This window comes from Sinohyriopsis cumingii, chromosome 12 (genome assembly GCF_028554795.1).
Source record: "Sinohyriopsis cumingii isolate HCF-2022 chromosome 12, ASM2855479v2, whole genome shotgun sequence".
Classification (NCBI taxonomy): Eukaryota; Metazoa; Mollusca; class Bivalvia; order Unionida; family Unionidae; genus Sinohyriopsis; species Sinohyriopsis cumingii.
The window spans coordinates 6,428,750-6,560,671 of NC_142972.1; the positions used below are offsets into that span (position 1 = coordinate 6,428,750).

At 36.0% G+C, this 131,922-nt stretch overlaps 1 protein-coding gene across 2 annotated transcripts; it reads right to left on the reverse strand.

Moving 5' to 3' along the window:
* Window positions 1-31,948: 31,948 nt before the first annotated feature.
* LOC149785954 (uncharacterized) lies at window positions 31,949-121,041 on the reverse strand. Of its 2 annotated transcripts, none has more exons than XM_089976208.1 (2): window positions 120,169-121,041; window positions 31,949-33,447 (listed from the first exon to the last, which is right to left on the reverse strand). In XM_089976208.1, the coding sequence occupies exons 1-2, from the start codon at window positions 120,540-120,542 to the stop codon at window positions 32,298-32,300; spliced, it is 1,524 nt and encodes a 507-aa protein (XP_089832334.1). In that variant the 5' UTR covers window positions 120,543-121,041; the 3' UTR covers window positions 31,949-32,297. The 2 variants fall into 2 exon arrangements, with proteins under 2 accessions (XP_089832334.1, XP_089832335.1); XM_089976209.1 differs by lacking the exon at window positions 120,169-121,041 and adding an exon at window positions 45,494-46,048.
* Window positions 121,042-131,922: the final 10,881 nt, after the last annotated feature.

Genomic DNA, 131,922 nt, shown 5'->3' on the forward strand with positions numbered 1-131,922 from the left:
CTTTCCTCATGCCGATTTTTTAAAAGAACTTGCTTTCCATACAAAAAATTCAGACTCAAAACTATTCAGACAATATGAGTCATACTTTTAGCATCTTTAATCCTGTTCAATTTCAGGATATGACACATCCTTTTAATATTCTGCCTATTTCTATTTCACAATGGTAGCAAACTGCCTTCACTGCCCAGAACTGAGTTTTATTTGAAGAAAAAAAAAACAAACCCAAACAAACAAATTTCGTTCGTGGCAACCAACTAAATAGGTAATTATTTTCTAGAAATATAATAAATTTATTAATTTCCGATTGTCAGTTTAGTGCAACAAACAAAGGGTCATAATGGGACGCAAACAAGACCACTAGTTTTGTTCTCAAGAAGTAATGTTGAGTTTTACTTGAACTCGCTTTGATTTCTGTCACAAAGAAAGCTTTAACGCTGTGGTTCATTACATGACTTATCAATTTCTGCACAAATGATTGCTGGAGAAAATTATCAAGACAAATTCAGGATCGATCCCTTATTAACTTGTACCTTTTGTGAACTATCGATATCTACGTTCTGTTGAGTCGCGATCAGATATCAACCAGCTTTGTAATTAGGAGAAACGCCATTATGTATCAGAAATTTGTACAGAATGCCATGTTGACATGTTTCTATGGAAACGAGGTAGTTTAAGCTTTAACAAGGCATTGCATATTCGTAATAATATTACTTGATGCTATCAGAGAGCAGAAGGTGATTGATTGAAACGGATTAACTCCCTTGTTCACTGATTCTGTATGATGTCTTACAGACTTGAGTTTCAGTAGATTCATTTATTTAGTTTTAATTTTGTGACATGCTTTACACCTATACCATAGACATGATTCGAAGTGTTTTGTAAACTTGTTTGCTTTAAGTAATGAACATCTTATATATGAATGACATAGATGTGGTATCTATTTCATATATGAATGACATAGATGTGGTAACTATTTCATATATGAATGACATAGATGTGGTAACTATTTCATATATGAATGACATAGATGTGGTAACTGTTTCATATATGAATGACATAGATGTGGTAACTGTTTCAATATATGAATGAAATAGATGTGGTAACTATTTCATATATGAATGACATAGAAGTGGTAACTATTTCATATATGAACGAAATAGATGTGGTAACTATTTCATATATGAACGAAATAGATGTGGTAACTATTTCATATATGAATGACATAGAAGTGGTAACTATTTCATATATGAACGAAATAGATGTGGTAACTATTTCATATATGAATGACATAGACGTGGTAACTATTTCATATATGAATGACATAGATGTGATACATAATTTATATAAGGTGACATAGATGCGAAAACTGTAATATGATAGCTAAGTTCAGATTAATTACTTTTTTTCAAGATAAACCGTAATGCAAAACGTAAAATGAAGATTTATTTTCAAATAACTTTCTGAACGTATACCGTTAAAATAGATTTCTGAACTTATCACATTAAGATAGCTTTAAGAACGATCCCATTAAAATATATTTCTGAATGTATCTCATTAAAATACGTTTCTGAATTATATAGCTTTTTATTCCTCTTGAATAAGCAAAATTACTAAGTATATATTACTAAAAGTTCAAGACTGAAAAAGTATATACTGCACCGCAAAAATTTCAGCTTCTAAGAATTTATCCGCCTTTAAACAAATAATCAATCTTTTTGATAAATCAAACGACACGCAGACAGACTGAATAACTTTCGATGAATCAAACGACACGCAGACAGACTGAATAACTTTCGATGAATCAAAATACACACATGCAGACTGAATAACTTTCGATGAATCAAACGACACGCAGACAGACGGAATAACTTTCGATGAATCAAAAGACACGCAGTCAGACTGAATAACTTTCGATGAATCAAACGACACGCAGACAGACTAAATAACTTTCGAGGAATCAAACGACACGCAGACAGACTGAATAACTTTTGATGAATCCAAAGATACGCAGACAGACTGGATAACTTTCGATGAATCCAAAGACATGCAGACAGACTGAATACCTTTAGATGAATCAAACGACACGCAGACAGACTGAATAACTTCTGGGGTCTTACTATTCGAAGTTGCCGCATATTTTTCCGAAGAAATAATCCAATCATAGCAAGGGCACCGTCAACTTACAACTCTTATGCAAATCAATGTCAACTATTTTATGCAAGCTATTACTCCGAAAAGGGTCAGATTAATTGAATCCTTCCTATTAAAAGTGTAGGGTCAGATTAATTGAATCCTTCCTATTAAAAGTGTAGGGTCAGATTAATTGAATCCTTCCTATTGAAAGTGTAGGGTCAGATTAATTGAATCCTTCCTATTAAAAGTGTAGGGTCAGATTAATTGAATCCTTCCTATTGAAAGTGTAGGGTCAGATTAATTGAATCCTTCCTATTGAAAGTGTAGGGTCAGATTAACTGAATCCTTCATATTAAAAGTGTAGGGTCAGATTAATTTAATCCTTCATATTGAAAGTGTAGGTCAGATTAATTGAATCCTTCATATTAAAAGTGTAGGACAGAAACAGGTCAGACTAAGAGAATCATAATATTGGTGTAGAATAGAAAAAGACCAGACCAATAGAAGCCTTCATATTATTGGTGTAGGATAGAAAAAGGCTAGACAAAAAAAATCCTTTATATTATTGTTGCAGGATAGAAAAAGGCCAGACTAATAGAATCATTCATATTATTGACTAGGAGAGAAAAAGGCCAGACTAATAGAATCATTCATATTATTGAACTAGGAGAGAAAAAGGCCAGACTAATAGAATCATTCATATTATTGAACTAGGAGAGAAAAAGGCCAGACTAATAGAATCATTCATATTATTGGTGTAGATTATTGGTGTAGGATATATAAAAAAAGACCAGACCAATATAATCGTTCGTATTATTTGAGTAAGATATGAAAAGGCCAGACCAATAGAGTCCTTCGTATTATTGGTGTAGGATATGAAAGGGGAAGACCAAAAGAACCCTTCGTAATGTTGGTATAGAATATAATAATTCCACCCGAGGCGTCTGATGCAAACTTCTGATCCCGAGGGTGGATTTCCTCTATTCTACAATGAAGCGTAATGTAGGATTCTTTTTCTCACATTTCTAAAGTTGAGGGTCGAAGTATAAATGGCTTATTGTGAATACGACTGTACCTTTCAAACAGCAAAACCTCCTTACGTTAAGATTGAGTGTAAAAGTTTTAGTTTTACAATGAAATATTGAATGTAAACGTTAAATACTTTTTTTTAATCACAGTTTAGTTTTCATGAACAGCGTTTTAAACGGCCATGGTACTGGCAATACACTACTTGCTTTAGTACGTAAATGGGTTGCAATTAATGTTTATCTGGATTGGTTTGTAATTGTTCAAGTGATGATGAAGATCGGGAAGTGTTGCAATTTTGTATTCACCATGCTCGTAATAGACGTTCAAAAATGAGACAGCTAGTCAGGATAAAGGTCACATGTTAATTATGATAGAGATATCCTACACAGGTATTCCACATAGGTATGTAATATCACCTTTTTAAAGACATACTACCACTAGGATAACAAACAGGAAGAATATAACTTTATTATTCTGATTATTAAAGTCGAGTAATAAATGGAACTTTGATAAGTCGAATAGTTGACTAAAATGTTGTCATGTTATGGAAGATAGATTGCTTTTATTTAGTTTTTGACTAAATTAAGTCTTGCAAGTCAGGTATAAGTTCTTGTCGGAACTAATGCAGACTGTCCATGTTTTTATTAAATTTCTTAAAATAAATTGGCCTAGAAATATTGATTGATGTGTTTGATATCAAATAGCACTGTTAACCTGGTTTAGTCTCTTGGTGATATCTAGATCTTTTTAGTGTGTGTTTGTGTGTGTATGTGTTATTTGAATTTTTAACATAGCTTTAATAATTTGAGTCATATCGCTACAATGCCTGTTGTCTTGCAGTTTTTAATCATGTCAAGCAATGGGGCATCGTGCCGCAGACATGTAGCTTCATGTCCCACCCAGTCATATTATCCTGACACAAGGCCGACTAGTCCTAACACTAACCTCTTAATGCTGAGCGCCAAGCGAAGCAGCTGCTTTGGTATGACTCAGTCTGGGTTCGAACTTGCGACATCCGAGGCAGACGCTCTAACTACCTAGTCCACCAGAGCGGTCGAACTTTTCAGGCAAATGCCGCATTAAAATAAGGAGCCTTCATCAATGTTACTCATCTAGCAATAAGTGGCATTTATAAATGTTAACCATAGAGCAAAAAAGTAGCCCTTATCAATGTTACCCATCCAGCAATAAGTGGCCTTTATAAATGTTACCAATCAAAAATAAAGTAACTTTTATAAATATTACCCATTTAGCAAAATAATAGCCCTTATAAATGTTATCCATCTAGCAATAAGTTGTCTTATAAATTTTACCCATATATAAATAATGTAGGCTTTATAAATGTTACCCAACTAACATTAAAGTAACCCTCATCAATGTTACCCACCCAGCAATAAGTGGCCCTTAAAAATGTTACCCATCAAAAATAAAGTAGCCTTTATAAATATTACCCATTTATTATTAATGTAGCTCTTATAAGTGTTATCCATCTAATAATACATTTTACCCATATAAATATTACCTATCTAGAAATAATGCAGCCCTTATAAATGTTACTCATCTAGTAATAAGTTGCCCTTATAAATGTTACCTATCTAGTAATAAGTTGCCCTTATAAATGTTACCCATATAAATATTACCCATCTAGAAATAATGGAGCCCTTATAAATGTTACCTAAATAGCAGTAAGTTGCCCTTATTAATGCTAACCATCTAGAAATAAAAAGGCTCTTAGAAGCTTTAGCCCTCTAAAAATAAAGTATCCCCTAGAAATGTTAGCCATCTAGTAATAAGTTGCCTTTATAAATGTTACACAGCTAGCAATAAAGTAGCCCTTATAAATATTACCAATCTAGCAATAAGTAGTCCGAGTTTCCTCTGACCCTTGCCACCCCATTTTTGATATTTGGTTTTTTATGTTGGGGTGTAACCAACATAAAAAAGTTTCCTCTGACCCCTTGCCACCCCATTTTTGATATTTGGTTTTTTATGTTCGGGTGTAACCAACATAAAAAAGCAAATATCAAAAAATGGGGTGGCAAGGGTCAGAGGAAACTCGGACTAAGCAATAAGTTGCCCTTACAAATGTCACCCAACTAGCAATAAAGATGCCCTTATGAATGCTAGCCATCTAGCAATACAATGCTTACCTTGATTCACTGGAATCGTAATTGTTTCAGATGTACATCCTGTACAAGACTAGTGATTTCTAAATTCTTTTTGACTTCTGCTCTTTTAGTAGTTAGGAGACCTCGACTCTAACTTATAAAACGAAAAGCCATACAACGACCTGCAGTATGGACTTTTTTCACAGCATAACATCGAATCAATAAAGACAATACATTCCGCTCAATTTGTATGATAGTGAATAGCAGAACAAATATAGATTTTCGCTTAACACCAGCGTCATCTGGTACAACGAAAATACCCAGACAATGTGTAATTTCTGTTTCATCTCTCTAATTTCACCATAAACTTTTGTATATTCTCTGTTAGTGTCTGAGTATTTCACTGTTAGTGTCTGAGTAATTCACTGTTAGTGTCTGAGTATTTCACTGTTAGTGTCTGAGTATTTCACTGTTAGTGTCTGAGTAATTTACTGTTAGTGTCTGAGTAATTCACTGTTAGTTTCTGAGTAATTCAATGTTAGTGTCTGAGTATTTCACTGTTAGTGTCTGAGTAATTCACTGTTAGTGTCTGAGTAATTCACGTTTTGCATGATCGACATTTACATTTTGTATGACAGTACCCAGTTGTATTTTTTATTTTCTACATTTTGAACATGTTATAGAATTTAGACTTTTTATTTAAACAATTATATTTCAAATTAATTTGTACTACTTAGAGTAAACTGGAAGCAGAAAAGAAAATATCTTTTTTTCTGACTCAAATTAATATTCTTTAATTTTCCTAAGTTACATGTTAAATAAATGAAACACGACAAAGACAAATAGGAAGAAAAAACATAGTACCTGATAAAGTTGCTTCACAAAATTCAAAAAATCGACATAGAGTTGAATTTGGGAAGCTTTTACAGGAATTTAAAACAACCCAAAGCTGAAGAACTTCAAGAGTTTACAGAAATTTAAGACAACCCAAAGCTGAACCTTTGTGAAGAACTGCAAGAGTTCACAAAATATAAAGATGCTGCTGACACACTTCTTGTAAGAAATAAAATAAATTCTCATAGAGCACACTTTATGTAAGAAATAAAATAAATTATCATAGAACACACTTCATGTAAGAAATAAAATAAATTCTCATAGCTTAAACAGCACTTTCTGTTATTGGATATCCGGTGGTGTAACTGTAATAATGTAATTTTCATGCTGATTTTTCTTTAAACGATAAATTCCTTTTTTTCTTAAAGAAGATGGGCAAAACTTGCACAAAACATAATGTTAGAAACCACGAAAGTCAACTCTACTTTGTCCGACCCAATTACATAGATGCTTTAACGTTTCAGGTAATAAATACCGTGACCTTTTCTAAGGAAAAAGTTTCATTGAAATAAAAATGATCGTCAACTCTGGTTAACATGCAACACTCAACTCTGGTTAACATTCAACACTCAACTCTGGTTAACATGCAACACTCAACTCTGTTTAACATGCAACACTCAACTCTGGTTAACATGCAACACTCAACTCTGGTTAACATGCAACACTCAACTCTGTTTAACATGCAACACTCAACTCTGGTTAACATTCAACACTCAACTCTGGTTAACATGCAACACTCAACTCTGTTTAACATGCAACATTCAACTCTGGTTAACATGCAACACTCAACTCTGGTTAACATGCAACACTCAACTCTGGTTTCAAATTTATCTGCATCATGTTTTCTGAAGAAGTTGTATAAGAATTCAGTATGCCCTTCAATGTATTTGAGAACAAATTTGTGAACACTTTCTAGGCATGCTAAGGCAATTTGTGATAAAAGCCTAAATTATATTGATAACTTTTTTTTATTTGGTTAATAAATACCATACCTATTACAAGCAGATATATGTAGAATTAACACACACACACACACACACACACACACACACACACATCAAACAAAAACAACAGTATTGAATCCTACTTTGCCATCTTCAACTGATAATCGAGTCAGCTTTACAGCTTGAAAGATGACTTGGTCAGAGATATAAACATTTTAGATGTGCCAAAAAGAAATGTAAAATAGAATACAAAGTTTTGAAAATGGTGGAGGCCATAATAATAACAGTTTCTGGTGCTAAAGCAAAAGCAGCAACATCACTTGGTGTTGCAGTAATCCTACGGGTGTTTATCTGGCCTTCAGATTTCTTGGAAGAACAATGAAATAACTTCCTGCAAAACACTTCAAGTAAAGAGTCTTCAAAGTATGATGAAATGATGACACCTGCCATTAGTAAATTAAACAAAAAGGACATGAGAAATGGTGACATCTGCCATTAGTAAATTAAACAAAAAGGACATGAGAAATGGTGACATCTGCCATTAGTAAATTAAACAAAAAGGACATGAGAAATGGTGACATCTGCCATTAGTAAATTAAACAAAAAGGACATGAGACATGGTGACATCTGCCGATATGAAAATTTACAAACAAATTTAAAATGCAATCAGGAAACGAAAAATACCGAAAGCTAAGACGTCGGAGTCTTGCAGAAGGTGGACAGAAAGATACAAAGGAATTTAGAAAAGCTTCTTTTCAAGAAGAAAAATAAATGAAAGAGAAAGATATGCTTTAAAAATACTTACAAGGAATGATTTGCAAAGTGTGTCTTCGGCACACAGACGCGGAGTCTCCACAAAAACGATAGAAATAAAAAGTACAGTTCGGCTAGCTCATATATAGGTTTGACACAAGCAAACGTTATTTGCTAGAGAAGTGGGTATGGTACACTTCAACATATCCATAACCCTAAACCTTATATGCTAGACAAGTGGGTATGGTACACTTCAACATATCCATTACCCTAAACCTTATATGCTAGACAAGTGGGTATGGTACACTTCAACATATCCTTTACCCTAAACCTTATATGCTAGAGAAGTGGGTATGGTACACTTCAACATATCCATAACCCTAAACCTTATATGCTAGACAAGTGGGTATGGTACACTTCAACATATCCATTACCCTAAACCTTATATGCTAGACAAGTGGGTATGGTACACTTCAACATATCCTTTACCCTAAACCTTATATGCTAGACAAGTGGGTATGGTACACTTCAACATATCCATAACCCTAAACCTTATATGCTAGACAAGTGGGTATGGTACACTTCAACATATCCATAACCCTAAACCTTATATGCTAGACAAGTGGGTATGGTACACTTCAACATATCCATTACCCTAAACCTTATATGCTAGACAAGTGGGTATGGTACACTTCAACATATCCATTACCCTAAACCTTATATGCTAGACAAGTGGGTATGGTACACTTCAACATATCCATAACCCTAAACCTTATATGCTTGACAAGTGGGTATGGTACACTTCAACATATCCATTACCCTAAACCTTATATGCTAGACAAGTGGGTATGGTACACTTCAACATATCCATTACCCTAAACCGTATATGCTTGACAAGTGGGTATGGTACACTTCAACATATCCATTACCTTAAACCTTATATGCTTGACAAGTGGGTATGGTACACTAGTAGTAAAGTGGGGCACATTAGGGACAATGGGACTTAGCATTAAAAAGACCCCTGGGTCAGATTAGGGACAATGGAAATTTAACATGGAGAGAAATCGTGGGTCACTTTAGGGACAATGGGAATTTAACATAGAGTTTGGGTCTGTCTAGGGACAAGGGAAATTAACATGGGGAATAGAGTTTGGGCTTTTGAGATTTTTTTTTTTTTTAAATTTTTTAAAATTTAAATTTAAATTTAAAAAAAGGGGTAGGCAATGGAAAGGCTATCTCTTTTCGAGAAATATGGCTGGCCCTGAAAAGGGCCTTTGGGTTTATGTTAATGTATTCATTAACATAAATGGTACCGCATTGGTCTTCTTCTTGTCCTTAGGCTACGTCTCACTGTTGGTCCGTAAATCAGCACTCTTTTCAGGCATCCTTGTCTTTCTACGTAGATCCTACGTATCCACAGGCTGGTGTTTGTCCTGTGGACAACGGTCCACTTGGATCGGACATACATGGGTATGTCCGTCCGGAACATCATGGGAGACACAAGCGTAGAAGATTGCACATCGGTCCACATCTTGAAGCGACGAGAACAAGTGAATCAATGCACTGAACTGCGCTTATTTATAGGTAGAGGCAGGATTAAAACGGATTCAGTTCATTCACCAATCCAAACACGCGTTACAAAATTCAGTCAGCCCGCATCCAATCCGAAGAGAGTAGTCTGTGACGTCAGTTGGTCTATATAGATTCGCTAGCGCTTGTGTGCAGTCAATCTATGCGACAGTGATTCAACATGACGGAAACTCAGAAAACGATCCATTGGGGTGCACCAGCAGGGGAGACTGCCCAAGGGAACCCGGACTTACTTTCAGAAGAGGTACATTGGGATTTTGTGGATTTTCTTACCTCGCAAGAATTTGTTCCGGAACCTTCGTTACCTTCTTCATTACCGCAAGTGGAGAATTTTAGACAGAGACAGAAAGAAGAATTGGAGAAATTTATGCAACGACAAAAGGAAGCGGAACAAGCTTTTCTCCTACAGCAACAGCAACAGCAACAAGAAGAGGTAAGAAAAAAAACAACAGCAACAACAGCAAGAAGAAGTAGCAGCAAAGAAACAAGAGGGTGAAAATCAAACGGCTACGGTACTGTTGGACATTTTAGCGGAGTTAAGAAGTCTGAAACAAATGTATCAGACTTCTTTATCACGACCGAAGAGAATACGACCTTCCCGAGCTAAACACGCCAACCCTGTGACTAAGCCTGTCGTACCACCCTTAGTGATTTCAACCCAATCATCAGAAGTAGGCCTTGGCCGTGGCAAAGGCTTAAGGCAGTTAAAGTTGATTGGTTAAACTCACCCCTACACCAAAATAAAAAGGCCCTTTTCAGGGCCACCCACATTTCTCGAAAAGAAATACAATTTCAATTTGCCAATAACTCAAAAATAAACCCCACCCATTTTACCCTTATAGTACGTGTCTGTGTATGAGTGCGTGAGTGTAGCTTCTTATTTTAAAATCAAAACTCAAAGACACTTACCTTATATCATTCATGTATTCTTTTATCCATTTTTTACAGTCCAATTCACAATTCACCACAGAACACTTTAATTAAAAGTTCATTGACTTCTTCTTTCTCCTTGTTTAGTCTCTCTGTTTTTTGAATTTCTTCACCGTTTTTTCCTCATTTTCTTCCCTTCTTCTTTTCTTCTCCTGTTTCTTTGCTTCTTTTAAATAGAATTGTCTTCTTTCTTCCTCTTCTTCCTCTGAAGAATCCCTCTCTTCTTTTGAAGAATCCCTCTCTTCTTCCGAAGAATCCCTCTCTTCTTCTGAAGAATCCTTCTTTTCTTCTGACTCCTCTTGTTTCTTTTTTGGGCAATCTGGAGACCAATGTCCTTTTTCTTTACAATAATAACAGGTATCTTGACTTTTGTCTTTTTTAGCCCCTGTTTTTTTTTTCTTTTTTGACGGTCTGGACACTCTGAAGACCAATGCCCTTTCTTCTGACAGATATAGCAAGTATCCTGACTCTTATCTCGAAAGGAAGGAGAGTAGTCCGTCGGCTGGTCTGAAGAGAATTTTCTAATGACCCCTCGCAAAGCTCTGACGAAACGTTCCATCTGGGTAGTCTCTTCCATCGTTCTCCTCGGTTTGAGAGTGAAATGAATAGTGAAAGGACAAGACACACCCTTTTTATATACGCTGGTTTGCCAAGACTATAAATTAGTCTATGGTGTTTAAACTTGAGTCATTTGACGTTTTGCACTCAAGATGAAACGATCATATTCATTCGAGAAGAAAGAAGAAGAAGAATGTAAGAGGCAGAAACGTGATCTATCGCCTCGTACCAGGGCCGAAATCTTGGCACAAATTCATGCCAATGATTTTGAAGAGGACATGAGTGAACCAGAATCCGAACCCTCTAAACCAAGTTCACCACCCTTAGTCAACCCTGAAAAGTACTATTCCATTCGAGAGACGGAAAAGCGCTCCTCTAGAAAATTTAGAACCACGGCTTACACCTACACGGTGAAGTTTAAAGATTTCAAGGCCGACGTACCGTTGGAGAAAGCAGAAGGGTTTATCACCGAGATGTGGGATTCTTTGCTCACCGCACTCAAGCGACAATGTCAACCCAAAGAAGACGATCGCTTGACACTATCCATAGATCACGACGGTTTGAAATCCCCTGTTTGGATCGAGTTTAGCAGACCCGCAGAACTAACCCCTTTCCAAAGTCATGGACAAGATTCAACACGTACATTTAGGGGATGTTTTCCTTCACGTCCGCGCTTTCACTATAAATTGAAACTCGTTCGGCAGTCCAGCTACCCTTGTTGATTGATCAACACCAAAAATGAACACGAGACTGGAGAAACTGTTGGAACTTCATGTGCATCTGGAATATGCCAGGCGCATATTAAATGAACTGGCCGCGGAAGCCATTGTGGAGGAGGGAAGGATAAGAGAGCAGGAGGAAAGAAGAAAAAAGAAGAGGGGGAGAGAAGATATAAAGAAGAAGAGGAAAGAAGATACAAAGAGGAGGAGAGAAGATACAAAGAAGAGGAGGAGGAGGAAAGGGAGAGAAGAAGAAGAAATTTCAGAATCCCAGAGAGCGAAAATTGGGATTCTGAAGCGACATATCCTGCCTCTGCTCTCTCCCCCAAAAAGGTAAAAAGTAACTGGGGGACAAGATGTGTATGCGGCGCCAGGCCTGGAAGGTGCCACCATTAACCAGGTGTCCATGAAGTTCCAAACAAAAAAAAACAGCCCTTTTCAGGGCTACCCAATACTCTAGAAAAGAAATAACGATCGATTTGCCAATGTGTGTAGGTTGAGTAGTGTGATTATAAACACTAACTCTTTTTTAAGATAGTGTGAGGGTATGTGTTTGTGTGTTGGTGCTTGTAAGAGCTAAGGTATGTTTGTGGGAATAGTAGATTATGGGTTTCTTTATTGTTTCTTAGCGTAGGTGAAGAGTATAGTTAGGGTTCTGTAAGCGCTCACGTACGATTGTGTGGATAGTAGATTATGGATTAGTTTATTGTTCTTAGCGTATGTGGAGAGTATAGTTTGGGTTTTGTAACCGCTCACGTACGATTGTGTGGATAGTAGATTATGGATTTGTTTATTGTTTCTTAGCGTATGTGTTTGTGTGTTTGTGTTTGTGTGTTTGTGTTTGTGTTTGTACCCGCTCACGTACGATTGTGTGAATAGTAGATTATGGATTTGTTTATTGTTCTTAGCGTATGTGAAGAGTATAGTTTGGGTTTTGTAAGCGCTCACGTAAGATTGTGTGGATAGTAGATTATGGATTTTGTTTATTGTTTCTTAGCGTATGTGGAGAGTATAGTTTGGGTTTTTATTATATGAAATGAGAAAGTATAGTTTGGGTTTTATTATATGAAATGAAAAAGTAGGGGGGTGTTTTCCTTCACGTCCGCGCTTTTCGTATAAGAACCCACAGTATTCGTCGTTCAAACCATTCTGCAAAGAATAAAAAAAGAAGATGGCTTCTAACCAAATGGACAAAATGGAAAAATTGCAAAACGTCCTCGACAATTTAGGAATGATAGAGCAAATGTTGGTTAACCTAAACGAGGATCACTATTCTTATAGTCCCCATCGAGTGAAGATGGAGATAAACAATTTACGAAAAATGAAGGTAATCATCAGTGATCTGTTGAAAGAAATAAAGGAGGAGAAGGAGGATGAAGAGGAAAGGATAAGGATGAGAGCATGGAATGAAAAAATTGAAAAAGAAGAAGAAAATGAAAAGAGGAAGAAAGAAGAGGAGGAAGAGAAGAAGAAAGAAGAGCAGGAGAAAAAAAAGAAAGAAAAGAAGAGAAAGAGTGTTGGAGATAAAATAAGAACTTGGTGGAGAAAAAGAAGAAACTAGAAGCAGAAGAAGAAGAAGAAAACCCAAAGGCCCTTTTCAGGGCCAGCCATATTTCTCGAAAAGAGATAGCCTTTCCATTGCCTACCCCTTTTTTTGAAATTTAAATTTAAATTTAAATTTAAAAAATTTTTAAAAAAAAAAAAAATCCCAAAAGCCCAAACTCTATTCCCCATGTTAATTTCCCTTGTCCCTAGACAAACCCAAACTCTATGTTAAATTCCCATTGTCCCTAAAGTGACCCACGATTTCTCTCCATGTTAAATTTCCATTGTCCCTAATCTGACCCAGGGGTCTTTTTAATGCTAAGTCCCATTGTCCCTAATGTGCCCCACTTTACTACTTACACTTCAACATATCCATAACACTAAACCTTATATGCTTGACAAGTGGGTATGGTACACTTCAACATATTCATAACCCTAAATCTTATATGCTTGACAAGTGGGTATGGTACACTTCAACATATCCATAACCCTAAACCGTATATGCTTGACAAGTGGGTACGATACACTTCAACCCTAAACCCTATATAACCCTAAACCTTATATGTTAGACAAGTGGGTATGGTACACTTCAACATATTCATAACCCTAAATCTTATATGTTAGACAAGTGGGTATGGTACACTTCAACATATCCATAATCCTAAACCTTATATGCTAGACAAGTATGTATGGTACACTTCAACATATCCAGGGCACATATAATAAGCAAACCTTATATACTAGACAAGTGAGTATGGTACACTTTAACATATTCAAGCTATATTACCTTTGCGGATTTTCCGAAGATAGACATCGCCTTCGACGAAGGTCTCCGTGAGAAATATATTGATAACAGAAGTGGTCAAGGATAGATATTGTACCAGAGAATATATTTTGTTGTTTGGGAATATCAATTTTCATATACTGTGGAAAACAATATTTTATTACATAAAATACAAGAATGAAGACATAAATATTTCAGTTTGATTTGTTCGTATTTGTTTTACATATTTATTAAATTGTGTAAGATGAGAGATACATCTCTAAAAAGTCATAATAATTGTTCTTTGAAGATTCTACGAAACATAGGGTTTTTGTTTCACATCGAAGCAAAAGCAGAGGGGAAAATCTTACAGAAGATCAAAAAAAAAAAAAATTACTAGTGACCAAAACAACAACAATACCCGTATCATAAATATACATCATCCTGTCAGAGGAAGTGATGAGGTTAATTGTCGTTTTGTGCAGAGACATGTTGATACTAAAATGCATAAGACGCTTGGATAAGGGTGTGGAAATATTGCAGTGAATAATTGCAGAATTCAAAGAAAACAGCAATTACTTGAATTACTCGATTAAGAGAGAGAGAGAGAGAGAGAGAGAGAGAGAGAGAGAGAGAGTGTGTGTGTGTGTGTGATTAGGAATTTTTAACGTAGCTTTAAAAAGAATTCAGTCATATTGCTACGATGTCTGCATTGTGACAGTTTATAGTGATGTCTAGCACTGGGGCATCCTGCCGCAGACATATAGCATGATGTCACACCCAGTCACATTATCCTGACACCAGGCCGACCAGTCCTAATACTAACCTCGTAAGATTAAGAGATTGTGAGATAAGGGTTTCCTGACCCTGGCTTGACACAACCTATGTGATGCTTTTGATCTCTGTGCTTCTACACTTCGTATTTTTACCAACCTTCTACACTCTGGCAAGACAACTTAAACTTAATATTTTTGTCTCCTGCAAATATCACGTGACTTTCAGAAACGAATAAATTAGATTCCACAGAATTTCAAATGTAATATTGCATTTACAAGGACATAGGGGATGATCGAAGGTGGCATAAAAACTACGAAAACACTTGACTGCAATATGATACAAGTGATGAAAATGACTCATAACATACTGCATAGTCAGTAAATGACAAGAATAGAAATGAGACCGTTGTACGACTGCATAACTAAAGAGAGACTTACATAATTAGCGAGATAGAAGCCAATACAACTTTAATCTTGATTATCTCATGTTTTCATACATTATATACAAGAAGTGAACGTGATTCAGAAAAGTTTTAACTCAGCAATAAAATAGACTCAGTGGAGATAGGGTCCCTGTCAAGTATGTTTCATCCACATGGCTTTGGATGTATGTGACAATTGACCGGAAACACTAAGCGTTTCTTCAATGGACAACCAAAGCACACACAAATTAATTGCGCAAGTGTTAACACTTCCCCCCCCCCCCCCCCCGATATTCAATGTATCTGTTGTAACTTTGGGATTATACGTGATAGCATATTTTATGGAAGTGGCTATAAATTGACTATCGTTCATCAAGTTATACAAATTAGCAGAAAATAAAATGTAGACGCTTAGATGTATAGAAATTGTCATTATGTCCCTTCATATAGTCGGGTATGTCGAAAGGATAAAGACTGAATAAAAATAAATGATTGAATTTGTTTTATGCCCAACTTTTCTGTTCTAAAATAATTATGATACAAAACGGCTACTAAAAGAAGAATTATGGTAGAAGTGGCTAGTCAAATAAAGAACTACGATACGAAGTGGCCAGTCAAATAAAGAACTACGATACGAAGTGGCCAGTCAAAGAAGTGTTACGATAGAAAGTGAATAGTCAAAGAAGAATTACGACATAAAGTGGCTACTCAAAGAAGAATTACGACATAAAGTGGCTACTCAAAGAAGAATTACGACATAAAGTGGCTACTCAAAAAGGAATTCTATATTCGAAGAAGAAAAAATGTAGTAGTAGTTATACTGAGGATAAATAAATTGGATAAATGATTAGAGTTACGGCTTATTGTCTCTCTAGATGAAAAATCTATTTTTAATTGTTTTTAGAATTAATGGCCTTGGGATAACTATAGTCAATCATTTTTTTATATAAAAAAGAAGCAGCTAACATAACTAAAACTTTGTTTTGTGATATACATTTGAAAACGTTGAAAACGTTGGCCTGTGTGATTGTGCAAAAGTTCAACCCTTGATTCAAATATATAAGAGAAGATACAAGCTTTGGTTGTTTCTAAAGCAAGATGAAATGCAATGGAAAATGTATTGAAGAAAACCAAGTTATCCCGGATGGTATGAAAGTGAAGTTATACATACTTTTATACAAAACAAATGAACAAACATTTAAGGAGACTTCAGTATCAGATTTGCCTTAAAGTGCCTTACACTGCTATCCCATTTTTTACACGTGTGTTCTGCACAATTCGGCACATATGCCTCCGTATGCCTCTGGCAAACTGGTGCAGATATCATGCGTTGAATTCTGCACACTTATGCACTCGTAAGGTAAGGTATTTATGTTGACAACCCCATCACGCTTATCTTATTCAGTTATAAATCAAACAGTAAATACGATGTTACGTGTCTGAAGTGAATAACATGTTTATCTTTGCTTTCAAATGAACATACAAATTTTTTTTATTTATGTACCCTTGTAATCAATCAACTCTTTTTGTAAGAGAGATAAAGCAACTATTTCATCCGAAGCTAACGGTACGTCTTTGAAATCACCATTCAAGTGTAATGGAATCTCAAAAATGTGAAATGCATCCAATATCATAGTTATCTTGTATTTCTAATTTCTCCATTTTCTTCGCATCCTTTTTATTAATCTTCTCGAATTAAAGCTTTTTATTTGTTGTTGCTGAGATGTGTTGGTTCTTTGCCCATCCGTGAAGACTTGCACCGTCAATGACCATGTCTTTCACCTTTCGTACTTACCAACTTTTCATTTATTTTATGCCGTCATTGCTAAGAGAATATTCCTGAATCGTTTCGGCGTATATTTTATTTTTGATATTATGCTAATTCCATCTTGTATTATAGTCTCAATCGCGACCCCCACCCCCCTTACCCCAATTACTTTTATTCCGTAATACTGCTGTTTATGTACACTCCTTTGGTCGTTCCAGATAGACAGGCATGTCTCTGAAACATATAAATGTGCACTATTTTACAGCAGGTAACGACTGTTAAACAAGTACATATTTTACTTAGGTTTTTTCCCTTGGATTCTTTAGAACTTCAAATTCAAAATCTTTTCAACTGTGTTTGTTTCGTCGTCTTTATCATTCGTAGATAACTCTTGGTTGCATAGATATAACTCTTGTGTATATAGAGATAAGTCTTTTTGTGGAGATCACTCCTGTTTGTATAGAGGTAACTCTTGTTCGTATAGAGATTACTATTGTTATATAGAGATAAATCTTTTTGTGGAGATCACTCCTGTTTGTATAGAGCTAACTCTTATTCGTATAGAGATCACTCTTGTTTGTATAGGGATAACTCTTGCTCGTATAGACATGACTCTTATTTGTATAAAGGTAACTCTTGTTCCTATAGAGATAACTCCTGTTTCTATAAATCTATCTTGCTAACTCTTGTTTATATAGTGATAACTCTTGTTCGTATAGACATGACTCTTATTTGTATAAAGGTAACTCTTGTTCCTATAGAGATAACTCTTGTTTCTATAAATATAACTCTAGTTCGTCAAACATTGCCTCTCTCTCTCTCTCTCTCTCTCTCTCTCTCTCTCTCCGTTACGGATCACTGCCATCTCACCTCTGTCTGCGTGGGTTTGAGTCTCGGATTCGGCTAATGTGGGTATGTGAGAAAGGTTGCCAGTAGCTTCTCGTGGGTCGGTGGTTCTTTCCGGGGGTTTCCCCGGTTCTTCCTCCACCATTAACACTGGCCGCCATGTATAGCCTATCGTGTGCAGAAAAATGGCGTTAAACCCTACAACAACAACAACAACTCTCTCTCTCTCTCTCTCTCTCTCTCTCTCTCTCTCTCTGTGAGTACTATAGTTTGTAAAGCACTGGTTCTCTTAAAAATGTTATGCCTACCTAATGAAATATGCTTTTCAGTAGAGTCTAGACGATGACAGCTTTTTCAGAAGTTGTCTTGTAACTCTAAATTCTGTTTCTGTAAGACAATCAAGGCAGTTGGACTTGATTGCTTTGGTTGAAACTTTATTTTGATTTAGAAGTGATTACTACTGGTTAAAATAAATAAAAAGATGATTGCATAAATGATTTTCAATAATTTTCGATAAAGATAATTTCTTTGTTATCTTTTATAGTGGTAAACGTATTAATATTTGCAACTATCTGAAAATATTACAATATGATACTTGAAAATGGAGCCTAACAATCAAACTTGACACACCTTTTAGTTTAAAAAATTATCAGATCTTATTTATAGGACTACGTCGAAAAATTGTGTATGATTACTATTCATTCTGCTAATATATCCTAACACAGTCGTTTCTTATACAATATTTGAGAATAATAAATAATATATTATACATTAGACTGATTGCACATTTTGCTGAGCCCTCTCCCACCTCTCTCTCTCTCTCTCTCTCTCTCTCTCTCTCAGATGAACAGCTCTTGCTTCATTTTAAGACGCAAGGGAGTTACAAAGTGCACTTGCTTCTGTCAAGTATTACGTGGGTTAGCTCCCTCTAGAGGAATAAGAGCGAATCGTACTTGTGTATCTACTGACATTAAATCTTTATTCTATTTTCCTTTACTTTTAGTACAGTTGAAGGCAATACTCAGTTATGAGGGGGATATTCAAGTGATCATGTCATTACTCAATTATGAGGGGATATTCAAATGATCATGTCATTACTCAATTATTGGGGGGATATTCAAATGATCATGTCATTACTCAGTTATGAGGGGGATATTCAAATGATCAGGCCATTATTCAGTTATGAGGGGGGTATTCAAATGATCATGTCATTACTCAGTTATGAGGTGGATATTCAAATGATCATGTCATTACTCAATTATTAGGGGGATATTCAAATGATCATGTCATTATTCAGTTATGAGGGGGTATTCAAATGATCATGTCATTACTCAATTATGAGGGGATATTCAAGTGATCATGTCATTACTCAATTAAGAGGGGGATATTCAAATGATCATGTCATTATTCAATGATGAGGGGATATTCAAATGATCATGTCATTACTCAGTTATGAGGGGGGTATTCAAATGTTCATGTCATTACTCAGTTATGAGGGGGATATTCAAATGATCATGTCATTACTCAATTATTAGGGGATATTCAAATGATCATGTCATTACTCAATTATTAAGGGGGTATTCAAATGATCATGTCATTGCTCATTTATGAGGGGGATATTCAAATGATCATGTCATTACTCAATTATGAGGGGCATATTCAAATGATCATGTCATTACTCAATTATTAGGGGGATATTCAAATGATCATGTCATTATTCAGTTATGAGGGGGGTATTCAAATGTTCATGTCATTACTCAGTTATGGGGTTGGGTATTCAAATGTTCATGTCATTATTCAGTTATGAGGGGGGTATTCAGATGATCATGTCATTACGCGTATATCAGCAGCCTCTTTAATCCTGTGTCTGAAAGGAAGGCAAGTGGAAGCGAGTATCGAGTAAATTATTTAAAGAATAATTTTTGCAAATCGTAACGATTCGGTTATCTCTAGGTTTGTGTACCCTATCTGGAGAATGAAAGGAACAGTACTGGTTCTGGAACAGAATCCATGCCGAGTGGTAAATGGCAACTTGCATCCGAATTGTATAGACATTGGTCGCAGTCATCCATTTATGGGAATCAACCGATTGGAAGTACAGTAAGACTGTCTAAAAGTGTACAGTAAGACTCTGTCTAATAGTTGTGTCTGGACTGCATTTTGTAGCCCGATATATGGCGAAGTGCTTTTTTCGTCTTTGAGACAATCTGGAGAAATTAATTAATAAACTCTTTGAACAAGGCTTGATACTTTGGCCTCAGGTATGTAATAGAGATCAACCTGAATCTGCCTTGTGCGTGAAACACTTAACGAAACTAAATTTTAAACAAGACCTTGTTTACTTGTTCTAAAAAAAAATCAACAAGATATGTACATAATCCACGAGTACCAGGAGGTATTAATGGATCACGTTCCTCGTCGCTCTATCTTACTTTAAGCATGTTTGGTCGAAAAGGACTATACAGAAACTACGAAGTTATCTAAACATGCCTTGCATTTCTGGTTATCTAAAGATGCCTTGCATAACCATGTATCGAAACTGGTCTTGCAATTCTGATATGGGCAAATACTATCTGTTTTATGTGCGATTTTAATTAAATGAGCAGAAAGAAAACACCAGCCTTTTCTGCAATAGAAAGCGACTCTAAATGCAAATTATTTAAGTTACATGTGAAAACAAGCTATTCCACGTGAGTACACAATCGATGCTGAAGTCACTTACTATTTTGCCTTGACACGGCAGAGACAAACGCTACCATACTATACATACGTAATGTTTAATCTTGACAGGGCAGAAACAAACGCTGAGAATCGCTAGTATAGATGCTCATAATGGTGTAGTAATAAACATACTTTGCGAAGATAATTTTGAGCTTCTGTCAACCGCCACACCATGGTTTTTATGGTTTCCGTTTCCTCATTTTTCCTCAATGTTATATGCATGTATTTATATTTAGGTCTCCAATTCACTAGATCTTCATTCTTTTCAAAATAGGAACTGTCTGGAAAAGCCTTTTAATCGACGTAGGAACTGATTGGAAAACTCTTTTAATAAACTTAGAAATCGAGTGGAAAACACCTTTAATAAACATAGGAACTGAGCGGAAAACCCATTAATAAGCATAGGAAATGAGTTGAAAACCTCTTTAATAAATAACGGAATTGAGTGCAAACCCTTTTAATCAACATGGATTGGTTTCTTAAATCTAACCGACCACTTGTTTGTATAATTTTTTCCCAATGCGTACACCTGCCATGCCATCTTCTCCAATATCATCTAGCAAATTTACAAAAAATGTTGCGATATTCATTGCAGGAAGGGGTGACTATTGTGTAACCTAAAATAATTATTATCTCTCTGTCATGAAGCCAAAATTTGCTCCAGTATCCAAACTATGTGTGGAATGAAATTAAACCATTGTAACAGTTCTGCCTTTTGTGCTATTTAAAACAAGAATCTTTCAGCGTTGAAAAATATTCGTTTTTAAAATAAATATAAAACCTATCAACATAAAATGCATTAGAAAATCCTTTCTTCTCTAATATTGAAATCTTATCAATCGTTTTCTTATTTTGAAATATAAATTAACAGTAATTCATAATTTGTTAACATGAATGTTCCGTTACCATATTATTAACTCTTCTGGTAACAGACAAAAATAGTTTTTGTGATGGTCCGTTTTTCATCTTCTGCCTGTTAATGCAAGTTGGTATCACTACTCCCCTAAACTCCTTGGAATATTGCCTAGATACTTTAGACAAACATTAATTCCAAGGTCTAGTTGATCCTAAATGAAATCAATACCACTCGGTCATCGAATATAGTTGTCACAGAGACCATCTTAAAAATATTTGTGTCAATATTCTTTCTGAAAAGATTCGACCTGCTAATCGAGGCTATATGCTCGCTTGTTATGGTCAAAGAGGATCGTGATAGTGCTAACCCTATTACCTGTTCTGCCGTTTCTGCGAGTGTTTGCAGTGCTCCTTCTCAAAGTTTTCCCTTGTTGCTCGCAGATTTGCCAGTGTGGGCTTGACCTTCGGGCAAGTGTTACCCCTGCTCTGTTGCGCCTCTGTAAGAGAGATTATTTTCCATTAATATGTAAAGATCTCACGACCACTAGCTTGCTTTAGAAACGCCCATTTTGGTTTGTTTTCGTCCTAATTATTCGACCTGGACCGTTTATCTGTGTCAGAACGAAATCAGCATTTGCCAGTGTGGTAGCATCTCGTCCATTACAGGACCCTTTTCAACAATGAACTGTAAAAAATTGATGGGGCTCCGTGAATATACTAAACCTGTATTCGGCAGATGTGAAAGGGTGACGCTAACGTTTAAATTCATCTTTTTCAGTGCATGTACGCTTTTCATCCGTCTTTGTTGGACCTGTTTTATGACATTGACCTGCCTTTGAGGGGCGGTGGCCAATACTGACTTTAGGAGGGACAAAAAGCTTGTCTCCAACTCGTAGGTAACATCAGCCTGATGATATCAGATCGCGGACGTTTAACATGTCGCTAAGCTGGTTGTTGCGGGCTGCGTACACTTCCATTATTTGTATCTAATTTTCGTGCTTGTTACTTCTGGAAGACTTTTATTGATTCGCGTTTCATCAAAGTGTAAGATGTTGAAGCTGTGCGGTATTGACGTTGCCTTGTAAATAAATGACGAAGCGCGTGTCAGGTCATGTTGGTGGTACATCATGTGGTGCGTAGTTTTGATAGGTCATGAACGCCAGCCTCGCGAAAGAGGACGACCATGTTAGCGTTGTCGCGAATTATCTTCTATAAATGTGCGTTGAGCTTTGCCAAGTAAAAATCGTCGGCAGTCTTTTACCACTCGAGGATAAAAAGGCGTGTGTTTTATCTCTCGCCGTGGTGTAGGTAATCAGGGCTTAGGGCCTCTTTGAAGTTCGAGGTTCAAAACAAATCTCAATGGATGCGAGTGTTCCGTCGTGCGGTTTGTCTTAGCATTTCTGATCATTCGCTCTAGACGCAAAAACATAGAGCCTGTTCCATTTCACTCAGCGTGTCATGCTGTTTAGCAACAGCAGCGTCTTTCCACAACCAGAGGAATCAATAAGCAGTGCACCAGATGCGATCAAGCGGCAGGCCCAATGCTGTATCGCCATATAAAGATATGTGACTGAGAAGAGACCAATGCTGACCATGATATTAAAGGTCGCCACATTCTTTCAAATGCACGCATATTGTCTGCTTTATAGGAAGAAAACAGACCGCTTTATGAGGGATTAAAAAGTCCACCATCATTGCGCATACCGCTGTTAGTCGAAGTGATAGGGCACACGACACAAAATCACGGCTCTGACATCGCTGCCAGTCTTACAAAGCTGTCGGAACTGCCTGGAGGCAAGTGTCTCATGGAAAGATATCTGCTACGCCACAACTCCTGCTGGTGGAGCACGATTTTGGACATTAGACTGGATGCCGACTGCTTGTCCAAGTACAGGATGCCCCAATAAACCTTGTGGATGTCACGTGCTATCCACACGACCGTGTGTACACCCGAAATTGCTAAAATACCAACGTCAATCTAATACTCAACATGAACAACGTCCAGGGGCACTAGATCGTGGAATGCTATTAGCAAGCGGGAGCAAGTGCCACACTTAATCTAGTTCCGACAGTGCAATTTCGGTTTTTTAAAAATTATTCTCCTTTTACATTATAAACAGTACGCCAAGATTGGGGCAATATACCGCAGCCTGAGAGGTCACGTGAAAGACGTGGCAGTGGTCAAACAGATGACAGAAACCGTCAAGGTCCCATAAGATGTTGCCTCGGCGTAGTTTAGAAAGGAGGCCACGTAGCAGATTTACATTCCGGCACAGCGCAGAATTTCACCTCCTTCCAACCTCTATAATTAGTCGCACCAGGCCAACCTCTTGATTGTGCTACACAGATAAGTGTACAGGTATGCATTTCTGTGGTTGATGCTATCAGTCGTTACAACTAGATGTTACCAACGTCACTGACAATTTCTCGCGTATTTACATACAGAAGCCGCTGAAGTGGCCCCAACAGTCGTGGAGTGATCCCGATCATGTCCAAACATGCCGTGCGCGTGGGGTGTGGGGTCGGGTAGAGAGGACAACCTTAACTATGTGCATAGCATTGTGGAGAGTTATAACCGTAATCTTTCTGAGTTGTTGTGTTAGCACCAGTACGCTTAGGAGATATCACTTTCCGAGAGGTATACTGTACTGCATAGCACTGAACGGGTTATACGTTGCCTGACGTTGTGGCGGACCTAAACTTTGAGATAATGGACGTACAGGTAAGAGACCTATTGGTGTCATTAGTAAAATAGCGGTGAGTGCTACGCGGTGGATCGGTCGACTGATAAGAAGTGTTCACCCTTGCTGATACGTTTGATATGCCAGGTCAGCCAGTTATAAGTCATCTTTTCAGTGGTGTTGCTTCGAGCAGAAGCTTCTATGAACTACAGACTGTGCCCGAAGGTACTAAGCTACCATCGTGGGGCGTTCTTATCCTGCCAGGTTCTCGTTAAGATACTCCTCCGACAAGGGGCGTTGCTCTTTTGAAGTGCAGTAGTGTTGATATGCCTGCGTTGTGATGTCGTCATGGTGAATCATATTTTGGTGTTCAGCAGGCTGAGGATAGTTTTCGTGATTCGGCACGCTCCATTATTCTAGTAGACACTGAGAAAGAGAGCAAGGTGTACCGGAAATCTTTTCGCTCCTGGAGGCACTCGAGATACAATTGGCTTCGAGATTGCCTTATTCTTGCGGATTACTCTGTTATAGGTATTCAATTTGCTGTACATCTGGTGAATTTCTTCACTGTAGGTCTTCTGAATGCTGTACACCGTTGGACGGAGGCTGTTATACTTGGTAATTGGTTAGCCCTGAACTTACACGCCGTGTTGTAGAGTGCATACTCATGGGGGGGGGGTTTCCGTGGTTTCGTAGAGATGCTCGACCGCATCCATGTCGCGATAGACATCGACAGTCTCCATCTGAAGAAAGTTTTGGCTACATGGCAGGACCATCGTTTCGCCGTAGCGCGCCATGGAGTTAATAGGGTGGTTGTTTAGGCTGGCCTTTGTGGAATGAACTGGCAAGTTTTTCTTTAAGGATTTCTGCGTCTGAAACGCAACGTCGGCAATCAGGAGAGATCTTGATCTTCCTCACCCTCAGACCCCACTAAATCTACTCAGATCCACTTTCACAGGTTGTCTGTGTTATCCCCAAAGGCGGAGTTCATCGTGAATTTGAATTATAACTTTTCCAACTATTACAATCCCTTAGTCTGAAGGTATGTTTTCATCTGCATACATGGGTTCTGGTTTAATGACAGGGCCCCAGGGACCTTTGTGACACGCAACACAAGCCTCGTGTACAGATAGAGGTTGAGGTAGCGAAGATCGAGCATGGCGCACTCATTAAACTAACCCACTCCCCAGTTAGCTCACTTGACCAATCTGGTACGCGCTTAGCCAATCCTCTGGAACAATCAAAGTTTCTTGGATCAGCGGTTAGTATCAAGTATGTGCCGATGAGCCCTTCTGGAAACTTGAGATCGACCAGAAGGATGTAGCACTTCGGGCTGTTCGCTGAAATTATTTTGAGTGTAGACGAGTTCTCTATACACTTAGTGCTGACATTAGGCAGACTCTGCATAGTGGCCCACGCATAAAGGCAGTTGGCATAAATAAAGTTGATTTTGCTTGCGAACTTTCCGCTATTGTAGAGTGGGCACATCGAAATGCCTCCACAGGTACCCTTCTCAAGCCTTATGCTGGTGATTTTACCGGAGCGTCCCAACGTAGAATTGGTCCGGGTTGAGGCCACATGAGATTTGTCCAGAAACGCTTCAAACAGGTCCGCTAAGAGACGAACATCACGTTTTAGGTAGTGGTCCTGGTCATCACAGATTTGTATGTAAAATGCTTCTACTGGTAGCATCTCATCAAACAACTATTAGCTGCTCGTGGATGCCATATGCCTTGTTGTGGTGTGACACTCTTACTTTGACAGGCTTTTCATCAGCTCTTTCAGGTTGTTGTTCATAAACTGTAGTTTATAAATCTTCAACTTACTATACCAAGACAGATGAATCCGTCTAGTTGCTTTTGGTATCTTCCTTGTCGATCAACGTGTTCGTCTTCTGGGTATAGAACCGACAGTAATGTCCGCTCAAAACAAAGGTAAGGAATGATTTTCACTGTAATGACTGACAGTGTGGTATGGACTTTATGAAATTTATCTCCGGCCAAAAAACGGGCGGAACTGTCGAGCACCTGCCAGCGGACAAAACCATCGGAAATTCATCGTGCATGTAATTTTCAATGCACCTCATTAATATGCCATTAGCTTTGGCAACCACTGCTCAATCTTGTCAATTCGCAGTACGGCAGGCTGGGCGCTGTTTTTTTTTTCCAAGCTACTCCGTCAGCACAAGTCAAAATTTCAGGATGTCAAGGTTCCTATGGTCCCTGTTTGATAAGATCCTGAGTTTATGGTAATATGGCAAATATAAGTAACAAGGCATCGACTTCCATCTCTGGAATTTTAGGCATGATAGTCTTTCACAACTGTGTTGGATGTGTCCTGGCCATCAACAAAGTCGGGCGGTGCTCGAGCTTCTGTATTAATCCTACACCAGCATATGTCTGTTTTACGTCGATAAAAGGATGTGAACTAATCGTTTCTAGGCAAGTCAGTGTTTACACCATTATCCATACACGTTTGTTTGCGGCAAACATTTTCAACACTTATCACGTAGTGAAAAACACTATAGAAAAGTAATGCTTAGCAAAGAAGGTGGACTCGCTGATGCAAAACAACAATTTTAATAAACATGAGGGCTTGGGTCCTACCATCCTGCCATGGCACGGTTAAAACTCTCTTTTTGCAACTACTTGAGTTATGCCAATAAAAACCAGGCTATTTTTGAAGAGATAATTTTGTTTATAGATTTACTTATTTCTATCATAAGAGTAATGTGCTCATCTAAGCATATTATCATTTCAACGGCTGCAGCAGTCAACATCTTGGAAGAAAGCTATTGTATCTGCATTATACTCTGTGACACGTGGCCTGATCTAAACAGAATTTACTCGAGAAAGACGTTGGGGTACTTTAGAAGACTATTTAAATACAGCAAAGAACCACCAATAGTTGTTAACCTTAAAGAGTAATAAAAACCAGCTAACCTAAGTCTTGTAAGCAAATATTCTTAAAGACAAGGAGAATAAGCATTTGTGACAGGAACAAAGAAGCCAACATAATAAAATTGAGACTTATCGACTTTGCCAACATCTTAAACCTATTATTGGCTGTTCCGTGTCTTTCCCAAGGACACTCTGAGGCAGCTGACCTGGGCTGGGTTAGCCGGGTATCGAACTTGCTACCATTGGAGTTCGACGCTATACTGAGTTTTCGTTGAGAGAGAGAGAGAGAGAGAGAGAGAGAGAGAGAGAGAGAGTATGAATAATAACGTCTATACTGTATTCAGAACGTGTTGAGTACACATTGTACACTGAATCATTTTATCATCAAATGTAAAAGGCTGGCCTAAAGTGATAACTAAGGTCAGAAAGGCTTACACTCTAATTGCCATCACTGTGACAGGAAGATGTATGCATCGATAGATCTGTTCCAAGACAGGAAATGGTATACATCTATAGATCTGTTACGAGAGAGGAAGATGTATGCATCGATAGATCTGTTTCAAGATAGGAAGTGGTATGCATCGATAGATCTGTTACAAAAAGATGAATGCATCGATATATCTGTTGCATGAGAAGAAGATGTATTCATGGATATATCTGTTACAAGACAGGAAGACCTATACATCGATAGATCTATTACAAGACAAGAAGAGGTATGGATCGATAGATATGTTACAAGACAGGAAGATATATGCACCGATAGATCTGTTACAAGATAGGAAGAAGTATGCATCGATAGATCTGTTTCAAGATAAGAAGAGGTATGCGTTGATAGATCTGTTACAAGACAAGAAGTATCAATCGATAAATATGTTACAAGACAGGAAGATGTAGGAATCGATAGATCTGTTAGAGGACAAGAAGATATATGCATCAATAGATCCATTTCAAGATTTAAAAAAAGAGGTATGCATCGATACATCGGTTACAAGAGAAGAAGATATCTGCATCGATAGATCTGTTACAAGACAGGAAGATGTATGCATCGATAGATCTGTTAAAGGACAGGAAGACCTATCCATCGATTGATCTATCACAAGACAAGAAGAGGTATGGATCGATAGATTTGTTACAAGACAGGAAGATGTATGCACCGATAGATCTGTTACACGACAGGAAAATGTATGAATCGACAGATCGGTTACAAGAAGAGGTATGCATCGATAGATCTGTTAAAAGACAAGAAGATGCATACATCGATAGATCTATAATAAGAAAAGAATAATACCAGAAGAGGTAGGCATCGATAGATCTGTTACAAGACACAAAAAAGTATGCATCGATAGATCTGTTACAAGACAGGAAGATGTATGCATCGATAGATCTGTTACAAGACAAGAATATGCATAAATTGATATATCTGTTTCAAGAGAAGAAGAGGTATCCATAGATATATCTGTTACAAGACAAGAAGAGGTATGCATCGATAGATCTGTTACAAGACAAGACGTGTTAATCGATATATATGTTACAAGATGTATGCATCGATAGATCTGTCAGAAGAAAAGAAGACGCATGCATCGATAGACCTGTTACAAGACAAGACGATATATGCATCAATAGATCTGTTACAAGACAAGAAGATGAATGCATCGATAGATCTCTTTCAACATATAAAAAAGACGTTTGCATCGATAGATCTGTTACAAGACAGGAAGATGTATGGATTGATAGATTTGTTACAAGACAGGAAGATGTATGCACCGATAGATCTGTTACAAGACAGGAAAATGTATGCATCGATAGATCCGTTACAAGAAGAGGTATGCATCGATAGACCTGTTAAAAGACAAGAAGATGCATACATCGATAGATCTATAACAAGATAAGAATATGTATGCATCGATATATCCGTTACCAGAACAGGTAGGCATCGATAGATCTGTTACAAGACAAGAAGATGAATGCATCGATAGATCTGTTTCAAGATGTAAAAAGAGGTTTGCATCGATAGATCTGTTACAAGAGAAGAAGATATATGCATCAATAGATCTGTTACAAGACAGGAAGATGTATGCATCGATTGATCTGTTACAAGACAAGAATAGGAATGCATCGGTTCACCTTTTACAAGAAGATGTATGCATCGAAAGATCTGTTACAAGACAAGAAGAAGTATGCATCGATAGATCTGTTACAAGACAAGAAGATGTATGCATCGATAGATCTGTTACAAGAAGAGGTATGCATCGATAGATCTGTTACATGACAAGAAGAGGCATGCATCGATAGATCTGTTACAAGAGGTATGCATCAATAGATCTGTTACAAGGTAAGAAGAGGTATGCATCGATTGATATGTTACAAGATGTATGCATCGATAGATCTGTCAGAAGAAAAGAAGACGCATGCATCGATAGACCTGTTACAAGACAAGAAGATGAATGCATCGATAGATCTCTTTCAAGATATAAAAAAGAGGTTTGCATCGATAGATCTGTTACAAGACAGGAAGATGTATGGCTCGATAGATTTGTTACAAGACAGGAAGATGTATGCACCGATAGATCTGTTACAAGACAGGAAAATGCATGCATCGATAGATCCGTTACAAGAAGAGGTATGCATCGATAGACCTGTTAAAAGACAGGAAGATGCATACATCGATAGATCTATAACAAGATAAGAATAGGTATGCATCGATATATCCGTTACCAGAAGAGGTAGGCATCGATAGATCTGTTACAAGACACAAAAAAGTATGCATCTATGGATCTGTTACAAGACAAGAAGATGAATGCATCGATAGATCTGTTTCAAGATGTAAAAAGAGGTTTGCATCGATAGATCTGTTACAAGAGAAGAAGATATATGCATCAATAGATCTGTTACAAGACAGGAAGATGTATGCATCGATTGATCTGTTACAAGACAAGAATAGAAACGCATCGGTTCACCTTTTACAAGAAGATGTATGCATCGATAGATCTGTCACAAGACAAGAAGAAGTATGAATCGATAGATCTGTTTCAAGGCAAGAAGATGTATGCATCGATCGATCTGTTACAAGAAGAGGTATGCATCGATAGATCTGTTACAAGGTAAGAAGAGGTATGCATCGATTGATATGTTACAAGACAGGAAGATGTATGCATCGATATATATGTTACAAGACAAAAGGAGGTATGCATTGGTAGATCTGTTACAAAAGAAAAAGATATATGTATCGATAGATCTATCACAAGGCAGTAAGATGTATGCATCGATTGATCTGTTAAAAGACAAGAATAGGAATGCATTGGTAGACCTTTTACAAGAAGATGTATGCATCGATAGATCTGTTACAAGACAAGAAGAAGTATGAATCGATAGATCTGTTTCAAGACAAGAAGATGTATGCATCGATCGATCTGTTACAAGAAGAGGTATGCATCGATAGATCTGTTACAAGAGGTATGCATCGATAGATCTGTTACAAGATCAGAAGAGGTATGAATCGATAAATGGGTTACAAGAGAGGAAGATGTATGCATCGATAGAGCTGTTATAAGACAGGAAGAGGTATTCATCGATAGATCAGTTACAAGAAGAGGAATGCATCGACAGATCTGTTACACGAAGAGATATGCATTGATGGATCAGTTACAAGAGGAGGTATGCATGATAGATCTGTGACAGGAATATGTATGCATCGATAGATCTGTTACGAGAAGTTGCATGTATCGATACATCTGTTATATGACAAGAAGATGTATGCATCGATAGATCTGTTACGAGAAGTTGCATGTATCGATACATCTGTTATATGACAAGAAGATGTATGCATCGATAGATCTGTTACGAGAAGTTGCATGTATCGATACATCTGTTATATGACAAGAAGATGTATGCATCGATAGATCTGTTAGAAGAGAATACTGCACGCCTATGTATCTTTCTTTGGTAATTTCTACGAATTTAAGTCATCATATAACAAAATTTTGTAAGTCTAATTATCCATTTTATTCTTTGGTAATTTCTACGAATTTAAGTCATCATATAACCAAATTTTGTAAGTCTAATTATCCATTTTATTCTTTGGTAATTTCTACGAATTTAAGTCATCATATAACCAAATTTTGTAAGTCTAATTATCCATTTTATTCTTTGGTAATTTCTACGAATTTAAGTCATCATATAACCAAATTTTGTAAGTCTAATTATCCATTTTATTCTTTGGTAATTTCTACGAATTTAAGTCATCATATAACCAAATTTTGTAAGTCTAATTATCCATTTTATTCTTTGGTAATTTCTACGAATTTAAGTCATCATATAACCAAATTTTGTAAGTCTAATTATCCATTTTATTCTTTGGTAATTTCTACGAATTTAAGTCATCATATAACCAAATTTTGTAAGTCTAATTATCCATTTTATTCTTTGGTAATTTCTACGAATTTAAGTCATCATATAACCAAATTTTGTAAGTCTAATTATCCATTTTATTCTTTGGTAATTTCTACGAATTTAAGTCATCATATAACCAAATTTTGTAAGTCTAATTATCCATTTTATTCTTTGGTAATTTCTACGAATTTAAGTCATCATATAACCAAATTTTGTAAGTCTAATTATTCATTTTATTCTTTGGTAATTTCTACGAATTTAAGTCATCATATAACCAAATTTTGTAAGTCTAATTATCCATTTTATTCTTTGGTAATTTCTACAAATTTAAGTCATCATATAACAAAATTTTGTAAGTCTAATTATCCATTTTATTCTTTGGTAATTTCTACGAATTTAAGTCATCATATAACCAAATTTTGTAAGTCTAATTATCCATTTTATTCTTTGGTAATTTCTACGAATTTAAGTCATCACATAACAAAATTTTGTAAGTCTAATTATCCATTTTATTCTTTGGTAATTTCTACGAATTTAAGTCATCACATAACCAAATTTTGTAAGTCTAATTATCCATTTTATTCTTTGGTAATTTCTACGAATTTAAGTCATCATATAACAAAATTTTGTAAGTCTAATTATCCATTTTATTCTTCAATATATGCAAGGACATTTTTGTCAATTAAGTCCGTGCTTCAGTATATGCAAGGACTTTTTTCAATAAAAAAAGAACGGATCTGAAAAGTGAATACAACTTGTCATATGGAATGCATATTTAGTGCTATTTTATAAATAATAATGGAATAAAATGAAAATTAAATGTCAATAAAACCATTATAAATATGTATTTAACGACTAATAAACATTACAAATAGCTGAATTAAATCAATCGTATCAAAGGTTGCCTCGATATTGGGACTTTTTCGGACGAGACATTATTGCATACAAATTAGTTCCCATTACAAGGCACAAATTATGGCTGAACAAGTTGCGAGTGGTATGCACAGTTTTCAAATGGACAAATTCCGTTGTGTACATGCGATTTCTCGTTTTCGATCGAAATTAATGTAGACACATCATTCAGTACATCCTTTGTGACTTTGTCAGCTTTTCCAGAATTTACTCTAACCTTGGATTTCACCTTTTTCTTTGGCTCACTTCTGCTACGCTTTAATTTCTTACTTATTAAAGGAGTTATGTTTGTTTCAGCTTTAGTCTGATTGGTATTTTCAATTGCGGGAAAAGCGATCTTTCCTGTTCGATTAACTTTTGTCACTTCTGGAGTATCCACTCTGCTCATCCCTTCAATATGGGGAAGAAACAAGTGTAACTCCGCGTGACTATCCACCTGTTTAAAGTCCACTTTAAATTCTCTGATCTTTGGGGTTTGTTGCAGTGGTGGTGTAGTCTCCTCGTCACTATCAAATGAAGAATTGTTTACAGGTCTTATATTAATTGGTGCAACTTTGGTAATCATTGGTACAGGGCTTTCTGGCCCCAGATTGGGTTCAACCTTTGGAACAACCATTTCGTTGCTACAACTTCGATCAGTGAATATTTTGCGCTGTTCGTTGCTTCCGATACTGTACACTGTCTCTGATTTTGTCAACCTCAGTTGAGGCAGCGTACGAGTTTCGTCAACGGGCTCTTTTTCCAGGCTGAAGCAACTTTGGATTTCGGCTTCATTGTCCTCTATTTTCTCTATTGATCCCATACCTGAGTCATCTTCCACTATAATTTGAAGTTTCTCCGTTGCCTCAACCAAGCGTCTAAATGTTGGGGATTGACTTCGAGGATGGAAACCATGTTTAGATGGTGTTACAATTTTCCCCATCTCTTTTCGTTGTTGTAGACGCCATTTGTACTGAAGAGGCTTCACCAACTCTGAAAAAAACCGCACATCCGGTTGGGAATCAAACTGATCGGAAAGTCTTAGCTTTCCTCGTCTTGCATTCATAGAGTTGACTCCAAGTGCAGGTAGACCAGATCGCAGTCTTGCTTCAGCGTCAAACAGTACTGCATCAACCAAGGGGCCTTCAAAAACAGGAAGTTCAGAAGACTTCAGCGTCCGTCCACCAATGGATAAATCATGTTCAGGTCCGTTAATAGGCAAAACATTGTACCTGAAAAGAAAGAATAGCTTAAAAATGTTCTGCAAATCTTAAATGCCGAAATAAAATATCAAATGTGGTATTATCTGTATTTATGTACTCTACACGGGTGAAAGATGGTGATTATATGAATGTGGTGCTTTGTTCTCATGTTTCTACTTTTTTGTTTGTGTTTGAGTCAAAATAAAACAGAAGATAAAATAAAATTTGGAAATCCGCATTTTGGCCCGCTGTTCAAGTCATGACATTCTGCATATCATCTTCACCTGGGTTTCGTTTGTAAGTCGCAAAGTCACCAGTCAGTCTTAAAATTGTATTGTTCTGTGCATCAGTCAACCTCTTTTCCAAATAGTAATGTACTCATTAGATTTAGAGTGAAGCACAACGCTGTCAATGCATACCATCGGTGAGTATCTTTATTTCATGAGTACGTGTTTGCTTGGGTATCGTCGTCTCCCTCATTTCCGCTCTGCAGCCTGATAAAGCAATCCGTACTCGCTGTGTAGAGTAAAGCTTGACAGACCGTGCCAAAGCTATGTGTAAAGTAACGCTTGATTGACCATGCAAAATATGTGTAAAATAACGCTTGATAGACCGTGCCAAATCTGTGTGTAAAATAAAGCTTGATAGACGATACCAAGCATGTGTATTAAGTCTGATAGACGATGCCAAATCTGTGTGTAACATACAGCTTGATAGACCATCCCAAATCTGTGTGTAAAGTAAAGCTTGATAGACCATGCCAAAGCTGTGTGTAAAATAAAGCTTGATAGACCATGCCAATCATGTGTGTTAAGTTTGATAGACGATGCCAAGCCTGTGTGTAACAAACAGCTAGACAGACCATGCCAAGTCTATACGTATAGTAAAGCTTGATAGACCATGCCAATTCTAAATGCATTCCTTGATGAATATTAATACTTTGCATCACCTTAAAATCTAATGAAGGCATGTGTCTTTACACGCAATTATTGGTTACCTAATGAAATGTTATGGGAACAAATGCCTCACTGAACATGCAAGCTCACCTTGATCCAGTTACAAATTATTTTTATGTTGTACTCATAATTTTACGTCCTAAATCTTTGAAAGTTATTCCTGACAAAACAAAGCAAGGTAAATGTGTATATGCTGTATGAAAGTGGTGAATGAAAGTTAGAACTCCAGGTGTGAAGGCGTTATCGTGTTACGTGAAATGACTCTTATCTGAGGAAATAAGAGATTTACAGTTGATTAACATGAAACCCAAACTATCTTTCAATATTTGGTTTGTAACCAGACGATACAATCTTAACCCGATTACACGCTATCCATTATCAATAAACGGTTCCCATTCAAGTTAAAAGACTACGTGACCTCAACATTGTAACTGCTATCAAACTAAAGATGAAACTTGATAGTCAACTTGATCATGATCAAATACAGAGGTGAATTAGTTCTTCTAATCATTTTGGGGGATACGATTTATTAAAGAAATGCACTCACCCACTGAGAGGTGTATGTACCTATATACTTTTCTTGAATGAACATTGTTACTCTTAACTAGAAAATTTGGATTTTATGCATTCTGGAGAACGAGACTGGTATATAGCCTGGAGGATGAGACTGGTATAAGGTCTCACGGATGACACTATTACACAGTGTGGAGGATGAGACTGGTATGAGGTCTCAAGGATGACTCTATTACACAGTGTGGAGGATGAGACTGATATAAGATTTCAAGGATGACACTATTAAACAGTGTGGAGGATGAGACTGGTATAAGGTCTCAAGGATGACTCTATTACACAGTGTGGAGGATGAGACTGATATAAGATTTCAAGGATGACACTATTAAACAGTGTGGAGGATGAGACTGGTGTAAGGTCTCAAGGATGACACTATTACACAGTGTGGAGGATGAGACTGGTATAAGGTCTCAAGGATGACACTATTAGACAGTGTGGAGGATGAGACTGGTATAAGGTCTGACGGATGACACTATTACACAGTGTGGAGGATGAGACTGGTATAAGGTCTCACGGATGACACTATTACACAGTGTGGAGGATGAGACTGGTAAAAGGTCTCACGGATGACACTATCACACAGTGTGGAGGATGAGACTGGTATAAGGTCTCAAGGATGACACTATTACACAGTGTGGAGGATGAGACTGGTATAAGGTCTCAAGGATGACACTATTACACAGTGTGGAGGATGAGACTGGTATAAGGTCTGACGGATGACACTATTACACAGTGTGGAGGATGAGACTGGTATAAGGTCTCACGGATGACACTATTACACAGTGTGGAGGATGAGACTGGTAAAAGGTCTCACGGATGACACTATCACACAGTGTGGAGGATGAGACTGGTATAAGGTCTCAAGGATGACAGTATTACACAGTGTGGAGGATGAGACTGGTATAAGGTCTCAAGGATGACACTACCACACAGTGTGGAGGATGAGACTGGTATAAGGTCTCAAGGATGACACTATTACACAATGTGGAGGATGAGACTGGTATAAAGTCTCAAGGATGACACTATAACACAATGTGGAGGATGAGACTGGTATGAGGTCTCAAGGATGACACTATGACACAGTGTGGAGGATGAGACTGGTACACGGGAAAGAGAATTTTATTTATTTAGGGATCATCAAAGTCTGTTCATTTTTTATCTATTAGCAGTGCTGTATATAATGCAGATATTAAGGCCTCTCAACATACAAGAAAAGAAAATGAAAAGCCATAGGAAGGACAACTGTGGGTTATAGACACAAAAATAACCAGCAATTTGAGTAAAAGAAAATAAATTCTTCGTTCTTGACAGCTGCAAACACTTTAAAACAAACTTTGCCAAACTACGTCTTTTTAAAGTAGTTGGGCGCCGTAAGATTTTTATACTTAATCCACTTGTATTGCACGTTGCCAGTACTTGTATTGTAGTAACGATCATTAACTCTGCAACGAACCCCGATAATATCTTGTTGTTTTTAAAACATGAATAAAAGGAATGTTAAAATAACCTGAATTATTTTCATACAAAATTGTCTTTCAAGACATAAATGTGCCAACTGGCGGCACTTAATTTGGAAAAGAAATGTAAAATTGTATACATTCTAGTTAAGTCGTAGGGGATTTTTTGTTGTTGCTGTTTTATTGAAATAAGTAGTTCAACACGACAATGATTTCATTTGAATTTTTAAGTGTACATTAAATACTGCATTATCTGCACTGCACCGTCTCCCTACTTGTATAGAAATTCTGTATGTAAACTCTTAACAGTCGGAATTATGAGTATCATATATGACATTCGTATAATTTCTCCATAGCAACATGTCAAGAATTGTTCATCTCTTCAGATTTAGTACAAATAACAAACATTCGGTGTGCGCTCTTTCATTTTTGGCACTATATGCCAGCATTGCTAACGTAGTTGGGTCAAGCAGTTTTTAAGTAAGAGATGCTACTATTTACCAAACTTAAATAGCTTTCTGACAAGGTCGGGTGAGATGGAAGTGAAAGACACATCAGCAATGTATAAAGGCTGTAAATAGTCCATCTGAGTCCTATGAAAAACAGGTTTGTTGAAGTTTTATTCAAATCGACGTCTAAAGCAGGTCATCAAAAGACTCAAAGACTTTGCTTCTGGCATGCTAACAGGCCGAGAAGATTTGAATTTTTTAACAATTGTATTTCGAAAAGTTTCTTTGCGATCTATGTTTATTGTGGCAAAGTGTTCCTTCTGTAATATTTCTGTTATGCTCACTTCAAGTCACGTGCGAAAATACATGGTGAAATGACCAAACGGACATGGAGAGCGCGAAACTAAAGGTACGTTTTGTAGGGTAAGCCTTCTTTTGAATTAGTCGGTTGATATTATTCACTGGGACCGTTTAAATTGACCAAATTGCGGGGGGCTTCACCCGCTGCCACTGATAGGGGTTCCATTTACAAATCTCCGCACAAGAATGAGATTAACGAAGAATAATGCATCTGAGATTTGAGAGGAGGAACTGGATTATCCTTGGATAATTACGGTACGGAGAGCGCCTTTAACTTTACCGTTTATATAGCGCACCAGAGGTATTCAGTATGGATTTATGAATGTCGTTGTATAATGTACTCGCAAATATGTGTCGACCGATTCTGTTTTGCGGCAGCAAATGTGAGTCTGTGCTACACGCATCTGAGTGTCCTTTACACAGATGCAATGCGATAAGATTGGGACATGGGGGGGTGGGGGTGAAGACACAACTATTGCACGTATCACACTAAATTAAGCTATATGCAATGTTGAACTGCCATCAAATCAACCGTTATGCTAATTAAAAAATAGCATGTGCATCACGTCTATATAGTAAGATATATTGCAATTTTAAATGCCTCTAAAATAGATCTACAAACCGATCCTAGTTTCCTCGGTCAGATGTTATATACGTCTGTAATGGCTGGTCTTAACAAGACTGGGAAGAAAAAAAAAAAAACATTAGCATTGTGGCACGTAAACAAATTCTCAAGTATACTTTTGAATGTTTGTTTGAGATGGTTGCAGTGGTATTATGATATCGACTTGGGTTTTTGCGTGTGTACCGTAACAAAGATTTAAAGCACTCTTGAATATACCAGAAAACTTAAACTCAAGTGCATGCTTCGTGCTGTGACTTTATACATGAAGACGAAAGCAGCCATGGTAGTTGTTGACAATTTAATGTTCATCAATTACTTGACTCGACACTGGGTTAAACAACAACGCTTTAAGTACTATAGATTCGTATGTAAGGAAGTGAACGACGTGCCAAGATATTCACAACTAATACTTGCAATTGCAACAGACAAGAAACAAATTTGAACATAACAGGGTATATAACAACATACATAGCAGGGTGCATAACAGCACACATAACAGGGTGTATAACAGAAAACATAACAGGGTGTATAACAACAGCATGTATTGCAGGGTGTATAACAGCAGACATTTAGTTCCCTTATTAAATATAAAGCACGCATTTTGTATTACTGTGAGTTTCATAAGCACGCATTCTATATTTGTGTGAGCTTCGTAAGCACGCATTCTGTATTAGTGTGAGCCTCCTAAGCACGTATTCTGTATTAGTGTAGCTTCGTAAGCACGCATTCTGTATTAGTGTGAGCTTCGTAAGCACGCATTCTGTATTAGTATAGCTTCGTAAGCACGCATTCTGTATTAGTGTAGCTTCGTAAGCACGCATTCTGTATTAGTGTGAGCTTCGTAAGCACGCATTCTGTATTAGTGTGAGCTTCGTAAGCACGCATTCTGTATTAGTGTGAGCTTCGTAAGCACGCATTCTGTGGCACATGCTTTTTTTTTTTTTTTTTTTTTAATTATTTTTTAATTTTTTTTTTTTTTTTTTTTATTTATTTTATTTTAGATTATATATGTCTATAGATTTATTTCCTTTTAATTAAGTATTAGCTTTATAAAAACCCTTTGGAAAGCGTTGGTTACCGTTGTCATATCACAAGACTAGAGACGGTAAAACATCTTTACTTCAATTAAAAGTACCATGTTTACGCTCTAGTACAGTCACCAAGTTAATATGGTACTTTCAAGTTTAGTTTATATTGGCTAAACAAGGCAATTAAGATGAAATAGATTTTAGCTAACATAAAATACATAATAGCTTTGAGGATCTACAACAAAATTGACATAATAAAAGTTAAAATCAGAATTGTTATTTCGTAGTTATTTATGGTATGGAAATGTCATCTGGCAAAGTTATCATGAAGACAACTTGTGATGGGCTAGGGGTATCATCGTCGCAAGTCACTTAAAATCCGCTACGGGTCCGTTTCCATGGTGGCTGTCCTGTTTCTTATGAACTTGTGCAAACAAAACTATTTCGTCAACGATACAAATGAAACAAGCTTTTACACATCTGCAAAAACATCCTTTCAGCGATCTATAAGTGACCATATATGGAAGATAAAGTTTTACTAATGCATTCAATCATCATGTCGCGTCTAGACGTTTCAGAGGAAACTTTATTTCGGATCTCAACGACTGGTTAAACAGGTGTAAGCATATTCATTGAAAACGGGGAAATCCTATACCAGACACCCAAGGGTGAAAGAATTGCGTATCTGATTTCGTCCGCTCTTCTTAACTGTTGATCAACAAGATGGCGGCCAAGTCCTGCCTGTCGAACTTACAGTAAATTGGTGATTTTTTTTTTATCAAGATCGATCCATATACCAATTAACATGATTCTGAAAAACTGCGTGTCGATCTGTTGGTACGTTCGTCCACACCCTAAACTTGTGGCCGAACCTACGTACAGACCGACACTCACACGGACGCTAGAATGATGGATGTGTCGAGCTTCCGCTAATGCCTTCATAGAACTAACCGTAAGACCTTTTACAACCTGTCATTCAAAATATGTATATTATCAATTAGTGTCGCCATGCAGGCATTTGTTAGTTCCTTAGCTAATTATCATTACCTGCTGCTGTGAGATTAGAAATACACCTGGTAATAGACAAATGTCCATGGGGGAAATATGTCAATATTTTGAAGGAACTTAAGAGATTAAGTGACTAGAAGTGGCAAAAGAACACAAACAACATGCTGTTTCAAATGTAATTGTCATTGTTGTGTACAACGTTAAGGAATTGTTTTTCTCTGTTTCTGCTTAAACGCTGCGAGGTCTGAGCAATTATACTCAACGATTGAACGCAAGACAAACACCTAACCAGAATTCGTACAATCACTTACTAGAAACGTATCAACATTAACATTCTTGCGGAAAGTCGAATTAGAAACTTTAAATGCAGAAGCTTGTTGTTGTTATACAAACTGGCAATTAGCACTACTTACTACCCTGACAACCTGGATACATATAGTTATACGTATACTCACTCCCCCACCATGGTGAAGGCAATACTAGACAGAAATAAAACAAAATATTAACTCGAAATAACCAAATATACACAAAATATTAACTCGAAATAACCAAATATACACAAAATATTAACTCGAAATAACCAAATATACACAAAATAAAAACGCTAAAACAGATATAAGCTGTGTAAAAATGTCAGTACTCTTTGAATAAGCATTTAAGAATTGTTTGAATTTTTGTCATTATCTTGTTTTGTTTGTTTTATACAAATATCGCATACAGCTTTGAGACAAACTTCTGACTACATATTTGGCTCTCTAAATACTCGGAAAACCAAAACCAGAGATAAAGCCCACAGAACACATATGATATTTCTCATTCAGGTCGTTAGAGACATATAGTCCTACGACCTGACGGCTAAATTAGCAGTGCTCCTTGAGCACATAAACGCCTGGGGGATGTGGCACTAATTCCTTCCCCCAGGAACATTTAGCATCCCGCTGTGCGGGAATAAACCCGTCGCACATGTCCTTCTGGGCGCACGCGAGGTAAATGCAATCAATCAATCAATTAATCGGTAGTGTATGTTTAATTGGTACGAAAATAGCAGAACAATATACTGGCATACATACATACTTAGTTCTATAGTTTTTATGTCGAAAAGTTCGTAGTAACGCATTCCAAGTCTCTGCTGTTAACACGGATAGTGGTAGTTCCGAATTCAAAAGATAAACGTCCGTTTAGTATATTTAAAATACATCTGACAGATCATCATCGGCAAAATAAAGATTATACTTCAATATAAGCATACTTCTGCATGGCTTAATAGAAGTGAAAGGCTTGCTTTCCTCATTTACCATTAGTTTTTCTTGTGTTGAATTTGTGTGTCTCATTAATGAGCATTTCCAAGCCGAATGCTGGTCCATTTCGCCATGCACCACAAAACATTACACAAACACCTAATACAAAAAATATTCCTATCTCAAATCGCTAAACAATAATACAGTATAATATCCCGAGAATTCCTTATGTTATGAAAATTGGGGAGGGTTCATTTTACGAAATTATGGGGTATGCCATGCTACTGGCCAATTACTCGGTCCGAGAAATATTTTCCCAACACCGACTCCCCATAATCAAGAAATATAAACTAAAATCTAGCAAAGTTATAACCATAGACGTAACTATAAATAGCACATACGCCTGTGTACACAAAGACTGGAGTGACTAAATGAATCCTTCCTCCGTAGTGTTCCGTTTTGAATGATCATATTACCTGTTATATTTTATATAAAGAAAACAAAAAGAAAATTAGTTCCACCTCCTCATTTGAATGTGCCGTGTTGTCTGAGTGCTTTGACTGCCAAAGTCTTGATCAAAATGATCATGTCTTAAATCTTTCACATACGAGGCCATGTCGAATGCAATGGTACTTTTGTGGCCAAGGATTTGTAAAATAATGGACCTGACACAATATAGCCTATACTGTGATGATGTGCGTTAAACACTAAACCAAACCAAATGTAGTTTATAACCTATCATACGTAGGCACAACATGTAATTATGTTAGGAAGCCAAACCCCCGATATTTCTTTCTAAGAAGGATGGTAGTCTTGCTCTCTTGTTTATGATTTTCTACTTTTTACCTGCAGGCATTGTTTACATCGATCTTTATCTACAGTTAGTTCGTAGCAAGCTCGCGTATGTATATGGTAATGTCATAGTGGGTGGCCAGGTGACACCAAGCTTGAGTATATGGTAAAGACAAAGTGGGTGGCACAGGTGACACCAAGCTTGAGCATATGGTAAAGACAAAATGGGTGGCGATTTGACACCAAGAATGGGTATATGGTAAAGACAAAGTGGGTGGCACAGGTGACACCAAGCTTGAGCATATGGTAAAGACAAAATGGGTGGCGATTTGACACCAAGAATGAGTATATGGTAAAGCCATAGTGGGTGGCATAGGTGAGAAGGTGACACCAAGCTTGAGTATATGGCAAAGCCATAGTGGGTGGCACAGGCAACACCAAGCATGAGTATAAGGTAAAGCCATAATGGGTGGCACAGGTGACACCGAGATGGAGTATGTAGTAAATCCAAAGTGTGTGGTACATGTGACACCAAGCTTGAGTATATGGTAAAGCCACAGTGGGTGGCACAGGTGACACCAAGCATGAGTATAAGGTAAAGATAAAGTGGGTGGCACCGGTGACACCAAGCATGAGTATGGTGGCACTCTACAGTTTCGTATTTTGCATTTAGAATTTTAAAGAAAAAGAATTTCCCCGGTTTTCCTCACTGGTTATACTGGCTATTTTAAAAAGACCTTGTATATCTTAGGTATAATTCAAAGAACCTTTAATTCCCTTTATTTTGTTGCATGATTGATGGGTGTAATATGGGTTATAGAGTATACATCTTGGCCTTACTCCAGATGTGTACCTTTCAAAAAGTGCTAGCTCCACTTGGTCATTTTCACTTCCTGAACTTCAGAGGTAAATTGTATAAAAAAAGAGCCGATAACTTTCTTTACAGTTTATATATTTGGTAATTCATTCATTGCGCTTTCATAAGCTGGTATTTAATAGTCTGGCAAAATTCATTTCCCTATTTAATAGCTGCTATGGACAGTGTACTTTAGACTAATTCCGGCTGATTTTTTTAGCACAAGGGAGCAGTCATATTAGTTAGTAGTGTGCTTAGATCATGTACAATTTCGAAAAGTACAATATCCAAAGAAATATCATCCACATTACATTAATGTAGCATAGATGTATGCCAACATTCTCTCCATTGCGCATGTCTTAAATGCAAACAACTTCACCTTACATACGTTACTCTCTCAAAAGTACATAATAGCTGGTGAACGCCCCCATATGGTAAAGCCAGAATGGGTGGCCAGGTGACACAAAGCTTGAGTATATGGTAAAGCCACAGTGGGTGGCACAGGAGACACCAACCATGAATGTATAGTAAAACCAAAGTGAGTGGCAGGTGACACCAAATGGAGTATATGGTAAAGCCATAGTGGGTGACACAGGTGACATCAGATGGAGTATGTAGTAATGCCAATGTGGGTGACACAGGTGACACCAAGCTGGAGTATGTAGTAATGCCATAGTGGGGTAACACCAATCTGGAGTATGTAGTAATGCCATAGTGGGGTAACACCAAGCTGGAGTATGTAGTAATGCCATAGTGGGGTAACACCAATCTGGAGTATGTAGTAATGCCATAGTGGGGTAACACCAAGCTGGAGTATGTAGCAATGCCATAGCGGGTGATACAGAAGTGATATCCTGCACTCACCATACAGATAAGCAAACTTAAATTGAAAGACGTGTGCGTACGTTTCGTCTTCAATTTTTTTTATGTCAAAGAATTTGAGAAACACACAATACACTTTGTCCTAGCTACCACAGGTCACAAATCAACGTCAACGTTGAGCATCTTTTATTCTGGCATTTATGTTCATTTTTATGATAGGGATGCGTAAAGAGGAAAATCTCAGCATATTAAAGTTAAAAAAATGAAAAAAAGAGGATGACATTATCATATGACTAAGCACACAGTGAGTGAAGAGGATGCCAATAGTATAGGACTAACTACACACTGAGTGAAATGATTGCCAATAGTATAGGACTAACTACTCACTGAGTGTAACGAATACCGATAGTGTAGGACTAACTACTCACTGAGTGAAACGACTGCCAAAAGCATAGCACTAACTACTCAATGAGTGAAACGAATGCCAATAGTATAGGACTAACTACTCACTGAGTGTAACGAATACCGATAGCATATGACTAACTACTCACTGAATGAAACGATTGCCAATAGTATAGTACAAACTAATCAATGAGTGAAACGAATGCCGATAGTAGAGGACTAACTACACACTGACTGAAACGATTGCCAATAGCATATGACTAACTGCACACTGAGTGAAACGAATGCCGATAGTATAGGACTAACTACACAGTGAGTGAAACGATTGCCAATAGTATAAGACTAACTACTCAGTGAGTGTAAAGAATACCGGTAGTGTAGGAAGTACTGCAATATGGGTGAAAGGAATGCCTGTAGTGTAGTACTAACTGCACACTGAGTGAAACGAATGCTACGATGTCTGCATTGTGTCAGTTTATAGTGATGTCTAGCACTGGGGCATCATGCTGCAGACATGTAGCATGATGTCCCACCCATCCACATTATCCTGACACCAGGCCGCCCAGTCCTAACACTAACGTCTTAATGCTGAGCACCAGGCGAGGCAGCTGTAAGTACCATTTTTGTAAGTCTTTGGTATGACATCCGTCGGGGATCGAACCCACGACCTACCGCATCCGAGGCGGACGCTCTAACCACTAGGCCACCGGAGCGGTGCAGGATGATACATCATTAACACACAGAATGAGTGCAGGATGGCACATGAATACCATACAGGGGTGAGTATAGGATGGTAAGTAATAATTATGAGGGGTGAGTACAGGATGGTGCATGAATAACTAGCGGGTTGAGAACAGGAAGGTAACTTTTTGTTTTCTTTCGTCTGTGTAACGATCAACTGTTATTGTAGGAAATTACATTAATTTTTTAAGATGTGTCCAACTGAGTTATATCAATTCTATGCGCTAAGTGTTTAGTCAAGATGTTTCATGTACAAGGAAAATGAGAACAGTTCAGTGACACACACATATTTTGGTACAAGCATTATTTGTTTTAAGGTTATATAACTTTTTTTCAATGACCTAAAAGTGCTATAGTCCTTTCCATAGTAGTAGTACCGATCATAACAACCGTGTCATGAGTTTGGGTAATTTGAATAAATAAATTCTAATTACCCAGTCAAATTCAATAAATTCTAATTACCCAGTCAAATTCAATAAATTCTAATTACCCAGTCAATTCGAATAAATAAATTCAAATTACCCAGTCAACTTCAAAAATGTGTATGCATACCTTGCTCTTATTTACTTCCTATCTTGTGAAACTTTTGCTTCATCTTAAAATAATATGTATGTATGCATGTATGTATTATACACACAGATATATATATATATATATATATATATATATATATATATATATATATATATATATATATATATATATATATATATACAACACATTCCTGATTGAACTTCTAAGAGACCGAAATTGTTTTAAATGGTAATTTTACCTTGCTCTGGTCGGTTTTAAAAAGCGACGTCTTGAAGGTCTGCTTAAAAAGCTCTCCATCAAGTATGTGATACTGTACTTGTATGGTTGTTTGATCTCCATGGTGATGTTGTTATTCAATCTTTCGATAGAAACAGATAACGTATATTGACTCCTACAGATTCAATGGCAGTAATCCTTTATGTAATAACCTTTTCATACGCTACCATGCTGACATCCCTCTTTACAAGAGGTACACAAATTATAGATAACACAAGGCCGGCTTGAATACGCTATCTTCATGTTCTGCAAGACGGATGATACACAAAGTCAAATCAAAAGCTCACAGTGGGAGTGTGATAACAGATTTGTTTTCAGAAAGCACATTATTATTGGAATTTCATCGCACTTGTGCTAAATCCATCTAACTAAATTAAGTTGTAATTACATTTTAACATCCGTCTCAAACTTGCAAAATTATTATCGTGAAAAATAAATCCAGTGCATGTTATCAGCTAGCGGATTAGAGCTCAACGTCTGGGATCAAACTCCTTCATTAAAAAACGACCATTGAATATCCAACGGCGCCTTTCGATATCGTACCGACTGCTAAAAATGAATGTGTTTCAGAAGTATTATAACGTTAATACGGTCGGCCTGGTATCACGATTGGAAGACCGTCAATGCTTTGAACCGAATGAAAGAGACCGTAAGAATTCGATCTTACTCCAGGCATTGTCTTTCACTAAATTGTCTGTCACTAGCCAAGCGCTATTGTGTTTGTATAATAGGTGTTGAAAAGTAACTGTGTAAACATGTCGAGTCGGAAACTAAATTGACCCATCTTAAAAGAAAACTTTGTGACAAATTAGCCTAACTCGAACTGAGTAGAAAGAAGTAAAAGGGACGAATGATGATGTAACTGTGGCATATTAAGGTTGTATTAAGGTTTCTAATCTCTTTCCCGTCTCCTTACGTTTACATGCACATTGTAATAAAATGGAAAAGCTGAATATGTCGAAATTTCGGTGTAAAGATCAGTTGAAAGAAGAAAATTCATTATACTAATATGTATAGCTACATAAGCATGTATACTGTATGTCGCAAAAGGAAATATTTATATTGTTTGATTTAAATTTATACTAGTTCCGTGTTTCAACGAGCAGTTGTCTCGTTGAATGCTTAATAGGAAATGGATGTTCGTGAGCCGTTTCGTAGTATCCAGTGTTGTGTGTTCGAATCTATCAAAGATTTGTTTTTAAACATTCAAATGTTGTCTTATCAACTCTCAGCTTAAATGAATGTGGAAAACATATTCCCTCTCCCCCTCCCAATAATAGTTGATTCATCTCGATAACGAATTCTCTCCTGTTCTGTTCTCCACATTACCTCTAAAATGGTGGTTTGTCCACGTTACAACAGTGGCTTGTGCACATTTCCTCTAACAACTTGGTTTGTCCGCGTACCCTCCAACACACTGGCTTGTTAAAATGAAATTTAACAGACTTTTGTCATGTGTGTGTGTATATATATATATATATATATATATATATATATATATATATATATATATATATATATATATATATGGTCTACGTATAACAACAGTGTTCATTGCTATACAGACTACATGTAACAACAGTGTTCATGTTCTGTATAGACTACATGTAACAACAGTGTTCATGTTCTGTATAGACTACAATTAACAACAGTGTTCGTGTCCTGTATAGACTACGTGTAGCAACAGCATCCCTTGTGTGAACATATCCCAATAATCAAAGTAATGAAGCAATGACAAAAGTAGTCTTTCGTTTACCTGGGTTCTTGTCAAGCAGGTAGGTGAACACCAAGCCAGTAGGTTTTAATTTCCAGTAACGGACCACAATTACAATAACGGTATCATTATCACCTTTAAACAGATTCATGGGTGATAACATGCATTCGTACAAGTGTCTTATTCATGTACTCCGGTCTCATTCATGAACTCCGGTCCAGATCTCTACAAGACCGATTGAACGAGAGTACTGGTAACGTTGGAGACTAAAACCGCAATCCAGGCTATTAAACCCAGATTTGTGCGTCTCTTACGTTCGAGTCGGAATCCCAGGTCCCTTGATATGTGAGTAGCAATGGCCGCCGTCTCTTCCATAATTAGTATTTCCATAAAAATATGCATGTGATACTTACATGAACGAAGTTTGGATAAAATCGAAGGGAGGTGTGAAACATGGTCTGCTAGATAAACAGTTTCGTACCTCAACTTGGGTTTATTTTCAGCCAATAAAAACGATATAATCGGCGCTCTTGGATGTCCTCCGCAAATCTGATTTCTTCGACACACAAAACGTGGGATCCGAACGCTGTTTAAGAAAATTGTATCATTCCTACAACGTCTTGATCTATTTCTCGACTTAAATGAAATATATGCATTCTTTAATGTTGAGACCTCTACATGTTGAGGTGCATTTTAACACCGATTTCTGGTATCTCTTAGGAACACAACCGGTAGATAAATGCGTGGTCTGTGTCAACAATGGATTAAAAGATTGGCCGTGGTTTGTGTGATTGATATCGGCTGACAAATCTGGATATGACACTTTGTGAAGTGCATTTAACCAGATGACTGATCATCCCTGATTTACGTTACATGTAAACCCGCTTTATCCAAAGGAATCTTCCTGATACACAAAGACCGATACCTGACTTCGTCAGAGGGAGATACGTTTGATTGAGTACTGATATACAAATGGGCCATCAGCTGTAGGAAGTATGTGTTTATTGTACAGATGTAAGGAAATCGGACAGGAGTGATGTGTGGAAATATTGTATTTTCACTATTGGCCAAGCAACGAGTGACCATACAACATTTTTACACGTCACTCATGAAATATGTCCTTATATCTACAAAATAAAAGTAGAGTTTCTTTTCATAAGATATTTTAAGGCAGAAGCCGTTGAATTGCGTGGATTGTTTTTGGTCACATTCCGTGTCAATGTGATTAACGTACGCATTACTAAATCGAAGAAAAAAAAATGTTCCAAAATTGTTTAACAATTTGGGAGTGACCTTTTTTCCAGAAATGTAACTCCAACACATGATCATGAAATCTGTGAAATGAATGATTGTTTTCCTACGAAAAGCTTGCAGTCTGATTGGATAACAGACGTTGCACTCTTCTTTCGATATTCACTTAATTTAAGTTTATAATATCAACATCGATCTATCTCCGATTTCTCCATCGTTTTCAAACATGATTATGAGTGGGCTGAGAGTTACAATTGCTACTTAAAAACTTTGAGTGTTATATTTAATCAAGAGTTTTTCCCAAAATTCTTGTACCGTTTGTCCACGAGTGTAACAGGTACTGTAGGGGGTGACACTGAATATCAGGTATAATTGGGTCGTGCGAGTTCAGTCACGGACAGTTTCCATGATTCACGTGAGAAACTGGTTTTAAATAAAGTTATTATTTAAACCTACATTTGGTTGTTTGAAGTTCTTTGCGCTTTTTGTAATGGCACCTCTTCAATAAATAGATAGTCTTGACTTATTATGACATGATCATCCTAAAGAAAAATGAGAAGAAGAAGAAAAATCAGAAACAGAAATGAAATAATCTTATATCTGGAAATATAAATTTGAATAACATACATACACAAGGGCAAATATATTTTATGGATAGAATAAGAAAGTAGTTCAAACGGCGATAAAAAAAATAGTATCGCCACAGTAGCGTTATTAAATTTCTGCCACTGATAGAATTTAATATCTATTTTTTAAATATTGGTATTCGATCGATAATGTTATGTGAAATACATTTTTCCAAATGAATGAAGAAATAAGAAAGGTTAAATCCAGTTCTCTTGGAGCGAAAAGAAGAAGCGTTTTGTGGGAAACTATGTCAGAGAAAAGATGTGATAAAAAAAAACTAGCCCCGGTTTACTCGGTGACGTAGTGCCTACTAAGGACATTTGGAATTTTCAAAGTGTTTTCTTGAGTGACGGTTTTCATTTGCACTACTACTGCTGCTGCTCTCTCTCTCTCTCTCTCTCTCTCTCTCTCTCTCTCTATATATATATATATATATATATATATATATATATATATATATATATATATATATATATATATATATATATATATATATCTACGTGTGTGTGTGCGTGGGTGTGTCCATGTATGTATGTATGTATGTATGTGTGTGTGTGTGTGTGTGTATGTATGTATGTATGTATGTATGTATGTATGTATGTATGTATGTAATTGTATCATCATAACCAAGAAATACTTAATAAACTGACATGTACGGAAAATACATTTATACACATGAAAACCCAAATTATTGAATTGGTTTCAAAATATACATTTTCTGAACCAATACGCACATATACTGCAATGTATCTAAACTCATATCAAACCATTTTGATGACACATCTGTGCAAAATAGCGACTGCATGCTGATATTCAAGTGTTCACTGCCGACCAGACAATTCTGTCTATTTAGTAATAATGAGCGAAGAAATTTTTCACCCTGTGAGACATTTTTATGCGAATAGCAGATATATTTATTGCAATCTGCATTATTCGGTGTCCGAATAAATTACTGACAACTGGAAGAATGTGCAATCTTACTGAGAAACGGCACGAATTAGAACAAGGCAAATCTTGCATGATCTTCAGTCTTTTTCAGGGATATTTTATGATGTGTTATCTAACACCATCTTCACATTAGTCAGTCGTATTTTGAAAATTTTTGGTTGCTAAAAGCAGACGAAATGAACCTAGAATTAATAAAGCAGTTGGAGAAATGACTTAAATGGAAATGCTTACTTGAACCGTGTCTATCAGCCTGTTGATCAATCGAGAGAGAGAGAGAGAGAGAGAGAGAGAGAGAGAGAGAATAAATCACAAAGCCGCGTTAATTGTTTCTAGGAGTTCAGCTTATTATGGTGAAAGGCCAGACTGGTAAAATAAGCTTATTATGGTGAAAGGCCAGACTGGTAAAATAAACTTATTATGGTGAAAGGCCAGACTGGTAAAATAAACTTATTATGGTGAAAGCCAGACTGGTAAAATAAGCTTATTATGGTGAAAGGCCAGACTGGTAAAATAAACTTATTATGGTGAAAAGCCAGACTGGTAAAATAAACTTATTATGGTGAAAAGCCAGACTGGTAAAATAAACTTATTATGGTGAAAAGCCAGACTGGTAAAATAAACTTATTATGGTGAAAGCCAGACTGGTAAAATAAACTTATTATGGTGAAAGCCAGACTGGTAAAATAAGCTTATTATGGTGAAAGCCAGACTGGTAAAATAAACTTATTATGGTGAAAGCCAGACTGGTAAAATAAACTTATTATGGTGAAAGCCAGACTGGTAAAATAAGCTTATTATGGTGAAAGCCAGACTGGTAAAATAAACTTATTATGGTGAAAGCCAGACTGGTAAAATAAGCTTATTATGGTGAAAGGTCAGACTGGTAAAATAAACTTATTATGGTGAAAGCCAGACTGGTAAAATAAACTTATTATGGTGAAAGCCAGACTGGTAAAATAAGCTTATTATGGTGAAAGGTCAGACTGGTAAAATAAACTTATTATGGTGAAAGCCAGACTGGTAAAATAAACTTATTATGGTGAAAGCCAGACTGGTAAAATAAGCTTATTATGGTGAAAGCCAGACTGGTAAAATAAGCTTATTATTAAAGTGATTGCGTTTCAAACAAATGCGAATCTGAACGTCATTAAAAACGATATATGCCTTCGATCTACATGTTACGTTTCTTTTGAGGTAACCAACTATACCAAGTACAACAAAATCTTTGAATTTGTTTTGTTAATTTTTTTTTACAACTAGCAGCAAACCCAAGCTGACCGTACTACAACGTACTACAACGGTAAATCAGCATTTACTTCAATGTGCGAATCAGCTTCTAAGCGAAAATAGAACAAACGATCTAACTGATACATTCTGGTGATTTGATACAATTGGTACAATATGATATTAATGAGCTAAAATGACTCAGTGCTGCTACCGGTGTACATTGGTACAATATGACATTATTGAGCTAAAATAACTCAGTGCTGCTACTGTGGCACATTGGTACAATATGACGTTATAGAGCTAAAAATGACTAATTGCTGCTACCGGTTCACATTGGTACAATATGACATTACTGAGCTAAAAATGACTCATTGCTGCTACCGGTGCACATTGGTACAATATGATATTATTGAGCTAAAAATGACTCATTGCTGCTACCGGTGCACATTGGTACAATATGACATTATTGAGCTAAAATGACTCACTGCTGCTACAGGTGCACATTGGTACAATATGATATTATTGAGTTAAAAATGACTCATTGCTGCTACAGGTGCACATTGGTACAATATGACATTATTGAGCTAAAAATGACTCATTGCTGCTACCGGTGCACATTGGTACAATAAAGCATCACTGAGTTAATAATAAATTAATGTTTATGGGTGCACATTATTACAAAAGTCCCATGATACGGAAAATCTAAGGAAGGACCATTACTGAAAACACCTTTAATCATTAATGTATTTTAGAAAGAAAAAATTAAAGATATTTGAATTGTGTTCAGTTTCGAGTTCAGGTGAGCAGAACAGAAGAGTTTATTGATGAAATGGTAGCAGCTTCCCTTAGTCTTGAATGGATAGATTTTGTAACAAACATAAACTAACTGTACAACAATAAGGAACAACAAAGAACTGTTTGAAACGTTATGCAACAGACTACTGCCAACAATACTGTCTCTGAAACATTATTTTTTTTATTACAGATCACTGGTTTTCCATTTCTAGTCATAATCCCGAAGGAGGGATCAAAATCTTGCAAAAGATACTCAATCGCATCGAAAATTGCTTAAAAACACACTGAACAATATTTTTCGTTTCAAACGAAAGATACGAGTTTTAAAAGATGACATCAGTGCCATGTATAAAATCGCTTTGCCAGGAAATATGCTACATTTATGCAGTAAATAATTCATGTAAAGTAAAAAATGTTTTGTTTCGGAAAGTGTATCAGATTATAGTTTTCTTATTTTGTTTTTGCATATCCAGCATCTTAAAATCAATAGTAATTATTGAAATGAAGTGATTATCTCCAGAATAATGGCAATGAATTCAATATGTATACCCAAATCAATATTTATACCCATCAACTTACTCCATGACTAATGTTTTCTGACTGTCAAAGGTTTCTTACAGACATACATGTATTGTCGTAACGAGTTTGCTTTCTGTTTGCTTTTAGCAAGAAATACAAGTGTTTAATATGCAGAGATTATTTTATTTACTATTTTTGTATAGAAATGCACATCAAATACATTTCATACCGATAATTGTGAGATTTCAACGATTTCTAGATAAATAGGGCGTAACAATTCAGATGAGCATTCGTGCTGATGACGTCAGACACTTTTTCTACAGACATGCATTAAACATTAATTTGTTTTTTATTTTGAATTTCTATTTCAGTTCCAAATGCAAACGTAAAATCTCAGACTTTAACAGTATGATAATGGGTAAATGCAAAGCTACTTTCCAGATGAGCGTCTTTTGTTATAAGTGTTATTTTCAATTGCAAATTTAGAAAGGCATCCAAAGAAACATGTTTACCTTCTTATGTCATTTTGGCAACTCTGGTTTAGACGAAAGGATGCCCTTGTTCTGATCAAAGCACAAATGAACTTTAAAATAAGTTGCAAGACTGAGGAATGGAAAGAGGTTAGGGGGTTCCTGCAAACATGAAGCATTTTGCTGAGGAATTACTATTCGTCATTAAAAAATAAATAAATACAGTATGGAATCGCTATGTGAGGACTAAAAAGTACTATCTTAAATTACACATAAAAATGATCGATTGCTTATGAAAATGAAATTTACTTTTGATGTGATTAGAGATATTTTCTTATTTGTGTGTGTGTGTGTGAGAGAGAGAGAGAGAACTGTCACATATTAAAGTGTTTGGCGAACTTATGATATCATACTAATGCGGCCGATGTTCTACATAAATATTTATGACAGCAATTTCAATTTACACGTTACAGGAATCTGGGCCAACAATAAGTTTAAGTACTGATTAGTGTCGGTAGTACACGATGCACATGTAACTGGATAGTACTGATTATTGTTGGTCAGTACACGATATACATGTAACTGGATAGTACTGATTAGTGTTGGTCAGTACATGATATACATGTACCTGGAGAGTACTGATTATTGTTGGTAGTACACGATATACATGTAACTGGATAGTACTGATTACTGTTGGTCAGTACAATATATACATGTACCTGGATAGTACTGATTATTGTTGGTCAGTACACGATGTACATGTACCTGGATAGTACTGATTATTGTTGGTCAGTACAATATATACATGTACCTGGATAGTACTGATTATTGTTGGTCAGTACACGATGTACATGTAACTGGATAGTACTGATTAGTGTTGGTAGTACACGATATACATGTAACTGGATAGTACTGATTACTGTTGGTCAGTACAATATATACATGTACCTGGATAGTACTGATTATTGTTGGTCAGTACACGATACACATGTAACTGGATAGTACTGATTAGTGTTGCTAGTACACAATATACATGTAACTGGATAGTACTGATTATTGTTGGTAGTACACGATATATATGCAACTGGATAGTACTGTTTATTGTTGGTAGTACACGATATACATGTAACTGGATATTACAGATTATTGTTGGTAGTACACAATATACATGTAACTGGATAGTACTGATTACTGTTGGTCAGTACAATATATACATGTACCTGGATAGTACTGATTATTGTTGGTCAGTACACGATGTACATGTAACTGGATAGTACTGATTAGTGTTGGTAGTACACGATATACATGTAACTGGATAGTACTGATTACTGTTGGTCAGTACAATATATACATGTACCTGGATAGTACTGATTATTGTTGGTCAGTACACGATACACATGTAACTGGATAGTACTGATTAGTGTTGCTAGTACACAATATACATGTAACTGGATAGTACTGATTATTGTTGGTAGTACACGATATATATGCAACTGGATAGTACTGATTATTGTTGGTAGTACACGATATACATGTAACTGGATATTACTGATTATTGTTGGTAGTACACAATATACATGTAACTGGATAGTACTGATTACTGTTGGTCAGTACAATATATACATGTACCTGGATAGTACTGATTATTGTTGGTCAGTACTCGATATACATGTAACTGGATATTACTGATTATTGTTGGTAGTACACGATATACATGTAACTGGATAGTACTGATTACTGTTGGTCAGTACAATATATACATGTACCTGGATAGTACTGATTATTGTTGGTCAGTACTCGATATACATGTAAGTGGATATTACTGATCATTGTTGGTAGTACACGATATACATGTAACTGGATAGTACTGATTACTGTTGGTCAGTACAATATATACATGTACCTGGATAGTACTGATTATTGTTGGTCAGTACATGATATACATGTAACTGGATATTACTGATTATTGTTGGTCAGTACTCGATATACATGTAACTGGATATTACTGATTATTGTTGGTAGTACACGATATACATGTAACTGGATAGTACTGATCACTGTTGGTCAGTACAATATATACATGTACCTGGATAGTACTGATTATTGTTGGTCAGTACTCGATATACATGTAACTGGATATTACTGATTATTGTTGGTAGTACACGATATACATGTAACTGGATAGTACAGATTACTGTTGGTCAGTACAATATATACATGTACCTGGATAGTACTGATTATTGTTGGTCAGTACACGATATACATGTAACTGGATATTACTGATTATTGTTGATAGTACACAATATACATGTAACTGGATAGTACTGATTAGTGTTGGTAGTACAAGATATACACGTAACTGGACAGTACTGATTACTGTTGGTCAGTGCATGATGTACATGTACCTGGATAGTACTGATTAATGTTGGTCAGTACACGATATACATGCAACTGGATAGTACTGATTATTGTTGGTAGTACACGATATACATGTAACTGGGCAGTACTGTTTAGTGTTTGTCAGTACATGATGTACGTGAAACTGGATAATACTGATTAGTGTTGGTAGTACACTATGTACGTGTAACTGGATAGTACTGATTGGTGTTGGTCAATACATGATGTACGTGTAACTGGATAGTACTGATCAGTGTTGGTCAGTACACGATATACATGTAAGTGGATAGTACTGATTATTGTTGGTAGTACACGATATGCGTGTAACTGGATAGTACTGATTACTGTTGGTCAGTACAATATATACATGTACCTGGATAGTACTGATTATTGTTGGTCAGTACACGATATACATGTAACTGGATAGTACTGATTAGTGTTGGCAGTAAACAATATACATGTAACTGGATAGTACTGATTATTGTTGGTAGTACACGATATACATGTAACTGGATAGTACTGATTATTGTTGGTAGTACACAATATACATATACCTGGATAGTACTGATTACTGTTGGTCAGTACAATATATACATGTACCTGGATAGTACTGATTATTGTTGGTCAGTACACGATATACATGTAACTGGATAGTACTGATTAGTGTTGGTAGTAAACAATATACATGTAACTGGATAGTACTGATTATTGTTGGTAGTACACGATATACATGTAACTGGATAGTACTGATTATAGTTGGTAGTACACGATATACATGTAACTGGATAGTACTGATTACTGTTGGTCAGTACAATATATACATGTACCTGGATAGTACTGATTATTGTTGGTCAGTACACGATATACATGTAACTGGATAGTACTGATTAGTGCTGGTAGTAAACAATATACATGTAACTGGATAGTACTGATTAATGTTGGTCAGTACACGATATACACGTAACTGGACAGTACTGATTACTGTTGGTCAGTACAATATATACATGTACCTGGATAGTACTGATTATTGTTGGTCAGTACACGATATACATGCAACTGGATAGTACTGATTATTGTTGGTAGTACACGATATACATGTAACTGGATAGTACTGTTTAGTGTTGGTCAGTACATGATGTACATGTAACTGGATAGTACTGATTAGTGTTGGTCAATACACATGATGTACATGTAACTGGATAGTACTGATTAGTGTTGGTCAATACATGATGTACGTGTAACTGGATAGTACTGATTATTGTTGGTCAGTACACTATGTACGTGTAACTGGATAGTACTGATTAGTGTTGGTAGTACACGATGTACGTGTAACTGGATAGTACTGATTAGTGTTGGTCAGTACAATATATACATGTAACTGGATAGTACTGATTAGTGTTGGTCAATACATGATGTACATGTAACTGGATAGTACTGATTAGTGTTGGTCAGTACATGAAATACATGTAACTGGATAGTACTGATTATTGTTGGTAGTACACGATATACATGTAACTGGATAGTACTGATTACTGTTGGTCAGTACAATATATACATGTACCTGGATAGTACTGATTATTGTTGGTCAGTACACGATATACATGTAACTGGATAGTACTGATTAGTGTTGGTAGTAAACAATATACATGTAACTGGATAGTACTGATTAATGTTGGTCAGTACAATATATACATGTACCTGGATAGTACTGATTAGTGTTGGTCAATACATGATGTACGTGTAACTGGATAGTACTGATTATTGTTGGTCAGTACACGATATACATGCAACTGGATAGTACTGATTATTGTTGGTAGTACACGATGTACGTGTAACTGGATAGTACTGATTACTGTTGGTCAGTAGAATATATACATGTAACTGGATAGTACTGATTAGTGTTGGTCAATACATGATGTACATGTAACTGGATAGTACTGATTAGTGTTGGTCAGTACACGATACACATGTAACTGGATAGTACTGATTATTGTTGGTAGTACACGATATACATGTAACTGGATAGTACTGATTACTGTTGGTCAGTACAATATATACATGTACCTGGATAGTACTGATTATTGTTGGTCAGTACACGATATACATGTAACTGGATAGTACTGATTAGTGTTGGTAGTAAACAATATACATGTAACTGGATAGTACTGATTAATGTTGGTCAGTACACGACATACATGCAACTGGATAGTACTGATTATTGTTGGTAGTACACAATATACATGTACCTGGATAGTACTGATTACTGTTGGTCAGTACAGTATATACATGTACCTGGATAGTACTGATTATTGTTGGTCAGTACACGATATACATGTAACTGGATAGTACTGATTATTGTTGGTAGTACACGATATACATGTAACTGGATAGTACTGATTACTGTTGGTCAGTACAATATATACATGTACCTGGATAGTACTGATTATTGTTGGTCAGTACACGATATACATGTAACTGGATATTACTGATTATTGTTGGTAGTACACAATATACATGTAACTGGATAGTACTGATTCTTGTTGGTAGTACACGATATACACGTAACTGGACAGTACTGATTACTGTTGGTCAGTACATGATGTACATGTACCTGGATAGTACTGATTAATGTTGGTCAGTACACGATATACATGCAACTGGATAGTACTGATTATTGTTGGTAGTACACGATATACATGTAACTGGATAGTACTGTTTAGTGTTGGTCAGTACATGATGTACATGTAACTGGATAGTACTGATTAGTGTTGGTCAATACATGATGTACGTGTAACTGGATATTACTGATTAGTGTTGGTCAGTACACTATGTACGTGTAACTGGATAGTACTGATTAGTGTTGGTAGTACACGATGTACGTGTAACTGGATAGTACTGATTATTGTTGATCAATACATGACGCACGTGTAACTGGATAGTACTGATTAGTGTTGATCAATACATGATATACGTGTAACTGGATAGTACTGATTAGTGTTGGTCAGTACACGATATACATGTAAGTGGATAGTACTGATTATTGTTGGTAGTACACGATATACATGTAACTGTATAGTACTGATTATTGTTGGTAGTACACGATATACATGTAACTGGATGGTACTGATTATTGTTGGTTAGTACATGATGTACATGTCACTGATTAGTACTGATTATTGTTGGTAGTAGACGATATACATGTAACTGGATAGTACTGATTAGTGTTGGTCAGTACACGATGTACGTGTAACTGGATAGTACGGATTAATGTTGGTCAGTACATGATGTAAATTTAAAATGTTTCTTCAGCCCTCTATTACCTTACAAACACATATCACGTGCCAGACCACACCTTACAAACATTTGGATTACTGATTGAATCTTGTAATGCGTATTAACGTTCTTTATATAAAACTAATTTCGCAAATCACTTCTGGAATTTTGAGAGTTTAACTGTAACTTTGTGTGCGAGGGACGCTCATTTTTTAAGACGTTTACTTCATAACTGAGACACTACTTTATCGACTGTAAGACTATAAACAGTGAATAAGTATATGGGATTGTTAGTATCAGAAGACACAAATGAAACTATATCAAATTAAATAAATGACTTAATAATAATAAGTCAGCATATGTTATTTGGGCAGGAATAATGTCAAGGTCACGTAGTTTGGTTTTGTCTAATGTAGTTACTTGGTTTTATCTCAGGAGAACAATATTGTCAAAGAATCCAAAGCTGCATATTCTAATTTAAAGATGTCAAAGCTATTGTCAGTAAAACATACAATGCATGAAGTTTACACCATTACTCTAATTAAGATGCGAAAGCTATTGTCAGTAAAACATACAATGCATGAAGTTTACACCATTACTCTAATTAAGATGCGAAAGCTATTGTCAGTAAAACATACAATGCATGAAGTTTACACCATTACTCTAATTAAGATGTGAAAGCTATTGTCAGTAAAACATACAATGCATGAAGTTTACACCATTACTCTAAATTACACTATGCTAATCTCACGTTATTCTTGTCAGCATATTCCGTTCGTTTTAAATATACCAACTCAGCTCATTTTTATTTAAATATATATCTGTGAAAAATGATGAATCAAATATATATCTGTGCAAAAGGGTGCTCGTTCCAGCATTAACTAAACTATGACTGTTGGTGATTGTTACAGAGGAACAATGGTAAAAGCAAAGAACGAAAACGAGTCTGAGTGTACGTTAAACATGTTTATGGTTCGACAGTATGTCCACAGAGTTCTGATTATGCGTCAAAGTGGTACTGTTGTCAATATCGGTCAGAAAAGATGAAATTCAAGATGAAAAACCGAGTATGATGAACAATGTCAAAAATTCCCTAGCTTTGAAAGAAAGATGAATGGACAATCAGAGAAACTAAGACATTTTTTAAAATGTGAATCTGTCATATGTAATGAAATTGTTGTATTAATGCCACATATAATGTACCACATTGATTGTAATATCGGGCACCAAGAGTGTTATCCATGCCACATGTTCATCGAAATTCACAGAAATTCTTGATAAATATTGTTAGATAGGTTAAATACTGTAACTGGATTCTTCGACTCTTGTAGGTCCATGAACACTCGCAAGATAATATTTTTAACTGGCATGCGTTGTATAAACACTGTTTAAATACGTGTGTTTCTTCCCAGCGGTATGAAAATATCCGTATTCAGTGAATGTTACTTTGTTCATTAATAAGGTTTCAAACAAATATTGGGCGATGTATATATTCAGAATCAAAATATATTAGATTCATTTAAACTACTGCTATATATATATATATATATATATATATATATATATATATATATATATATATATATATATATATATCCATCAAAACCGATTTTGGATATGATGCTTTCCTAAGGCTATAGACAAAGCTAAGCGCCTCGTCTCACTTACTGAGAGTTGAGACCGGCTGGTTTTGCAGTAATCGAATTAGACAGAAACCTTAGAATATGTTTATTGCGTGATCAAAAACGGCTTAAAACGAATATCTCTCGTTTGTGAAATTTTAGTTGGAACGTAAAGATGAGTACCACCCTACGGCCTTTCTTGTCATGATGCCAAATAATACCAGGATCATTTCTTGCAGTTGTGTTTACTCGCTATTGATGTGCTTCCAAGGAAGGTAACCCGACTGTCTTGTCCGATTATGTTAGGAGCATGCGTCCATGCATCATACGCAAGTGACTTCCGGTTCAGATGTGATGTTATGCATAAGGTCGCTTCAGGCAAGGTATACAAAATAATATTATTGTAACATTTGTATGATACTATTAATCCTGGTCAACAATGCCGTATAAAACCAAAAATGTGTTGCTCTCGTGAAACAGTCATACGAACATTGATTTAGTCTCCAAAACAAATAGGGTATCATGAAAACAGACTGATCACATGTACCATTTTCATCATAGCTACGGATATGTAGGTTGATAAATCCTAAATGCAGATTATTGTAATATGCCCAATATAACGTATCAATAATATGCCCAATATAACGTATCAATAATATGCCCAATATAACGTATCAATAATATGTCCAACATAACGTATTAATAATATGCCAATATAACGTATCAATATTAGGCCCAATATAACGTATCAATAATATGCCCAATATAACGTATCAATATGTCCAATATAACGTATCAATGTTATGCCTAATATAACGTATCAATGTTATGCCTAATATAACGTATCAATAAGGCTTACGTACAGAAACGCACACCATACAAATATCTTTCACTGTAAGAAACCTCACTATAACATTACATTTTATAAGTCAGAAATGGCCTTGGAGACCAACATCTTGCTATTTCTTCGCCTTCTGAACAAACAGCTGTCGTTCGAACACGGAGTTTTAATTAATATAATACTTGTAATGATATCTAATTATGATATCTAATTGGTTCCAAATTAAAACTGCCGATATCATGTCCGAAATTGTAGCCAAAGCAACTACAAAAAAAACCAACCTTATTGTCGACACATCTCTGGAATCGATGCTCATATTAGCATGCCTATATGGAATTTTCCCCGACAAAACTTCTTATGGTACTGCATATAGTCTTGTATGACCATGCAGACGAACTGCGTTATACTATAGCTGCCATGTCAATCATGTTAAAAATGTTGCATCGTTAACTTCCTCTGACAGATTTGTTTTTATCGATATAGCATTTGGCAAGCTATCTGATACTATTCTTTACGGTACTAGCAGTACCTTGATATTAGCTGGTAATAAGTGAAACATACCTCAATGATAAAATGTGTAGGTAGAGATATTACTGGAAACGTATCTCTATTATAATAAATGTGTAGAGATAATGTTGGAAACATTTCGTCTATGATAAAATGTACAGAGATGTTATTGGAAACTTATCTCTGTGATAAGAAGTATAGAGTTAGTGAGATGTAACCGTAAGAAGATTATATGTAATTTAGCAAAATATATGCATTTAGCATTTAAAATGAGAAACCAAGTTATGTCACGTGATCTCATCATCAGCAGGAAGTTTAAAAAGGCAAGTTACGTGAAATTGTGTTACGTCATGGAGCATTTTATGTACATATGCCATTCATATTCTCTCATCTCTCATTAATATGATTTCGTAAACAAAAAAGTGTTTTTCTTCATAAAAACTGTTTCATTACTTCCAGGATACCAACTTAAGTACGTTTTTCATCTATTTTTTTAAAAATAAAAATAAAAAAGTCTTTGTTTATTTTAGAACGTGGCCAGTTAAATTCATGCAACCGTGTGCCGATGCCTAAAATTTGTTATAAACAATAGACAAGTACCAAACTGTGAACAATTAAAACAATCTAATCAATCCCTCTTTCAGTCATATCGCTACGATGTCTGCAGTGTAACAGTTTATAGTGATGTCTAGCACTGGGACATCATGCCGCAGACATGTAGCATGATGTCCCACCCAGTCACATTATCCTGACACCAGGCCGACCAGTTCTAACACTAACCTCTTAATGCTGAGCACAAAGCGAGGCAGCTGTTAGTACTATTTTTTATAATTCTTTGGTATGACTCGGCCGGGGATCGAAACCACGACCTCCCACATCTGAAGCGGACGTTCCGACCACTAGGCCACCGGAGCGGTCTAAAAAAAGATCTCAACAATTCTTCTCTCTTGTGGACGGAAATTATACGGCACTAAAAACTTCTCAACAGTTATTCTCTCTTTTTTGATATAAATTACATAACATTAAAAAATCTCAACAAAACTCTTCTCTCTTTTTGATATAAATCACATAACATTAAAAAATCTCAACAACTCTTCTCCCTTGTTGATATAAATTAGATAACATTAAAATATCTCAACAACTCTTCTCTCTTGTTGATATAAATTATAAAATATTAATGGTCGTTTAATTATTTTAGAAGTGGATTGTATACAGTTATACAAGTAAATGGTAGCAGGTCAAAGTAGAAGAAGAAGAAAAACTAAAAGTTTTGAAACACAGTACAGTCAAAACTGAATCAGGCTATCAGTCAATAATTCAGAACAACATGACTTTACTGAAATATTTAACAAGTATTTGATTCTATTTTGTATGCAGAGATAACTATGTGGCATTTCCACCGTATCTACCCCATATCCCCATATCTGCCCATATCTCCATAGCTGCCCATATCCACATAGCAACTCATATCCAGATAACTGCTATAATAATAAAACTGGTTTGCAACAAGCAGATAATCTGCCGAAGGTCAAAGATCAGTTACAACTTTTAACACTACCAACAGGATACGTTATCAATTACAACTTTTAACATTACCAACAGGATAAGTTATCAATTACAACTTGTAACATTACCAACAGGATACGTTATCAATTACAACTTGTAACATTACCAACAGGATACGTTATCAATTGCAACTTGTAACATTACCAACAGGATACGTTATCAATTACAACTTTCAACATTACCAACAGGATACGTTATCAATTACAACTTTTAACACTACCAGCAGGATCCGTTATCAATTACAACTTTCAACATTACCAACAGGATACGTAATCAATTACAACTTTTAACATTACCAACAGGATACGTTATCAATTACAACTTTCAACATTACTAACAGGATACGTTGTCAATTACAACTTTAAACATTACCAACAGGATACGTTTTCAATTAAAACTTTCAACATTACTAACATGATACGTTATCAATTACAAATTTCAACATTGCTAACAGGATACAATAAAAATCGTTGTTCCTTTTAACTGATCGTTCATCGTAGGATTTCTCACAGTTGCAAAATACTGCAATCAAATATTTCAAGGGGTAAGATATTACTGCAATCAAATGATTTCTCACAGTAACACAGTACTGCAATCAAATTAGTTCTAAGGGTAACACAATACTGCAATCAAATGATTTCTAAGGGTAACACAGTACTGCAATCAAATGATTTCTAAGGGTAACATAGTACTGCAATCAAATGATTTCTAAGGGTAACACAATACTGCAATCAAATGATTTCTAAGGGTAACATAGTACTGCAATCAAATGATTTCTAAGGGTAACACAGTACTGCAATCAAATGATTTCTAAGGGTAACACGGCACTGCAATCAAATGATTTCTCACAGTAACATAGTACTTCAATCAAATAATTTCTCACAGTAACATAGTACTGCAATCAACTGGTTTCTCACAGTAACATAGTACTGCAATCAACTGGTTTCTCACAGTAACACAGTACTGCAATCAAATGATTTCTCACAGTAACATAACACTGCAATCAAATGATTTCTCACAGTAACATAGTACTGCAATTAAATGATTTCCCACGATAATGTCATAGCAAGTGGTGAACGATTATCATGGAAAAAGGTGTCACTCCGTACAGACTGGTCAACTCTTCTGTGACTTTGGAACTTTTCGCCCACAAGAAGGGTCTGTTCTGAAACATCAGTACTAGGAACATCACAACGGGAACGAACACAATTACAATTGAGAGGATTTCCAGCATAAAATGTATGCATCGCCGGTGATAATTCTTCTTGCAATAACACCTGAAATTCCCGACAAGTGGAATGCATACCATAACTAGACCAGCCCCGAATTCGAGCTACCTGCAACCCAGGATGAAATACATATATTCATGCCATAAAGAGAGAATTTCATGGGTCCAACAGCGACATCTCCACCAGGCTCCAAGTCAACGACAACCGCATTGACAGTTTTCTTTCCAGTAATAGTAACTTTAAAAAGTTTTACAATTTGAACTATTTCTATATTACAGACAATACCTGTATTGTTTGCTATTCATTTAATATATAATTCGTTTCATAGGAAGAATATTTCTGGACTGCGGTAATTCTCACACAGGTATGATTTTGCTATATCTTATTTTGTTTCTTGAAATACAAGATTACAAGGTTAGTGCGTCAATTTCAAAACATGTCCAAATAACTGAGGTAATTGATGCTGTTTTTAATTTCTTATTTAGTAACAAGAAGTTTTTTCTATATCTACTGCAATAACAGTCATCGCACTTGATAAGGTTTCTACTACAGAGAGTGTGAATGAACCTACTAGCCGTAACTTGCATTCCATGGACTAAGCTTTTACAGCAAACCTGTTCGTACTGAAATTTGAAACCACCGTATATATGTTTCACTACCAACATATAACAAAGTTTTACCGTATTTACTTATCTTAGGCAGAATTGTAATTTCCTCCTAGCCGTCTTAAACATATTGACGCAGATGTTGTTTGTTTTGTCAGCACAATGAGGTTCAATACTGTTATTTAGGTTTTCTTTCATGTTTTCGTATGAGTCATATGAACGAGTACCTTATAAACTTGATACGTCACAGGTATCATCAGTAACACACGCCCATTTCACGCTGGCACTAGACCACACCGAACCAGTTTTACGATCATAATGATATTTTCACTTATTGCTTAGTTTAAACGCGATTTCTATTTCATACACGCTCAGGTAAAGGTTTGATTGCATGCAAATAGACGTCATGCTTATTAGGGTAGAACTAGCACAACCCTAAAATTTCACTTTCTTAACTCTTGATTAATATAAAATTATTTCGCCATTCTCTTCTGAAACATCTTTACTTCAGTGTTACTGGTATATCTTTGTTGATATTATGTATGCAATAGGAAGATATACTCAATATCGACTCACTAGCACTATCCAGAAGAATGAGAATTCATTTCACCACACTTGGCTGAAGAAAAATAATAACCGTAGTCACTCATAAATATGTTCTGCTGATGTTATACAAATAATAAAAAAAGATAATAACAAAAAATAGCAAACTAACATACAAAAAGAAAAACAAAGAGAACAAGAAATGCATGCTAATATTTTGTGTTATACTTATTTGATAGGACTAGTCGTAGAAGTAGATTACGTAGAATTTTATTGAAAATCTTTTAATCTTTTGATTACTGTATTTTGTTAAATTTAGTTCATGTCGTGCCATGCTCTTTTCATTGTATTTTTTTGAATTTTATTGAATGTCGTGCAATTTTCTTTTCATTGTATTGTTATTAATTTTACTGAATATTTTGCAATGTTCTACTCGTATTTTTGAATTTTACAATGTTTATTTCGTCGTATTTTTTTATTTTAACGACTGTCTTAACAATGTTTTCATTATTGTATATTTGATTTTTCACTTTTTACCTTCGTTTTATGAATGTAATTTTGTTTTCTTTATCGAGGCTTGAGGACTCGGCTCAAATGACGCGGAGGGAATTATCAGGACTGAATTTTTGAGTAAAAGTAGCAACATTGAAATTTTCTCTAAATCGTATTAAAAGTAATTTGTTTTTTCTTAAATTATTTTGAAAGTAATTTTCCACTAAAATATATTGAGAGTAATTTTATATCTGTCTGTATTACGACTCTATAGTATTGTAATAAAAATCGCTCCCTTACGAGCAAGTGCAAAACCCCCATGTACGATACATTTCTCTTGTACCAAAAAGTCATCAAAATTTACACTCGGTAAGTTGTTAAGTACTGAACAAGCAAATTCCTAAAATTTCCGTTCACTAAGCTACGAGTTTTCCGCGTTCCTTGAAACGAACAGGATGATCGGGCAGCATTGTCTGTCTGATGACGTACTCAGACACGGACGGTTCCGTAGAGAAGAGACGAGAGCCTCGTTCTGATTCGAAATAAACGAACAATAGATTCTTGACGAGTGTTCATATTTGTCCATGAGCGCACTTTCAAAGTTGCGTATAAATTAAGAACAAGCTTGCGAAGAATTAGTTCTTTCGTCGAGAATCAGAAAGTCTGTCTCTCATTACAGGTAAGAATCGTCTGTATTCGTAAACTTTAAAGGATAGGGACATTTTAATAGTTGAGATTTTCACGGTACAGTTCACATTTTTGCAACATAGTATAATGTAATGGAATGATTAATTGTTTTAAAGAATTTATATTCATCCGTATTGATGGTAATTATTAAAGGAAAAGACGAATTCGCTACCAACGTCATGTTTAAATTTAATTTGGAAATAAAATATTCTTCAAGTAATAAAGAAAAGTGATTTAGTAATCTATTCCAAATTAGTATCCTATTCTAAATTTAGTAAAATATATTTCTTCAAACGATTGTTGCATTAAATCTCAATTAATGAATTTTATATTCGTTGGCTATCATGAATTTAGTCGAGATTTAATCATGTGAATTATATTCTAAAATAAAGAAATTATACAAATGTATGAAGTTGTTTAACTCGAAAGAAAAGTATAATTTTATATGTACTTCGTGTACTTTAAATATAAAAGACTTTATAGATGTATCTCTAGAATGTAGGATAATCTCTCTCTCTCTCTCTCTCTCTCTCTCTCTCTCTCTCTCTCTCTATATATATATATATATATATATATATATATATATATATATATATATATATAGTTTGTTCGTTGAGAATCAGAAAAAGAATCTCTCTCCTCACAGTCGATCACGACGTACCTCATTGCCCAAGATGTAGCCGTATATACAACGTTATAAGTGACACTCTTTTGTTTAGAGATAATGAACTCTCTCTCTCTCTCTCTCTCTCTCTCTATATATATATATATATTAACTGACGAGTAATCCCTTCTGATAACGAGACATGAGAAGACGGTCATGTTATAAAACTCTTAGTAACATAGTACTGCAATCAAATGATTTCTCACCAAAAAAAACCATTGTGCTGCAGTCAAATGATTTCTCAAAATAAGATAGTACTGCAATCAAATAATTTCTCACAAGAAGATAGTGCTGCAGTCAAATGATTTCTCACAATAAGATAGTGCTACAGTCAAATGATTTCACAATAACATAGTGTTGAAATCAAATGATTTCTCACAATAAGATAGTACTGCAATTAAATGATTTCTCACAAAAAAATAGTGCTGCAATCAAATCTCTTCTCAAAATAACATAGTATTGCAATCAAATGATTTCTCACAATAAGACAGCGCTGCAATCAAATAATTTCTCACAATAACATAGTACTGCGATTAAATGATTTCTCACAATAAGATAGTGCTGCAATCAAATGATTTCTCACAATAACATATTACTGACATCAAAAGATTTCTCACAATAACATAGTACTGCAATTAAATGATTTCTCACAATAACATAGTACTGCAATCAAATGATTTCTCACAATAACATTGTGCTGCAAACAAATGTTTTCTCAGAATAGGATAGTATTGCAATGAAATGATTTCTAACAGTAACATAGTACAGCAGTCTCACGATAACATAGTACAGCAATCAAACGATTTCTCACCATAACATTGTGCTGCAATCAAATGGTTTCTCACAATAACATAGTATTGCAATCAAATGATTTCTCACAGAAACATAGTACTGCAATTAAATGATTTCTCAAAATAAGATAGTACTGCAATCAACTGATTTCTCACTATAACATAGTACTGCAATCAAATGACTTCTCACTATAAGATAGTACTGGAATCAAATGATTTTTCGCAATAACATAGTATTGCAATCAAATGATTTCTCACTATAAGATAGTACTGGAATCAAATGATTTTTCGCAATAACATAGTACTGCAATCAAATGATTTCTCACTATAAGATAGTACTGGAATCAAATGATTTTTCGCAATAACATAGTACTGCAATCAAATGATTTCTCACTATAACATAGTACTGCAATCAAATGATTTTTCACTATAAGATAGTACTGGAATCAAATGATTTTTCACAATAACATAGTTCTGCAATCAAATGATTTCTCACAATAAGATAGTACTGGAATCAAATGATTTTTCACAATAACATAGTACTGCAATTAAATGATTTCTCAAAATAAGATAGTACTGCAATCAACTGATTTCTCACTATAACATAGTACTGCAATCAAATGATTTCTCACTATAAGATAGTACTGCAATCAAATGATTTTTCACAATAACATAGTACTGCAATCAAATGATTTCTCACAATAACGTTGTCCTGCAATCATATGATTTTTCACAATAAGATAGTACTGCAATCGAATGATTTCTCACAATAAGATAAAGTTACAATCAAATGATTCCTCACAATAATATAGTACTGTATTCGAATGATTTCTCACAATAAAATAATGCTGCAATCAAATGATTTCTCACAATAAGATAGAACTTCAATCAGATAATTTCTCACAATAAAATATTGCTGCAATCAAATGATTTCTCACAATAAGATAGTGCTGCAATCAAATGATTTCTCACAATAACATAGTAATGCAATCAAATGTTTTATCACAATAACATAGTACAGCAATCGAATGATTTCTCACAATGAAATTGTGTTACAATCAAATGATTTCCCGGAATGAGATAGTACTGCAATCAAATTATTTCTCACAATAAAATAATGCTGCAATCAAATAATTTCTCACAATAAGATATTACTGCAATCACATGATTTCTTACAATAACATAGTTCTGCAATCAAATCATTTCTCACAATAACATAGTTCTGCAATCAAATCATTTCTCACAATAACATAGTTCTGCAATCAAATCATTTCTCACAATAATATAGTACTGCAATCAAATGATTTCTCACAGTAACATAGTAATGCAATCAAATGGTTTCTCACAATAACATAGTACTGCAATCAAATGATCACTCACAATAATATAGTACTGCAATCAAATGATTTCTCACAATTCGGTAGTACTGCAATCAAATGATCTCTCACAATAGCATAGTACTGCAATCAAATGATTTCTCACAGTAACATAGTAATGCAATCAAATGGTTTCTCACAGTAACATAGGACTGCAATCAAATGATCTCTCACAATAATATAGTACTGCAATCAAATGATTTCTCACAGTAACATAGTAATGCAATCAAATGGTTTCTCACAATAACATAGTACTGCAATCAAATGATTTCTCACAATGAGGTAGTACTGCAATCAAATGATCTCTCACAATAGCATAGTACTGCAATCAAATGATTTCTCACAGTAACATAGTAATGCAATCAAATGGTTTCTCACAATAACATAGTACTGCAATAAAATGATCTCTCACAATAATATAGTACTGCAATCAAATGATTTCTCTCAATAACATAGTACAGAAATCAAATGATTTCTCACAATAACATAGTACAGAAATCAAATGATTTCTCACAATAATATAGTGCAGAAATCAAATGATCTCTCACAATAGCATAGTACTGCAATCAAATGATTTCTCACAGTAACATAGTAATGCAATCAAATGATTTCTCACAATAACATAGTACTGCAATCAAATAATTTCTCACAATAACATTGTGTTGCAATCAAATGATTTCTCATAATAACATAATGCTGCAATCAAATGATTTCTCACAATAAGATAGAACTGCAATCAAATGGTTTCTCACAATAACATAGTATTGCAATCAAATGATTTCTCACAGTAACATAGTACTGCAATCAAATGATTTCTCACAATAATATAGTACGGCAATCAAATGATTTTTCACAATAACATAGTACTGCAATCAAATGATTTCTCACGATAATATTGTACAGGAATCAAATGATTTCTCACGATAACATTGTGCTGCAATCAAATGATTTCTCACGATAACATAGTGCTCCAATCAAATGGTTTCTCACAATAACATAGTACTGCAATGAAATGATTTCTCACAGTAACAAAGTACTGCATTCAAATGATTTCTTACAATAAGATAGTACTGCAATCAAATGATTTCTCACAATAACGTTGTGCTGCAATGAAATGATTTCTCACAATAACATAGTGCTGCAATCAAATGATTTCTCACAACAACATAGTGCTACAATCAAATGATTTCTCACATTAATATAGTACTGCAATCAAATGATTTCTCAGAAAAAGATAGAACTGCAATCAAATGGTTTCTCACAATAACATAGTACTGCAATCAAATGATTTCTCACAATAAGATAGTAAAATCAATCAAATGATTTCTCACAATAATATAGTACTGCAATCAAATGATTTCTCAGAATAAGATAGAACTGAAATCAAATGGTTTCTCACAATAACATATGACTGCAATCAAATGATTTCTGACAATAAGATAGTACTGCAATCAAATGATTTCTCACAATAAGATAGTAAAATCAATCAAATGGTTTCTCACAATAACATAGTACTGCAATCAAATGATTTCTCACAATGAGATAGTACTGCAATCAAATGATTTCTCACAGTAACAAAGTACTGCAATCAAATTGTTTCTCACAATAACATAGTACTGCAATCAAATGATTTCTCACAGTAACATAGTACTGCAATCAAATGGTTTCTCACAATGAGGTAGTACTGCAATCAAATTGTTTCTCACAATAACATAGTACTGCAATCAAATGATTTCTCACAATAACATAGTACTGCAATCAAATGATTTCTCGCAGCAACATAGTACTGCAATCAAATGATTTCTCACAATGAGATAGTACTGCAATCAAATGATTTCTCACAGTAACATAGTACTGCAATCAAATGATTTCTCACAATGAGATAGTACTGCAATCAAATGATTTCTCACAATGAGATAGTACTGCAATCAAATGATTTCTCACAGTGACAAAGTACTGCAATCAAATGATTTCTCACAACAACATAGTGCTACAATCAAATGATTTCTCACATTAATATAGTACTGCAATCAAATGATTTCTCAGAATAAGATAGAACTGCAATCAAATGGTTTCTCACAATAACATAGTACTGCAATCAAATGATTTCTCACAATAAGATAGTAAAATCAATCAAATGATTTCTCACAATAATATAGTACTGCAATCAAATGATTTCTCAGAATAAGATAGAACTGAAATCAAATGGTTTCTCACAATAACATACGACTGCAATCAAATGATTTCTGACAATAAGATAGTAAAATCAATCAAATGGTTTCTCACAATAACATAGTACTGCAATCAAATGATTTCTCACAATGAGATAGTACTGCAATCAAATGATTTCTCACAGTAACAAAGTACTGCAATCAAATTGTTTCTCACAGTAACATAGTACTGCAATCAAATGATTTCTCACAGTAACATAGTACTGCAATCAAATGGTTTCTCGCAATGAGATAGTACTGCAATCAAATTGTTTCTCACAATAACATAGTACTGCAATCAAATGATTTCTCACAGCAACATAGTACTGCAATCAAATGATTTCTCAGAATGAGATAGTACTGCAATCAAATGATTTCTCACAGTAACATAGTACTGCAATCAAATGATTTCTCACAGTAACATAGTACTGCAATCAAATGATTTCTCACAATAGCATAGTACTGCAATCAAATGATTTCTCACAGCAACATAGTACTGCAATCAAATGACTTCTCACTATAAGATATTACTGCAATCAAATGATTTATCACAATAACAAAGTACTGCAATCAAGTGATTTCTCATAATAACATAATGCTGCAATCAAATGATTTCTCACAATAAGATAGAACTGCAATTAAATGATTTCTTACAATAACGTTGTGCTGCAATCAAATTATTTCTTACAATAACATAGTACAGCAGTCAAATGATTTCTCACAATAATATAGTCATGTAATCATATGATTTCTCACAATGACATAGTACTGCAATCAAATGACTTCTTCCATTAACATAGTACTGCAATCAAATGATTTCTCACAGTACCAAAGTACTGCATTCAAATGATTTCTCACAATAACATAGTACTGCAATCAAATGATTTCTCACAATAAGATAATACAGCAATCAAATGATTTCTCACAATAAGATAGCAATGCAATGAAATGTTTTTTCACAATAGCATAGTACAGCAATCGAATGATTTCTGACAATAAAATAGTGCTGCAATCAAATGATTTCTCACAATAAGATAGTACTGCAATCAAATGATTTCTAATAGTAACATAGTACTGCAATCAAATGATTTCTTACAATGACATAGTACTGCAATCAAATGATTTCTCACAATAACAGTACTGCAATCAAATGATTTCTCACAATAACAGTACTGCAATCAAATGATTTCTCACAATAACATAGTACTGCATTCAAATGATTTCTCACAATAACATAGTAATGCAATCAAATGATTTCTCACAATAACAAAGCAATCAAATGATTTCTCACAATAACATAGTAATGCAATCAAATGATTTCTCACAATAACAAAGCAATCAAATGATTTCTAACAGTAACATAGTGCTGCATTCAAATGATTTCTCACAATAACATAGAACTGCAATCAAATGATTTCTCACAATAAGATAGAACTGCATTCAACTAATTTCTCACAATAACAAAGTACTGCAATCAAATGATTTCTCACAATAAGATAGTAAAAATCAATCAAATGGTTTCTCAGAATAAAATAGTACTGCAATCAAATGATTTCTCACAATGAGATAGTACTGCAATCAAATGATTTCTAATAGTAACATAGTACTGCAATCAAATATAAAATCATGCGGAGATGAAGACAAATATTTGAGATATTTTGAGTGTATCGAAAAGTGGCCATTTCAAATTGTTAGTATAGAAGTACTAAAATCATGTACAAGGTCCGTCACTTTTCCATCAAAAAAAACCGTTATAAAATGAAATTATTACACTAAAACGACCGTACTTAAAAAGAGGTGGGACATGAATTCAATATTCATTTATGCTAATTTAGAAAGGGTAACGTGGCTATCAGTACTCCATGAGCACATCTGATATTTATAACAGTATAGTTTAATTCACTCAAAAATGAAAGTGTATTTTTCTGTTAACATTGTCTTCGATATATCATTATCATTGGTGCAAGTATAGCGATACAATCAAGGTAGGCCATACGATTTAGACAATTTCAAAAATCATCTGTTTTTATAAATTAACTTTTGTCATGGACCATTTTTGTGCAATGTGCAAAGTGTAGCAGCATTCCCAGTAAGCACTTGGTGCAATGTTTATGGGGCAGCTGTGTGAGACTAGTCACTGGAACATTTTGTGGAATGTACGGGGCGGGGCGGTTGGATGGGGGGGGGGGGGCGAAAGATCGGTACCGTCGTACTGGCGAGAGTCAAAGTGCTGACAACCACAACAACAACACCATCAAAAACTAGAAATCATAGTGGTTGTTGCTTCCTTCACTCTGATGTCTATTTCGAAGTGTAATTAGACCATCCAAAATAATGAATACAGCATCAGCAGTCGCCAGCACTCTTTTATGTACCTATGCAACGATGTGTAGTCGTCAGCACCCTTTTATTTCCCTCTGCAAGAATGTGTTGTCGTCAGTGCTTTACGAAAAATTGTACTTGCACGTAATAAATAAATAAATAAATAAAAGGAAGTCATTTTCAGTATCTGCAGTGTTATTTTTTATCCCGAGGCAAAACAAGAGATCTCAATACTCAAAAACTTCCTGAAGGACACGTTGTACTAATGGTATTGAAAAGTGGGAACCAGTCTGGAAATGGGTGAAGATAAAATAGATTATATATGGGTTTGGCTGGCCAGGATTGGATGATAAAGTTAGTTTTTATTTTTTAAAAAGAGAATCTTTTGAGTGCTTATCCTAGTTGTAACTGAAAAATATAGACATTGTTCTATTGATGGTATTTCAGTCCTTTAACAGTCTTGAGTTTGAAATACTCATTAATGAAATTAGCAACTGACTCTTTGGTGTGAATTGAAAGCACGTATTTTAAAATCATGCAGGTCCAGAAAAAGCGGCGGCTGATATCCTTTTCTCTGCACAGAAGCTGACATCTAGGACACATCTGTATTGATAAATATAGGTTTGATCATAAGTAACCAGAAATTTAAAGTTATTGAATTTTTAATATCATGGTGTTTTCATAGATTTGCTATAGGAACTGACCTAATGCCTCAAGTCCTGAAGGAGGCACACGGAAGAAAAAACTACATGTAGGAAACCTCGCAATAGAAAAGCGACCATTGCCATAAACAGACAAGAGTCGTGTAAAGGTAATTGCATGGCCTCGCACTCCATTTCCTGGCTGAAGGTGCATATTGGTAAAATGTGAAGAAAAAAAAAATGATACTCTTGTTAAATAATACAGAAAACATTGTGCTGACATCCGTTAACGGATACATAATAAACATATTTATGATTGCATTGAATCAATCAAACCGGGTTGTCAAGCCTATGTATGTACGCTTTGAATCAGTCACACCGGCTTGTCAAGGCTCTGTTAGATTGTATTGAATCAATCAAACCGGGTTGTCAAGGATATGTCTGTACGCGTTGAATCAATCACACCGGGTTGTCAAGGCTATGTATGTACGCGTTAAATAAATCACACCGGCTTGTCAAGGCTCTGTTAGATTGTATTGATTCAATCAAACCGGGTTGTCAAGGCTATGTCTGTACGCGTTGAATCAATCACACCCTGGGTTGTCAAGGCTATGCCTTACGCATTGAATCAATCACACCGGGTTGTCAAGGCTATGCCTTACGCATTGAATCAATCACACCGGATTGTCAAGACTATGCCTGTACGCGTTGAATCAATCACACCGGGTTGTCAAGACTATGCCTGTACGCGTTGAATCAATCACACCGGCTGGTCGCATTGAATTAAGATCAAAAGATAACAATCGGTAATAATGGTGGCATGATTCCCAGTCAACTCATTGTGAAATAGGCGTATTGTGTGTGTTTTTTTTTTTAACTGTTAACGCAACTTTATCAATTTGAGTCATATCGCTAGGATGTCTTCAGTGTGGCAGTTTATAGTGATTACTAGCACCGGGGCATCATGTCACAGACATGTGGCATCGTGTCCTGACACCAGGCAGATACATCATATACATTATCCTGACACCAGGCCGACCAGTCCCAACACTAACCTCTTAATGCTGAGCGCTAAGCTAGTAACATTTCAATAAGTATTTGGTATGACTCTGCTGGATTCGAACCCGAAGCCACCAGTATCCGAGGGAACGCTCTAACCACTTAGACCACCGGATCGATTCATGAAATATGCTTTTTCTGTATTCCTGTGTGAACATGTGAGATAATGGAACACGATTTTTTTTTTCGATTGTCCTCACAAGGAGCATTTTTCATGGTATAATGCAACAAGGAATATATGACGCGAGCAGTGTAGTAATATATGATGCGAGTAGTGTAGTAATATATGACGCGAGCAGTGAAGTAATATATAACGCGAACAGTGAATTAAGATTGTGATACACACATATATATTCAAACTGGCACGAGAAGATATTTAATAATTTAAAGCATTTCTTACCTTTAAAATTAGTCTTGTGAAGAATGACAGATACTTTCAATTATTTATGTCAATAATAATGAAGATTTACAGTTCGTCTGGTAGCTGAGATATCACGCTGATGTGTAGCAAACATTGTGGGCCTTTTGGAAGAATGCATGTCTGTTAAGAATGGTGAACTTCTCTTTTGATTTGTAACTATTATTTTGACAGGTATACGAATGCATACAAATCCAAAGTATGTTTTTCCCACAACAAGTTGACATGTGAAACTTGGAATTTTCACAATTGTATTCCAAATTCAGGGACCCTTGTAGCACTGTATAAATTCTTGCCTTTTGTACTGATTACAGTCAACTTTACAGCTTTATGGTCAGTATGACGCTTCCCATCTTCATATTCGGTAGGTCCATATTCTAATCTTTGATATAATCTCCTGCAAGTAAATTAGAATTCTAACCAGCTCTATTCATAACGCACAATCTTTTAAATTATTTTAATTGGTCAATTGCTGCATTTGTTGGTCTGATAGTTTTTGGCCACGCCTATTTGACCCCACCTTTGATCTCCAATACTGCCATTTCAGTAAAGTTCCCATTCATGATTTTCGTTGATGGAAATCATATCTGAATTTCACTACCTTCTTGTGCTTTCTCGCTATTGACTTTGTCGCATACTATCTTGAAATTTCCATATACTTTTTTAATGTATAACGGGTGTTACACTATTCCTATATTAAATCGATGATCTGTTTTTTACTATTATTTCTTCCTGCATTTCTCCTCTCTCGGTTGTAAGTTCCCTGTCTCATTTCAAGTAACTCTTCTTCATTATTGGTGTCACATTAGTGTCCTACAGAATAAATGGGGTCTTTTCCTCCTACTAATAGAACAGTGGCTGACAAATATTATCACGGACTAACTCTGATTCTTATCCAAACATAATCCACACTTCATTATCGCTAGGTAAATATAATATGACAAATAGGATTCATTTGAGTGACAAAGTGTCTCTTGATCGAAGACTTCTTAAGTCAGTGTGAACGAAAATACGTTCAGTCCTTTATTTCGTGTTTATTTGCAATAGTGAAGGCTGGAGGCAATAAAGCATATATACCAAGTCAAGTAAAGACGTTGTCTTGTATGAACAACAGTAATTTAAACGTCCAACGTTCGTTTCTTCTTATTATCCGACAAATAAACATAAAGATATACCATTGTAGTTCAACGCATACATCATTTGTAAATACTCTGTCATTCTAAGTTGAATTATTATTTTTGGCCGGGATATATGTTTTAAATTCGTGTGGATGTTGCGGGGAAACTGCACACCCTACCCCCGCCCACAATATCTAATGGAAAGTTTGTCCTTTGTTGATATTACTAAATGCATTCTTCCGATCGGTGATCGTTCAACCTACTTGTGCTATTTGATACCACGTTCAATGATCATATTACACAAACGCATACATTATACACACAGCTTATGCATGTGTACATTTCTGTTTTCGAAGATGAAATAAAGGGTAGATACAAACAAGTTCTCCAAGAAAGCGATGGTCAGTCTTGTACATTTCCGAAACCGATTTGATCTCTCTCTCTCTCTCTCTCTCTCTCTCTCTCTCTCTTGATAAACATATCTTTAAATATGTTAATGGTATAGTAGCTCGTGCATTAATATCACCATTAACTTGGCGCCATGGAAAAGTGCCAAAAACAACTGAAATCCAAATAATTGAAAGTAGATTTCCAATTTTACATTTTAAAAATGGTTTTCCGCATGCGATTTGCAAATTGTCATTGATAGAAACGTATATTGACATGTTTCTATTCGATATTCAGTGTCAGCCATACAGTGATAGAAACGTATAACATGTTTCTATTCGATATTCAGTGTCAGCCATACAGTGATAGAAACGTATAACGACATGTTTCTATTCGATATTCAGTGTCAGCCATACAGTGATAGAAACGTATAACATGTTTCTATTCGATATTCAGTGTCAGCCATACAATATTATACACAGGCTGCACTGTACGAGTCGTTAGGAGAAAACTCTTAATTAAATATAGTAAAACAATTGTTTGTTTAGCGATTTTAACTCTTACGACAATTCATAATCATGTCTGAAAATGAAGCAGAAATCGCAAACTGATGTGTATTGATTGGTATCAGAAATTAAGTGAAAACTGAAATATGGGTGCATCGTCTGTTATGCCAGCTAGAATTACAAATATATTGTCTTAAAACAAATAACAAGAAAGAAGAAAGAACAAACCAACAAGTTTTGTAATATTGAAAATATAATTTATTTCCCTAAAATACAAAGTGAAAGAATTAAAAATAGTTTACAGTACGGTGAATCAATTCCTTAAGTCCTAAATGTTCTATCAATTCCAAAAGTTTCGTGATATCAAGATGGGTTCCAAATGTATTCCGAATGATATAGTCAGTACTGTACAGATACGTGAACATTACAGAAGAAATGACTATGATATAGTCTCAAAATGTCTTCAACTGAATTTACAATATTTCAATACAGCTATAAATCCAAATGTCCTTAAATGAATTCAAAATAATTCCGAACATATATTATATATCAAAATAGTCTTTAAATCAATGCTAGAGCACTGTAATTCCAACATATAATTAAATTAAATTAATCTATTCCTCTCAATACACTCTTCCAAGACTAATAATACTCCTAAGAATGCCTAATTCTACGCCATGATTCTCTTGTAAGGTGTGCTAATATGCAACAGAGACAGTACAATAGGAGGCTTTGAATAAATCATCTTGGCATTTCGAAATAAGCTTTCAAGTAAAGAAGATCAGCTGTTCTAAAACGACTAATTATAAATTAAGTTAGCTAGACTTTTCACCAGAACTCGGGTCCTTTGTCAGATCACGTGATGTTTACTTTTTCTTATAATGCAACTTAACCTTGAAACTTAATGAATGAATGAACGCACTTGCTACACAACTCATCTGATAGTACGAACATTCTATTGATAAGAAATTAAATATTTAAAATATCATTAACTAAATAATTCTTATGAACTATATTTGTATTGCATGTTTTTTTTTTCTTCTTTTCTTCTTCATGACTATAGTTTATAAGGCCCTACGTAGCTAGTGAAATTTATACATATTCTAAACAACATATCACATAGCAAATATTAGTATATCATTGTAGGTTATGTGTTACGATATTTATCAATTGTCAACATGTTTATTTCAGTTCGAGTTCTAGATACAGCATTGATTCTGACCTTAGAAGGTATCAGAAATGAGTTTTGTTTACAGTTTGGAGTAATTTTACATTTAGATTACAGAGTATTTTCAGAAAAGGGTAGTTGTGACATATATCAGGTGGAGATGTATATAACGTTGTTTACATAGGAAATTACTCATTCCTACTTTAACATCCGAAGTGGAATCAGTCTTATTGTTGTGTTTAGTTTTAATTTGAGAGGATTTATTTATTTAAATTATTCACTGGAATTACAAAGTTCTCAATACGTTTGTGATTAAATTATAATTTTGGAATTATAGTGAATTCATTCAAAGACATTTTGGATTATATCATTTTGTTACATCAAGACTTGACACAAAGCAACTATTGCATGCTACTGGCACATCAGCACATTGTATTCTAGGGAAATAAATTATTTGTTGAATTTTACCAAACCTGTTGGTTTTCACTCTTTTCTCTTACATATTTCAATACCATAGAGTCATATATATATATATATATATATATATATATATATATATATATATATATATATATATATATATATATATATATATATATATATATATATATATATGGAGTCGATTGTCCGCATTATTCTCAGTCCCGATTATTCGCTAGTACGGACTATTACTGTCTCTCCAAAATCTAAACTTATTGCAATGAGCATGTATCTATGGATGAAACTAATTTAAAATGGCAACATACAACTGATACAATTATGATGTGAATAACTAAACTATCTCTTTATAATGTTAATAACTAAACTATATCTTTATAATGGGAATAACTAAACTATCTCTTTATAATGTGAATAACTAACCTATCTCTTTATAATGGGAATATCCAAACTATCTCTTTAATATGGGAATAACTAACCTATCTCTTTATAATGTTAATAACTAAACTATATCTTTATAATGTGAATAACTAAACTATCTCTTTATAATGTGAATAACTAAACTATATCTTTATAATGGGAATAACTAAACTATCTCTTTAATATGGGAATAACTAAACTATCTCTTTATAATGTTAATAACTAAACTATATCTTTATAATGGGAATAACTAAACTATCTCTTTATAATGTTAATAACTAAACTATATCTTTATAATGGGAATAACTAAACTATCTCTTTATAATGTTAATAACTAAACTATCTCTTTATAATGGGAATAACTAAACTATCTCTTTATGATGTGAATAACTAAACTATCTCTTTATAATGTGAATAACTAAACTATCTCTTTATAATGGGAATATCTACACTATATCTTTAAGTTAAAATAAACTCTAATCAGAAGTCATAGAGGCAGAAACTACAAAAAAGTTAACTTTTACATCCGACTTTTCTAAGTGACTGCAGCGATGTGTAATTTGTCAGATAGTAATCTCACGTTAATCAACTATGATCCAAGTTTCACATCAATCCGATCAAAGGCATTCTTTCGTCCAGTCCTACATAAAATTAGCTGTTAATGAGCAATCAGTGGTAACTTAAAGTTGATAAAGTTAATTACCTACTGGCGTAGGTATGAACGGAATCCAGGTCAGCCACGTATACCTTGATCGAAGCCCTTTGACATTTGTGTTCATAAGACCAGACATAAAAAATGATCGGTCGTCTATAGCACCTACGTCAAATGTCGATACAGTGTTCATATTTAATCAGTGATACATGTCAAATGTCTATACAATGTTCATATTTAATAAGAGATACATGTCAAATGTCGATACAATGTTCATATTTAATCAGTGATACATGTCAAATGTCTATACAACGTTCATATTTAATCAGTGATACATGTCAAATGTCTATACAATGTTCATATTTAATCAGTGATACATGTCAAATGTCTATACAATGTTCATATTTAATAAGAGATACATGTCAAATGTCGATACAATGTTCATATTTAATCAGTGATACATGTCAAATGTCTATACAACGTTCATATTTAATCAGTGATACATATGCATTTAAATGCATCCAACCCATTTAATCCAGATACGTCCATTTTACCAAAATTCTATCACCCTAATGACAACTTATCCGGACGAAATCTGTTTTTTTTTATATTACTGTGACTTGTGATATAAATGAGTTCACAGTACCTGCCGATGTTTCATTCTCACTAATAAAAACAAAACAAAATATTTATCGAGTATAAGCATATTATTTATCTAGTATAAGCACATTATTTATCTGGTATAAGCATATTATTTATCTAGTATAAGCACATTATTTATCTAGCATAAGCACATTATTTATCTGGTATAAGCATATTATTTATCTAGTATAAGCACATTATTTATCTAGTATAAGCACATTATTTATCTGGTATAAGCATATTATTTATCTAGTATAAGCATATTATTTGTCTAGTATAAGCACATTATTTATCTAGTATAAGCACATTATTTATCTGGTATAAGCATATTATTTATCTAGTATAAGCATATTATTTATCTAGTATAAGCACATTTGAAACATGTTACAAAAGCTATACTACCTTATAAAATAATATTAAAATATATCACCCTATGTCCAATGACTGTGAATGCATTTCGAACACTGCAAACTGAGAATGGTTGCTTGTGCGGCAATAGCAATCAAAACTCACCGACAAACTCACCCCCGTTGCAAAATTCCTATTTTTAACTCAGAATGAAAATTATAGTCTCCCCTTTGAAGGTATTATATTGTGCTGTATAATTAACTACTAAACCCTTCTTTAGTTATGCTTAATAAAGCAACCACGAAAAAAGCAACTGTAATGATTGACCAGACATATATCTGACTCAGATTCATGGACAGTTAGAAACAAATCAATTTTATTCTCATTATACCCGTACACCGTGCGCTTTCGGCGTCCATACACCGTATATCGTGTGATTTTAGCGTCCATACACCGTATATCGTGTGATTTTGGCGTCCATACACCGTATATCGTGTGATTTTGGTGTAGACAGTTTTAGGTTATTTGCTGGTAAAAGGTGTTGTCTTGTTGTTTATGATGGCCAATTCTAGATCAAGTAAAATACAATGAAACACTATTGGGAGAAAAATCTTGGGTTTTCTTATTTCAGCAATGTGTGTGTGTGTGTGTGTGTGTGCGTGCGTGCGCGCGCGCGAGTGTGTGTGTGTGTGTGTATGACTATGATTTTTAACGTAGCTTTTACAATATTTTAGTCATATCACTACGATGTTTGCAGTGTGGCAGTTTATAGTGATGTCTAGTACTGGGACATCATGCCGCAGACACGAAGCATGATGTCCCAGCCAGTCACATTATCTGACACCAGGCCGACCAGTCCTAACACTGACATCTTAATGCTGAGCGCCTAGCGAGACAGCTGTAAGTCTTTGGTATGACTCGGCCGGGGTTAGAACCCACGACCACCCGCTTCTGAGGCGGACGCTGTAACCACTAGGCCACCGGAGCGGTATATTTCAGCAATAGTTTCAAATCTGCTAAAATAAAAAAAGTTAGAATACCCTTCCCTTAATGGATTACGGTGTTACAAATCAATGACCGAAGTCTAACATTATTGTGATGTGACGAATGTCTATATGCTGATATACGGAAATTGTGAATCCCTAACGGAAGACAAAACTAATTATCTGAGGCAGACATTTTGAAATGTTACGAAAGAGAAAAATATATATAACAGTGCTAACAACCTAAAAAGACCAGTCTTTAACAGTAGAGACGAGATTGTATTGTCAGACAAAATAGAATAGCTTTTCTAGCTATGACTTACCCGTGTCGAAATCCGAAAGTGAACATTCTAGACTTTGGAATGTATTTCAACAAAACCAGTCTGCCTTTAGAAGTTTTCTCCTTGTTTTCAGAATGTATTTAAACAAATCCAGACAACTTTTTCAAATTTTCTTCTTATTTCAGAGTGTATTTCAACAAATTCAGTGTGCCTTTCCAAGTTTTCACCTAGATCTCAGAATGCATTTAAACAAAACCAGTTCGCGTTTCGAAGTTTTTCCTTAATTTCAGAATTTATTTAAACAAATCTTGTCTCTCTTTCCGAGTTTACTCCTAGATTTCAGAATGTATTTAAACAAAACCAATCTACCTTTCCCAGTTTTCTCCTTGATTTCAGAAATTATTTAAACAAATCCAGTCTGCCTATCGAAGTTTTGTACCAGTGATTTAATGGTCCTCTGATCCTTCCAAAAAAGTCACATGGAACTTCAGAAAATATACCTTGAAATTCTCCTAAAATAGCCCAAACATCAATTTAATAATTTTGCAAAAATTCTTTGACAGTTTCTCAAATATAGTACTGCAAAATTACAGGTCCAATTTAGAAAAGGTCACATTAAGTCAAGTTTCCCTATATACTGATAAATAAATTACGATTCTGAATATTTTTCAACAAATGTATTCATATTTTTAAAAACTTAATTGTAATATTCAACAAATGTCACACCGAATCTTCACATATATTGCCCCTACAGGCAAAGGTTTATAGTCATTAATGATCCGATTCCAACAACGTCAAAAACACGTATAGGCGCATGCAATATTTACACATGTTCTAGCAAAATGTGCGTTTTGGACTCAAGGAACATACAACAGTTTCTTGATTCCTTGCTAACACTTAAAACTTAATAAAATCATGAAAGAAAGGTTCTTGAAAAAAGAAAGTGACTTAATGACGCTTAAACTGTACTAAATCGTTTTTGTCCAGTTAAAGACTTACTTGATTATTGTCATATATTAGTCATATATTAGATGCGAATGAACTCTGTTCATTATTTTTCGTGTACTTTGAGAGGGATTAGTAAATGAATATTTCAATGATAGATTTCGTTCCTTTTAAAAAATCCACCCAGTTTAAATATTTACATTGCCAATGGTTTGTTTAATAAATAACCCAATATTTTATCAACATGTTTACTTATTCGCTCCCAATGTAAAATCTGAATCGCGGCATGGATTCAGTCAAATAAAGCAAACATCAGCTACTATTATGGCGACTTATGCGGGATTGATTTCTCTTATTTTAGTATAAACAAAATAATATGAGTATCTGGATGTCTAATGGGAATTCGCACCCTCACTTAAACAGCTGGACCAAAACCAAGGAAATACACACCTCACTTAAACGACTGGGCTAAAACCCAGGAAACAACGCCTCACTTAAACAGCTGGGCCAAAACCCATGAAATACATGCCTCACTTAAACAGCTGGGCCAAAACCGAGGAAATACACACCTCACTTAAACGGCTGTGCTAAAACCCAGGAAACACACGCCCCACTTAAACAGCTGGACCAAAACCCAGGAAATACATGCCTCACTTATACGGCTGGGCTAAAACCCAGGAAATACACGCCTCACCTAAACAGATGGGACGAAATCCAGGAAACATACACCTCACTTAAACAGCTGGGCTTAAACCCAGGAAACACATGCCTCACTTAAACAGCTGGACCAAAACCCTGGACATTCACGCCTCACATAAACAGCTGATTCAAAATCCAGGAAACACACACCTCACTTAAACAGCTGGGCTAAAACCCAGGACACACGCCTCACTTAAACGGGTACGCAACAACAGTTAGGGAATACACGTCTTCAACTAAACGGCGGCGCCAGAATTTTTGTTCTTAAAAAACGAGTAGGTGATATACATACATGAATTAAATATAAAAATGTAGTCTCATGTTATACAAAAGACACATTGATAAATTAGTATATGCAATACATTTTGTGCACGTCTTTATCTCTTCTCATATGAAATTTATTCAGCATGGACGTTTTTAAAGACTTCAATTATATGATTACATTCCTATTTAATAGTACAAGGTTATGATACAGATATTCAAACCGTAATGCCATTATGCAGATTGGAACTACTTTGGTGTCTTCTTTCACGCACTCACGTCGATATTTTTATAGGCCCTGAATCAAACTTTAATAAATCTGAGTTCGTTTTGAATTTTATTTATACCGTAAGCTAAACATATTCAGCATGCGTAAAAGATTAATACAAAACGGACGCGAGTTATTTAGCTGAATTCAACAACAGTGAGTTATTTAAATGAATTTACTAGATATGAATTAATTAGATGAATTAAAGAGCTACGTGAATTCAAGAGCTATGAGTTATTTTAGTGAATTCAAGAGCTATGAGTTAATTTAGTGAATTTAAGAGGTTTGAGTCATTTAGGCGAATTTATGAGGTATGAGTTATTGAAATGAATTCAAGAGCTATGCGATATTTAAGGGAAATAAGAAGGTATGAGTTATTTAAGCGAATGCTTGAATTGAATGTGCTATGTTGTTACTTAATTTGAGCTGATACGAATGTCATTCTTCTTGTCCTAAGGAATAGTAATCTATCATGTTAGCAACGTAGCATGATGGTAATTCAAAGAGGGGCTTTTAATCCCACATTATAATCCCAGTCGAGACCTTGTGAAAGACGTTCAGTGCCACATCAGCCTTCATTTATTTACGCTAGCATTGAAGATTTATTGTTCAAATGGCAATTGAGATATCGTACTGATACGAGTAGTGTAGTATACGTAACAATACGATCTTAGATTTATTGTTCAACTGGCATTTGGGATATCGTACTGATACGTAACAATACGATCTTTCATTTAAACCTTGGAAGTAAATTGTCCAGTAAGAGTTGTAAACCTCTCTTGAAATTTTAAATGTACAACGTGTTATAGATTCAATGCATTATGGCGTTCCAAACTCTTCAGGGAGTATTTCATACACCTGACCAAACACCTGCAGTTTGATAAGGTCCCTTCTCGTATATAACTGGATCCTATTCGACTCAAGTATTATTCGCTGGAAAGCTACACTCTTGTACTGAACAGGTTAAGTTTTTCCACTTCTAATGGAATTAATTACCATCTTTCTAATGTTGGACTGAACGTACCTATTCGAATCACCATCATGCTTCATTGCTCAGATCATAGATTTTTATTTTCACTGCGATTTATTCCAATTATAACTTTACAGAGGTTGTTTGTATACAGAGGTTATTTGTATACAGAGGCTATTTGTATATAGAGGTTATTTTTGTACACAGAGGTTATTTGTATACAAATATCTGCTCATAACAAGTTTAGGGAGTTTTTAATAGCCACCGTGATGGACTCTCGATCTCAAAGATACGTGTTTGAATCCTGCCTATACCTCGCTGGGTCAGTCACTATGGTGTCTCTGGGCAAAACACTTTTTTCCAATTGCTTCAGCACGATATGACCTTTCATGTAATGATGTGCCGTTAAACACAAATCAAAGCAAACGCTTACAGGTTCAGTGCAGTCATGCGTCCTAGTTTCTAGACTATTAGAACTGGAGTCATAAGATAAGTTCAAACCAAATATCGCAGGTCTTTTCATGTGTGTGCATAGACATCAATGACACACCGAAATTAATGAATCAATCAGTGATGTAATCTGTGAATTTATTTAGAACTATTTGTTTCAAAACATAGAACCAGAGACGTAGTAGCACTGAAACCGTATGAGTAACTCCTAGAATGCAAGCACCATAGTGTTTTCTTTTATGATCTTATAGTCACACTTTTAATAAAATAAAGTAATACATACACAAACAAGCAGCCATGAAATATTGTCTTCGGTTTAGGTCATGTGATCTAATAAGGCAGTTATTTAACTATTATACATATAATCAGTTACTTTGTCGTCAAACAATCCGTACATACTCTTTCGTCCGCTGTACGTTGCCAATTTGCTTGCTTACCAACACTAAAATATGATCCAGGAAATCAGAAATAAATTAAAACAACGCTCAATGATGGACTTGTTAACTGTACGTCGCCTTTCCTAAAATAAAATAAAACAACGGTCAGTGGTGGACTTGTTAACTGTACGTTGCCTTTCCTAAAATAAATTAAAACAACGGTCAGTGATGTACTTGTTAAATGTACGTCACCTTTCCTAAAAGATGGGGTTGGTATTCGTTTCAGTGAGTTGCTTAATGAAAGCATAAGGAGACCTGGAGTATTTTTTCGAATCGTTGGAAACAACGAGCTCTCGAATATTTGACGAATCATTGGAAGCAACGAGCTCTTGAGTATTTGACGAATCGTTGGAAACAGCGAGCTCTCGAATATTTGACGAATCATTGGAAGCAACGAGCTCTTGAGTATTTGTCGAATCGTTGGAAACAGCGAGCTCTTGAGTATTTGACGAATCGTTAGAAGCAACGAGCTCTTGAGTATTTGACGAATCGTTGGAAACAACGAGCTCTCGAATATTTGACGAATCGTTGGAAGCAACGAGCTCTTGAGTATTTGACGAATCGTTGGAAACAGCGAGCTCTCGAGTATTTGACGAATCATTGGAAGCAAAGAGCTCTCGAATATTTGACGAATCATTGGAAGCAACGAGCTCTTGAGTATTTGACGAATCGTTGGAAACAGCGAGCTCTTGAGTATTTGTCGAATCGTTGAGCCAAGGTAGCTCAGTGGGTAGAGCATCAATCTCTTAATCCAAGAGTCGCGAGTTCGATACCCGCCCAGGTCAGCCCTGGTTGACTGCCTGCCTTGGTGGCAGGTTAGCTCCCATCTCCTCCGCATGCAATAACCAACACTGTGTTAAATGTGTCTTTCGAACCAACAAAACAAAAGCAACAAAGTTTCTCCCATTATTTCACTTCTCGTGTGTCTCTAATTGGAGTGTTTTCAAGCAACGAGCTCTCGAATATCTCGTAGCTGAATTGAACCTCTCTCTGACACTTACTGGTATCAATTGGCCATTTCTTAATCTCAAACTGCACCATCGGAATGTCAAGGTCGAATATGTACAACCTTGTGCTTTATCTTGCATGTACATTTTTCCATAGCCTTTTCATTTTGGATCTCTTTGATTGTCTTAGCAATGTTTATTGACTCTTATCATTGGTCTGCGTCGTTCCCTTTTGCACAAAACTTCTGATCATTTTATTTCACTGATGACCATGGATTCTAATATTATGTTTCCCTGGTAACCTGCTTGTTTCCGATACTCCATTCTCGAGTACCTTTCGTATTTCATCATTAATTGTCTAATTTAGTAGTAATTTTTTTAATTTTATTTTCATTCCTGTATATTCTTGTGGATGTAACCCCAAAAGCCTCCGTTCAAAACGACTTGTCACTCTTATTGATATCAAATATATCTTCTGTGGACAGAACGTGGTCTCGTGTGAAACAGCGGCTGATGACTACATTACTAGAAGCCATTTTCCGATTCTTGTCCAAACATAATGCTCATTTCATCATGGCGAAGTAAATATACCAATGACAAGATCTTGTAAACATAATCCATTTCAGTGCCAGAGATTCTTACGATCAAAGATTCCACGTGTCATGTCTTAGTTGAATATGTACCTAGTACACTGTATCTAAATACCAGAATACTTGTATTTATGAAAGTGATGTCTGGATGAAATTAAATGTATCTGTCCCTTCTCTTTGGTACCTTTGTTTTTCTATGGAAAAGATTTCATGTATTGCCGAATCGATCACTTTCAAAGAATATTTGATGCTGCTTTATACAGCTTTCAGATTGAATGAATCAATAAAGTCAATAAAGTCTATTATCTCGTTTTTCGTGAAATGAGAATTATTTTTTATATACTACTGAAAGGCAAAGAAGGAAATCCAAATTTTGTGTTATTCCATGTGGACTTGTACACTCTTCTACCAAGATGCAATCATATGTTTCTCAGCAAAATGAGGGACTTCTTACATTTGTGTCTCAATACTTAAAACAATGTTTTACCTGTTTCTGATAATACGCATCCAGTTACAACCACTGATTACCAGAGTACTAGACTGTGTAGACTATATCAGGAAAACCTACTTTGTCAGATTTTATAATAACATAAATCTAAGGTTGAAGAGAAACACTAAAATTGTGAGGTATTAAGTTCATGGTGACGACAATTAAAACTGATAGGCATTAAGTCCAGGAGGGACGACAATCAAAATTGTTAGGTATTAAGTCCATGAGGGACGACAATTAAAACTGATAGGCATTAAGTCCAGGAGGGACAACAATTAAAACTGATAGGCATTAAGTCCAGGAGGGACGACAATTAAAACTGATAGGTATTAAGTCCATGAGGGACGACAATTAAAGCTGATAGGCATTAAGTCCAGGAGGGACGACAATTAAAACTGATAGGTATTAAGTTCATGGTGACGATAATTAAAACTGATAGGCATTAAGACCAGGAGGGACGACAATTAAAACTGATAGGTATTAAGTCCATGGGGGACTAAAAATTAAAACTGATAGGTATTAAGTTCATGGGGGACGACAATTAAAACTGATAGGTATTAAGTCCATGGGGGACGACAATTAAAACTGATAGATATTACCATGGGGGACGACAATTAAAACTGATAGGTATTAAGTCCATGGGGGACGACAAGTAAAACTGAAAGACATTAAGTCCAGGAGGGACGACAATCAAAACTGATAGGTATTAAGTCCATGGGGGACGACAATTTAAACTGATAGGTATTAAGTCCATGGGGGACGACAAGTAAAACTGATAGACATTAAGTCCAGGAGGGACGACAATCAAAATTGTTAGGTATTAAGTCCAGGAGGGACGACAATTAAAACTGATAGGTATTAAGTCCAAGACAATATAATCATGGTCTCAGCAACATGGAATGAGTAAGTGCCGAATATTTGTCAAACTGAATGTAATTTGTTTAAAAGTATAGTCTGAATGAAACAGCTCACTTCAATGAATTTTAATACAAAGTTTTCAATTCAACACACTCAGCAATAAAACTGTAACACTTACTTTGATTTACATATTGTAAATGTTCATTGAGCTTTTTCTACCTTACGAGTTTATTATATACATGGCCAGTAACCAAATAACAGGTACTTTCTTGCAGTTCTTCAACGATATATTTCTTGCTTTAAAGGTATGACAAAACTCAACCCTTTTTGCACTTCTTAAATGATATGTTCTTGCTTTATATTTATGACAAAACACAACTTAGATAAATATATTTTTTCTAAAATTCAGAAAAGATCAACGATCAACAGTTTTTCATGTCGTGTCAATAAGGTCAGGATTCCGGACTGCACTCCACGGCTTCCTGAGGTTTATTATCAGAGTTAATTCTCGTCAGTGTCAACATAGCATACAGTCAATTGTCTGTAATTTCATAGTCTTCATATCGACTCCAATGGATACACGCCTTATTTATATTGGAATAAGTTATATTTTCCGGTGTGTTGTTTGTGTGTGTGATTTAGGTTTTTAACGTAGCTTTAACAATTGTTCAGTCATATCGCTACGATGTCTGCAGTATGGCAGTTTATAGTGATGTCTAGCACTGGGGTGTCATGCCGCAGGCATGTAGCATCATGTCCCACCCAGTCACATTTTCCTGACACCAGGCCGACCAGTCCTAACACTAACCTCTTAACGCTGGGCGCCTAGCGAGGTAGCTGTTAGTACCATTTTTTAAAGTCTTTGGTATGACTCGGCCGGGGTCACCATGAATGACTGCTATGCTACATAACCATAAATTACTACTAGGAAACATAATCATGAATGACAGTTAGGCAACATAGCCATGAATGACTGCTAGGCAAGATAACCTTGAATGACTACTATGTAATATAACCTTGAACGACTACTAGGTAATACAACCATATATGACTACTATGCAACATAACCATGATTGACTACTATGCAACATAACCATGAATGAATTCTAGGCAACAGAACCATGATTGACTACTATGCAACATAACCATGAATGAATACTAGGCAACATAACCATGAATGACCACTTAGCGACATAACCATGAATGACTGCTTGGCAACATAACCATAAATGACTACTAGGCAATATAACCATGACTGAATACTAGGCAACATAACCAAGAATGACCGCTTAGCAACATAACCATGAACGACTACTAGGCAACATAACCAAGAATGACCGCTTAGCAACATAAACATGAACGACTACTAGGCAATACAACCATAAATGACTACTAGGCAATATAACCATGACTGAATACTATGCAACATAACCATGAATGACTACTTAGCAACATATTCATGAATGACAGTTAGGCAACATAACCACGAATGACTGCTAGGCAAGATAACCTTGACTGACTACTAGGCAACATAACCTTGAAGGACTACTAGGCAATACAACCATAAATGACTACTAGGCAACATAACCATGATTGACTACTAGGCAACATAACCATGAATGAATACTAGGCAACATATTCATGAATGACTGCTAGGCAACATAACCATGAATGATTAACAAGACCACTTTCATTCTTATGCCTTTATTATGATACCATACTAGTATCACATTCGTTTTGCAAAGAACTTTAAAGAACTTTATTGTGTTTGCGTTGGCCATCAGCAAGTATATAAAAATACATTTGTTACAGACATTGATGGTGACATGTTTGATATATAATGAAAAATAAACTTACCGAATTTACAAACCATCAATAAAAACAAAAGCCATATGCGTACATGTACGTACATACTATATTGCCAAACACACTCATACATGCATATATATATATACGCTTATATAGACCCACATACGTATATGTACATATATGTAATAGTTTAAGCTGTTCAAGTATCTTTAGCACGATTGCCAGTAGGTAGGGGCACTGGTGCATGGAAACTAGTGAAAGGTGAGAACAGGTCCCCAATAAAAATTATCAAATAAAATGAGTGTATAATAAATACATCCATATATTTCCAAATGTCTATTCAGGCAATTAATTAAGTAGATGTAATATCAACTTACTAATGATGTTCATATTATTCAGGTAAAGATGACAAAGAAACCGATCTAATTAATTAACCATAAAAATAGGCTAATGTCACAGTTAGACGCTGTGAGAAAATGACCGGAGAACATCAAATAGATTTACCGCTTACTCAGTCAAACGTTTACTCAGTTAAACGCTTGCAAAGTTAAAAGCTACATTAAACATTTGAAATTAAAATATAGGTATTTTGCTATTATCAGCCTTGCAACATTTTGGTGAAATATTTCTGACTTATTGATACCTGACACGCATATCTATAGGGTTACATGAGCAAATTATTACAGGATCCGGAAGTCATTGAATAGGTATATTGATTTGCTACTCTATAACACTCTACAATCCCGGACTTGTTAACTTTCCTGAACTATGTAAGTGGTGACAACCAATGGCTTTACAATAACGAAAATGAAATATCCTTAAGGGTTCAGGACATTTACAATAATTTTTAATATAAAAGTCTACATGTGACAAATAATGAACATCAGTAGTGGAGACTGAAATTTATATTCAATGAAATAAGCTCTAAAGTAGGTCAACATATTTACAACAGCTCTATGTCTGCAAAACAATACCAACCGATTCTTTAATCTAAACAAAACTTGTCAGCATGAGACTGTATGCCAGAATACTAATAATAATAACAATAATAATAATAATAATAATAATAATAATAATAATTGTTGTTGTAGGGTTTAACGCCATTTTTCAGCACACGATAGGCTATAAATGGCGGCCAGTATTACTGGCGGAGGAAGAACCCGGGAAAACCCCGGAAAGAACTACCGACCCACGAGATGCTACTGGCAAGCTTTCTCACATACCCACATTGGCTGAATCCGAGACTCGAATACACCCAGGTATAGGTGAGATGTCAGTGATCCGTAACGGAGAGCGCTTTAGACCACTCGGCCAGTCAGGGCCATAATAATAATAATAATAATAATAAAATCAGAAAGGACTGGTAATGCTGGTAAAACTCGTATCGTAATTTTGACGTCTTTATATTACCTTACTGAACACCCTGCTGTTCATTTTTGTTCCATTCATGATAAATATGTAGTCTCCATATGACGTCCTCGAATTTCTAATCTAACCTGATTCAAACACCTTGCTGACCATATTTGTTTCCTTAATGTTAAATATACATTATACATGTTATCCATATGTTTAACAAAGTCTAAGTTGTTTTAACTTAAGTAAAATTAATTTCGATTGCAGCGTACACAACCAAGCTAGTTTTCCCCACAAGGATCACATCTTTATCACATATCTGGAATGCTTAGACAAATTTCTGTTATTGAATCAAGACCATAATAGATAGGATACTGGACAATTTATAAAGAATTCACAGTTTCCACAAATAATCTTGAATCAAGACCATACTAGATAGGATACTGGACAATTTATAAAGAATTCACAGTTTCCACAAATAATCTTACCTTAAGATTAAATTCCGATATCTTGCAAACTCAAGAGCGTAATGAAATATGACCCACAACCGTTGAGTCAATCCTCACAACCGTTTGAGTCAATCCTCAGTCGTACCTCTACTGGGGCCTTGGGGTCTTTCTTTGCTCTTCGTTGAGTACATAAATGTTCAATCAAAATTGTAGACGATTTCTTTTTTAAAAAAACAGCGTTTTTCCCGGTATGAATGCCATTCTAACGGCTCAAAGGTTTTCATTGGAAACGTGATGACCTCTTTTGATATAAAATATATACCTTCATGCTTCCTTTGATGACTTCTTTCCTTAGCAGCATGTATAGGTCTATTTCGTGTATTGGATTTGTAATTACCAATTTGTGACAAATGCTATGTAGATAATTTACCTTCTTTCATCGACATTGAAAACAGTTTATTTACGAGAAATAAAGTTCGTATTTTCTCTCAGACTCAAACTGAAAAGATTTAGTACGTACAAAATGAAATAGGCTGACGCTATGGAACACGCATGATTGATGTTATTTTATTAGATACATCAAACGAGGCATGAAGGCTAAAATTATTCGACTTTTAAACCGATATATTCTATTTTGTGATCTGAAATGAATTATAAAGAATGTATTTTTATGGAAAATAGTGTCTTCCGTATTATTCCATAGACAGTTAAATGCGCCGATACTTTAGTATGCATGACCCAGGTTTCCAAACATCTGACAGTACCATTACATTGTTATTACCCAACAATTGCTCAGTTATATTTTTTATATTACAAGAATATCACATACAAATGAAAATGTCCCAAGTGAATAAGGCAATGAAAGTAAATTTGACAAGTCCTCTACGACAAACAGTGGCATTTCGGTGAACAAAATACCAAATTTATGATTTGTATAAATGTTTCCTCCACAATAGGACTAACATACTGATTAGTATGATAATGAATAGACGTTCAATATCCAATTTGATACAAATATTCCTAAAAATTACCTAGAAAAATTCGCAGATTCGTATTATTAATATCAAGATGACAAAGATTCGTATTATTAAGCAAAGGTGACAAAGATTCGTATTATTAAGGCAAATGTGACAAAGATTGGTATTATTAAGGTACAGATGCGTAGATTCGTATCATTAAGGTAAAGATGGCATAGATTCGTAATATTAAGGTAAAGATGACAAACATTCGTATTATTAAGGCAAAGATGGCATAGATTCGTATTATTAAGGTAAAGATGGCATATATTCGTATTAATAAGGTAAAGATGGCATAGATTCGTATTATTATGGTAAAGATGACAGAGATTCGTATTATTAAGGCACAGATGGCATAGATTCGTATTATTAAGGTAAAGATGGCATAGATTCGTATTATTATGGTAAAGATGACAGAGATTCGTATTATTAAGGCACAGATGGCATAGATTCGTATTATTAAGGTAAAGATGGCATAGATTCATATTATTATGGTAAAGATGACAGAGATTCGTATTATTAAGGTACAGATGGCATAGATTCGTATTATTAAGGTACAGATGGCATAGATTCGTATTATTAAGGTAAAGATGGCTTAGATTCGTATTATTAAGGTAAAGATGACAAACATTCGTATTATTAAGGCAAAGATGGCATAGATTCGTATTATTAAGGTAAAGATGGCATATATTCGTATTATTAAGGTAAAGATGGCATAGATTCGTATTATTAAGGCAAATATGACAAAGATTCGTATTATTAAGGTACAAATGACAAAGATTCGTATTATTAAGGTCACGATGACAATGATTGGTACTATAAAGGTAAAGATGGCATAGATTCGTATTATTAAGGTAAAGATGGCATAGATTCGTATTATTAAGGTAAAGATGACAAACATTCGTATTATTAAGGCAAAGATGGCATAGATTCGTATTATTATGATAAAAGATGACAGAGATTCGTATTATTAAGATAAAGAAGGCATAGATTCGTATAATTAGGGTAAAGAAGGCATAGATTCGTATTATTAAGGTAAAGATGGCATAGATTCGTATTATTATGGTAAAGGTGGCATGGATTCGTATTATTAAGGTAAAGAAGGCATAGATTCGTACTATTAAGGTAAATCTGACAAACGTATTATTAAGGTAAAGATGACAAACATTCGTATTATTAAGGTAAAGGTGGCATAGATTCATGTTATTAAGGTAAAGATGGCATAGATTCGTATTATTAAGGTAAAGAAGGCATAGATTCGTATTATTAACGTAAAGATGACAAACATTCGTATTATTAAGGTAAAAGTTGCAAATATTTGTATTATTAAGGTGAATATTGCATAGATTCGTATTATTAAAGTAAAGGTGACAAAGATTCGTATTAATAAGATAAAGGTGAGAGAGAAACCGAAATACTGATTCTCCATAGGCCTAAATATGGTAATGTCACACTTAGTGGTTGTGAGAAAAAGACCGAAGAGCCCCAGTTAGAATTACTGCTTACTCAGTCAAACGCTTGCAAAGTCAAAATCTTTATGAAGGAATTGAATTTAAAATATCAGGTATTTCACACTTATCAGCCTTGCAACAATTTGGTGAAATATTTCTGACTTATTAATACCTGACACGGATGTGAACTGGATTACATGGGCAAAGTGCAACAGGATCCGGAGATCACTGAATATATATTGATTTGTTACTCCACCACACAATAAAATGCCGGATTTGACTGAACTATGTAAGTCGTAGCAAAATCATTGTTACAATTTATAACTATCATAAAATATCCTTAGTCTCCCGATATAAATGTTTACAGTGGACAAATATTAAACAACAGCCATTAAGGCTAAATTTTGTACTTCGAGAAATAAGATAAGATGTGTTTACAAATTTACAACAGGTCTTTGTCTGCAATAAATACTAACAGATTCTTTACTATTAACAAAATTTGTCACCATGCGAATGTATGCGAGAATTATAAATCTCTGTCAGCCGGAATTGGCAATGATGTTCAAAAAGACGTATCCACATCGTCATTCATGTTTTTCCCCTAATGTTAAATATACATTATATAAACTAGTCTAAATATTATAAAGACTCCAAATTTTAATTTTTGTTTAAACAAATGAATCCCGTCAAATTTAGTCACAGCGCACAGAGCCAAGCGCTTTCTTCAAAAAGTTTTCATAATTTGTGTCTGGGAATGGGATGGTAAGAGACGTTTCTACTTTTGGACTTATGAGACATTTGAATCAGAGAGATAATGACGATGATTCTGGACAAAACATACAGAATTCACAGTTTCCACAAATACACTTACCTTAAGACTAAATATAAACATCTTGCAAACCCTAGAGTGTAATGAAATATGACCCACAACCATTTGAGTTTGCCAGGGTCTTGGGGCGTTTCTTTGCTTTTGGTTGAGTACATAAATGTTCAAAGTTGACAATTTCTTTAAAAAAAACCAGCATTTTTACCGAGGTGAATGCCATTCTAACGGCTTATAGTTTTCAATGGGACCATGATGACCCCTTTGATATAAAACATCTACCCTGATGCTTCCTTTATGTGTAACTGGTATTGGATTTGTAATTACCAATTAATCACAAATGCCTTCTAGATGATTTACATTCTTTCATCAATACTGCAAATAGCATATTTATGAAGAAAAAAGTTAATATTTTATCCATAATGGAATACGATAAAATTAGTAGGTACGAAAGAAATAAGTTGAGACTTGCATACACATCAATAATGTTAGTAGATGTATCAAACGCAGCCTGAAGGTTAAAATGATCGAAGATTTATAAACCGATAGATTCCATTCTGTGACCTAAAGTGAAATAAATGCAATCTATTTTGTATGGATAATAATGTCTTCCATAGAATTCCATAGAGTCAAATTTGCCGATAATGTAATATACATGACCTAGCTTGATAAACATCTGACACTTTGTACCTATACAAAATGATCAGTTACATTTTATTATCTACCACGAATATCGTCTACGAATGAAAATGTACCAAGCGGCTAAGGCAATGAAAAGGAAATTTGACACGTTTCCCCAGCAAATATTAGCATTTCCGTGAGCAACGCACAAAACTTATGATTTGCATTAAATTTACCTCCGTAAAACGACATTGGATTACTATGCTAGTGAACAGACGTTAAATATCCAATAATTAGGTATCTATACTCAAAACATGACCTACAAAACTTGCACTGTAATGTAGATACATAATTTATCTCAAATACCCGACAAATACAACTTTTTGTTAATGTCTAATTTACAACAGTGTATTGCTGTACATTACAAAACGTATAATAGTCACAAAATGCATTCATATTTAAGTTGATGTTGTTCATTTTCCTCTAACGGTTCTCTGCGTTAATCACAGTGATAATTTTAAAAGCATTTTTAACAACCTACATTGTTTTAAATCTGGAATCATAATCCCATAACAAAACTTTTAATTGTTTTAAAATATAGCTGTCACAAGTGATCGTGTAGTTTCGCGACTCTCTCTCTCTCTCTCTCTCTCTCTCTTCGAGAACAAAAGACAACTCATCAGTCTTGAAATAAAAGTTAATTTAGGCGTATGCCACTAGAGAGAAAGGAAACGTACGTGTTTAGTAAGTATTTGTCCTCGCTGCATGAGCTAACTCCGCACACGCCGTGTAGGGTTTATACTTGGCCCCGTTTGCACGAGTTACTAATCGTTTGCAGGCACGATAAGGCTGTACATAGGTAGTGTCTAAATCAATAGAAACAATTTCAGGAAATGATCTGCTTCTGAACGGGGCTGAACATTACCGAATACTCTACTCTGCCCCTAATCTTCACGCCGTTTTACACCATGCTGATCACCCCACGTCATCAGTCTCTGAAACTATGGTCTGACCCATACTTAGACACTTATGAACATTCTCGAACAATAAATATATTTTCGCCTCCCATCAACAAAACGACACGTACATGTACCTAAACAGTATACGCATCTTAAGCAGAATTAACTTAACGGAAGAATGTACGTAAGCAAAATATCACAACGCATACAGTGGACTACTTTCAAGATAATTAAAGAAAAAGAATAGATTGTGATTAGTAAAGTAGTTTTTTCTAATTTGAAAAAGTGAAATCTTCAGTTACGTATCCATCCGCTCCGGTGGCCTAGTGATTAGAGCGTCCGCCTCGGATGCGGGAGGTCGTGGGTTCGTTTCCCGGCTGAGTCATACCAATGACTTATAAAAATGGTACTAATCGCCTGGCGCTCAGCATATATATGTATATATCATAAGCATCTGATTATCAACCAAACAGATTCATGAAAACTTGAAAAGGTATATTCATGTTTGGTACATACAATATTATTGCTTTTTACGGTAAATTTAACATGCCAACCGAACGGTAGAGAGGGTGCTGATACATTTCAGCTAGCAATGGTACGTATGTCGATAGATATTCGGCACCTTTTCTAATATTTTTCTGCTTTCTGCTACCTAATATCTAAAATGTTTTCAAACAAATGTATGAAGCCAAACGACACATTTATTAAGTTAATGGAAAAACACTTTTGTAGGTGGACAACAATTGTCAGTCTAATGCAATTTCAGCGGCACAGGGCTTGCCATTTGAATGACCTCTCATATTATTGTAGTGATAATATATCCACTATAAAAGACCTTTATCCATTAATGCTCTCTCTGACCTTGTTCTCTTTTGTTCAGTTTAGTTAGAAACTGTGCATTTAATGATAAATGCTCTAATTATCCCCCCCCCCCCTTATGAGGATAGATAGATAGATTACATTCCCAAGTTTAACTCAGTGGATGTGTGGTCAAAAGAACAAATAATGCGTGACAAAGATGGACAACTCATAATACTGGTAAATCAAATAGGGAGCATATGAAAATGCATTGTTAAGAAATATTAGGTACAAGAATCACCTGACAGTTCCAATTATCGTAAGACTGCTTCACATAATTAGAAGAATATTTGGAAATTAAATCAGCTGGAAAAAAAAACGGAATGTAAGCCAGCTAGAAATAAATATCGTACTACAAAAAAAAATTTAAAAAAAATCACTCAAGACCAAACATCCCCCAAAGTAAGAATGGCATGCTTTAGGCCAGTACAAATTACAAGAAAACAATCAGAAAATTCTTAAACCTCCATAGGAAGAAAACTCAAGATAAACTAAGAAACATGCAAACAACAAATGCAAAATAATTCTAGTCAATAATAAACAATTTGACTAAAGCAGTGATGACATGCCGATCGAAATGAACATATTTTGATTACGTTAGGAACATACACTCATCCAATGAAAATAATAACGAGAAATATACGAATGAGGAAATATGAAAAAAAGAACACTGCATGGTAGTAAATGAAACTGTCTCTTCGGGAGAAATGCTCCAAGTGCTAAGAAATTTGAAATATAACATGTCCCATGGTGAGGATTCCATGTTGAATGAATACTTGAAATGTACAAGGGGAAATTTTTCTTCCAGTCTTTGTATAAAAAAAATAAGTAAAAACTGATTTTAAATACAGGCGTTGTTCCAGAAACCAGGACTATAGGGTTGATTAAGAAAATTGGGGAAATAAATTAGATCCTACCAATTACAGGACAATTACTCTACCGAGTGGCTTGGCAAGCTATTTACCGCTGTTCTAAAAAATATAATTTCCTTTTTTCAAGAAGAAAACAATTTACTATCTAGGCCCACGCAGGTTTTTGAAAAGGATACTCCAAAACCGATAATATTGTTATCTTGTATTCCTTGATATATCTTTTAAACATAACAGGAGATATAAACCACTGTTTTTGCACTTTTGTGGATTTTTCAACAGGGTGTGGACAGCTGGGTTATGCAGAAAACTGATTAACACTGGTATAAATGGGAAAATACTCAAGGTAATATTGAATATGTATATGGATGTAAAGTCTTGTATATTCCACAATGGACGGGAATCAGGGCTATTTACTTGTAGTCAAGGAGTTAAACAAGGCGAGAGCATTTCTCCTGTATTATTTGCCCTGTATCTAAATGGCATTGAGAATCACTCTTTGAGCTCGAATTTTAACGACATTACAGTTGATTTACTGGATCGATATACAGTGAGATATTTGGAACTATCTGTTTTACTCTGTGCAGACGATACTATTGTGTTTTCAGATAACCAGGAGATAATGCAAATTAACCTTGATGTATTATTAAATTAATGCCAGAATTATAAACTTATCATTAACACAAGCAAAACGAAGTTTATGACTTTTGGGAAATATATAAATAGGAAAAGTGTGAAGTTCTAATTAGGAGATTCGGAACTTGAAATTGCAAGAAATTATAAATATTTAGGGCTGACCCTAACGAAGAATGGAAGATATTTATTGGGAATTAATTAGTCAAGCCAGGAAAGCTATATACCTTAAGAATAGTAAATCTGAACTAGCCTGTTGACTGTCAGCTTAAACTTTTTGATATGACAATAGTCCCGATTCTCACATACACGGCAGAGATCTCGAATTTTGAAAGATTACATATGTTTTAACGAGCTCAATTATACTTTCTATATTATGTGCGAAACGTTAAACGTTTTACACCCATGTATATTCTTCATGGTGAGCTTTGTAAAACCTCGCTACCAGTGCCGGATTTAGGCGTAGAGAGGCCCTAAGCTATGGGAAGCTGTAGAGACCTTATTTGGTATAAAATACATTTGAGAGGGCCCTTCAGATTGTGAGTTCAGACTGTGAGGACCTAAGATGTAGCTTGTTTAGCTTATGCCTTAATCCTGCACCGCTCGCTACACTTGAAAATAAAACGGAGAATGATTGGCTATTGGGTAAATCTCATTAATGGTAAACAAGCGAAACTATCTTACATCATGCATCTGAGGCTTTTGCAGGAGAATAACGATGGTCTAGGCAGAAGCAGATGGGTTGAGAGCATTCAAAACATCCTATCGGGAACTGGGTTTCAATTTATTTGTCTTAATCAAAACATTCACAACAAATCCTGGTTAGATACAATATTTAAGAAAAGACTATAATTATGATCAGTTTAAGCAAACATGGGAATCATCCATTACTAACTCGACACAAGCTGATACATCTTTAATTTCTGATAAAAGTTTTTAAATTACATCATTATTTGTCGAAAGATATATAACAATATAAGGCAAATATACAATTTCGAACAGGTAATGAATGTTTACCTACAGAGAATGGAAGACGGGAAAATTCGTCTAGATATGAACTATTGTGTACTGAGATGCAAACCATTCAGTGCCAACTGTATGTACTGGGATGCAAGCCATTCAGTGCAATATGTACGTACTGGGATGCAAGCCATTCAGTGTCATATGCAAGCCATTCAGTGTCATACCCAATAATGTCAGTATGTACTGGGATGCAAGCCATTCAGTGTCAAACCCAATAATGTCAGTATGTAATGGGATGCAAGCCATTCAGTGTCATACCCAATAATATCAGTATGTACTGGGATGCAAGCCATTCTGTGTCATCTGTATGTACTGGGATGCAAGCCATTCAGTGTAATCTGTACGTACTGGGATGCAAGCCATTCAGTGTCATACCCAATAATGTCAGTATGTACTGGGATGCAAGCCATTCAGTGTCATACCCAATAATGTCAGTATGTACTGGGATGCAAGCCATTCTGTGTTATCTGAATGTACTGGGATGCAAGCCATTCAGTGTAATCTGTACGTACTGGGATGCAAGCCATTCAGTGTCATACCCAATAATGTCAGTATTTACTGGGATGCAAGCCATTCAGTGTAATCTGTACGTACTGGGATGCAAGCCATTCAGTGTCATATCCAATAATGTCAGTATGTACTGGGATGCAAGCCATTCTGTGTCATCTGTATGTACTGGGATGCGAGCAGTATCATACCCAATAATGTCAGTATGTACTGGGATGCAAGCCATTCTGTGTCATCTGTATGTACTGAGATGCAAGATATTAAGTGTAATCTGTACGTACTGGGATGCAAGCCATTCAGTGTCATACCCAATGATGTATGTACGTACTGGGATGCAAGCCATTCAGTGTCATCTGTATGTACTTGGATATAAGTCATTCAGTGTCATACCCAATAATGTCTGTACGTACTGGAATGGAAGCCATTCAATGTCATACCCAATAATGTCTGTAAGTACTGGAATGGAAGCCATTCAGTGTCATACCCAATAATGTCAGTATGTAAAGGGATGCAAGCCATTCAGTGTCATACCCAATGATGTATGTACGTACTGGGATGCAAGCGATTCAGTGTCATCTGTACGTACTGGGATGCAAGCCATTCGGTGTCATCTGTACGTACTGGGATGCAAGCCATTCAGTGTCATCTGTACATACTGGGATGCAAGCCATTCAGTGTCATCTGTATGTACTTGGATATAAGTCATTCAGTGTCATATCCAATAATGTCTGTACGTACTGGAATGGACGCCATTCAGTGTCACACCCAATAATGTCAGTATGTACTGGGCTGCAAGCCATTCAGTGTCATCTGTATGTACTGGGCTGCAAGCCATTCAGTGTCATCTGTATACACTGGGATGCAAGTCATTCAGTGTCATACCCAATAATGTCAGTATATACTGGGATACAAGCCATACAGTGTCATCTGTATGTACTGGGATGCAAGCCATTAAGTATCATCTGTATCCACTGGGATGCAAGCCATTTAGTGTCATACCCAATAATGTCAGTATATACTGAGATGCAAGCCATTCAGTGTCATACCCAATAATGTCAGTATGTACTGGGATGCAAGCCATTCAGTGTCATCTGTATGTACTGGGATGCAAGCCATTCAGTGTCATCTGTATGCACTGGGATGCAAGCCATTCAGTGTCATACCCAATAATGTCAGTATATACTGGGATGCAAGCCATTCAGTGTCATACCCAATAATGTCAGTATGTACTGGGATGCAAGCCATTCAGTGTCATACCCAATAATGTCAGTATGTACTGGGATACAAGCCATTCAGTGTCATCTGTATGTACTGGGATGCAAGCCATTCAGTGTCATCTGTATGCACTGGGATGCAAGCCATTCAGTGTCATACCCAATAATGTCAGTATATACTGGGATGCGAGCCATTCAGTGTCATGCCCAATAATGTCAGTATGTACTGGGATACAAGCCATTCAGTGTCATCTGCATGCACTGGGATGCAAGCCATTCAGTGTCATACCCAATAATGTCAGTATATACTGGGATGCAAGCCATTCAGTGTCATACCCAATAATGTCAGCATGTACTGGAATGCAAGCCATTCAGTGTCATACCCAATAATGTCAGTATGTACTGGGATGCAAGCCATTCAGTGTCATCTGTATGTACTGGGATGCAAGCCATTCAGTGTCATCTGTATGCACTGGGATGCAAGCCATTCAGTGTCATACCCAATAATGTCAGTATGTACTGGGATGCAAGCCATTCAGTGTCATACCCAATAATGTCAGTATGTACTGGGATGCAAACCATTCAGTGTCATACCCAATAATGTCAATATGTACTGGGATGCAAGCCATTCAGTGTAATCTGTATGTACTGGGATGCAAGCCATTCAGTGTCATACCCAATAATGTCAGTATGTACTGGGATGCAAGCCATTCAGTGTCATACCCAATAATGTCAGTATGTACTGGGATGCAAACCATTCAGTGTCATACCCAATAATGTCAGTATGTACTGGGATGCAAGCCATTCAGTGTAATCTGTATGTACTGGGATGCAAACCATTGAGTGTCATACCCAATAATGTCAGTATGTACTGGGATGCAAGCCATTCAGTGTCATCTGTATGTACTGGGATGCAAGCCATTCAGTGTCATACCATTCAATGGCATACCCAATAATGTCTGTAAGTACCGGAATGGAAGCCATTCAGTGTCATACCCAATAATGCTACTCAGTAAAAAAATGTTAGCATGAGGAACCTATGTTTGTTTCTGCATATAGTTCGCTCTTTCCGTAAATCATTTTCTATAATTGTTGAGACTTTAGTTTAGTATTCATTTAACATCGCATATGATGGAATTTAGTTATATTGTACAGCAACAGTTCCTCACCTTGAAAACCGAAGAGGTCGTATCGTCTGAATACTACAACCGTTTGTTTCCTTAACTTGAAAACTGGAAGTCGTCATATGTACTGCATGAATTCTGCAACAGGTGTAGCTTTTAATTACTGATAGGCAGTACTTTTACTGAGGACACTTCGCTTTGTGTTTCGACAAAAAGTATGTCAGTTCCATTGGTTTCTTTTATTTATTTTTTATTTTACAAATTTGACTGACTTGTCGAATTAGGAGGTTGCAGAAGAATAGAAACATGTTGGATAACACTTGAGAAGAGACAAGGAAGCAAGAATAAAGTTCTTAAAGTATGTATGTATGTATGTATGTATGTATGAATGTATGCATGTATGTATGTATGTATGTATGTATGTGCTGAGTCTAACATTGTTACCATGCACTTGAAAAACACATTTTAGGACAATAAAAGTTATGTCAGATTAATAAGAAAGATTATATCGACGGCAGCCAATAAGATGAGAAGATGCCAAACATGGAGAACAACGGGGACTATATATATATATATATATATATATATATATATATATATATATATATATATATATATATATATATATATATTAGTGTTGTTCCGATTATCGCTTATAATCGATTATCAGGTGGTTGAGCAAACCAATAAAATAATCTATTGTGAAACTCCATAATTGATTATGTGTAAAGGGAGATTACTTTTTAGTTGTATGCAAAGGGAGACTACTTTTTAGTTGTATGCAAATCACAAAGGTTAGTAAAACTCCCAGCCACTAAAGTTGACCTGAAATTTATTAATTCCCTTGACAACTACAAATATAAAACCACATGATATTTCATAGGTGCAAAATTTCATAATTAGGAACATTTGATCAAAGATATAACTGAATAACAAACAAAAATCAAAATTTGCTCTTAGTAACAGATTATAATCAATTATCAGTTGGTTAAGTGGAATCGATTATCGATTATGAATTTCTGACCTATTCCCATCACTAATATATATATATATATATATATATATATATATATATATATATATATATATATATATATATATCCATTATAAATTGCTGTTATAAGAAAATGTATACGTTGTATTGGAGACATGACTACCACGTGCGTATTGTTCTTGAGTAGGTAATGCAAATCTTTGTAGAAATGTGAATTTGTCAAATTACGTGTTGGGTAATACCGACACTTATCCCGTGAATTGTTTTAAAATTATCTTTGATCGTTTGGAGAGATCTCAGATTCCAAGATTATTAGCAGAATATTTTGGTAATCCACAAACTTCAAATATTCAAGTATATTATATCTTTTTATGAGTATGCCTAAGGGTGTACGTACGTATGCACGCACCATTTAAGGTAATTAGAATACAAGACAATTTCGTTCATTCTAATTTATTCGGGTCACCAAGAATCCGAGTGGTCTAAAGTGATCGCCTTTACTGATCAATGTCATCTCACCTCTGTCTGTGTGGGTTAGAGTCTCGGGCTCGGCCAATGCGGGTATGTGAGAAAACTTTCCAGTAGCTTCTGATTTGTCAGTAGTTCTTACCGGTTTTTTTCCGGGTTCTTCCTCCGCCAGTTATACTGGCCGCCATGTACAGCCTATAGTGTGCTGAAAAATGGCGTTAAACCACCCACAACAACAGCAACAACAACAAAGGAACTCAAAACACGATAAATCAAACGTGACACAGATTTGTTATTCGCTTTTTATCAAATTATTGACTAATGTATTACCAAGTAATTGACTAATTTATTATCCATTAATTGACTAATTTATTATACTGAATTGCTGACTGTTCCTAAATTCTATATTAGTGCATAAAGACAATTGCTTGATCTATACTAATGAAGAAGGCTTGGTGCATTGTTCTGTGGGCCATTTATGGTATCATTAGAACAATAATGACTTTTCATAGTCGTGATAATAAACCACAATAACGGCTAATATCTTACATCGCTAGTTCTTTGAGAAGTCTGTTCTTACCTTGATCCCAAAAATCTGTTTTGTATACATTCAAGAGGGCTCTCAAAATTCACTTATTTCGACTGCAGGAACAAACTTAAAGACCTAATAATGTTTCCTACCTGAAATATTCTCAGCATGTTTTTTATTTTTTAGTGTTTTTCTAATTTCATGGTGTTTGTTTTGTAATAATATTATTATATGTTTTTTATCTTATAGGTGTTGTCTAATGTTGTAAAGCGCTTAGAGCTTCTAAAGATTATGCGCTCTACAAAGTCCTCATTATTATTATAATCACAGTCTTAGTCCTAATTACGTATTCAAAGGTAAATGCACTAAATACCCTTCTATCACATTTATGAATAGTTTCTACAACTAATAGATTGATAATTTTGAATAATATTTCTCACCTGTCAGCTTTCTTATTCAGTACAACATTTCAGTAATATATGCAATCGTAGAATAAATAGAATATGACAACATTTAAAAAAATCTATATCATCTAATGCCAGTAGAAGAAGAAAGGTGTTTTAAAATCTTCAACATTTAGAACATACAGGTATTACACAAACGGTAATCTCTCTTGCCAGTTGAACAGCTCTAAATTACAGCGTATAAAGCTTATGCGATGAGTAGTATGTTTCATCATTATTTCTTGCACTTCCTCCACTCCCACCCCTACCCCACCAACCCACTGACTTCCAATATTTTATTATTATTATCTACCAGCGCTGCATCAAGTTTATTTATATTGCAATACGCGAGTTTGGTTCATCTGGCCATGAGCATCCAAGGTGGCTCAGTGGTTAGCTTACATATCATTACTTGGGTGGTTCAGTGGTTAACTTACATATCACTACTTGGGTGGCTCAGTGGTTAGCTTACATATCACTACTTGGGTGGCTCAGTGGTGAGCTTACATATCCCTCCTTGGGTGGCTCAGTGGTCAGCTTACATATCCCTACTTGGGTGGCTCAGTGGTTAGATTACATATCACTATTTGGGTGGCTCAGTGGTTAGCTTACATATCCCTACTTGGGTTGCTCAGTGGTTAACTTACATATCACTACATGGGTGGCTCCGTGGTTAGCTTACATATCACGACTTGGGTGTCTCAGTGGTTAGCTTACATACCCCTACTTGAGTTGCTCAGTGGTTAACTTACATATCACTACATGGCTGGCTCAGTGGTTAGCTTACATATCACGACTTGGGTGACGATGTAGCACATTTCACTCTTGGGTGACGATGTAATACATATCACTCTTGGGTGACGATGTAATACATATCACTAGCTGGGTGGCGATGCAATAGATATCACTACATGGTTGGCGATGTAATACATATCACTAGTTTGATGGCGATGCAATACATATCCGTATTTGGGTGGCGATGTTATACATATCACTATTTAGGTGGGGATACAATACATATCATTTTTTGGGTGGCGATGCAATACATGTCACTACTTGGGTGACGATGCAATACATATCCCTCCTTGGGTGGCGATGCAATATATATCACTGCTTGGGTGGCGATGATGAAATACATGTCACTGCTTGGGTGGAGATGCAATACACACGGATGTTTTTTCATACTGACATTAAATCAACAAACCATATTCATCTTACTATCAGAATTTGTAATTAAAAATGGAAGAAATTTTCAACATAAGACTAAAGTACCATTTGACACGACTACATCTGACGAAAATTTGTATAATATTTTGTTTCTGAGAATGGTGGTTTGTCTTCCTGAGTAGGAGACTGAGTTTTTTAACTGCTGTCTAATTCCTTCATGGGTTACATTTCAGGTTGTTAACTGCTGTCTAATTCCTTCATGGGTTACATTTCAGTTTGTTAACTGCTGTCTAATTCCTTCAGTTGTTGTTTTGCCTTTTTGGTTGTTTTGGGGTCTGGTTGTTTACCCTCATAGTATTAGGGAAATCTGCTTCTGTATGGGGTCTATTATTGCTTTCTTCCCAATAAACTGTTCTCCTGTAGTTGGCTGTCGGGTACTAGTTCCCATCTTGAAAGCAAGGGCACTAAAACCAGCAGACCACACTGTATGAGAAAAGTTTCCAAGGAATAAGTTAATACTAGATCCAGTAAATCAATAAAGTCATTCAAGACAATAAATAAAGCAATTCCTCATCCAAAAATGTATTTTTTCTTGATGAAACGGAGATGATATTAGCTTTAAATGCTGCAACTCAAGACAGATTCGAGTGTAATAGAAAATGCATTGGAGGACAAATCACACTTGTTAAGTGCTATAAGACTCGTTACATTTAGTTAATTGAACTTTATGTACTTTTCTTATCATCGTGTATTGTTGAAACAACTACACTGACCATTGTCCTAAACTGAAAGCTATTTATTGCAGGTACATATACTGAAAATTGAATGCACACTCCATACAAATAGCAGGAATATTACTATGGATCAGTATAAGAATGCTACGGAATAGTGTACGGACAGCAAGGCTTAGTGTATGGATGCTACGTAATAGTGAACGGACGCTATGGTTTAGTGTACGGATGCTACGGAATAGTGGACGGACGCTAAGGCTTAGTGTATGGATGCTACGGAATAATGTACGGACTCTATGGCTTAGTGTACGAATGCTACGGAATAGTGTACGGACACTATGGCTTAGTGTACAGATGCTACGGATTAATGTACGGACACCAAGGCTTAGTGTACGGATGCTACGGAATAGTGTACTGATACCAAGGCTTAGTGTACGTTTTCTATGGAATAGTGTACGGACACTATGGCTTAGTGTACGGATGCTTCGGATTAGTGTACGGATACTACGGCTTACTATTCCGATACTACGGATGAGTATACGGATACTATGAGTCATTATACATATATTTACTTACTTCCTTCGATAATTTTGGTCACTGAGTTGTATTTAGTGAGCTTTGGTAGCAATGAATAAGACCAAGGTATTATCAACCTTCGTTTATACGTTTGACGTTTATACGTTTGACTTTTATACCAGCGCAACATCTTTATTAGCTAAGGTATTATTTACCTAAGAATCATTCTTTATTCGTTCTTTCAATCAAATTCCTTTCTTAGATAATATCCTTATTATATATTTTATTATAAATATCCGGACATACGAAAGAAAACTTACCAAGACACTTATATTATGACAAAGCGACTCTGCTTTAAATATGATCTTAGGGTTCTAAAATATATTTTGTTTCTACCAGTCTTCATAAGATTCCCATTTTAGAGTTTCAAATATGAAATTTCTCAACAACGTGCTTTTAAAAAAAAAATCATTTAAATGATTCGTAATGACCAATGCAAAAAATTATTAATTCTTGTATGTGCATTTGGTCATCTTTATAATCATTTGTCTGAAAAACGCATGGTCAATAATACGACATGAAAGACAATGAAAAATCCCAAATTAAGCATAATCTTTTCAAGTTTGGTAGAACAGAATGTGAACTTTAGCTTACAAAGGTATCTTCGGTGAACTGTGTAGGAACTTTATTACAGCAAGATATCTTTTGTGTAACTGTGTTAACCGTATTACAGCAAGATATCTTTTGTGGAACTGTGAGTAAACCTTACTACAGCAAGATACCTTTTGTAGAACTGTGTGTGAACCATATTACAGCAAGATATCTTGTGTGGAACTGGGTGTGAACCTTATTAAAGCAAGATATCTTTTGTTGAAATGGGTGTGAACCTTATTACAGCAAGATCTTTTGTGGAACTGGGTGTGAACCTTATTACAGCAAGATATCTTTTGTGGAACTGGGTGTGAACCTTATATACAGCAAGATATCTTTAGTGGAAGTGGGTGTGAACTCTAGATATATCAATATATCATTGGTGGAACTGGGTGTGAACTCTACATATATCAATATATCATTGGTGGAACTGGGCTGAGATTTTAGGTAAATCAATGTACCCTTGACGAAACTAGGTTTAATTTTAGGTCTACAAATATATATTCGGTAGAACTCGTGTGTGGATTTTAGGTACATCAAAATTATCGTTAATGGAAGTGGGGTGTGAACGTTAAGTATAACAGGGTATCTTTGGAATTCTCACAACAATACCAACAGTTAGCAAAATACAATAAATTCGATATTTGAACATCAATAATTTACAATTTCACAAGTCAGCGATCTCTTTTATTTTATAAATGTCTTACAGTGCGGAATAATAACACACGTTAACAATGTGACTTTAATCATCTAAGTGTCTGCTTAACGATGTCAATAAATACTGTCATTCGAAACTGCACGATTACCGCGATAATCCAATTATACTTCTTTGCACATTTCCGGACGGTTTTACATCATTGAACAATAAAAGAGACGCTGTCTGTTACTCAGTCATGTGATTCCACAAGATCACATTAATTGTATTTACTGAATTCAACCCATTTGGAATACAAATATGGTCTAAATCGATATCAATAAATACACGGTACCTCATAGGTTATTAAAACATCAATACTTCGTGAAAGAATTGGCTGGAAATGTTTTTTGTAAGGTGTCAGCAAAATTATCTCTGACATAAAGATAGTATGTTTAAAACACATATCCTACTTAATCCAATTCATCTCTGCTCATTTTTTCGTTTTGTGTCGAATGGCCACTAGCTTAACGCTTCTCTGCTGGGTGTGCATAAAAATGGTTTTGGAAAATCCGCACATTAAACATTTGTTGAGGTAGACAGATGTACTACAAATAACATAAGCGTGACGTTTGAGACCTTTTAGCATTTTAACATGAGTTTAAATGAGATCATGGCAATATCTGCTAATTTCATTCTCGTACAAAGAATTGCTATTTGGACATTCATGAAACAGTAAATGATGGAATAAAATAGGTACAACTTTGATAAATTATGTAATTATCCCCAACCCCAAAATGCGCAAAATTTCATATTCACCGCCTATCCCCGAAATGGACGAAAACTCATAAATCCGCATGTGCTGTCAACCTGAGTCCACCTGCAATCCTTTCAACCTTTTGGTTCTCATCGAATTAAACCAAAGCAAGATGGAGACCTGATATGGTCAAGTTTTAAGCTAAAGTCACGTGCACTTTGGTTATTTTTTTAAAAAAAGCTTTAGTCTAAAGACACCCCCTATAAAAACACCACCTCATAAATATTCCTGTCGAAACTATGTACCATCTTATAAAAGTACAAATCTATAGAGACATTTAATTCGTGTGAGCTCATCATCTTCATTTCCTTCCGTGGAAGATTACACGGTATGATAATTAAATGTAATAATTCCCTTGAGTACAATAAATAAACGCTAATAGAAATACGAAGGCAAACTTTGCAGCCTGGCCTAAGCCTTAGAAGCGACAGAAATAATTTCGTGCATTGGAATAAGGTACAGATACGCATATCACGACCAACATAACAAAGTCCTATTATGCACAAAAAATAATTTAAAACTCATAATGATTATATTATAAACATTATTAAAGTTTGCACGATCTGCGGAAGTTAAAAGTTACAAAATCTCTATTTGTAGAACATAAATGTACGCTTCCTGACAAAGGATGTTGCATACAGGACAAATATACACTGCCTGACAATGTATGCTGCATACAGGGCAAATATACACTGCCTTACAACGTATGCTGCATACAGGGCAAATATACACTGCCTGACAAAGTATCATGCATACAAGGCAAATATACACTGCCTTACAAAATATGCTGCATACAGGACAAATATACACTGCCTTACAAAGTATGCTGCATACAGGACAAATATACACTGCCTTACAAAGTATGCTGCATACAGGACAAATATACACTGCCTTACAAAGTATGCTGCATACAGGACAAATATACACTGCCTTACAAAGTATGCTGCATACAGGACAAATATACACTATGCTGCATACAGGACAAATATACACTGTCTGAAAAAGTATGTTGCATGTAGGACAAATATACACTGCCTGACAAGTATCCTGCGAACAGATCAAATATACACTCCCAGACAAAGAATGATGCATACATGACAAGTATACACTGCCTGACGAAGCATGTTGCATATAGGACAAATATACACAGCCTGGCAAAGTAAACTGCATACAGGACAAATATACACTGCCTGACAAAGTATGCTGCACACGGGACAATTATAAACTGCCTGACAAAGAATGCTGCATATAGGACAAATATACTCTGCCTGACAAAGTATGCTGCGTACAGGACAAATATACACTGCCTGATAAAGTATACTGCACACAGGACAATTATACACTGCCTGAAAAAGAATGCTGCATACTGGACAAATAACGGAGTTTTAATTGGCATCACACCAGCTGGTAACCTTTAACCTAAAATATATTAAAGTTGCAGCTCATCCCTGTGCAAAATAATATAACATGTATGCTCGGTGGAAAGTTACCAGTCAGGATATTCTAGAAAGAGTTTCTGAAACTCGACATATAACAAAAACATGATGTATCAAGTCTGTATAAAGAGTCCCTCATATAATACACATATCGAGCTGTGTTGGAGGAACTGCAGCCAGTAGTCTAGCTATATAAGTAAATACCTTGCTGTCCTACTTTAGCCCTCTGCCATGCTGAGGCAGGTCGCAAGGATTCGTGTATCGAAGAGAATCTGTCATTGGAACTCCCAGAGCTATTTTCAAAACTAGCAATTTTCTACCTTACTATTTCTTTCTAAAAACAATTATATGGAAATTTCGGAATACTGCAAAAAACCAGTTAGACAGTGAAGCAAATCAAATGTCCTTAACGTATCATATAAATATGAAATTAACCAGGAGCTTGACTTGAAACCGTTCCAAATAAAGTGAAATAACGCAACGTTAAACACTAGTTTTCTATGCACATATTTGTGCATCAAACCCAGTCCATGTTAAAACATCAATTTCGGACTGCGCTGATGTCCAACCTAGCATTCCAACAGCAATGTCTGATCTTTCATGTGTTGGGAAGTCTTGTAAATGTTGGGCAAACATTTAACCAACTGAAGAGAGGTCGCTTTATGAAATATTACACCATAATTCATTAACATAAACACTGAAGGAAATGTCAGTACCAAACAGACCGAGAAAGGAAATTTTATCTTTCTTGCAGGTTTAGACTATTGCATCATGTGACGCAAGCTTTTAGTTAATCCGTTGTCTCATATATGTTGCATAATCAATAACTGGCTAACAAAATGACACAAGAAACCATTCATATTTACTGTATTGCGGACCGAAGATAACATATTACGTTATGACATTGATCTCAAATCACCACTTGTTACTGTATTCGTATTTGATATTTGTCAGCAATTGCAGAAGTGAGATATCATCAGCTAGGGTTAGATTTCCGACAGCTATGGATCTAATCATTGTTCAAATCCATATTCTCTAACTGGAGCAGAAAGTCATTTATAAATATTGCATACATCAAAGTTGACAAAAAGCCCCCTTGCCTCACTCATTGGCCAACAGGAAACCAGTCTGAAGCCCCCTTGTCTCACTCACTGGCCAACAGGAAACCAGTCTGAATAATGCCCATTAACAAAGACTTTACTCTGTATACTTCTATACTTATTTAAAAACATCATTAGGGATTTACCCGTATTTCCCAACGTAAATAATTTAAAAAATACATTTTTATTGCCACACGGTATCGAATGCATTTTTGTATCAAGAAAAGCAGTATAAACACGTTAAATCTACGTTAAATGTACCTTTAGCAACAGCGAAAAACTCGCTAATGTGCAGCCAAAACCTGTTTGGCAACCATGTTGCTGTGAACTAGAGATATTAGAACTCATATTGTTGAGCCAAGTCATCAGATGTCCATGACTAACTTTCTTAAACGTTTTATAGACAACAGGCAGTAAAGTAACAGGCCTGTTCCTTTCGAGGGAGTTCTTTGATTTTCTGTTACCTTTTTACAACGGCAATTACTATTACTATTACTAACCGTTTCTAAAAAAAAATCTACAGGTATGTAAGATTGAATAATCATCTGATTACATAAATTTGTCAGACACTCTTTGAGGGAATCACTGCCATATATCCAATGTTCATTGGAAATTCGATCACGGCGAGATGCATTGGAATTATTTAATGTTAATGATTTCCATTACTTCACTTACACTGATACTGCTCTCTAAAACCTCTGTATGGCATGCACCATCATGCAGAACGTGACTTAACGCAACTTCATCCAGAACGTGACTTAACGCACCATCATGCAGAACGTGACTTAACTCACCATCATGCAGAACGTGACTTAACGCACCATTATACAGAACGTGACTTAACGCACCGTCATGCAGAACGTGACTTAACTCACGCTCTACAAATCTATACAAGTTTTCGTCAAAACTAGGGCTAAAGTTTAGCGTGTGACTGTCCTCCGTATGTCTGTCAAAACTATTTGCAATAGAAGCGTCATCACGCACACAAACCCCATCAATCAATATTTAATGACAAAAACTTATATTTGTACCTCTCCTAACGTTGATTACTTTCCAAATATGCTCTAATCACATTCGTGAGCTTCTTGAATTTCTGCGTATAGTTCTCCGATATACATTTCCATTGTTAATTGTTTATTTCTTTTCAGGTTTCTAAAGTCTGTCTTCTTAGCTTTATATTTTCTGCAAGAATTATATTCACTAATCCTAGTTCTTCCTTCGGTAATCGAAATATGCAATGCTTGTCTTTGAAGCCTATGTGCTTCTTTCAGTCGATCTTACCAATATAGATTTTGGGAGTGTGATGTCGCTTGACTGCTATATCGCAGTACTATCACACCCCAAAATCTTTCAACGTTATTTGAAATAGTATTCAAAGTTTTTCAGGCTGTTTTCTAGTTCAGTTTGGTCATTTTCCTTCGGTTTAGTTTGATCATTTTTCAAGGTATCAACATTTGTCTCCAGTCTATGTAAGTTCTTGTCTCTCCCACGTGCACAAATGGAAGGAGGCATAGGGAGGTGGTCAGATATCACGTGCGCTTCGTTATCTAGAACATTTTGATCGCTCCTTATGCTACCTGTGCATTGATCCGAGAGTACAAAATGACCAGTCGTCGTTTTCGCTGGCATGAATGTGCAATGGGAATCAGTGCTTATTGATCCGAGAGTACAAAATGACCAATCGTCGTTTTCGCTGGCATGAAAGTGTAATGGGAATCAGTGCTTATTGATCCGAGAGTACAAAATGACCAATCGTCGTTTTCGCTGGCATGAATATGTAATGGGAATCAGTGCATATTGATAAATGACTAGCACTCACTAGAATATTATATCTTAAGAACTCGTGAACCATCCTATCCTTATAATTTCTGAATGTACCTGATTCAGCTACCGCATAGAAAACGCCAGTAAAATACACGTTACCGAGCTGTACGTACTGATTGTTACATTTTTGTAATCATCTCAGTTTGCGCCCTTTAAAAAGATATGCCTTAAAAATAGGCTGGACATTCATACACAAAAGTAAATAAATTTTGCAAATCTGGAAACTTAAATTCTGCACCAAAAGTACTGTCATTATTAACGTCATCTTTGAAGTTAGCATATCTCATAAGAGATATTTTGCGGAAGAATGCAACATCTCCTTCTCGACATGTTACAACCATGCCATTGGAGATATTATTTCTGCCATGTACGGTAGGACGTGGCATACTGAAGAAAATTTTCAGAATTGTGAAGTATACATGACCGTGTGTACGTCATCAATGTCCCGATTGCCCGGATGTTTGACAACACTTCACAACAAAACCACAATATAATGTGTTTGCATTAGGTGTGGAAAATCTGTGTACAAGTTCTAAAATGATTTGGAATGAAATGAAAATGCACGGAGAAGACGCTGTTGCAAGCGTATTACAAACTGATAGAGAATTAAAGACCCAATTGATGAGAAAAAAATTAACCAACGACAACAATAAATTGATCCACAGCAACAATTCTGTATACAACTGATTAAGTTTATTATCCATGTCATTATTAAGGGACACACACTGACAAACGTTTTAGCACAAAATGTGAACTTAACAATTCAGTATACTTTTCTAAAAGAAATATTTGTACGTTAATAACGTACGTTCACACATACTGTTCAGTAAAGATCAATTTAGTCATGTACGTTTAGATCAATTTGTTCTTCGAATGATTGAACATTTTCAGATTCTTATGACAACGGGTATTATGCACAATAATAAAATGACCATTATTGTAGTTCTTCTGTACCAGGAAGATATCAATGCGGTATTAAATAATTTCCCCTTTCTCATGAAGCTATCAAGGCGGTATTAAACGAGTGTTTATTACTTGAATTTATTAGCTTACAATGTGTTGATTTACATTTTATTATGTAGCATCATTGGCAATTCTCCTTAAGTATGGAGATCATAACATTCTTAATAGTTTAATTTTGTAGAAAAAATGACGATTTCGCCACTTGAATGCTGGGTGAGTAGTTAATATATCATTGTGTGTATTGTGAAATGGGTGAGGAGCTAATGTATCATTGTGTGTGTTGTGAACTGTGTGGGTAGTTACTGTTTCGTTGTGTATTGTGAACTGGGTGGATAGTTACAGTATCGTAGCGTGTAGTTTGAACTGGGTGAGTTGTTATTGTATCATTGTGTGTATTGTGAACTGGGTGTGTAGTTACTGTATCGTTGTGTATTGTGAATTGGGTGAGTAGTTAATGTATCATTATGTGTGTTGTGAAATGGGTGGGTAGTTAATGTATCATTGAGTATGTTGTGAACTGTGTGGGTAGTTAATGTATCATTGTGTGTGTTGTGAACTGTGTGAGTAGTTACTGTTTCGCTGTGTATTGTGAACTGGGTGGGTAGTTAATGTACTATCAATCAGTTTTGGAAGGTTTATAGGACCCAAACCAGCAACCATTAACTGCTTTAGCTGCCACACCACCGAAGATCTACACCACGTATTCAATATATGCCCAAAATATTAACCCGCTAGGAAAATATTTATCAAAAACCAAAAAGAGATTGGATCACCACACACATACCCAGAGTTTCTTATGGACTCTAATAAAAATAAACAATCAGCATATAAAAATATAAATAAATTCATACACTCAGCAGGACTTAGGAACAAAATATAATTACTATCCCCACAAAACCAAAAGACCCAGTAACTAGCTAAATAAATTTAGAAGCCCCCACATAAACACCCATAACATATCATTCAGTTTTATAAAAATATTAATAAATAATTCACTTACGAAGCACCTATAAAAAAAACCTAAGGAAACCGCAAAATCGGATGTCCTAGATGTCCTTAACGAACCGAGTAATCAGCTAGGACTCCGGTACTAGATGTCTTTAACGAACCGTGTAATCGGCGAGGATCCCGGTCTCATGCTAAATAAAGTAAAAATGACATTCAATCTCTAAAAACATTAATAAATAAATAACTTAAAGAGGCAATATCTAAAAACTTATAAATAACATAACGTAGGAAGCACACCCTAAACACCTCTACTAGTAATACCATAATAACCTTGAAAATCCCTCTTCATACATGATTTTTACTAACAACCTCTATAAACAGCACAGAACACCCCCTTTTTAGAACATTTTGAAGAAGAAAAAAAAAGGAAAAAAAACTCAAGAAACACCAGGCAAATGCAACAAGAAACCAGCGATGTGAAGCAACCAGGACCGTTCCTGAGCTCTCCTTCCCACTAATGACAGCCAACCATTCAAGTGTAAGGGACCTTTATGGACCCACAGATTGAGGCCAAACTATTAGGGTTCCTTGAACCCATAAAAGCCTAGGGGAGGTGGCACCATTCCCTTCCCCATGAACAACTAGCAGGCTGCGATGCAGTCAGAAAAAAGTGGCACATGCACAATTGTGCGCACGCCACTATAATTACACTCAACAAGAACAAAAAAGTTAATGTATCATTGTGTGTTGTGAAATGGGAGGGCAGTTACTGTATCATTGTGTGTATTGTGAACTATGTGGGCAGTGACTGTTTCATTCTGGGTATTGTGAACTGGGTGAGTAGTTACTGTATCATTGTGTGGATTGTGAAATGGGTGAGTTGTTATTGTATCATTGTGTGCATGGTGAACTGGGTGAGTAGTTACTGTATTGTTGTGTATTGTTGTGTGTATTGTGAATTCGGTGGGTATTTACTGTATTTTTGCGTGTATTGTGAACAGTGATTACACATTCTTACCTGATCTTCAGAATAGTCAAGCAGACTTAATACAAGAATCGTTCATCAAAATTGACAAGAAAGTAGATTTGTATTGGCTTTTTTTATATTAAAAGTACATTTGTGATTCAACGATGTTTACTGGTCCTTACATATTTGGTCTTTGTTTTTTTCTTCTTCTTCTGTTTTTTAAATAAAAAACTAAGAAAGTGAAAAACATATCACTAATCTTTGTAGGACACATAAACTAATATCATAATTATTATGGATATGAACATAAACTGCTAATGTAAATTTATAAAGTAATTTTTTTTAGTGTGCACCCATTTAATAGCCATCTCGGTACAAACTGTTATGTAGCTTAACCCTCTCTACACACCCATTTAATAGCCAGCTCGGTACAAACTGTTATGTAGCTTAACCCACTCTACACACCCATTCAATAGCCAGCTCGGTACAAAATGTTACGTAGCTTAACCAACTCTATACACCCATTCAATAGCCAGCTCGGTACAAATGTTATGTAGCTTAACCCACTCTACACACCCATTCAATAGCCATCTCAGTACAAAATGTTATGTAGCTTAACCCATTCTACACACCCATTCAATAGTCATCTCGGTACAAATGTTATGTAGCTTAACCCAGCCCACACACCCATTCAATAGCCATATCGGACGTTAAAAATTATTATTACTGTGACAAAACACAAACAAGCAAGCAAATAAAAAACAGCACCATAAATAAAACGGAGTTTCGCAACAATTCAACTTAACAAAAATCTCGTCTTTATCTGAGGACATTAGCCGACACAACAAAATATAAAAACACACAGTCACAGACACAACAAAATATAAAGACACACAGTCACAGACAAAACAAAACATAAAACACAGTCACAGACAAAGCAGAGTATAAAAACACACAGTCACAGACAAAACAAAGCAATTTTACGTCTTGACATAGAGTTGCAAAACTACTATCCAAAATAAAAATGTACATGGTAAATAAATAAAAAAGCATGTGAAGATAACAAGCTGTATATACAAAGGGCTTACCTTTTCTTAGTCTTCTTTCTCTTCAGGTAAAGTTCCGTCTGTTGTCTGGTCGGTCCCAGGACAGGAACTCTGTATCTGTCTGTCTCTTCGGATCTCGGTTTTATCTCAATGTGGGGCCTCGTGTTGCTGTGGCTGGTCACTACACTGGACACCGCTTTTGTACTAAAAACAGGAAGAGTCTTGGACCGCTCTTGTCTAGCGACCACTCCTAATACTTCCAAATCCATTGTTTTGTGTCTCACCAGTCTCGTGTCCCTCCCTGTTCCCAGAGTCACTGAAATTCTGTCTGAGGGTGAGAAAACCTGACCTGGGGTATGCATTATTTGTGCTGGCCACGCGTATAACATATTTTGATTGTCGATTTTCGTTGGCATTTTGACACTTTCGATTACCAATCCAACATTACAGAAAAGGATCCTCAAATTTCTATAGAATCTAAACTACAAATACAAGCCGGTTCTGTTCATGTATGATCCATTTCATTTATGTAAATAAAACTGGAAATCTTTCATCTTTTCTACAATATATTGCAGATCCCTATCTTGTGTCGCTTGTTTGGCTTGTCAATAAATATTGGCGGAATTCCACACATTCAACAACAGGAATAATTATTGTTCCTTCTACAATGCTGTGTATTTCACACAGAATTTGAAGGAAAAAAAATGGCATTCGTTCTCCTATGTAGACTAAACGGATCCAACCCATGTTTTGGTAACAAAAAAGAAAATCATAATCCAAATAAAATGCCGGCAGAATAAACAGTGTCAAATGTACATAGAGATGGATTAAATTAGGTGGCCTCAAATGAGCATCAATGTTCATATACAACGTCGAGTATTCTTTTGTGTCTTTTTCAAATACTTCAACTTGAATAGTGACCGTATATAACGGATAACGGTAAACGTCCACAGTAAGACTTCCATGATAAACCATCTACCGTTTTACTGCTTTTTTTTTTCAGCACAGGTAACTGCACAATTTAAGGCTAGAATCTTCTGCCTCGTACACAGGAACACTTCAGTGATAAACCCTAGTGCATCTACCGTTTCAGGTTTTATTTGTACACACACGACTGCACCATTTTAGACTGACTCAGATCTTCCGTCACAGGAAAAGCCGCAGATTAGGATCTACATGTCCTCTGTCTTTGTCATTGCAAATAAATAACGTTGGGCCACTCTACCGGAACATCATGCAATGGCATATTAGTGATTATGTTGTTTACGGCTGAGTGAGGCTCATGTACGGTTACATACGGTAGAACGTATTTTATATCGTGAGAACCGAAACAGACCTCTGGGTGTTAAGTTAGTGTGCTGCTGTTGGTATTCTTCTATCATAAGGTATACATTAATGATACATAATCAACGCAAATCGTTCCGTCTCAAGAATTATGAAAAGAGCAGAACAAATAAAACCAATTGCTGAAAATTTGTGAATAGAAAAGCGTTGAATACGTTTCAATATGCTATCGATAGTTTCAACTGCGACGTTATAGGTCGAATCAGACTATCATATCAAACCGTATAGTGACTAGATAGCATAAACATGGTCGATGTAATACAATTAATAAAACATTTTACTGGGTTAACTTCTTTGTTCTACTCTTTCTCTGTTGTTAATCAAGGAAGTCTCACTGTTACGGTGGGACAAATTTTATATATATATATATATATATATATATATATATATATATATATATATATATATATATATATATTTGCTACAATATTTAAAACATTTACAAGAAAATTCCGTAGTGTACTTTGAAGTTGTTAAACATAGACAATATAATGAAAGTTATTTGTGTTCCCATTCAATAATTCAATAAAGCATGGTCATTTCAGCAGACAACATTATTATATAGCAGAGCGTGACAACTGATCCCTCTATCAGTCAGTCTGTCATTCAATAGTAGCACATTTAGTGAATTCTGGACCAGAATGAAATTTCATACCACTGGACAAGGGTGAAATTTAATACGACTTGACAAAGGTGACATTTAATACGACTGGACAATGGTGAAATTTAATACGACTTGACAAAGGTGAAATTTAATACGACTGGACACGGGTGAAATTTAATACGAATTGACAAGGGTGAAATTTAATACGAATGGACAAGGGTGAAATTTAATACGACTTGACAAAGGTGAAATTTAATACGACTGGACAAAGGTGAAATTTAATACGAATGGACAAGGGTGAAATTTAATACAACTAGACCAGACTAAAATTTAATACGACTGAACGAGAGCGAAATGTAATATGACTGAACCAGACTGAAATTTATTACAACTAGACTAGACTCAAAATTAACACGACTAGACCAGAGTCAACAAAAGACCACCATATGGATGGGTCTTTGTGAAAGATGTGAGTGATGAGGGCAACAAAACATTGTTCAGTGCAATATATCAATGAATACAAAACGTTCTGACGATGATAGACTTCGCAAGTGTGTGTGTGTGTATGTGTGTATGTATACACACACACATACATACATACATACATACATACATACATATATATATATATATATATATATATATATATATATATATATATATATATATATATATATATATATATATATATATATATATATATATATATAACACCAGAATGTAAAGTCGATGTAACTTCAAAACAATTTCAGAAGGGGCTACCGTTCTAACTTTACTGAGGCAAGTAATCATCTGGTCATTTACAAATTAGAAATCTTGAACGAGAGGATACCGAGAACGAGAGGATACCGAGAGAATATTTTACGAACTAGAGGTTTTTTGTCTTTATAGCAATCAAGATGATATGTACAAAGTTGACATGATCTTGAAGACCAAAATATTGAATGGTAGAAAGTATGTTATCATTAAATGGAAAATACATTCTGAGTCGCTGAACAGCTGAAAGCAATTTGAAACATTATCCTATTAAAATAAGCGGGTAGTAGTGAATGGGGATACCCTAGCCTCAATGGGAATTAGCATTACAGGACCCCCTGGGACAATCTAGCCTCAATGGAAATTTAACATGGAGAAAAATCGTGGGACAATCTAGCCTCAAGGGGAATTTAACATGGGAAAAAGTCTTGGGTCACTCTAGCCTCAAGGGGAATTGAACATGGGATTTTTTATTTTTTAAATTTTTTTTTAAATTTAAATTTAAAAAAAGGGGCAGGCAATTGAAAGGCTATCTCTTTTCGAGAAATATGGCTGGCCCTGAAAAGGGCCTTTGGGTTTTCTTCTTCTTCTTCTGCTTCTAATTTCTTCTTTTTCTCCACCAAGTTCTTATTTTATCTCCTACTCTTTCTCTTCTTCTCTTTCTTTTTTTTTCTTCTGCTCTTCTTTCTTCTTCTCTTCCTCCTCTTCTTTCTTCCTCTTCTCATTTTCTTCTTCTTTTTCAATTTTTTCGTTCCATTTGCTTATTCTTATTCTTTCCTCTTCATCCTCCTTCTCCTCCTTTATCTCTTTCATGACACCACTAATCTTGTCCTTTACCTTTTTTAGGTTATTAATTTCCATCTTTACACGATGGGGACTATAGGAATAATGGTCTTCAACGAGTCTTATTAACATCTGCTCCATCATTCCTAAGTTGTCTAAAACGTCTTGCAATGTTTGTATTTTGTCCATTTGGTTAGAAGCCATCTTCTTTGTAGAATGGTTTGAACGACGAATACTGTGGGTTCTTATAGTCAAAGCGCGGACGTGAAGGAAAACATTCCCCTAAAACATAAAATTGATCTTACCTAGATCATGACCAAAGAAACAACAACGCGCGGACGTGAAGGAAAACATCCCCCTACTTTTCTCATTTCATATAATAAAACCCAAACTATACTCTCCACCTACGCTAAGAAACCCATAATCTACTATTCACACAAACTTACGTGAACGGTTACAAACACAAACACATACACTCACATTTTTTAAAAAAAGAGTTAGTGTTTATATTCACACTACTCTACCTATACACATTGGCAAATTAATAGTTATTTCTTTTCTAGAGTATTGGGGTAGCCCTGAAAAGGGCTGTTTTTTTGGAACTTCATGGACACCTGGTTAATGGTGACACCTTCCAGGCCTGGCGCCACACATCTTGTCCCCCAGTTACTTTTTACCTTTTTGGGGGAGAGAGCAGAGGCAGGATATGTGGCTTCAGAATCCCAATTTTTGGTTTCTGGGATTCTGAAATTTCTTCTTCTCTCCTTTTCCTCCTCCTCCTCTTCTTCTGTATATCTTCTCTCCTCCTCTTCTTTGTTTCTTCTTTCCTCCTCCTCTCTTATCCTTCCCTCCTCCACAATGGCTTCCGCGGCCAGTTCATTTAATATGCGCATGGCATATTCCAGATGCACATGAAGTTCCAACAGTTTCTCCAGTCTCGTGTTCATTTTTGGTGTTGATCAATCAACAAGAGTAGCTAGACTGCCAAGCGAGTTTCAATTTATATTGAAAGCGCGGACGTGATGGAAAACATCCCCCTAAAAACATAAAATTGATCTTACCTAGATCATGACCCAAAACAACAACGCGCGGACCTAAAAGAAACACTCACTCACTTTTTTATGCTGCCCATCACTATTTTAAAATTTTTTATTAACCACTTCAATAGACTATCCACATACGCAAAGCAATCCTATCTAACCCCAAATATACACCTCAAACACCAAAAAACATTATTTTAATCTACTATCCACACCAACTTACGTGAGCACTTACAAACACACAAACACATACCCTCACATTTTTTATAAAAGAGTTAGTGTTTATATTCACACTACTCTACCTACACATTGGCAAATCGATCGTTATTTCTTTTCTAGAGTATTGGGTAGCCCTGAAAAGGGCTGTTTTTTGTTTGCTATGGCATTCTTTTTTAGTTTCTAAGAATGCGATGTCCTCTGAGGATAGACTTTCTGGCGATAGGTCTGCTTCTTCGGAAAGAGAAGAAGAACTCTTTGGTGTCGATACGACAATCGACAAAGCCTCTGTCATCTTCAGGTTGCTGCTGCTGCTGCTGCTGCTGTTGCTGCTGCTGTTGCTGCTGTCTCTGAAGTCTGTACTTCTCTGTCCATTCTTCTTTTTCCCTGTTCATTTCTTCTCTGAAGAGCTCTTCTATCAGGTCTTCAGTGACTTTTAACATTCTCACATTCTCTATTTCTTCTGGCTTCGGTATCAGACTGTGTCTGACCCTATGCAAATTCACGTAGGCTTCGTTGAGTTTAGCTAGTTTGGAGCACATCTTCGTGGGAGGATGAGTCGACAATGGATGGTTAGACTGGAAACAACCCCGGTTCTTAAAGTCAAAGCGCGGACGTGAAGAAAAACATCCCCCACACGGTTTTCGAGTCGCAACGTTCAGTGAGTGTCATGAGAGGGATAGTAAGAAATGAAAGAGCATCAATCCAACATTCTTATAGCTAAACAAAAGACAAAGGCATTTTTTTTCAAAACACAACATTTTTTATTCAAAAATCACTTAACACTAAACAACAACTCTAACATTTTTAACAATAATCCAACACTATAACATCAAACAATCTTTTCAAATCACAAACATTTTTTTCTCAATTGACAATCTACTTTAAACAGGGCTGACAACGTTGTGAATGAAATTGTGATTTCCACTTTTGGAAATCATTAGGCCATTGATGGACACTACGTTTCCTAGCTTGAGACAAAAGATAAGCATAATGGTCACAAAACCATCGATCTACTTTCACATCGTTTCTAGAAGAAGAACGAGGATCAAAATGAGTCACTAAATGTTCTAAGGAATAGCCCAGGCTGCGATGATGCAGAAAATACACACAGTATTGTCCACACACCAAGGAATCTGTGCCTTGTAATTTCACGTTATTGAATCGGGTAGTCTGAGCATTTCTTCTCATAAAGTCGATGATATCGTCTTCCAAAGGGGGCAATCCGTACGAATCGAAATATTCCACACATCCTTCTTGAGGAAAGTAGACGGCTACCCAGTGGGTTCCTGGGAGATGACTGTCGTCCGTGTTGATCACGTAAGCTTGATGGTCTTTAGGTTTGCGATGAGGAATTTCATCTTTAGCACAGACGACAGGATTCCAAGAAGCCGTATACGAACTGTGGTTCAAAAGGTAATAAAGTTCCCAGGTATCCATTGATTTGTGTGTTTTCTTCTTCACAGGTAATAATAAATCGTCAATTCGATCCTGACTTTTTGCTTGAAAATGTCTGACGAATAAACGGTTATTCGTTCTGTTTCCTCACTCTGATTCAGGAGAGCTTCGATACGATGGATCTCTTGAGTGGTTAATGGTGGACAAGAATGTTCACGCAAGTCTTTATACCACTGGTGCAACACGTCTTCGTCCGAGATGAGACTCCAAGCTTCGTCCAGATACTCGTCCAATTTTTCTTCTTGACTCAACATCAGGCATTTATCGTGTTGAATTTGACTGGGATGATCGTTTTGACATCCATAGCAATTTTTCTTGATCAATTCCGTCATTTTGTCGACCAAGTTTTTGGCAAAACAGGAGACTAAATGGGCTTCTTGTTCTGGCCATCTCGACTTCATCATAATCACTTCTTCTTCCACAGTCTCCTCACATTTCATGTCCAAAGTTTCTCCACTAGGTAAAGAGGGACAACAGTCTACCATGGTTTCTAGTAATCTAGGATGACTTCTCTCAAACTGTTGATTTCTATCGTATTATCGAATTCTGCATACAGGATGACGTTCACCGTTTCATCAGGGTCTCGGTCTTTAAACTGAATTTCCACACGAATCTGGCCGGATTTTATAGGGTGGAAATGTCCCTCGTCGCTGCCTTGGTCTGGAGTGAAATCGAAAGCCCACAAAGCGTAGCCTCCTGCATAATTCTCGTACGTAATGCCATGACTGGTGTTGGTTCCTAACTGACCGGTAGCTTCGTACAGCGATAAGTACGATCTCAAGTAATTCTTCTTAGTAAAGTCAGGTTCAAACGGTCGGGTACACAAGGTTTTGCCATCGCGACTGACTTCGATTTTGGACACGCCAAAGTGTTGAAAGTAGAAAGGATTTTTTTCGGCAGCTCCGTTGAAGGCTGTATTCTCGACGATACCAACGATCAAACGTTTGGGTAACTGTCCTTGGAACAGATGATCTTCGATCATGGATCGCTGTCCCTTGGGAATGGTGAAGGTTTTCACTTCCACGCGTCGTATGGGATACTTGGCGGTCGTTCTGCTCAACGTCTGACTGATGTCGTTTCCCACTTTAGGTAACACTTCCACACGGCGTACGTAGAGTCTGGCTTCTTGGATTTTGGTCTTGTAACCGTCACTATCAGCCAATAAATGGAAAGCGGTACTGCTACGATTCAGTCTCAGGCGGACATCCACCCCGTTCAGCAAATACTTTTCTTGCAACCACATGTCCAAATGCAAACGATCCATCAGTTCTAAACTTGTGTCGACTCCCGTGATTCTCTTTCTTCGTTCTAGAAATCCATCATTGTTGTTTTTCTTTTCATCAGTTTCCAATATTTCAAACTTGGTAGGTTCGTCAGCTTCCCATACCACACAGGCATTGAGATGAGTGTTCTTGGCATCTATTCCGTACGTCAAGAGATTTTCCAGGTAGGCACGATAAGGGTAAGTATCCATGCTGCTACTGACCAGTTTGTTATTCAAGTACAAGTCCACTCCACTGAAAAAGGAATGCATGAAATTGTTGACGGGAGCTACTGCTTCATCGTCTATAGGACCTCCAGTCTTATCTAGAATTTTGACTTTCAGGTACAAGTAACTGCTATTCAGATCGATGTAATCTTCGGGCTGTCCTTTGATTTCAAACTCGATGGGAGCGGAATCGGTCAGTGAGGAGACGGGGTGAAATTCCACCCATTGGAATTCTTGCATCGTCATCATGGTGGGGGGCATGGCAAACAGGTCCAGTTCCGTCTTGGAACAAGCGCAAGATTCTTGGTGCATCATTTTTTCTCTGTGTCTCAATAATAGAAAACGTCTAAGTCTCGAACGGTTCTTCTTTTCTTGGCCTTTCTCGCTTGAAGTCTGGTGAAAGGGTGTTTTCTTCGTCGTCTCTTTCTGCCTTGTCCTTGCTGAATGCCTGACTCGGTAGCGTGCAGAGCATTTATAGGTGTTTCTCGGCGACCCAAAATGTCTTTGCCCGTTTGCAGCAAGACATTTTTGCCTGCCCTCATGAAGGCTTCTTTAGGGTTTTGTTTGTCGATGATGACATTTTGGAGAAATTCTTTGCCTTGCGTCAGTGCCGCATCTTTCAAGGCGTGCAATCCGCGTGTCACCATCGGTTTCAACACCGGGGCCACCGAACGAAAGGCCGATTTTAACATATCTCCTAAACCGTGTCCTCGCTGTCGAGCAACCCCTCGGTACACTGGATACATGACTTACCAATCGTGAGAGAACCGTTTTCGAAAATGGAGTTTCACCGTGACTTTTCCTTTGGTGAATGGAATATTTTGTCCCAAATCTCCTTTTATAGCAATGTTGACCGTGTCCAAATACGACTTGCTGACCGGCAAATAGTGAGGATGGACAAATTCGCGGTGAACGTGGTAAGTGTTTCCACCTTCCTCGTCAGCGTTCGTGGCAGAATCTACTTTGAAAGGAATGACACGCAGTAACGGCACAGAGGTGTGTCCCACCACGTTGTACTCCACCACATCGGAATACACAAACATCAAATTCAGTCCTTGGTTCAGTTCTACCGGGGCACGAAATAACTTGCTAAAAGACTCGTTGTCGTAAACGATGGGTAATTCGTTTTTCTTGAGCATGGCCATTCTTTTGTTCATGTCTCCGCCCAGCATGTCAAACAATTCAGGACAAAATAAAATGGACATGATTTTACTCCGTTCAAATTTCATCGAGAAGCGACGAGCTGCTTTGTGGTACTCCATGGTGACATTTTTTTGATATGCTCCAAAGCTTTCAGAAACACGACATTAAACCTGGTGGCTATGGTGCTGACCAAATGTTGACCACTAAAATAATAGCCTGGGGGAATGAACAAGTGATAGGGGGTGTACTTTTGTGTACGGGTTTTCTTGTCATATTTGACATTGCTATCCATCCACTGTTGCATTTGCTCGTCATGAACATCCACCTCAAAAAAATTTTGATTGGGAAAGACATTGAGGACTTGGGTCGGGTGAATGATTTCTACTAAAGCCACTTCCCAATGGGCTTCGTGATCTAAGGGGACGGCCTGAGGTAATTTGGCCGTGTAACAGCACAACGTGTTGTGGGGAAACACCTCCATGGAACTGTCACTGGGTAAGGTTAAGTAAAATTGGTTTTGGTGACTCATAATTCCAGAGTTCTGTGGCTCTCCGAGGGGTTAGTGGACATCAGAGGCGTGTATCCGCCCAAAATGGGGTTCTGATTGTGGTTGGAGTGGTGACTGGCACTGGCACTGGACACAAGGTTCCCGTTGGAAGAGAATTTCAGGGAGGGATTGGGAAGCAGGTAACCGATGCAACTGCTCAATAAAATGGTCCACAATTGTTTGTCTCCTTGTTGCAAACTCAAATTGGCGATAGCTGCCCCGATGACACAATACACCACGAAGATTTGGCAGAAAAAGACGATTTGCGTTTTAGGCACACGTTCTCCACACCACACCCACAAGGGTTGTTTTTGTAAATCTTGCACAGATGAACTAGGTGAAGGAGGAGTGGTCGACGTAGCTGCGTCTGTGTGAAAAGGCATGATGGTCACTTCTTTTTATAGTCGATGACTTGCGAAGCGTCGATCCAAGAATCAAAACTGGGTGGATATCCTTTCCAACGTACTTTGACTTCTTTGACACGTCGTTTGCCCACCTTACGGGTTCTGCGTTCGAGAATGCTTTCGATGTCGTACACGTCGTCTTCTTTTTTGGTGACACGTTGTAACTCGGGCAAATAAAACGTTCCTTTGAGCACTTCTCCGTTCATGTCTTCCAATTTATAGACGGCAGGATGACGGCCATGCACTCGTCCAGTGACACGAAACAGTTCGGTCGTCCAGTTAGGTAAGTAACCTTTGTCGAAAATGCGTTTGGTTTTGCCAATTAGCACCCAATCTCCTACGGCCAACTCTCCACTTTTCTTGGGGACAGCCCTCGTCGGGGACGTACCGAACAGGCGCTCAAACACCAACACTTCGTTGTCGGGAGTCACGTCTTGCGGGGCACGTCCGATGCTTCGATGGTAAGATTGGTTGTACGCTTGCACCAGGTGCGGTAAGATGTCGATGTACTTCAGAGTGTGGTGATGCGTAAAATATTTCCACATGCGTTCTTTCAAAGTGCGTTGAAAACGTTCCACGATGCTGGCTTTGGTTTCGGGATTCTGGGTGGTAAAAAAATGAATGTCACGTTTCTTTAATTCTTTTTGGAAAGCTTGGTTCAGAAATTCGGTGCCTTTGTCCGTTTGCCATCGAAGAGGGTGACGACCGCTTTGTTTCAACACCCGTTGCAGGGCTCGCACTAACTCGCTGCTCGATTTGGAAGTCAAGGGCACGACCCAGGCAAATTTGGAAAAGACGTCGATGACACAAAACAAATATTTGTAGCCACGATTGTAGCTGGCCAAATGAGAGACATCGGCTAAATCGGCTTGCCATTGATGATCGATGCCTTCGACTTCTGGCAAACTTGCGTCGAATGGGTTTGTGTAAAGTGTAGGTAGCTTGTTCTTGTAACCATCGTTGCACTTGAGGTAAACGGAGACTTTTCAGTCGCGTTTTGGCAGCACGATACAATTTTTGAACTCCTGCGTAACCTGCAGGATGCGAGGGATCGTAGTAAATGCTGACTAACACTTTTTCCATTTTTTTGTGATGTGTTTGTGTGTTAATAAGGCACCCACTCTTGGAGGATGCCACTCTTTTTCTCTTGGGGTGTTTTCTTGGATTGCAATGCTTTGCGTGTGCGACCGGCAATAGGTGTCGAAGAGGAGGATGTCTGAGCGCGGGATATCGGTTCTTGTTTCACTTCTGTCTTCACTTCTGTCTTCACTTTCTTTTTCTCTTGTGATGAAGAAGGGGTGGCCATCATCTTTTTAATCCATCCAATTCTGGAGGTAGGTGGTGTTGTTAACTTGCGTACTTTTTCTGGTGGAGTTTGAAACCCTTCTTCTTCTTCTTCTTTTTCTGTCTTGGTCACTGGTAGTGGTGGTACTGGTACTGGTACTGGTGATGGTGCTGGACTTTTCATCAAGGTCTTAAAATCTTTCAGAGTGGGTAGAGCGGTTTCGTCTAAAGCTTTCTGGTGAAAGAGTTGCAGTCGTTGCAAAAGTTGACCGTACTCATCAAGGACTGCAATTCGTGTTGTAACTGGGACATCTCGCTCAAATTGGGATTGGGAGGTAAATGCGGGGTACGTTGTTCTTGCCACCGATGGTATTCCATCCATCGTTTGTAAGGCACTAAAGCTAGTTTTCGTCCTTCCATGGGGTTGTCAGGGGTCGATTCTGAGATCTTGGGACTTCCGAGGGCCTTTTAATCTTGCTCCCACCAGTCCTCCCAACATGGTTCCCAAGACTCCTTTCAGTATGGGACCTAACAAGAGGGGTAAAATGCCTCCACGTTGGACTAACATCTTCCTTTTTTGACGAATGGGAATTTTCTTTTGAACCATTTGGCGAAGAACGTGACGATGTTTGCCTAAGCATTGTTTCTGGTGTTTGGACAAAGGGATCGTGCCTTTCAAAACATCATTCGCACACGGTATCGATGACCTCTTTGGAGGCCGATTGAAT

What these genes read in the sequence shown, in the direction of transcription:
- LOC149785954 (XM_089976208.1), bottom strand. Translation starts at nt 120,542, where the DNA reads ATGCCAACGAAAATCGACAATCAAAATATGTTATACGCGTGGCCAGCA. An exon ending in AGAAAGAAGACTAAGAAAAG is followed by an intron (nt 33,448 to 120,168) that starts GTAAGCCCTTTG and finishes CTTTCTTTTCAG; the next exon opens with GTACAATGTTTTGCCTATTA.